The following is a 113,628-nucleotide window of genomic DNA, read 5'->3' as shown; positions in this document are numbered from 1 at the left end:
GAAGGGTTGTTGGGGACTGCCCTCACCGCCGACACCCCTCTAACTCTGTAACATGCACTCTCAGTGTAATGACATGCCCTGACACCTTGTAAGAAATCAAAATCAGAGAGTACAGCAATTGTACAATTAGGGAATACAGCCAAGACTAATTAGGAGAATTTATGAAATCAGAAATTTCAAGTCATTGCACAGATTATATCAAATTAGAAGAGTTCTAATAAAAGCTAGGCTGATACTGATGATGGTTAACATGGTTAACTTTTTTCTCTAGTTTTTTTTCTCTTTTTTTTTTTTTCTCTTTTTTTCTTTTTCTTACAGTTTCTCGTTTTATTTCTTCACTCCCTTAGTTAAAGTCTAATTCAAATCACTGAAAAAGATGCTTGTTCAACAGACTTTTAAAAATATTATTTAGAATTTCTTGTTAATCCAAATTATTCACCTTTTTGGGGGAAAAAGCGGTGTAGGTTGGTGAGAAAAAAAAGCATGAGTATGTGTAGCCACTAACTTATCAGTGCAGCACTTCAAAGATGGAAATACTGACTGTGAAATTTTGCTTTTATCCACAACATTGAAAATTTGAAAAACAAACAAAACAGAAATCCTGCAATTATTTCTCAAAAAAGTACATTTTCCATTTCTCTAAGAAAGGCTACCTGGGGAGGCAAAAATAATGTAATATGAATATGTCATGCTGTCTTCCCTAAGGAGAAATTATACTAAAGGAGAGATTAGATAAACCAGCATAACCATGAGTTTAGTCATAGCATCTTTCACCTTGAGATTTCAGAACATGGCCAGTATTTATTTTTCCATTGATGTCATCCTCAAACCCTCGCTGAATATGCACAAATAAATTCCTGCCATATATATATTCACCTTAAATAGCAGCAGTTTAATTACTCTGGTCATGAGAGACTATAAATCAACATTAACAAAAAAGTTATGCCTTCATTGCAAGCATTCCTCAGACAAAAATACTACAAGCATTCAGGAGTAGTAGCCCTGGCAAAATTTTGAGGCATAGGAAAGAACAAAGGAATTTCATGGACCTATGTCATCTCCAACATGAAAAGCCAATTTTTAGACCATCCTGGGTATACTTTGCAGTAACTTAAAAGCCAGAAACTTCTCTACAGTCTACATAAACATTCATGTATCAGCAAAGGTATGGAGGGTTTGGGGTTGCCCATTGAAGAGCCAAGAGCTGGACTCAATAGTCCTTGTGAGTCCCTTCCAACTCAGACTGATTCTATAAAAAAAAGCTGTGTGCCTTTTTGCTCACAGGGCAGAGAAAATCTGGATAATGCCTGTTCTCGAACTGTAGCGCATTAGAGAGCAGGACCAACTAAGGATTCTGCACTATTTCAATTTGTTACTGGTGTCAGGAACAGAATTTGAAGCTGCTAAGCACTGCACTTTCTTTCCTAGTCCTTGTTCTGCTTGCACCCTCTCTCTCACTTCCTTCAACAGCTGCTTTATCAGAACAGTGAAACAAAACCCCAAAAAGCTGGAACAGCAGCAAAAAGTATTCTCTCATCCTTCAAACAAGATGTATGTGCTGCTGTTGTTTATGGCTGTGACTGCCAGATGGAGCTGCCAGGCTTCCAGTACAGTGAGCATCATGAGGTATCCGTCACACAGTATCAAACCTAACAAACTGGGATAGCCCTTGCCTACAGATTTCTGCCTCTCTCATCCACTCCTCTAGTGTGCATCTAAACATCTGCATAAAGAAATGAAGACCAACATTTCTATGCTTTTCCCACAAAAATTGGTAATTGTAACTTACGTTTGCTGCACACTGACAAAAAAAAAAAGTTAAAATCAGTCATCAATAAAAATTCTTCAACAAAATGAGTGGCTGATTCTTCTGTAAGCAGTGACTCACAGACACACCCATAAATAATGCCAGAGTGCCCCAGAGACAGACTAGTCTGGCCAACAGTACAATACGGATCACATGATTTTCAGGACTGAATTCTCTCTGTTTGGACAAGTATGTCCTCTGTGAAAGAATTATAATTTTTAAAGCCACAGTTTTCAAGAATGGAAAATCCATCAAAATTCTGTATAAATTCTTTCATGCCTAAGTACATTCATGGTTTAAATGTGCTTCACATTTTAGGAATTGTCTTTCAGAAATGTAATTTGAAATGTTCAGGTTACTAGATGGCTTCAAGCTCAGAAAAAAATCAAATATTCATTTTGAAGAACAGAACATATTGCTTTCCTAGAATATTTTTTATTTATTATTTTGGGTTTTTCAGTATTCCAATAATACAGCTCTCATACTGGCAGATCTGTCTGACCTTCAGTGTGTTTAACGTGTATTATAGAGGCCCATAGGGCTTTTGCTTTTCCTTTAGTCTTTGCACCACTTGGAACTAAGAAAAACATATGTATGCTGGCTAGCACTCTCCTGAAGGAACCTGGAGTGATGGGAGTGTTTACCTCACCAGACAAGCTTCCTGAAGAAGATACTTTTTCTTTTTGCCATAAGGTACCTACCCTTTTTCGACCCTGCATTTGATGTCAAGATAACATCTTGCTAAGGATGACACAAGCTCAGTGTAATTTTTCTTCACTAGAAGCTCAGATGCAGTCAAAGGAGGAGATGGTTTCAGAGAAGGCAAGATCAAATTTAATTGTAAATATCTGTAAGATTAATATGAGATAAATTGGCTTATGATCTATGATTTGAAAGGAGATAAGATTTCAGTTTCTAGTGTAGTCCTTGATCCTGCTGTCTGGCACAGACACACACTTGTGGGCCCCTTATGTGTATGATAAGTCAATGAAACAACACATCAGCAGCCCTATCCATCCATTTCGTAAGTATATTCATATATCTTAAGCCACATAATCTGTACAAGTATACTAAATGCAGTCAATATCAATAATTTTGTAGACTGAAAAATGGCAGTCAACAACTACTGCATTTAATCCTCTATTTCAGATTTTAAAAAACAAATTTTTTTGTCATATTTTATTTTCCTTACTGAGGAAAAACATCCCAATTTTTTTCCATTGCAAGATATTTTTCTTCCAGTTTAATGCTTATGTCTTTCAAAGTGCCTTTAAAGGGAAGTTTTGGCATGTCAAAAAATGTGAAAAATGAAGTTTTTGCAAAAATTAAAAATAAATAAATTATAGTTCACCTGTGGCACCACTAAGTAGCTTTTGAAAAACAATTGCACTAAAGAGGCTTACTTCTCCCAATGCCTTCAAATATTAAAAAATTGATGCATGACAGTGATTCCAAGGGTATTGACAACACATTATTTCAAATAGATAAGAGAACTAACCTATTGTTGCTGAGTTTTGGTTCAACAAAGGATCTTGTGAGAAAGTATCACTGAGTGCTGAGATTTTTAGCCTGGGGAGCCCAGGCTTCCCAGTAGCCTGGCTCCCAGTAGTAATGTCATGTAGGATCCAGAGCAATTCAATTAATTTTAGCGAAATGACAACTGAAGCTTCTCTAAAACTTTTTGTTCATCAGTACAAAGGCTGCAGACAAGATTCAGTCACTGTGTTGCTCTTCACAGAAGAAAAAATATTGTTATCACTAATGAAAAGAACTAAGAATTGTTTGGAAACCTTTCGGATAGGAACATTTGCAGGTAGAATTCAGTGTAAATCAGACTGATAGTTTTTCTCTGCCACCTCCCACTGCCATTGGCAGTTCCTCTTAGTGATAATGAAATCATCCAGCAGATGCTGGATTGCTTTAAACCCTCAGACCACAAATGCTATGCCATGTACTTACAACATTTTAACATCACTGACATGATTTTTGTAACTCTTCATGGCACGGTGCACATCCACATGCCCACAAGTCAGATAGAAATCCCACAGGTTTATTCGTCCACTGTTGTCCTTTATGTAAAGTGAGTGAAAATGTCGACAAATGGAAGCAGTGACTACAGGTGACTACAAATAGCCCCAGCTGAGTCCAAAACTTGTGCACTAAAAGGATTCACCATGGATCATGTTAAAGGCATGGTTCTAACAGAAAATACTATATGTTCCTGACAATATTTCCAAGTGGACTTAATTAACATCTCAAGATGCTATCCATATTGAAAGCCAGCACTGCTCAAATCATGTCTTGTGTTCTGAACCATCCTCTTAAACACTCCCATAGTCCTTAGGTATACTGTCAGCATTCTTTGCACAGGTAAATATCACCAGACAATCACCCTTAGAGAAAGAAACCCTCCAAAGGATAAAACAGTCATGGCAGGACTCAAGACTCAAGTTTAATCTCAGCTCCTAAGAGACTGATTCTTTTATTGTTCTCTGTTTTATTTTTTTCCTTAAATGAGTCCTTCCTTCCTTCCTTCCTTCCTTCCTTCCTTCCTTCCTTCCTTCCTTCCTTCCTTCCTTCCTTCCTTCCTTCCTTCCTTCCTTCCTTCCTTCCTTCCTTCCTTCCCTATCATAGCCACATTTGGTATTGATTCAGTCTGGATGATTTTATGATAATTAGAACAAGGATATGACTTTGAAGGTATAAAAGGTTTATCACCATGCTCTGTGGGCCACAAGGTGCTAAAAGGCACAAATGCCGGAGGCTGGGGCAGCTTACATGGCACAAAAGATAACCCATAATAAATGATAGCCTGTTTCTAAGGATGAATTCATTTAACTTAGCTGGCTGTGAGTTTAAAAATAATTATAAATAAAAAATAAACTGACATGCTGTACAGCCAAAATAGAAACTGAGAAGGGAACAAAACAGCACCATTGCCTGCAATTCCAACACTTTCTGAATTGCCTTGAGATTACTTTTTTCAAGCAAACACCTTTTTTTAATTTTTTTTTTCCTTTTTGAAGTAAAATCTGTTCTCTTTGGCTGAAGTTTCTTGTCTTCGCTCATTACTTTTTGCTACTATTTCAACAGCATGGAAATGCATTGCTACTACATAGCCATCACAAAACTGGGCTGAAGAGCCTGTGCCAAGAGGCAGATGAAGTATTTCCCTGTCCTGGGAGTGCCCTGCTGGAGCCAGGTATGCAGACAGGAGGAACCAGAACTGCTGACTGCTCAGGTGAATGGGTAGAGCTGGGACACACAGGTAGAACTGCTGACAACAAGGGAATGTGGCTAGAAGACCTCTGACTGGCAAAACAAGTGGACCAGCCTATGGGCCTGTACAAGTTCTTGATCCAGCTCTGTTTTTTCCTGTATCATTCTCTTTTTTATTGCAAAGGATTTCTCTTCCTTTCTATATAGTCAAACCAAAACCCGAAAGAGAGGAACGATCTTAAAGTGAACCCTCCTCTATTCCCTGAAAGCAGGATTTAGTAAAACAAAAAAAAAAAAGTTATGAATGCAAATCAAGCCACTGCTAAAAATCTGTATGGTTGCATGAATAAATATTATTTATATTGATTTGGCCAAAGTCTATATTAGTGCTTCTATATTGTTAAAAGCCACTTCATAAATTCCCTGTTGAACTCCCCTGTTGTCCTCAGAAGGGCTCCTTCATTGATACCAAGTTCACAGTACTCCTGCTATATTCATTCTTCCCTTTCTTTCTGTAACTATCTCATAAAGGCTAACATCAGCAAAGTAAAACTTGGAAAGAGGATCCATATTTATAAATTTAATTTAGGAGTGGTTAGTCTCACAGGTATGCTCATTCCCTAACAGAGTTCTTATATTTTACCTAAGCTTCAATTAACTGGACTTTCTTCTTCTGGTGCACACGGAAAATGGATTCTGACATATTTACTGTACAAGTAACTTCATCACTGAGGCTGGCTCCTCTTAGACCACACCTGTTTGTGTTAGTAAGAGTACCACAGTTGTAATTGACTGCTGGTACAAATGAGTGATTTACTCCCTGGAGGAGTATTTGTTTTCCTACTAGTGCCTCTGGACATGGCAAGTGTTGGTATGGGATATTTCCTTAAATCTTCATATCTGACCCTGCAAAGTTATATTTGATGTGGAGATTACTTTCCTGTTCCAGCTGGATAAGACACCATAGTTCTTAGACCCGAAATTCAGACATTTCAGGTCACCATGAAGAAGAACATACAACAAACCTCATTAAAGCCTTAGTGCCTCCTGAAATGCTGATGCCTCAGAGATCAAAGACCCTACCAGGATATGGACTCATGGTTTCAAAGCAGTAGGATTTCCAGTTTGGAAATCCCCTATTTGTCCACAATTATTTACTATATGCATTAATTTTGTCCCTGAAGTGAGTCAAGCCCTTCTATATTTGTCAGACATTAATGTCAACTCTGGCTTCCATTAGCTATGGAAAGGTTGCTATCACTAATCCTACTAATAATAGCAACTTGCCAGGCGTCACCTGCTTAATGGACTTTCAAAATACACACAGCTACCGATTTCCTTCATTTGCTGTCAAAACTAAGATAAAAAAATAATCTCAAGAGATCCCAAATTTGACCTTTTCAAAATTATATGCTTGTCAAATTTTACTGCAGAAGATGAATTATCAATATAAGCAGTGGGAGAGCAATAGCTTGATGTGTTCAAGGCCTCACACTGATTCAGAAAAAGGGATGTTTGCATATCAACACAAATCAGAATCAGAAAAGAGGGTGATCTCACAGTGGTGGTCACAACAGATGTGCCAGCTCCTGTCCGAAAGGACCTATTACCATTAGCTTTACCCTGAATTTATTTTTCACTTTCCATATGCAACAGCAATGAGGCACACAGTAAAGTAATGCTATCTGTATTGCCTCCCACTCCTTCACAATTAGCTTTGCTTCTAAAAGACTCTTAAAGGCTCTATTCATTATGGGAAAGAATTAAGAATTGTGCAGGGAACCTATTTCCCCTCAGGAAAGGAGTGGGCCATAATTTTATTCCTCAACATTATAAATGATGGGATTTTTTTCCTTTTATTTATTCTTTTTTTTTTTTTTTAAGTTTGAAAGCTTAGAAAATGCTGTGGAGATTAATAATATCACTGTTATTAATTATAACCCACCAAAATACCTATTTCTACAATAAGGAGGGAGTATTCTCAGTGGGAGATTATTCTGCTGGAGAAGAGAAATTACTTAGGAAATAGCTATGCCTGGGTCAACTGACAGAAAGGAATTAGAGCTTTTCCCCAGCATGTAGGAAACAGGCAATAGTATAATTGACTCATTGTACCTTTTTAAATAAACCAGTAACATAATGCACAGTATACATAACTGTGATAGCTTGTTCAAACTAGTCAAAATCTGGGAAACAAAATGTTAGCAAAGAAATATAGCAAGACTGAGGTAGGTACAGCGACCCTGACATCAGCAGCAGATTAGACAGACTGACAGCCCACTTATAAATAATCAAGCAAATGTACTTACCATAGCATGTGAAAATATTTAATCTTTTGATCCCACCTTCAGGTGTTATATATTCTTCCTACTCTGGGCATGTACATGCTAGAGAGAATCGACACAGATATTTTATAAACAGTCTACACATGTGATCCATGTGATACAAGCATACCTGCAGTAGAAATAGAATACAATTTCCAAGAAGAGTTACATTCTGGATCTAAAAAAATGCTCATACATGCCCATAGGGAGAGGCTGTAGGGTGCTGAGAAATTTTTTAGAGTTAACAGACAGTCTGGAATCCATAATGCATCTTTTCAACATATATTCATATAGCTAGCCAAATAGTCAATCTAAATTGAGGCATTATTCCACCAGTTTTTGTCGGCAGGCCAGTTGCACCTGTCCTGGAAAGTCAGAAGGTGAGTACAGTATTTAATCTGGAAAAGGGTTCAGACAAACCAGAATTGCTTTCCTTACCACAACCATTTTTTGCCCATGCTCAACCAGAAAGAAAAAAATGAGGTAAAAAATAAAGGAAGCAAATGCAATATGATTCAGTTTGCAGCCACTGCAGTTTCATCTCAGTGTATCCTTTGTGGTTTGTGGCATTTAATCATGTTTCTAGGGCTTTGATTGTCATTTTTAAAATAATAGTGCACTTAAATTAAACTGTATAGTTCTACTGACTGATCTATGCTTCTTCTGTACTGTATATTTCCTGCAAAGTTTTCAGGCCACAATAAAAATGCATTTTTTGTCACTAGAGGAAATAAATGACGTTAAATATTGTCTGAAACAAGATACCAGTGATTTTCAATAAATGCTAAATAGGAAGCTGTTTAATATCAATTGTTATTAGATGCGCAAATTTGCATTAAATTAAAGCTAATAGAGTAGGCCAAGTTTTCCTTTAAGCAAGCCAATATTAAGTGTATTCAATCTTTTATGGTATCCACTATTCCGTTTCCTCAGCTGAAAGATGTTTCTTGATAAACAGGCATTTATCCAGTTTATGCCACTTCGTCTCTCAACTTCATCTGATTTCTATCATACAAGTGGATAAGGCATTCTTGCAAATTTTGCTGTGCATTAATTATATGGCTCCTGCAAATAATTGTCCTGGTTTTGAACTTCTTTTTTGAGCTTCATCTCACATGTACCATTAACTATTTTTTCCTGTACCACAGGATGAAATCAACATATTTGATGCTTCTCCAGTTTAGATGAGGACCAGCTGCTGATACCAATAAAACAATACTACATAGGGAAGAAAGAAATCCAGAAAAATCCTTGATATTTTAAAAAACTCTCAGAACATACTCCTCATTATAGGAGCTGGTAGCTTCCAAGATTCAGGAATAATTTTTAAAATGAGCAGTGAATGAATCAAAAAAATTGTAGTGTCAAGGTATTTATTTACTTTCTACCAGCTGAATAATAAATAGATGTTGAGTGGCATGGTGGGAGAGCACATGCCATGAGATTTACTCAAACAGAAAACCCAGAAGGAATATATGTTTTGGACCATATCTGAAACCTACATGTTTGGAAAGAGATGAGAGGGTACCAGACAACTCTGTACCTCTAAGATTCTGAAGCTCCTCTGAAAACTTGCTTATTGGGTATGTTAGGATATGGCTTGAAATCTGAATTATTTATAACCAAAGAAGCCATGTATTTTTTAGTACTTGGTGGGCCTAGAGTGACCAAGCCCTCTTGGAACTCTGACTCACACCTCCTGTTGTCACAGAAATCATGCTCTTAACTTTCTTTTAACAACTTTAACAAACTAACTTGAAAATTAGCATGGCAGTCTCACAAAAGAAGCAATTTTGTCTGGTTTCTTGAGTTAGGAATAAAAATATCTTCCCTGAAGGGGGCCAGTGACATAGGTGGTGTATTAATGAAATCAAAGTATAAATATATTTACATTTAAAAGCAACTTTTTCCTTTTTCTCACCTGAAGATGGGATGTTCCATTACCTAAAATGTACTTTTCAGTGAGTTTCTGAAAGCCGCAACCTGAATGTTCTCACATAGGTTTACCTTCAATAGGAAGCAATTCTTGCCATCTAAATGTATAAACATTTGGTCTTGCTGAATTGTCTCCAGAGAGAAAGCAGAACAGCATTATAGAGGAATTTTTTGCAAAACAGCTTGACCTGTGTTTGTGAAGCAGCAGCATGTTAGAAAACTGGTGCAACAATTTGAAGGGTTTCCATGGAAACTGTCAGACTTGAATGCATGGGTGCACAAGCCAGCATGCCAGGTGCCTGTTATTGATTCAGAGAAAGGAAAAATTACATTTCTATGATAGCCATAGATTAACTGAGCAAGTCTCTTTCCAAAGTGATGTACTTACAAAAATAGATAAGGGCCAACCATACTAAAATTTGTTTATCCTTTATACAGCAAACTGCCTAATTTGATCTCCCCTTGAAAGTGCCCAGATTGCAGTTTCTGCCTCTTGAGTATTTCACCCAAGAAGCTATGGTCTTCTGCTGATGTGTAATTTTATGAAGAAAAAGGTAGGATGCAGAAACCAGATTGAAATGGAAGCATTACTCCCTCAAAGAGAACCACACAAGCATTTTTGACACCAGTGAGATATGTAATAGAATAAACCAAAAACAGGGCTTATTTGATAATCCTTTACATTCACTGCACTTGTCTGCTGGGCTATTTCTGAAAATCTGAACATAACTAGGCCTTCAGCTACTGCTGATCACTATTGCTTTGATAGAACGAGTGTCATACTGAAAGCTTCTTTAAACTGGAGATATAACAGGGTATTCTTCAATGGGCAGATATAGGTAAGACCAGGGTAAAGGCTGAATTGTACCCGGTGCCTCCTCTGTGCTCTCCCATTGTGAATCTGCTGGCTTTTTCATATACTCTCTGAGCACAACTTTTGACTAAGAAATGCAAATACCAGAATGTCACTGTCACATCAAGCAAAAGAGGTGATGAACAGCTCAGGAGATAATGGCAAGAAGGCTTAGACCTCTGAAAAATTATGTAGGAGTACACTTTGGGATCCAACAGGTAAGAAGACTTTCAATTGCCTCTCTTGAAAAGATTAGTGGCATCTGAACAAGATCTCACAGAATTCACAAGGAATTTATACAGGGCAGTACTCAGGGAAGGAGAAAAATGGGCTGTATAGAAGATGTGTAAGAGGAATTATAGAGCTCTTGAAGCATCTGGCCTAAGTCCAAAGGACACAGTGCACAGTGCACACAGTAAAACTCAGATGTTTTGCTGTTTTGCCTAGATCATGAGTTTCTTGCACAGTTGGAAGTGAAAACATTGCCAGTATAAAAGATTCTTCTAGTACTCAGAGTTTCTGAGAAAACCAACTTTCCAACAGACTGCCTTCAGGTATTATGCTCTGAGAAATGGCTCTTGTGTGTCCATGGTAATTACATCCCTGGGACTTGCTTCTCTGAAGGCAGTCTACACCCAGGGTGTTTACAAAAGGCAACAAAGACAATTTTGTAACTTACTGAGCCCAAAGAAACCTTACAACTTCTTAGGCTTACTCCTACAAAAGCCTAGTAAGTCACCAAGATGGCCATCAAGGCATCGCTGAACAAAAGCTAAGGACTTTTATGAGTGGACCTCTGATCTCTGTCATTGCCCAGAAGGGCTACCCTCACAGATGTTAGATAATGACATCAGATTTTGGATCACTATAACCATCAATTGAAGCCTCCCCTATAACAAGTCAATTTGGGACAATTTTTTAATGGATCACCCAGCATATACATAAAATGGTGTTGTACCCTTCTCAGCTACAGTGAAGACAATTCAATTCATTATACTCAAATTCACATTACAATCATATACACAAATTCACAAACACATTACACTCAAATTCAGAGATCTGAAGTACTACCTCTATTGGATTTACCTGTGGTTCAGATGTCTGAGCCAGTGACTATGTCTAACATAGTCACTGGAGGTCTAGGGCTTGTCTCTTTGTCCACACACTGCTGTTTCAGTTATCCTATGGCATCTTGCCTGACTCATTTATTTGCTGAAGAGCACAGGATTCTGTTGTGTCTTGTGTCCTACCTGCCAGTGCAAAGGCGATAGTTTGGGTACCTTAAAAGAATTTCTGCTAGTTATGATAGTGTAGGGTTAAAATGTTTCTAAAACATGGGAATTGTATACAATAGATTCAGGGGGCAGAAAGAAAGGTTGGGTCTGGTAGGCCTGGGAAAGGGAACTAGGCCCTAGGAACGAATGTTGAGCTTTGTCTGCACCTGCGCAATCATCATATGATAAATAATATGATTGTTAAATATAATGATTTTTTGGTAATTGAATAGAATTATTGTTTAATCATAATAAGAATCATGAGAAACCATGTAATCATAACAAGAATCATGTGAAAGGATGTTTGGGGGTCCTGATGAAAATTACAAGAATATATGTTTGGATAAGATCAATGTATACAATAGAACAATATGGGTTTAATAATTAATACATAGTTATATAACGAAAAGGGTATAAAAACATATCCATCTCGAATCCATGTCGGAGTCTGATTTGGGTTTGTACCCCTGATTCCCAGAGCTCTTCAATAAAAGCACCTGCATATAATCATCCTGCGATTATGTGTTTCAAACCTAACAATTAGATATTTATTAAAAAGCTAAATAAAATACTGATTCTCCTCTGATTAGGATGGATACTCATGTGCCCAACTCACACCAAGATCTCTCTTTCATATTCCTAGATCAGGTTTCTAGGATCTGGAAATGAGTATCATCCTCACTTCCAGCCTATCTTTCTAAACCATGCATAATCCTTATGGGTCTTTATCCTTGGCCACACACCAAATGGTATCTCCAGCATCAAGTATTCATGCCAAAAACAAGCAATCGTTCAAAGAAAAAATGTATTCCACACAGTGGTCTCCTAATTTTATATGCATATGGCTTTATACTAATTCAATGATACCTGTGTAAAAACACCAGGAGTAGAGAGATTAACAGCAATACTTAATGGAAGCCTTCACCCAAACATTTTTTTTTAATACTTACTTGATGTTTAAAGCACAATTTCTTTTCAGAATCCATGGGTCTTTCAGACAGAAGTGAGTTATCATAAAGAAGTGGGTAACTGCATCCACTTTAAATGTTGATGTCAGCCTTTCTGAAGGGTCCAGCTAGGACTCCTTCAGAGGGGTAGCTGCTGAGACACACTACTCCTGGTGCCAACGAGCCACTTGTGTTTTGGGAGTAGAGAAGGCATGAATAAGTGTTATCACCACACAGCTGGCAGAAGTACAAAGCACCCTGTGAGCCCCACACATTGTCCAGCAGCCTGAAAACAGGACAATGTAACAACCTCAGAAAATCCATGAGTAAGTGTTCGGTAAACAAGTCCATTATAACACATTGTACTTTTCCATTCCTTCGTTTGACTAAATCACAGCTTCAGGATAAAAGGATGTGACAAAAAGAACCTTGTAAAAAATACATTTAGTATAATGGTTGAATGAGCTGACTCTAGGAGAATCTTGCATGTTCGAGCAATTTTTTCTTTCTGGCTTTTCTTGACACTAATTCTGTCTCTGGCTTCCTAAGACATATCAATGATATGGAAATAAAAGCATGAATGAAGATCAAACAAAAGTCACAGTACTTAAATGCTCTTATTCTTACTTTCCTGGGTGAAGTAATTTGAATTAAATAATGCAAACTCAATTACCCTAAACAAATGTCAATGTTGAAAACGAAAGACACAATATTGGAGAACAAGATGCTGGCTAAAGGATTTGCAGGACATTTTTCAGATAATAAGACATACACATTTTCCATATTTAGAAGACAAAATTCAAATCAGGAAGCCTCAAGGTACAATATTTTTGAAGGGAAGCAAATATACAAGCTGTCACCCCATAATTTCCATTTTGAATACATGCATGTAATGTTCACTATAGTTCTTATCTTTCTACTAATAGGAATCCTTTGCCATGTAGTAGATTCACTAACTTACCTGCTCTTAGCTGCAAATGACATCCTGCAATCCCTTCAAACTTATCAGAAATAAATGGTCACATAATGAGGCTTGAATATAGCAAGGGCTTGTTCTACACTGGGTATAAGCATTCTCTCTGTGGAATAAGGCTATCGTCATAGTACAAGAAATTTAAATTATGAAAATAAGTAGAGAAACATGGAACAATTCTGGAAAAGTGCATTGAACTGGGCAGTGGGCATCTAAGTTTCAAGATATTTAAATGGACATAGCACACATATTTACAAATGTGTGTATTATCCAAATACTGCAATGAAATGAGAATGTCTCAATATATAGTGCCATTCCCTCAAATTTTGTACAGTTACTCAAAAAAGATCCTTAGAAAAGGTTTACACAGGCTTGGAATATGCTTTGAATTTATGTTCTACACGTTTCACTCATACTGAAACAGGATACTGTGAGAAAATAACTTTGGCCCTGTGACAGCAAAGTAATGAGTCCTACGAATAATGCATCAACCCGAGTGATAACATTCTTGGCTTTAGTGGAACAAGACAGGAATCTGGTGAAGAGCTAAAGCACATCATGGATTACTTGCAAGCTCTCTTTACTTTTTAAAATGCTCCTCAGCTGTTTTGGGTGTATTTCACAAGGAACAGCAAACACTCCCAGCTGAAATAATTATCACTTCTGTAGATGTGGGGGAATTTTCCTACAGGGAAGAATTCAAGTCAAAAAGTTGGAGCAGCTTGTATTTTCATGGAAGTTTCACTTGGAATGCAGATATGCTATTTCATGAACCAGTAACCTGAATAAGGGACGCAGATGTGCTCACTGTAAAATGTACATTCAGTTTGTCTGACCTAATTCTTCAGAGTCAGCCACAGCTGAGGTACCCCAGGAAGAGAACAACCACCACACCAGGAGCCAGCTAAGGACTCGTCAATCCTCTGATTCATTATAGAATCATGCACATACTTTTGGAGTTTAACCAAACAAAAAATAAATGTAATAGTTTAAATCATATTCTATACTTAAATGTTGGCATGTCCTACAAGTCTTCCAGAACTGGGGCAAAAGCCAGTAAGAAAAGTTGCCCTCATCAGGGACTCATGTGGTCTGGTTCAGTTTTATAACATGTGTAGCATGAGTTGGGAAAATAGATTTTTCATTGTATGTGAAGACACTGCTTACTTCTCAGTAACACTTCATAGCTGTAGGCTGTTCAATTAAAGCTTGACTGCAACAGGATTCCTTTAGATTGGCTCATTGCATCCCTCAAATTCATACAAGCATTGGAGTGCTGGCTGGAATAGATCTCTGGATGCCTCTGCTCCCGTCCCACATAGGAGGCAAGGCTGCTGCCAGCACTTGATCACATCAGCTGTTGCTTTTCCTGGCTGAGTCCCAGGAACTTCCAAGGACAGAGAGTCCCTGACCACTCTGTGTAACCTGTTCCAGTGTTGCACCAGCCTCACAGTGAAGAAATTTTTCCTGAATCTGCCAAGCTGCAGCATGTGACTTTTGTCCCTTTTTATACCACTTGCCACTGTTGAGAAGAGTTTGTCTCAGGCAAATTTGTTTGGATTGGAACTTTGCTGTTCAGCATGTTAAGCATTCCCCCAGTTTAGCATCATCTGCAAATTTACTAAGGGTATGTTCTGTCCCCAAAGATGAGAAATTAATATTAATACAACCTACATGAATTAGTACTGATTAGATGTTATTCTGTGGTGCTCCCATAGCTCATGTGAAAGAAATGAAACATCCCAGTTAGGATTTCTAGTTCTCAAGAAACAACCAAGTATGGAATGCCAGAGTCCCCAAAGCAGAAACATCTGCTGAAAAGTTCTTGCTTGTTGCAGCACATGTACTCAAGATGAGTGCAAAATGAAGACAGAAAAAGATATGCTCAAAAGGAATTGGTGACAGCAGAACACTAAACTGGCTAATAAAATGCGGCTGAGAACCAGCAGAGTGGACAATATTTGCCATTTTTATTTGTCTATATCAAATTTATTTATCCTCCTCAATGCACAGTGTACCTTTTGGTACCTCAGAAGTAGAAACTGAAAACAAAATTTGCAGCATCTACTGTTTTAGCCATAAGTTTCTATATAAATGTGAGGAATCAGTTTTTCACTACCAGAATGCAGATGAGTGACAGCTGATGATATTCTTTTGGAGAAAGTGTAGATTTCTAGGGACCAGGCTCAGTCTGTATTCAGATGAAGAAGAAAGAAAACCACCTCTGGTGCTGTGCACAGCCTAATGTTTTCTTAGAGCAGTTTTCCTGATTCATTCTTCTTTTCTCTAGAAAAGTATGAAGCAGGCTATTTTCACTTATAAGAGAGGATTGCATTTCATTCGATTAGAAGATATCCCCATTTTGCTTCACCCTACCTTTCACATATTTTTCCTGAGGACAAGAATGCTTCAGCATGCAGTATCACATCATATCTTCGTTGTAGCTTGGTCATGGCAAAGGGAAGCAGTATATGAGATCCACAAGAGGGCAGTTCCTTTTGATAGAACTGAAAACTTACATGTCTCCAGAAACAAGCTCATACTTTTTTTCTCTGGGAAAAGGGTATTAAAACTTAAAAAGCAGGTCCCTCAAGCCTGAATAAGAACTTGGTGAGTGACTAGGATTTGTTTTTTCAGGGAACATGTTGCCAAAGTCCATCAGAAGATACATTTACATGGCTTTACCAAGAGTCTCCCACGCATCTTTTAACAAGGACAAGAAAGGACTGCCTGTTTCTGTGGTGACACAACACCAGATATTTCCCTGGGTCCACTCTGCATTTGCATGCTCCGAGCAGTGGCATTATCAGCCCCCCTTGCACTAATAAATAGTTAATCCACAGAAGTGGAAAAGCTACAGTCCTTGAGATTGTCTCTCTATTTAAATAATCTGATGCATCCAGAAAACCAGCTCACTCTCTGCTGTTAATCAAGCTTATTTAGGCTTACACATACTAGTTTTATAAATCACTGGACAACAATTTGCAGGGAAGAGAATTTTATTATATTTTTTACTTATAACTGATTTAGTTGCTTACTGGAGACAAACCTGAATACCCTTTTGGAAACATCTCCACTCAAACTATGTTAAAAGGCTCAGCGACTCAGCGAGCACCTGGAGAGAGAAGAAGCATGAAGTGATCACAGTAACTTAGCCTCTTATGTTAAAATTTGGCCTTCAATATAAAGCCTTGACTACCCTTGAGCCCTACATATCCTTCATCAGAAATAGAACGACAAAAGCATTTTACCACAAAGAGCAAACCCAGTAAGAAGTATGTCTCCTCAGGATGATGTTTTTCCTTGAAATTCTGAGCCAAGGATAACAGGAGAAATTCTACATTGGCACCAGGAATACCTGCATATGGTATCTTCACACAATTTTCCTCCTCTTGTTTCACAGCACGGTGCTAAGCTGTGCAATCCTTCCTTGTAGTTAAGAGCATAGACTCAGGTGGGAATTACACATGCAAGTGAGAATTCACTACCAAAAGTAGCTGTAGCAAAGAGTTGGTTTAAATTTGTTTTCAGTCTAGGCTCAGCTGGAAGAGCAGGGCATCCTGTGGACTCTGACTGAAGTGCACGGGGAAGTCACCTACCTCCTCTGGGCCTGTGCCCCACTAGCTGCTGTCAGCACAGGCTTTGTGTGTTCAATCTGGCCTTTGCCATCAATTTGTACACATTATTCCTGAGCTAAGACTCCACAATACATTAACTCACAGGTCCATTTCCTTGCAGGTGTGTGCTCAGCAGAGATTGATCTATAAAAGCTGCCATCAGCCACTGTCTAACCAAAAATGAGAAGTGTTATTAGGGAGAATTGTGGTTCTTTTTTCAACTAGCTACGAATCAATGCTCTATTCCTTGTTTATTGAGTTAGAGAACATTGACAAAATGATACCATTATGCCCAAGGAATATACTTTTCTTTTTTTTCTTTGTTTTATAATGACAGTGCATGCACTGTTATTTTGTAATCTCACTTCCTTTGGATTAAGACAACCTGCACTGCGGGGTATCTCACAGATTCAGAACTAAAGTAATGACAGTGGCTCAATACAATGACCAGGCAGAAGGAAGCAATGTCCCATGCCCTGAGAAGCTGCAGGAAGAACTGTTTTTTCCACAAATTCTGCCCAGACACCAGCAGCTCCAAGAGCTCTGAGCTCCTGGCAAAAGAAAACCAGAGCTCAGGAGCTGGGAGCAAGTTTAGAGAATGTAGAAGAAAGGGAAGATAATGCTCACCTGGACGCTAATGGGGGAGAAGAAACTGTAGCTGGTGAAGAGCCACAACAAATTCCCCTGGTGGCTGCTCATCCCGTGACATGAAGGCTGGGTAAGTATTTACCAGAAAACTAAAAAAAATCTCTGGAGCAAGATGGCTCCTCAGCGTTTTCCTGCTCCTGAGTGAATCTGCTATAACTTAGGAGAAAGAGGAGTTCCTACAGCAGCTTCTGTTTAAGAAACAGAGCTTGACAACTACTGAAAATAAGCTTGGCTCCTATCTGCCATCTAGAAAGGTACCAACTGAGAAAAAAGATAAAAGAAGAGACATTTTTCCAGCTGTAAACTCAATTGCTGATCCAGATAGTGGCAGAAAAAAGTCCCAGAATAATCACAGCGCTTTTGTATCCCTGGGTATTCTGATGATTAAATGGTACTTATTATTGCTTTCTTTGGCAAAATAAAAGGTGTCACAACCAAAGAGGCAAATAAGCTGAAATTCTGCTGTTACAAAACCAGATTGCTTTCTACAGATCTCTCTTTTCATCATGTCTCTGCTTCCCACCTTGGTTGCATAGCCCATAAAACACTATTTTCATCCTAAATATGCCAACAATTGTAATTGCATCAGTTAGGGAGTTGGAGACCTGCACAAGAAAGTAACAAATCTGGAATCCTTCTCCAAATCTCTTCAGTTAAGAATTGCCTAAGTTATATGAAAAGATAAAAGCAAAAATGCACTGTCCTGATGCAATGAATGTCTGAATGACATCACCGGTGTAAAGAGGTCCAGCTCTGCTGCTGAGCAGTGACTGACAAAACTTTCCAGCTACCAGGGGTTTGCATCTTGAATGGCAAAAGAGAGAAGCTGCCTTTCCTTCATTCACACTGCAATGGGAATTTTTAGACTCAGTAAAATACTTTTATCTTAGGAATAGAGCAGTCTCTTGTAGTGCCCATTTGCCAGGTAGATCCAGGCAGACGATGCAGAGGAGCAGGCCAACTGGAGCCATGGTATTAATAGTAGTGAAGAAAAGAACATTATCATGTCTAATACAGTTATGGACAGATGGCCTGCTTGTAGCACAGTAATCCTCCAATCCAGTTTCAGTTAATAAAATAAGTCCTCTGCCTCAAAATAAAACACATTAAATCATGACTCAAGGACCTCCTACTTCCTTTCCAGGGCCAAGTCTCATTACAAAAATGTTTTCACTCTTTTGGCTGTTTAAATCAGCAGCTTTTCTTATATTGAAGAATGCAACATACCTTCATATTTTTCCATGCTCACACTACTTTCCTGTTGAATTCTCCCTCTGCTCCATTTTAGCTACCTGCCCTGCCACAGTTGCAAGATGTCTGTGAGAGTCCCTGCAGAATGCAGCAGCTTGTAACAAAACCCTTGCAGGAACAATACCCCTGTTCCCTCCTACCATCATTCCCTCAGTGTCTGTGAAATCTCAGCAGTCAGAACTTGTCAGGCTGTGCTAGAGCTTTGCATAGCTCAGTTTGAAAGAAGCCAGATGAGCTTTAAAAAAGTGGGAGATTTTACCAGGTACTCTCTTTTTTGACAAGTTGATGGCTTTTTATAGTAAAGATCAGAACACAATGATTTTGTTTTTTAAAAAAAAAGGAAACAATGATTAGAGATAATGTATGGAGGGAGGTAATCACGTGGCAGCTGAGAGGCAGTGAATCACTGCTGGCATGTGCCATGACAGCATCTTTGGACTGTGCTAAAATGCCTTGCATTAAAAAGCTCCATGTACCCTTGAGTTGCTTGGTGATGGCCCGAGCACATTGGCCATTCTGAGACAGCGTTAAAGGCAGCTTGAATGTTTTTGGACTGCTTTTAAATCTCATTGGCTTCCTAGCAAGTGCATTCACATTGTAGAGTTTTAAATAAAGCCTTGGAAGGGCAAAATGTAAGGCCCACTATGACAGGGCTCCCTCCTAAGCTGTCACAGCTCTAAGTTCCTCCATGCATTCAAATCTGACAAACCAGATTCATAATTCCCTGCCTTCCCTGCTCCATCTCTACAATGACTAATATGAGCAGAAGCTTCTGTGCTGTCTTCCCTTTTATTGCTCACAAAGACTTGTATTTAGATTATTGCTAATAGCTGTGGCTGCTGGTTCTCCAGCATCTTAGAAATCTTTGCAGCATCCAAAACCCATGTTGTCCTTTCTATGCCTACTTCCAAATAAATCCCTTTATTATTGCTTTTTTAGGCTGATACTGCACTGTAATTCAGTGACCTATTTTAAGTGTATGCTCACACCTGAATGGACTATAACATCTCTCAGGTAACCTCTAGGACATGTCGTTAATGTATCAGCAGCAGCCTTGCTATTATAAACAGAGTAAATTAATACATGCAATAGTGTAGCTGAAGAATTGCATGATTCTTTGGTCAGTCTATAAGATATTATGATTAACATTGTTTCAGGTATCCCTATGATATTTTCAAAGTACAAAACAAATATAATCCTAATTTACTGGAGAGTACCACACACACATATTCCCTCCTTCCCATGTACCTTGTTTAGAAATAAAACAAAAATTCAGTATGATGTTAGAGCTGAAAAACTAAAAACACTAAATCAGGAACAGAAGATGCTAGTGCCTCAGCAAGCTGTGTCCATCTATAAAGAAAAGTAAAGATTTCATGTAATGAAAAATACATGAACCTGAACTCTGCACTAAAGTGGTTCCTTTTCCACTTTGCACCATTTCCTGGTGCATTTTGGATTCATGGCTGGTGTGAGGATTATAATTTTAATCTCTTCATTTTGTGACTACCACTTCTTTAAATTCTCACCTGTGAGGCTGCACACAACTTCACCTCAGAAAGTTCTTCTGCTTAAAAGCACAGCCCTTGCCTGCTGCCACTCACAGCAGAGTGATGGCAGGGGGATGAAAAGCAATGGCCACACAATAGGGATCAGCCCAGCCCCGTCAAGCTGCCATGCTCAGCCAGATTGCTGCTAATAGGGCTCTGAAAGGGCTGGCAGGAGCTAGGACTAGAAGGATGTTCTGTCATCTGATAAAGCAAGTGGATGTGCAGCATGTCCTTGTAAACTGTGATGCTGGATTTCCCATCTTGCACGATTCAACCAATTTTTTGTTGCAGAGAATAGGGGGTGGAGAACAGGAGAGAAGAGCTTGATAAAAAGTTATTTCATTCTTCTCTCCTTTGGGCAGTCTGTTTATTTGGTTTATTTCTTCTTGACTGTAGGGAAGGATAAAATAGCCTGCTTTGAGACTTGTGTAAGCATTATTAGTAGAAAAGGTTTAGTTTGCTGTTCTCTTTATGATTGAAAGCTACAAGCTATTAAAATCAGCTGTCAATTTTAGAAATGTTCTTAGATACAGCTGTATCTAACAGTTGTCACTGCTCAAAAAGCCAGGCACCAACAACAGCCTGGCAAAAGAATTGTACAAGACTAACACTAAGCAGTTAATAAAATACTGCTGATGTAACAGCACCAACACTACCCTTTTTCTTCCCTCTTCTCTTCTTTGCTCCACCTGGACCTGTCTCAATCCTGTTCCCTCCCTGGTAGCACTAGGTATCCCTTCCTCCTAAGAGATTCCCAGTTCCTCTCCCTGTTGAGAACCTTGAACCTCACTTTTAGTTGTCACTGTGTGCTCTTTCCCAGCAAGCGGGACACTGACCTGCTTCATGCAAAGCATTCTTGCATGATTGTGGATGCTGCAACATCTGTTTCTGCCCCCATGTAAAAGCTACAAGAACAGGCCACTAGATGCAGAAATAGAATCCAGAACATTTTCTATTTAACTAAAGCAGGTCTTTCTGGAGTCAGCTTATGCAGATGTAAACTTTTCCTCTATCCTCGAACAGTTATTGAACAAATGCCTTTTTCTCAGTAATGGCTCTTTCAGTCATCCCACACTACCATGAAATAGAAAAGAAAAAAAAAAGAAAAAGAATAAATTTCACCACATGAGGGAACTATGGTCAGACCATTCCTAAGGGATGTTGGATTAATGAAGAGGCCCTGCTCCAGCTTCTTTTTGCTTTGCTGCCCTTCGGAGAAAACTTCCAAATCAGAAAGGATTTTGTGGATGACTTTTACTGCCTTGCTGCCTGGTTGGTAACTGATTTTACCACCTCCTTATCCATTCCCAAATTAAATATGGACTGGATTCAACAGGCACATATACAGGAAGGGGTAAAGTAGATGAGTGTAGTGGAAGTGTAATTTGTTTTAATGTATTATAATGTTAGTAAATGCTCTGCATTAATTAGCGTCCCAGGACAATCTGTTTGGTCTCCAACCTAACTGTTCATAGACAATGGAGTGTGGAGAGAAATATATACAGAGAAAGCTTTTACATTATTCCCCTGGTATAAATGACAAATCAAATGACATTGGGTTGGAAAAAGGACACTGAATAAAGCAAAATGCCTAGGATGATAATGGTTGCTTTTTTACATAGTCCATAAGGTAGACTTGCCCTCACTTGACGAAGGTTTTATCAGCTCAATATAATGCCTTGCAGCCTTCTTTTTCCTCCACTACACTCACTCAATCTTCACTTGATTTTCCTGTAAAGATGGCAATGGATATTACTGTGACAGATGTAAAAATGGGATGTAAGTCACCACATTATCTGATAGCAAGTACAGCAGGAAATTCCTAAGGGTGGCCAAGCAGAAGAGCTTGGCCACAAGTGCTGCCAGATTAGGGAGGACCAGAAAGGATAAAAGCAACCAGTAAGTTGTTTTAGTTAAAAGTTGCCCTGAGCAGTGACCCTGCAAAGCACTGCACTATGCGGCAGGGACCCTTCTGAAAATCAAAACAAAATCTGGTGCCTGCACAACAGGCACAATCTGTCTGGCACCAAAACATCTTCTCTAGTCCACCTAGTAAATTATCTTTTCTAGTCCTTTTATTCTGTGGAGGGGAAGATGGCTGTGCTGGGAGTGCCAGTCAGCCCTTGGGATTGCTGCAGGATACCTGGGAAATCACAGCAGACTGTCTTAGTGTCACTGTGTTTGCAAAAGGAGGCCATCTCAAACAGTGGAGACAGCTAAAACCTGGAAATGTGTTTTCACATCTACAACAGTAAGAGGTGATGAATTCGTGGAGTTCACTCTATCTTGAAAATTGCCTGACCATGTAAAGAATGGGAATAATTAAAAAAAAAAAAAAAGATATATTCAAGACAGAAATAAGTGAAGACCAAATAATTTCATTATAAGCTAATGATGTGTCTTTTGATCGAGTTCACTTGCATCATACAGCAATATTTTAAACCATATTAAGTATATTAAGTATATTAAGTATATTTTAAGCCATAACTGAAGAGAAAAGCTTGAAGTTATTACTAGCCCCCTGAATTGCCTGGACTTTTTTCACTTTCCTGGAGAGCTTATTGTCTCTTCAGCAATATATGGACACAGTAGTACAATTTTATTGTCTGCTCATAGGGTCACGGGACATACCAACCTGTCAGCAATGGCTGGTTTGCATTCAGAGTACATGCCAGCACCTTATAAACAGGTTCAAACTGCAACTACACTACAAGAAAATAAAAGTAGATAAGCACATTCCTTTGGCAAAAAGACAACCTTCCCTTTTATGTTTCAGAGTATGAAAAATGATTATCTATGCAGGGGTATCCACCTGTTACTGAAATTTTCCAGCTTCGAATAAAGAATTTTATAACTGATGAAAATGAGGGCATGATGGTTCAATTCCTCTGACTGTCAGAGGAAATACTAGTAGTTCAGTGGAAAATTAGCCAAAAGTAAAAAGACTTGAAATCTCAGGTAAAACTAAAAACTCTCAAGTGCAAAATGTCTTCCACTAATAGTAATTCAGATGCCCTTTTTCTGTTAGTTCTCTGGAAAGAACTCCGCAGTGTGGTTTGCTGACAAAAAAACAAAAAGGTCAGAATAAATAGCTCATCTATGTCAATTTTTGAATCTGAAAATGTTATAATTTCTGCCAGCAAGGCAATTCTAATAGTTTCATAGGTTCACTTAGGGATAGAGGCTTAGTTCATGCCACGCTGCAAGTGCATAGCTGAAAAGCCATCAAGACGTCACACAACAAATCCTTTCAGGAAAATGCTTGCAATTGATATCCAGTAATGAAAGCACCCATGTAGAACAGCATGTAGGAGCTCTTCAGGAACAACATACTTGTAGAAGAGTGGGACCAAAAGAAAAAAAAAATTGCTTGAGAATTATTTGCTCATTTAAAAAATATTAGTGAATATAGGATAAATACGACAGCTTAAAAGCATTAATATAGGGCTGATACATGACATTTCAGGCTTTGCTCAATTCTGTGACAGGGTTCCAGAGGGCAGAAGACATGAAAGGATAGCAGCAGCCCTCACCTTCACAGTGTGCAGCAGCAGGACACACTGCCAGACTCCTTGGGAAGGCTTCTGAGTGCTGGTCCCTTGGGGCTCTCTGCTCTCTTTGCTCTCCTGGAGCTCTGTTCCACTATGCTCACTAACACCAGAGTGCTGTGGCAGGGACACAGATGGCCATGTTGTTTAATAAAAGCTCCAGTATGAGACTCAATATCTTACAGTTAAATATTGGAAATATTTAAAAAAAAATACATGAGGCCAACCAACCAGGTAGGTGGTCAAGTCCAGAAAGATCTGCATATTGCATCTACAATGGCCAGAAAGTTTTGTGGTCTCATCCCCTTCTCTATTTTTTTTGGTTATTGTTCCACAACATTTTTGGTTTATCTGCAATTTTTTCCTTGTTTTGCCTGTTGAGGCTGGTACTTAAGGCAGTTTTAGAGGTCAAGCACCATCCCAGGCTTAGGACTTGTCAATACAGACAATGACCAGTGGCATCAGGGGAAAAAACAAACTCAGAGCAAGGAAGGCAACCTCACTTAACAGCTATCTTCTGGAGATTTCTTAAAGACAGCAGCTTTATACTTATCAGTCCAGAAAGTTTTAGAGTATTTTTCCTATTAATTTGTCCAGCCACTATTTGAACCTGTTTAGATTTTTAACTATGATAGTAACCTGAATAGAAACAGTTATATAACTTGTGTCACTGACTTTTTAACAGATAACCCAAAAAATGCACATAAAAGCCATGTAAAAATATATTTAGATATAGGCTATATATTGAAATCTATATATGTATATTTAAAAAGTATGACTGGAATAAACATTGTGTAAAACAGTCATCTCCAATACATTCTCTACCTGGGACAGATAGAAAATGATGCAGGGCACAAACCGTGGATAAAGAAAAAAAGCAGGATAAGTACATCAACTGTGTTTCTCTTCACCTCCCACGTCATTTCTTTACAGGCCGCTCTTGGGGAGAAATGGAAATAAAAGCTGTCACAAATGCTGCTTGTAAACATGATACTCTTCTTGGAGAGTGTCCTGCCCCTGGGATGCTGTGGTTGGGTAAAGAATACTCAGGATTAGGTCAAATCCAGGCATTTCCCAGAGGGCCAAGAAGGACGATAACTATCTGAAGCAGGGATCAGAGCTCTTCTAGACTAGCTCTTTTGAAAAGCATCTAGTGCTAACTCTTCCTTCACTATGTCTTTTTTCAGTTGTATAGAAAAGAAGTCAAGATTTCTTTCTAAGTATTTCCAACATTAAAGCAATTTAAAAAGGAGTATGGAAGGTTCTCATTAACAGAATTCATACATAGAAAGCTAATGAGTGGAGAAAAGCTTTAGCTCCATCCCATGACTGTTAAATACATGTTTTGCAGCCAGCCCTTCTAATGAAGTGAAGATTAGAAAGCAAGTAGCTTGAAGAGGCATAATGTGCTTTGACAGACAGCAGAGAGCCTAAGCAGAGGTCTCTCACCAGAGATGTGAGCTGAAGGTCCTAAGATCTTGGCAAGATATGAGTATGGCGTGTTCACATCTTGCTGGCTGTTCACAGTGATGAATGATGTTAAGCAAGAGAGTTTATTTTGGCTTCTCATTCCAAGACAAAAGGTACCTGCAATCCATTCTCCTGCCCTTTAAAATCTCTTGATGCAGAGCTGTTGACTGTTTTAAGCAGCAGTCTGCCTGATTTTATGAGTGCTGTTTTGCTAGCCTACCGGGCAGACTATGAAAAAAACTTCTCTTTCCCCGGCAAGAGGCCAGGGTGTGCACTGCAAGAATGTAGGAAGAAAACTTATCCTGTCATCTCTCCAACTTGCCAGGCAAAACCATCTCCAAGCTATAAAAAAAGCTTAAAAGTTCAGTTTACTTGTGGCTCATATTCTTTATGCATTTCACTGTCAAAATGTTACCTTTCTTTTCCTGTGTTTATTCATTATTTCTTATGCCCTCCTTTCCTCACATAGTTTAAGCTTTCTGGTGTAGATAGGGGCTATCCCTTTTTGTCACTGGGGTGGAAAGACCGAATCACATCAATCACATCCACAAATTGTCCAACTGTGTTCCCACAGCATGGCTGTGGTTCATTGTCAAAGACTTTCTTGTGAATAGAAAGTTGTGACTTGTAGGAATGTTAGTTTAGTATTTCCTAAATTACATGCTGGTTGGCAATACAAAAAAATCAGATTCTTGTACACACAATTGCTTTTTCCATGGATATGTACAAAGTGTCTCTGCATGTCTAAAGGCAGCTTCTTTCAGTTAAAAATCATTACCACTTGACCTATTAAAATCTGCATGTGTAAAATGTCACCCTCCTTCTTTTTTATAAACCTATTCTAAGTATTAAAAGCATGAGGGAAATCCAGCATACAACCCTTCTGCTCTAACTCATGGATGTGGCATTTCCAGGTTAAATGGTTGGATTTGATGATATAAAAGGTCTTTTCTAACCTCAATGATTCTCTGGTTGTTTGAGCTTAACTCTGTTTTTCTGAAGCTCTCTGACACTGGCTGACCCACTGGATCAATAGCACAGGCAGCCAGCTGCAGCCCCAGGCCTGCTCTCTTTGGCATTCATACCTCCCAGCTAGCACTGGCACAGAGAACTAAATATGTGATTTTGTCCTGACAGAGGGTCCCACATGCCCGGCATTTGGCTGAGAGCTCCTGTCTGTGCAGCTGCTGATATGGAAGCAGAAGGAATAACATCTGGGCTGGTGAAAGCTCAACTGCCTCAAACAGAGAGGAACTTGGGTGTGCAGAAGAGGGGCCTGTGGATACTGGGATAGTTGTTTTAAAGTTTATGTAGCCCCTTTCAACTGAAGACTTTAAAAGGTATCCAGATGAGCTTTTCATGGAGAAAAGTAGTTAAGGTACCAGTTTGAGCTCTCTCAGGAGAAGCTGATCGCCTTGTGGGATGCAGCTCTAAATCTGTCAGTGGGAAAAACGAGATAAGGAGTGGTCCTGTAAAGCTATTCCCAAACCATCCCCTTTCTCACTCCACAGGCCCTTCCTGTGCTTGCTTGTTTGCAGGAATTACTGGCCTGCTGTTGAGAAATGTGGCTTTGCCCTAGTTCCCACTGTGGCCACGAAAGGAGCGGGGCATCCGCATCCACCCACGCACTCAGCCAGGGACAGGAGCTTCTCCTGGCACCTGCTGAGTGCCACAAAGGGCCCAGAGCTCAGCAGGGAACATGGGCTCAGCCTCCCTCCCTCCTTCAGCTGGGGCAAAGTGAACAAAAGCAGGGCCTTCGTCTCCCCTCTCCTCAGTAGCAATGCCAGGGCCAAGGAGGATGCAGTGAGCTTCTCCACTGTCCCCTCTCTCCCACTCTCTGGTCCCTCAGCTGTGCTGTGTGGACAGTCTTAACATATGCTACAGCAGTTTTGCACAGGGACTTCAGATAAATTCTCTGCCACAATATGTGGCTGTAATCCACTTGCCTCATACATATTTAGGTCCCTGTATTCAGAGATGTTAAGAAACTTTAGTTTTAAAATTCCTAGACACGTTTGAAGTGCTGGCCTCCAGTTTAGCAGCTTGCAACCTTATTGGAAGGGCAAACCACCAAGCAAAACTCCAGTCAACCTCATACACTTCACTTCCCTAAGCTGCCTCAGCATCTAGCAAAAAAACAGGAAAGAGGTCCTGACACCTACATTAGCCCTCTCATCTGAATCACCTTCTGAATGGGCTTGTCATGCTCCATTGACTACAGAGGGAGTTTAAGGACAGCCTCTGAGATTAACCTCCGACCCCACATACTGGAGTGGTATATATATTTCTGGATTTAAGATTAGACTGTTTTTCATCACCCTTGATGACTTCTCGAGACCTGTAGCATAAATGCTACAAAGTAGGAAGGTGGCTGCCCTTTCCATTGCCTTTTTCTTACTATGTTGTACCAGTTTATTGTGACCCTTATATGAAAGGCAGCAGGACAGCCAGCACTGAAAGAAAATTGACTGGCCTAGTTTCTTTGCATATGAGCAGAAAGCAGTAGCTTATTTAGGAAGCTTTCCTGATAAGACAGCAAGTAGCAGTCGTGATAACACAGGCCCAGTTCAAATTCAGCTACTTAAAAAACAGTCTTTATCTGAGGGAGTGTATGTTTTGTCTCTGAGGACACTCAGCTATACAGGGGGCGTGATGGACCCTTGTAAGCAAAGGAGGACAGCAGCAAAGACCAAACCTGGCACTTCATTCCCAGCTAAGGATAAATAGAGACCTGGTCTTGCCACCTCTTTTGGCACTGGGAAGTGTCCTGTTGAGTCAGTAGCACTACATGCATAGCACTCATGTAAATTGTTACAGGACTGAGATATTACATATTTTAGGATTTTTGAGCATTATATCATGACCCTCAACACATTTTTCTATGCTGAAAATGGGCCAGATCACATTTGGAATATATCCAAAATCAGGTCCTGAATTTGGCATAAATCTTTTTAGTATACCTTGTCAGATATACTAAATATATATATACATATATTTATGACCTATATATTTTTATACGTCAGATATGCCTAACTTACCTTGCAGCTAGTTCCAGCAAACACTGAGGCAAACCTATATTTGGGACAGGATTCTTCAGTGCCCCAGTCTGTGTCCTTTCTTGTGTCTTGTTCTAATACACATACCAAATTTTTTGTTCTTTTGGTCTTTATATCAGGGATTCTATTCCCACTTTTCAAAATCACTTCTCCCCAGAATTTCTTCCCATATCACTCTGAATTCTGGGTGATCACTGTGAGTCCTAACCCCAAGGAGAAAGTGAAAGAAAGCAAGCAAGCAAGGGAGAAATAAAGAGACAGAAAGGAGAAAGTTACAATAGGGATAATATTGCCTCATGTTACATCTCTTTGGCTACTAGCTCTGCCATAAATGCTTTGAGGAGAAATGTGAAGCAGGTCCACTGCTTTCCAGCTGGAGATTCCTGTTACATCAAGCACATACCCAGGAAGACACTTCATCCTACTGACCCCACTGTGCACCCTGGAGCAGCATCCACTGCACTTGAGCAAGGTTGAACATCTAGATCCTATGAGCATCTCTAGTGAATTGTAATGAGTAATAAAAAATTATAAAAGTCAATGTAATAAAAAAGCTTTCAGTCAGAAAGTCCTCATATAATTATATATGAGCAGAATGTTTTTATTAGGAACAGTAGGGTTTTTAAAATTGCACACTGGGGGGAAAAATAAAATGCATGAGTATGCAGGTTAATTATCATTACGGAAAGATCTTTGCTTTTTCCCCACACTTTTCCCCATAAATCACTTCTCTATTACTCTCCAACCAGAAATCCCAGTAATAAAAAACTGTAATAAAAACTCCTAAATAGCTGTTAATTAATTGAAAACAATCTTTTTAAGACAGATTTTTTTGGGTGTGTTTTCGTCTTGCAAAGCTTTATGTACTGAACAGAACAAAAAAATTGCTACTGAAATTTTCAGATCCAAGATTTCATCTTTTGCTCCCGTGGTAGAAATGGTGTAAAGCAGCAAATGAAAAGTGTTAACTAAGAAAGCAGAGACTGAATAAACACAAACAAAAAACATTCTTTTCCAATGGAGACAGTAATTTAAATGATGATTATATAGCAACAAAGCCTTCTGTAACTCAGGTACTCAGTAAGGATAGAGATCTTTTTCTGTAAAATATACTTTCTGTGTGTATGCACATTTATATTTAATGTAAAATGTCATTTGACCACAAATGTAATAATCTTTCTTCAGAAGTGTTCCCAGTGAAGATTTTATAACAGATTTCTGTTTTATTACAATGTTACAGGGATTTTTTTTCTTCCATTTGGGTTTCACTGGAGACAATTAGTACCAGCTAACTAAGAAAAACAGAGAGAACCTCGTGTAGGTGACTTCCCATATCACTACATAAGATAATAATGGACAAAACCATGGATTATTACTTTGTGAGAAGGTTTCATCCTAGACATGAAGAGTTCATTTTGCAAATTCTCTGTTCTCAGTGAGAATCAGGTGTTGCTGCATCATCTACAAGGCGAGGGAGGAAACGAGCGCGTCTCTGTCTGTGCAAGGGTGACTGTCACGTATTTGAGTATTAATTTTACAAGTCTATCCTGTGCAAGGCCAGAGGAGTAATGAAGTGCAAACAGGCTTTGAACTTCAGCTGTAGTAGCACACCAGATGAGCTCTGGGGTCTTAAAGTTCTCAGAGTGGCTTTGTGCTGCTAGTAGACACTTGCCTGCAGACATCTCACCCCACTCATCATTGGCAGTCCTCCTTCCATCCAGACTCACCTAAGGAACTACCATTCCCAAAAGTTTGGAGCACAAAGTGGTAGCAGAGCTTGGGTCTCCTCTGCATGAAGTCCACTCCATTCATCCACTCCTTACATAAAAAACAAAAAAGAGGCCATGTAATGGTAGAGATGACCTCCTAAGACCCTGCTCCAGGAAAGCAACCCAGCCAAAAAAAGAATGGATGTAAAAGACCTGCTCCATGCTTATAGCTAGAAACGTGTATCGAGCATGATGGAGCGTAGGGAAGCTAACCCTTACTTGACACACTCCTCAAGCAGCTCACATTTACTGACAGGATCAGGTATCTCACATGGAAGTACAATAGCATCTTAAATGCTAAAAATGTAACTAACTGCTAAGCAGCATATTAAAATGGAATTAACATTTTTCTTTCATAATTAAACAATAGTAATTAGGAGTACTCAGTCTCCTTTCCAAGGATCGCATTTAGGTTTCTGAGTCCTTAAGTGGTTTGAAGAATGTACTGTCAGTTTTCAAACCTTACAGTACTTCATTTCTTCCAAACAATTTTAGAAGCCTATATCAATCTCCTCATCTTGTAAAAAATGTGAAGCATCTCCCTCTTTTGGCAATGACTGATGGAATGCTTTTCACGGACTAATTAATTAATTATTTTTTCTAAGATTTTAAGTAAAAGTTGGACAAAGAAAAAATAAATTGGAACGTAACTTCTACTTCTTCTACTCTTGAGTCTTAATCACTGCTCACCAAACACACACGCGCGCACACACATACACACATTAAAGTCACTGCTAAAGTAAAACAGCTGAGCATGACTGTGCTGGGAATAAGGGTTTACTACTGTTTACTGTTTAGTGCAATTTAAAAAAACAAAAACCAAACTCTTTATCTGTAATCCATCATTGTGTCAATATCACGCATGTTGAAATAACTCTATACTGAAACAAGCTGCTTAAAAGAACTGAAATATGCCACGAAATTGGGACAGACAGGCTTTAGTGGGCACAAACCAAAGAAATGTTTCCTGCTAGATTCACTTTCTGGCAGACCTCTTTCTACAGACTAAAACTTTTTCTGAATTCACAAATCTGTTTGTGTGACAAGTAACACCTACAGCCGACGAAAATTAGTGCAATAAAAAAATACTATTAAGTATTTATAATTAATTTAAGAAACTCCAGAAACAGTTTCCACAACCAAATGAGGAGACACCACGTGTCTGTGCATTAGTTTATTTAATTCTTTATCGTCACTAAGAACAAGTAAATTATGCTGATACAATTGGTAAACATATACATTTGCTAGAGCCCTCCAAAATCCCACAGAGCTAAGGGAAACATTAAGGGATGTTACAGGATTAATGCTTTCATTCTACAATATGGATATATGGCTTTCATACAAGTTTTAAAAAATTGAAAAGGTAACACACTGCTAGCTTACAAAATCAATATACAAACTGGGAAGAAAATGAAAAGGAACAGTAAAAGAAAGTAACCCATAAGAAGATATATAGCCCTGGTTTGATAGATATGTACAGAATTAGAAATCCATTGAACATGATATTCAGGCTTTGTTATTTTGACTTTCATTTCTGCTTTCAGTTTACCACTCAAACTACAAGAATTAACATGGTTTCTCTCTTTTATTTTTCCATCTTACTTTACCCATTCTCCTCACTTTTTATTGGCAGAGAAAAACACTTTTCCTGTCTGTGTTTCTATGTTCACACCCAACTGAAGCAGTTAATCAACTTTGAACAGAGCCCTTGCGTGTACTTGGTCTGACGGAAGAGAACATCACTGTGATAGTAAGTCCATTTGCTAATTCATTGGCATGTGTTTTGCATTTCCCTTGGACACAGCTATCCTTAAACTGAAGTGCTGGCAAGTGGGAAGAAATCTAGCTCTTCATTGTACTTGTGTATCCTTATTTAAATAAGAGCATAGGACAAAAAGCTCCTTCATTTCAACCACAGCCTGAAAACATGGCAGCACTGGTTGTGAGAGTCGTGCATACACCTTTCTAGAGTTTTGTTCCCCCATGTATGAATGCATATATAAACATACAGTATGCATGTCTGTGGATTTAGAGAGCTGCTGTGTCTGATGCTGACATCGCATTAGGTGGATTCTAGCTCCAAGCTGCAGCCTGTCTCTGCTTCAGGCCACTTCAGCAACCACAACACACTTTGGACTATCACAGCCATTTCCTTCAGCTGTAAAAGTCTAGATGAACTACATAATTGTAATATGGGGAATGCAATTAATGATCTAATAAGAAAAGTTAAATAATGTCTTGTTGCCAGGTAGATTAGAGCGACGGAGTTTGAACAGTAAAATTACTTAAGTTAAATTGGCTCTGGGTAAAACTGCCCCACAGACACTACCCATTTTCCATCACTGAATTCAGGGTTAAAGGTTTTGTACAGTCTTTAACTTTCAATGATCTCTGAAATGGGAATACTTGTGAGCCTCTGTTTTTAGCTCAGCAATAAATCTACTCATTGGACATGTATTCAGTTTTGTTGCGGGTTTTGTTTGTTATCACGGGTTTTTTTAAAAAAAGGGTCAAATCTGTAGGTGCTGACTTTAGAGAAGTGCAGTCCTAGAGAAATAAAACTGATTGAATACAAGATACCTACCTCCACTGGCATACTGCTTCCTCTTCTTAGTACAATTTGGGAGACATGAAAGACCTGTATGATATCAAAATGGTGTCCACTTCACCAATATATTACCTTAGAAAAGTGGTGAGTTTACATTGGTAATGCTGCTGCAGTTCCTAGACTTGGAATATCGGGTTGTTGTCCCACCCTCAACATTGACATTAGCCTGTATGCTGCTGTCTCCTTTTGACTGCCTCCATTTGAACACTTTTTTTTTGAGGCTGGAGGAGGACTTTACTTCTCTGCAACACTTTACATTTAATTAGTTTTCATTAAGGCACAAATCAGGGAAAGCATAAAAACAAATGTGCCAACCAATAGTTCTGCCTTCCGCACATAAGAAGCATGAAATAGAAATTTGTATAAAATGCTCCTGACTTCTTATCTGTCTCTTCTTGACCGACTCTTCAAAGCTGCCTGCCTATATGTTTTATAATTGTTATTCTTTAATTTCTTCTAACTTTTCTCCTTTGAAAAACAGTTCAGTCCAGAATGTCATTATGGAATTAGAAGATGTAAATTACAATTTAGTATCTACCTGCATGTACAACAATCATTTTCCCTTCCTGGCACCTTGCCTAGAAGTTTTGCTGCACTTAACAGACTGTTAAATAGGCCAGGCTCATAAGCAAAGACTCTCATTCACTATGGGAATTTCTGTCAGAAGATATGTCTAAGTCAAAAAAGGTTCCAGTCCTGAAATGCTGTTTTAAATCAAGATATTCTTTGCTTAGAGAAAGGTAAGGGAGATATACCCAAATATGTTCGGGTTTAAACTCACTGAAATCCAGAGTCTGGATGCAGATTCATCCTTAGCTGATGTTCAGCAACTCACCCATTTCTTTTCCAAGAGATTTGAGTGCACAGGAAAATGCCATCATTTGGGGGATTTTTATCACCTCCCCATACTCTATTACAGCCATAGCAAATGAAGATATAAACCACTTCTTGAGAGGGACATTCATGAAAGAAATCTCTGACAGTTAAACTAGGAAAGCAACACATCTATGCTAAGTCATTCTTCATTGCAATATAATAGCACCAAGAGGGTAAACATGTTTTTCATCTGAACTAGTTGCTCCCACAGCACTGTCAGATAAGCTTGCCCTCCCAAAGCAGGGAGGGTAGAAGATAAGAAAGCAAAAAAGGAGAAGTTTCAGAATGAATGAAGTAGAAACTGATCAAGATGAGTGGGAAGAGGTTTTCTTCAGAATCTTGCCTTTTGCTTTCTTCATAATGTCACTAGTGACGCAAGGGCTCCTTTTAAGTACCAGAAGCCTCCTTTTAGAGCTGACCTGACTGACCTAATTCAATATTCCTCTGTGTTCTGCCATAAATTACTTAATCACGTCCTGCATAGCTACCCTTTCCACTGAATGTTTTCTTCTGGCTTATTGGAAATTTTCTTAATTTTAAGTTTATAAACTATTACTCCAAGATCTGAACTTATGTGGCTGAGTAGTACATAAGAAATGTTCTCCTATTTCACACCTTGAATTCTTTTCTGGTCCTAACATGATATGTTTTTTGTTTGTTTGTTTTTGTTTGTTTGTTTCCTTGTTTTCTGTAAAATATCTCTATGAACGTCTTATGCCACCACAGGAACTTGACTGGCTTCCCACAAAAACTATTAGGAATGTTCCTTTAACAAGCCAGATGGGCAGTTAAACAAAAGGACCATAAAGTGTCAGAGGAAACACAGAGAAAATTATTTTCTTTATACTCATGGAGGTGGAAATAAGAAGTCACATCTAAGGTTTGCTAAAGGACAATCATAGTGTTGGTCTTAACATCATTCCCAATTCCTGCCAGCTCCCTATGAAACATGGACTAGTTTAACCAGTGTGAAACAATGGTGCAACAGTGTTTGCACTCAAACTTTAAGTGAACTGATGCGGCATTTAGACAGACAAACCTTTGGTGAGTGATAAAAAGTTTCCTTCTCCCTTTGCTTTCAACCAGACCTACCAAACTATTAGTTTAAATCTGAGGCACAAGTACAGGTAGACCTGGTTAGACCATGAACAAACGAAATAGCACCCAGAACCACCTAAATATGAGCCTTTATGATTTTAGATTTGGTCATTGCACATCCACCATGTGTGGGGGACATTTTCAACTATACCACAAACTCAGGTACGTCTAAAAGCACAGTCAAAAAAGCAAGGACATCAACAGAGACTGCAAAACACACCCAAGGAGTCTGGGAAATAAATGTGAGGTTAGTCTACCTTAAGTTATGTGTAGCCTTGGCTAGCAGGCTTCAAGATTGTTTGGGAACAGAAGGACTTGCCTTACACCATGAGTCCAGATCAGCCATTCCCTCCATGTGAGAAAAAAGAGGGCAAGCTCTACAATTGTTACAATTTTCTTTGCATAGAAAAGGGAAGTAATGTTAGTATGAAAAAAAGACTCTCTGCTTGTCTACAAATTAATCCCAAGAGAGAAATGCGATTTACTCAGAAGAACACAGCCTGCTAAAGCTTCACTGAAGTCAGTGGGTACCATGCAGGAGTACAAGGGAGATTATTCCTCTTAACCAGCAGGCAAGCCTGCAGCCTACACAGACAGCAAAGCTTGTTTCTTGCTGTTGAATTTTAACATTTAGAATTCTGAAGCAATGATTCTGAACTTAATTTGGGCAGTGAAATCCCTCATGTTTTCTGTAAAAATTTTGGTCTGCTTGTTGCCAGCTTGTGAAACAATCCTTTACCTAGAGACAGACCAGCCATTTGTCAGATCTTTTTTCTACTTTGTGATTTCTCACAGGATTGAGAATCATTTAAATTAAGTAAAACTGAACAAGCTGAAAAACAGCTGGTTGTAATTTTTGTGGGTTTTTTCCCCACAGACTATGTTTTTAAAAATTACAACTAATTTTATGTTGACTGGGCTTTTTCCAAGGTCTTTTTGCTTATATAAAAATGGAAGAAAGCAAAAAATACTGGTTTTATATTTCCCTTCTGTTTCACTAAAAGATAAACCAAAAATAATTTCATTCCTATTGGTTTCAGGTCCCACAAATTGTCCCTTTTTTGGTCAAAAATATGAACTACTTCTGGTGGTTTCCAAACAGATCTCTCCTATTATTTCCCACCAGACATACTCTTCTTTAACCAGCTATAATTAAGATTAACAGGAATATTTCCAATTATACAAAAGGAAGCTGGGTCAGACAGAATCATGACAATTTCAACTAGATCTTTTATGAAAAGGATTTTCCCCTTCTGTCAAAACTAACAAATTAAATACAGCATTTTTCAGCTTTTATAGGTGAAATGGAGGACACTACCATCCACCAACACTGATATGCTGAAAAGGGAAAGTTTTGAATCATTCTACTTTGAAAAATCACTGCTAGAAAATCATGAAAAATTAGGACCCTTTTATGTCCAATTGTTGAAGGATTTTAGATTTACCTCCAACATTCAAAATATAGTTAAAGAAAGGAGTGGTACTGGTTTTTACCTGCAGATGGTGACATTTTTGGAATGAATATTAAGCACACATTCAAGAAAATCCCATACTTGTAAATATTCAACAAAATGCCCCCATCTTTTCCTTAAACAAACAAAAAATTCACAGTTATGCAGATGTAATCAGAAATTAAGAAACAGGCCTCAATTTTTCAGATTTAAAGTCCCAATCTTAAATATAAATACATCCAGCCAGAGTGTTGTGTTCACACAGGGTACCACTGGCTTCAGCAGAGCTCCACACAGGCTCAGGTTCTGCTTCATGGACTAATTACAAGATTGAGACCTATAGCAAGACTTGAGAAAAGAAAAATTAAAAACTTCAATGTTGTTCAACATATAACAGACATAATTTTCCAAATGAGTTTGGAGTTCTTAATTAGAGGCCTCTAAAAATTGCTGTTTGGGTTATACATTAAAAACACTAAAGTAATAAAAAAAATGATTTTTTTTTTCTGTGTTTGCTTTTTTCCTTCTATAGTACCATTAAACTGTAAATAATTCTAGGATAAAATGCCTAGATATAAATGAAACTATTAAATGATCATGTTTGCTGATGTCCCTTTCTCACATTGCCCAAGTTGACTCCATTAATCCAACATCTTCTCTTGCTTCTTGCCTTCCTTTTTCTTCTTCTTGGATTCTGTCAAGATATAACAAAAACAGTAAAAATTAATGTCCAGAAGGCACTGCAATAAATTACATTTAATACCCATGGAAATTCCTCTTTCTTTTTTTCTCCATGCACATACAAATTGTTCCTTCATTTTAAACAAAGAAAGGGAAAAGAGAAGGAAAAGAAAAAAAATAACAGGAAAGGCTCAGGCTGTAGAGAAGATGAAGAGGGAGTTGCATGTTCTGTTCAGAACCCTCTCTGAGGGGCTGACCCTGTTTAGCATGCAAAGCATTGTTTCAGGAACTTCCTTGGAAAATAAGAAAACAGCAGGCATCTCCTGGAGAAACCAGGTCACGGCTCAGCGGAGAGCTGGAAGAAAGCGTCACACACACTACCCACACATATACCCTTCCCCTGCTTCCTTTCTGTCTCATTGTGAGTCTTTGCCTTTCTCTGAATGTGTGAGCAGCTCCAGAGCGTGGGGAGAAAGCTCTCTTGCTGCTCCAGCTCCTCCACTGCCAATCCTTCCCCCTTCCCCTGGGGCAGACACCTATGATACACACTTGGGAGGCAATGAAAGCTTGGCCTGGGGTCACAGGAGCACAGCCTGTCCAGCCAGCAGAGACTGATGGGATGAGCAAAGGACTAAGAAGCACCTGCTTCTCTATTTAATTTGGGGTAAAAAAGGGAACAATATACAAGTGCAAATTTGTGTATTGTACTACCACCTGCAGTAACTCTCACTCTAGGGTAGCGTGGTATTCGACAGGTAAAGGAAATTCACAGAGGGACCTTTAAAATTAAAACAAATTAAGAGGATTAGGTACCCCTGTTGTCACATGTCACCTTGTAATGGGGAAAATAACAGCTCTCACTGGGAACATGAGTAAATCCTTATTGATACCAGCCGAAAACAGCACAACAGGTACCACAGAGAGAGGGAAACAGAGCTTCCATGAAGCATCCTTCCTGAAACCAAACCAGCAAGTAAGCAGACCCATGTTTGCCTTAACTCAGATTTCATTAAACAAACCGATCAAAACTATCATAGAATATGCTGAGTTAGAAGGGATCCAGAAGGATCACTGAGTCCAGCTCAAAAACCAAAAAAATTACACCATGTTGCCTGAGAGGGCTATCCTAGCATTCCTTGAACTCTGCCAATCTTGTTGCCTTGAACACCACCTCTGGTTAAATAACAAAAATCACCTTGAATGAGAAGACAAGTACTTGGCCCTTAAGGTGTTATTTGTAAATATGATTTTTTTTCCCTCTGACTAATTTACATAACACAGTCACAGAATCAGCAGTTGTGGCAAAAAACCAGCTTATTTCTATTAAAGACAAGGCAAGTACACTAACATCTTTCAGGTATGATAGGCCCAGGTACCTCCAGCAGAAGGCAAACTTAGGCTATCATGTTTCTCTGATGGTTGTTTTTCCTCTTTCCTAGTCTCTTTTCTTTCAAACCAACATTTTTTCTTCACCCGTTATAACACAAAAACGGTTTCAAATAATCCTTTAGTCAAAGCAAAATAAAATACTTGTTTAGTCATGTAATCTCCACTAAAATCTCCTTCCCTTAAAAACTTTGCTTAACTTTCAAAGGGATAATAATTGAAAAGACATATTTGTTTTTAGTTGAAAAACAGCTTCCCTTACACCCCCTCCCCCACGCCTCTGTACATGCCTGTGTTTGCATGTGTGTCTGAATGTCTGTAGTATGGAACTATTCACAAACTCTGACACTATTTCATAACCTGTCATTTGAAATAGTAATCTTTCTTTGAATTAGTATCTAATTTGTTTTCAGCTACAGCTTCACCCACACCCTGCCCGCCCCCCCCCCGCCCTGCCCCACAAATTTCCTGAATCCCTCCTCAACCTCTTTTACCCACATTAGCCACTTCCTCTAATTTTGCCTCTCTATAAGACTGACCCTCCTGGATTCTGTATTGTTGCACTCTCCCTCACACTTTTTATTTCCCACAAAATGCAGACATAAATTGGTGTGTTGAGCCAGGAAATCTCAAATTGGTGAACCAAAACCACTACACTAAAATGGTGCTTCTGCCCAGTTGAACCAAAATCCTGCCATCCTGAAAGAAACAGTGGCATTTTATCAATCAGACTGGCACTGGAATCTGCAAAATTTATTTAGATCCAGCACAAGTAGCAAGGCACTATGCAGACTTCAACCAGATTTCCTACGAGCAAAGGAGACATATAAATGCAGGCATACTGCTACCAGGACTGTGCCGAAGAGTTTGTGCAGCTCATGGTAAGAATGAGGTCAGCACCAAAAGAAGACTTTGGTCTGGAGTCGTGTATTCACTAGGTCCCCATCCTGACTTGAGGCAACCCGCTGTTTATCCATTTGTACTTAATGCCTGTGGGTCCACATCTCTTGCTTTCCCAATTCTTCCCTTTGGATACCCTGTGGTAATTCACACATCATCCAAACAGGCAAAAACATCTACCTACAAAAACAAGTGTCTCTGCTGTCATGTGCCAGATGGAATTCCTCCCTCATTAAAAGTACTCACACCACCACAGCTTTGTCTTTCAGATAGATATTCTGTATTGATGCACAGCATACTTGCTCCATGAAATGACATGTGTACACACACAATTGTGGGAGTATTAAAAAAAAAAAATTTTAAAAAGAGAAAAGTGCTCAGATATTTCCCAGCCCTTAGGCTCTTTTAAAATTCCTACCACAGACACCAATACCCATGTGCTGACCCACTAAAATGTTGATGTTCATGTGCTTACGCACAAGTCTGTTCACAGCCACACTCCAGCTGTTTTGATTATGCTCAGGCTACACACCATGGTATGTCCATGGCTAACAATGTATAAAGGGCTTTAAGATGCACTTTGCTCATGGTTTTTCATTTCTCAACATACTCTTTGCATTTGTGTCATTCAGGCTTTTATTGGCCTCACTTCTGTTGACCCTAGGCTACGATTTCCACTTTTATGACGAGCTGTTGGGTCACAGCCACACTGGGAACCACACTATCCTGATCACCCTGCCAGTGCTATCCTCTCCAGAGTAATCAGGCATGACTGAAAGGGTCACAATGCTCAAAAGGCTGGTGAGTGGAGAGTACAATGGCAGTTATCTGCTCATCAGTCCCATACTCCAACATCAGCTGTAACCATTTGACAGTTAAGTTAGGGAAAGATCCCCTTAGTAGACAGTGCCCAACAGTCCTGTTCAGTTTCCTGTTCCATAAATGAAAATGATCAAAATTAAATTCAGGTTAGTACAGATGGGATGTTAAGACCTTTCATTCAGCCAGTTCCTACTAGGGATCTTAATGTGATCACATCAAATATTTATAGCAACCCACTAAGCAGAGCCCACTGAGACAGCCTTTATGATGGGGAAGCCACTAAGCTGATTCCACGTTTCACTGGCTCTGCAAAGCATCATAACCTCAGCAACACTCACCACTAAGCCAGAGGGAAGCAGGAAAAGCTGCCCAGTGAGCAGGAGCTACCCTGAGCAGAACCCTGCTATTTTTGCAGGAGCTTTGGACCTACAGTAGCTTCCTTCACCTCACCCACCCCATTGAGTTCAGTATTTCCACAGGCAGAGCCACAGAGCTGTGCACCAGCTATCCTTTGCCTTCAGCGAATGTATTTGCTGCAGACGAGCACTACCAAAAATATAGAGAGACACTGTAATAAAAGCACTTAACCAGATGAAACTCAGGTTCACACCATCCGCCCCCACAGAATTTGGATCTGAATCAACTCACTTCCCTATCTGCTTTAAATTTAGGTGGCACACTTTTGCCAGACACTAGTTGGCAGCATCATTATGAGTTATCTATGGTAGAATTCAGGGTCCAGAGAGGCAGGAGCAAAGCAAAAAGCAGGATGATAATCCTGGATTTCAGAAGGGCACGTTTTGGTCAGTTCAGGCATCTGCTCAGCCAGGCTAAATATCCTGGACCAGGGCGCATGCAAAAGAGCAAATTCTAAATGCCTGGTAGTCCCTGCAGTGAGCAACAACCAAGCTTCACATAGCCACTCTGCTCCCCCCGAAAGCAATGCACTTCCAGCAAGATAAAAAACAAACAGCCATGCAGGAGCAAACTGTGTCAATGCATAAACGCACTGGATTATCTAATCCTTCATCAGCAGAATAACCCTACGAATTGTTGCAAGACTTAGAATTTCTATTTACAGGATTAAAAACCGGTCATGAGTTAGCACTGGACCCACTTTCTGTGACCAGTAACAAGATGACCAGTAACAAAATTTCCAATCAAGGTGTTAGTGAGTAAACAAATTAATTTGATTAGCAGAACTTTCTCTACACAATTTGGAATTGCAGCAGTCCTCTTTAAACCGTCATATTTATTCCAGAACCTCATTCTTTTATGCAAGCAGCAAATTAAAGTAATTCAGTTGAACAGGAGCCACACACCATTTGAAGCCACTCCTAATATATAAGACACAAAAGGGACGTAATTACATTTTAATGGAAATCAAGCTTTGTAAGCCAAGATTTTCATTTGTTGAAAAGAAGGTAACAATTCACTCATGGCACTGTGTATAAAAGTCAGCAGTGTCCCAAAAAGCAATATAGATAATTCAAAATAGTAAAAGTTGTGCTTTTGGTGGAAGGTTAGAGTAAAAAATTCCTCATCAGATTTTCAGGATACAATTTTCCCAGGGCCTAGCACTCACTCAGTCTTACTAAGCTCTGAGGAAGGCATGTTTCAGAAAGTCCTCTCAGCCTCTAAACTGGAGCAAATTTTCCAAAGCACCAGGTTGCTGTGGCAGTAAAGGGCAATGGTGACATGAGGTACAGGGAGCTTCTGAATTTTGGGGATGAAATGCCAGTCCCTGTGGAATGGAGAAGTCTTAACTTTGATATAATCAAGGATTTTATACCTTGGCAAAAAAAAAAAAATCTCATCTTAAAGAGATTCACACTCCTGTCTAGGAACAAACTGTATTATCTTATGATTTCCATAACTGTAAAAACAAACAAAAACCTTTTAAACATTCTTTTTCTTGTAGAGGAAGACAACTTTTTGTGGCTATCTAAATCCTTGTCTTCCTTTTTTCTTGTCCTATATACAGCATTTATGCATTCCAAATGGTTTAAGAAGGAAAAACTATATTACGATACCAACTTTGCTCCCTAATGAATTCTTCTGAAAAGCCTCTTTGAGAAACACAGTTCTACTGGATGGGGAAAAAGCAATAAACCACCAACTGAACAGCAGGAGAAGGCACCTTTCCAATCAATTAATGACCCTGATGTAACTTTTACTTCATTAATAGATCTCAATTGATTACCTCCCTTATATTTTAGCCTGTGCTCCTTAGCAGTATTCTCTAGTTATCCATGTTCCTCAATTTCTTCACACTTGTGCTGACTCCTCCTCATCAGGTTTTGTTCTGCTTCTCACTTTGCTAAAGTTTTGTTTTGCATAGCTTTTGGTTTGTTCCCAATTGAACACAAGATGTACTTGATTTAGACCTAAAGGCAGCATCTGCCCCATTTAAGTCAATGTTATGCTACAAAGTGTGTTAGGAATAGGGAATAATCAGACTTATGCTAAACAAACACTAACATATCTGACAAAGGAATGGAACCAAGTCACCACTCACAGAAAATGTGTCAATAATCTTTCTCACTGGAATTGCAAGAAGAAATAAATGTAGGGGGGAAATAATTCAATCTGTTTTAAAATGAGCCACAAAACCCTGAAGCCATTTCTTGAACCTGACATACTGATGTAAGACCTTTAAACCCTTTCCTTTAACATCCTTACTTAAACTAGTCAGGAATTCCAAGGAGCTTTTATTTAAGAGATAATTTGCTGAAATGAAGGATTTTCATCAGAAAGGTTTCCTTTTGATTATTTTCTATCTCTTCAAATATTTGGGAGAAAAAGTTTCAAAATTGCCTATGCACAGGCACTCAAAAGACCAGAAAGACACTCACAGTTTCTGACTTTGCTAGATGGCCTAACAGCCCAAAGGCAAAGAACATGAAAGTTTCATCTCATTTTCTTTACATCTATGTTAGCCCTTAAGACGTGAGATCTTAAGAGTAAGTACTCAGAAGATTACAATGGATAAACTTTTCAAACCAAGGCTATTTTGCATCTGGAGCCTGCTATAGGGGTCTGGCTAACACTTTCAGAATGTTCTTCATTTGGCTTTTCACCTGCCTCAGGTGCATTTGCACTGCTGCTTTTGTAGGGTAGGGACTTTCTCACTGTTCTTACCATGTTCTGTGCTCAGCACAAGAGGGACCCAGTCCCAGCTGGCTCTTCAGCCTTCTCTCTCTCTATGCTGTACACAAGATCCCTCTTAATGCCAGCAAGGCAGGTGCAGGCACAGACTGATACATTCAAGGTTTACTCACTGCATTCACGTGTCTGCAGGAGACAGAAAGCTATAGAATCCGTTGGGACTTTAGTATATACCTATACAACAAAAATGTCACATGTCAAACTGACATTTGTATTATACGTAAGAATATATATATATATATATATATATATATATACACACACACACACACTCTATGTGAGTAGAAAACCTATTTTATTCTGTTAGCTCTCGAAAATTAGGCACATGCACTTTCTGCATCTGCCACAGATGGGGTCTATCCTTGGGGCATAGGACACTGTATTATCTCATTATTTCCAAGACTGTAAAAACAAATACATGGATTTCTGAAAATCTTTTAAACTATATATACTTTTATACTACTTCTTTCTCTTGTAGAGGAAGAAAACCTGCAGAGGAAGACAACAAAGGCTTGGCTTTGATTTGTGATCACCACTCTGCAGAGCCACCTGCAAAAGTTTTGTAGTAAGCACAGATAGAAGGAAAGATAGAGAGATGGCAGTGTGGAAAACAAGCTGGATGGATAAAGAAAGGAAAAAAAAAAAGTAAGTGTTGAGTGTTGGGGTTTGTTCTCTCCTGTCTCAGTTTAAAGAATTTTTCCATTATTATGCTAAGGGAGCCTGCTGGGTTACACCCAGGCTCTTTTCAGGACTCTAGACGAAGGGGTAGGCAGGGGCTGGCTTCCGGGGGGCGACTCGCTCGCCGGCGAGCCCGGAGGGGAAGGACTGCCCCTGTCTCCAGCCCACGCGGTCCGAGCGCGGGGGAGCGAGGTTCTCTGCAGTCGGACTGCCCTGCATCTGCTCCGCTCCAGCCTCCTGCCTCTGAGGACACAGCTGAGCACCAGGACTCAGACGGTGAGCGGGGAGCTGCCCCTCCACCCTGAGACACAGTGCGGCCGCTGCCGCCTCCTCCGCTCCGCTCCCGCCTGCCACCTCCGCAGCTGTGCGGGCCCTGCCCCGCCTGCACCACCGGTACCGAGCACAGGCAGAGTGTCTGCGGCTGAAGAAAGGACTAGAACTGAGTTATTTGCTCTGTTTTGTTGTTAATTTTAATAGCTACTGTTGTTTCTGTTTGTCCAGTTAGATATGTTAGTAAAGAGCTTTTATTCCTACCCCCCAAAATCTCTGCCTGAGAGTTCCTGATTCAATTATAATACTCGGGAGGGAGAGGACTTACATTCTCAATTTCAAAGAGGAGCTTCTGCCTTTATTGGCAGACACCTGTCCTTCAAACTAGGACAGTAAGCTTGAAAGGAAAGGAAGTGAAGAAATAGAAAAGGAAAAGGAAAAAACAGAAGGAACAGGGTTTCTCTGTGTGTCACTGCTGGGAACAGTAATGAGGGTAAACATTTGCTGATGGTATACCTTTTATCACAGCAAATATCATAATTTAAGACATTTCCATGGTTCAAGGGCACTAACTAATGCCATGGAGGCTGGGCTGCTCTTACAAGCCAGGAAAGTGAGGCAATGAGCACATAACAGAATTGAAATACACAAGGCTATTTAAGCTTTCACCCACAAAGACCTGCATTAAACCCTAAAAGAAACTCCTGCAGGTACAACAGGGTTAAATGAGAATTTGTTAAATCCAGTTCTCTATCTTTTGGAGCCACATAGAAAAAGAAAAAATAATCTGAAATACAAACCAGGGATTAGAAAAACAGGGAGGTTTAGATTTCCATGAAACATCCCAGTGTTTTTCTTTTCAAAAATACCCATAAAAGCTGCAGAACAACTAAAAATTGGAAAATATTTAGTTAAAAAAACAATTCTTCTCTCCCTCTCCTACACGCATTTTCTTCTTCCAGGAATTAGGGTTGTGTCAATCAGATTTATATTATACTATGATCTAGCAAGGCATTCCAATTGTTTATCCAAACAGCAAAATTTTCAAAGGTACAGAAGCAGTCTTAAGGGAAACTAGAGCACAAAGAAACATAAGGAATGAAAGCAGAAAAGCAGCCATTAAAAGACATCCAAACTTCATTAGTTATGGGCTGCACTGGCAGCTTATAAGCACCTTGAGGCTGGTTCACACTGTAAGCACCAGTGTGTTTTGTTTTCCTTATATAGCTTATTCTCATTCCCACTGAAACTGAGAAACATAATATTTCCTCCTGTCATGGCAGCAAGGAGCCAAATGAGAGTCATGTCTCAGAGCCTAAGGTTTACAGTGAGTTTTACCTCACCTTGAAACACAAGCCTTGTCCTCAGACTAGCACTGGGCACTGGGAAACACAACCAAGCATTTAGTGCCCAGTCTCACCACCCTGGACCACTGTTTCTTCTCTTGGTTTTCACATTTCCCAGCACCATAAGGCATAAATTATTCATGGAAAAACTGCTTCTCACAATGTTTATGCAGTGCTTAGTACAATGGCACTCTTTTTCAGCTGGGCCTCTGGGCACCCATGCAATACAAATAATCACGATGATAGCAACAATAATAACAGCCAGCTATGCTTTTCCCACTGAGCACACACTTCCAGTGTCCTGTTCCACACAGTTCAGATCACTGTATTTCACTAAAGGCTCCTGGTCAGTGCCAGGGGCCATTCTTCAGTAAATCTGCCTCACCCTTTAGAACAGGAGAAAAACCACCCAGTTTTGCCTGTCAGGTTTTTCTTTAACTATCACAGCTGTTTCCTAATATGAGAAAATCCCTCATTTTTATAACTAATTAGTTTGAGCAGATTCTATTTTTCTGCCTCCTGTAATACTAATTATTACACTAGCTGCATGCCTGCATGACTAATGAGTTACATTAAAGCTGGGGAATTCTAAAACCTATTGAGGGAGACACAGCATGACTGTGAAGCCAAAACAGGAGACACCAGCATCTCTCAAATAAAAGAAAATTGCAGCCCTAACAAGTCATTTCCTCTCTCTCTGTGTCCCCTCCATCTGCTTTGTGCTGTTGCACAAAGTTGAGGGAGGGCACTCCAGAAAAAGCAACTTGCCAGCATGCAAAATGAAGTGGTCCAGTTTCTTCAGTGCAGCACCCAGTCTGTCTGAGGAACAAATAGCTCAGGAGAGCAAGCCACTCATACACACTGTCAGCTCCTTGCAACAACCAGCCGTCAAGCCATCCTGCCAAAGCTGGTCAGTCTGTTATAGCAGCACACTGCAAGTAAGATACTCTCCCTACAGGTAGGAATCTGCCACTGGACTGCTCAAAAAACCACAGGTTGTTTTCTGTTCCTGCCACCAAAGACAGGGATACACCTGCCCATTAACACAAGTCCATCTCTACAATTTGACATGAAGCTTCCTAGGAAGACCCAAGGGAAATTGGTATTTAACACTGATGGGAGTCTACTGAGATTACCAACCTAAAACCAAAAACCCTGATTAAACACTGCAGTTCAGACACTCACCTTTAAGTTAATTGTCACATTCTGATAATTTTATTTGCATGATAAAAGGGAGCAACATCTACTAGCTACATGCCTGGACTTGCCACAGATACTTAGTCAATCTGGGGAATCATTTAGCCTTTCTGACTTTCAATTACTACTTTTCTTTTAATTAGGCTTTCTGAGCTCAAAGGAGTAATAGCAGGATTAGCTAATTGCTGCCTGTAAAGATATACAGATAAAAGAAACAAGGTAGGGCAGATTATTTTTACTTAACTCTGAAGTAAAACTCTTCAGATTATATGAAATTATTAAAAATACAGAGTGCAGTCTCTTCCTCCATGCAGTTGGCACCCCAATTACTAAAACAGCTGTGTGAGCGATGTTAATATTTGCCAACCTCAGCATTCATTTTTCCTGTGTGGCAGGGACAGAGCTGAGCCATTACAAAGTAACTCATAGATGTGATATACTGTAAATTGATTAAGAGCTGGGAAAGGTGATTTATTAAAAAGAATTAAATACAGCCAGTGAAAAAGTTATCAGAAAGGGGCATAATACAAATAAATTAAGGGTACATTGAAGAAAGGACAGGCAAACTGCTTATTTGGTTTAATTTTATCTTAATCAGAAGAATAAATATCTAAAAGTACAACAGTTAGGGAAGAGAGAGAAAGAATGAGAGTGATGGAAAGAGCGTAAGAAGAAATAAAGACCATCAGGCAGCCCAGCTCAACAAAAATAAATTCCTCTTCTCTTAACAATACTCCATCTACTGCTTTCTGGCTGGCTGGCACCTGAACAAGCATCAATCAAGTTTGGGTGGGTATGAAGTAGGCCAGATGGAGGATGTTGGAAGCATTTTATGCTCCTCAGCACAAGTTGCCCATTAAAGCAGTCACTCAACAGAAGTGCCCGAGTCTGTCACATCTGTCAGGACGGTTTAGGGAGACCTTCAACATCACCAGCCTTGGAGACATTGATTAGAATATGCAATTGTGTGTGCTAGAGGAGTGAAACACTAATTTTAGAAAATTAGAAATTTAGTTACCTTGCTGAAAATAATTAAAAGTTAGAAAGGTGTAGCTATCTGAAACTTAAATAATTGATTATCTGTCATTTTATGTTTGCTCAGCTGCGCTTACAATGGGAAAAGACGAAACTAGTGAGCAGATCCAAAGGAACATAGGCAATGCAACCAGAAACTCATTCTTTGAAAAATTGGACTATCCCCAGAAATAATTTGTATTGTCATTGATAGAAAAGGTCAGGAGTTTAGGGTGAGGAAGACTTGCCTTACTTCTTCCTTTTAAGACCCCTCCCCATGAAAACGACCCCAGACTTAATTTAAGAAGTCAATCACGCATGCTTAATAGCTATTCAAGCTAATTACCATAGGAAGCGGGGGATGGGAGGGGCTGTTATTATGAATATGTATTTGTTTGAATCCTTTGCTAATAAATAGACTTTGTGATCACCTGTGATTTTGCAATGTGTATTAGAGGATTACCTCACACTGCTGCCCAACACTGAATAAACATGCACTTTCTAACTTTAAATTGTTAGAGAGTCTTTTGTCCATCACAGTTGAGTATCGATATTAGACCAGTACTCATATTTTGGTAAATCAGGAGAGCTGCCTGCCTCCACTGGGATTTTGTGATAAAAATCATCCTTTCATCCTTTCCAGACTTCATGAGAGGCTTTCTCATGACCTCATTTGTGTACTAAATACACAATAAACTGTGGTGCCTGGGACATCACTGTCCCATTGCTGACAATCCATCTGTCTAAATGCACAGTAGTCAATAAAGAAAGATGTTTTCATCCTGTGTTACCTGCACTTTAACCCAGCAGCCCAGGACCAAGCTACTGTCTTTCAGTCTGAGAACACTTGAGCAAAGCTATGGAGCAAAAAGCTTGTCAGGAAGCCAAATTAAAATTCCTGGTTCATCATCTGCTCTCATTCTTAAATATAGTTGTAACCCATAAAACAGCTGCTCAGAAGTAAAAAATATTGACACAGGCCAGTTGCTAAGATGAATTTTTTTTTTTTTTTTTTTTTTAGTTTCCAAAATACTACAGAGTGCTAAAAAAAGGTTTTAGGCTTTTCTATGAATGCTTACTAACTATAAAATAAATGCATAAAAATACTTAGGTTATCAGTTTATGAAGAAGGCATTGATTTCCAAAGTTTATGAGCATCTCCCGCTTTAATTTAGCACAACTCTTGTCAGAGATCATAGAAGTCCTGGAAAACCAAACTAGATTTTATCAAAAAATCTGTAAAATTATAAACCTTGTAATTTTTTTGCAGCTATGATTTTTCTTTCTGTTAAGAATAGGTCCAACTCCTATAAAGAGCAGTCATTTTTGAAATCATTAAGTGAGAGGAGGGAGACTTATCCTATCAGCAAAGCTGCCATATGTTGATGGGCAAGAAAAGTGGATAAGCAACAGAAGAGCAGCATCAATGCTTAAGATTGATTAGTTGGCTTTTTTCTCAGGAACAGAGAAGATGAGGAGGAACATCAGACACCCTATCCCATGAAGAAAATGTGTCAGGTGAAATTTGTTGCACAACACTTCATTAATCAGGCCTAGACAAGATAACCTTTCTTACCCACACAATTCCTGAGGGTCTTAAATAATCACACTAATTTTTTTAAAAATTAGGTAGAATTCTGAAGGTCCTAAATTCTCCCCATGCAAGCATTGACCAAAATAAAAATTATATTTAGATAATTTAGTGGGTCTAATGAACAATAAAGGTAGTATTACAATGATATTTTCTTCTTTCAATACAATCCATAGAAGACATGCTTCAAATATCGTTTACAACCCAGGCTCTCCATAACAAAAACTCTTTTGCAATAATAGAAGGAATTTAGGTAAGTCCAGTAGTGAGTATTCTTACTGTACATAAATTTTTGTACAAAGAAATACTTAAGTCAGAATCTTTAAAAGATGGCAAGTGACAAAAAAGTAAAAGAAGATATATAAAAGTACCATTGATTGGAGAAGCGAAATAGGGGCTTTTACTGACATCAATTACAGTACGAAATCAAAAGGAAAACTGATATAATGGAGAAGTTGCAAATACAATCTAAGAGAATAAAAATTTCACCTCATTGGAAAAGGGATTAGTTAGGAAAATCACAAAAACAACACTTTTTTCTGAATATACTGGTATTTTTCAGTGCAATATTCTCAGTCAGCTTTTGGTGTTCTCAGCCTGTTGCTGTCAGAGGCACATTCATGGTGCACCTCTTGAAGCAAAGACCAAAAATTCAGAAAGGCAACCACTCACAGTAAAACAGATTCCTGAACTGCTAAGCCCCTGACTGACTGCTCTGCTGCCACAGCACCCAAATGGCAGATAGCCACTGCCCTGATCAGTCAGGCAATCCTAGTAGGAATGGACAGCCTTTGATCAGCATTCAGAGATCCAGCTGTATCAGTGTCTATTAGTACAGACCTTTCACACTTCAGAAAATAACCTGCTGCTTCCAAATAATGCACTGTGGGCTTTTTGTCATAGTCTTGAGGCACTGATGCAAAGTTTGGGATTAAAAAGGAGCCTGGTATATAACTGTAAACCATTTGAAGTGCTCAGGCCATAACCTAGTTCTTCTCATTTCCAAAGAAGGAAATTCATTCCCATTCTAGCTACAGATTAAACCTTTTACTTTATCGTAGTTGTGTATTTGGACTTACCTCTGACCCATAATTTCCTTCATCTCAGGAAGAAAACAAATACTCTCATTCCAGTACTCCGATTTTTAACTCGGACATAAAGTTCAGTGGGGCAAATCTTTTCACACAGTATTAATATGCTTGACCTAATTTCTTCCTCCTCCTCCTGGTGCCAACACACTGTCCAGTGCAGCTCCTGTGTAGTCATACCCACAGATCTGCAATATGGGCTTAGATCCAAGCCCAGGCAGGCTGTGTGTGTGTGACTTCCATGCCTGCTGCTCCTGCTAATGCCAACAGCAGATGAGCGAGCAGGTGGCATGCAGAAAGATACCGTGAGATTTCCAACGCAGATCAGGAGAGCAGAACTGCTCACAGTTATTATGATTAAAAACCTACGTTTGCACCTATTTCTCTTTTTGCATTCCTTCAAATCAAATAAAGTCACGTTTCATAATTAAATCAAACCCCATAACTGGTTGCTGCAGTTAGTCCCAATCCAATTTTCAGTCTCAGCTATAACTCACTCCTAGATTCTAGAATCAGTTGACTCCAATCCAGCAATTTCTCAAGCTCTGCCTTTACAGCTATAACTTGAAAATGAGCCTGTAGCACCCAAGAGCACTGCTCTCAAAACAACACTGCATCAATGCTCTGCTTTGTCCCTCTCTCCCCCTGTTCTGACAGACATTGACTGAATATAGATTTATGAGTCAGTGGAAGCAGGACAAGGCAGAGGCTCAAGGGACAGAGGCCTTCTGGCAGCACAATAGGAAGCCTCATTCAGTAAACTCCCAAAGGCAACTTAGGCATGAAAACTCAGTGAAAAAAAGATAACAAAAGCCCACAAAACAAAACAAAACAAAAAAAAAAAAAAAAAAAAAAAAATCAAAACTCCAAAAACATGAAAAAAATTCCTGCCCTCCAAACTGCTAAACAATAAAATCACACATCTCAAAGCCCTTCCTGCATTCTCATCCAATCACTTCAATCTCTAAATGATGTTTATTGTCTCCAGCTCCACCAGCTCAGATGGTCTCTGAAAATCTAGTTGTAACTTTGCTGCTCCACAGTCTATCACTGTCTGAACAGATTCTAGACTTGTTCTGATAATTCCATGGATAGTACCCAAGGAAAATCAGCTGGATGGAGGAATGGATGGATGGATGGATGGATGGATGGATGGATGGATGGATGGATGGATGGATGGATACACAAACACAAGCACACAAAGTGCCTGCAACTTCTCTGGTTGCTCAAGCAGAGCAGGCCACCTGCAGGTACTGCTCCAATCAGTGGTGCACAGCCCACAATTTGAAAATTGTTTGTCCCAGGTGTACCTGCCACACCTAATCACATTTATTTACATTGTTATCCAAGTATTCAGAGACTGGAATGTGTCAAACCCTGCTGGTTTTAAGTAAACAAATTACAGGGTAGCATAGCTTTTATAATCTACTTAAAACATATTACTTTTGTATCTCAAACAAGATCTCAATTTTAACTCCCTCTATAAATCATCCTATACACATAACATCTGCTACTCCAACAAAAGAGTACATTAAAAAGCTTTAATGATTAGAAAGAAAATAAGTTTTTCTAAGGGCCACCTGGAAAAACAAATGCAGGGCATAAGTCTTTCTGTGTACCAGGAATTATACTGTCAGTCTCACTTAACTGAACATATACATTCTGTACTATTCTTCCTGCTATGTTTGATGAAATAATAAACAGCCCCAAGGGTGCACAATATTTTCATATTTCAATGTGCAGTGAGAAGAATATCCTTTCAATGCTACATTTCCAGAAGGAAAACAGTCCTTTTTTCAACAAGTCATAATTACCACACAACACCAAATAAAGATGTCTTTATCAATGGATATTTTTTCATGTTTTTATTATTATTCCATTCCTACCAACAAGTGAGTTATGAAAAGAATCTTTACTCTGGAAGTCTAGTTGTGTAAGCAAACTGGTAACAGTACAGGTGGTCTAAAGTTAAAATTGGAGCTCTAAACTTCAGCTTACTTTTCAAGTGAAAGACAGTCTTGGCTATCCAATTCAAGAATATTACCTGCCTGAGCACTGACAGACAGAAGTGCAGAGGTGAGGAAAGGCCATGAAAGTGCAATATCCTGTACAGCTGAGCTTCCACTGGAACATGCAGGACATCACAAACCCACTGATTCAAATGAATTATCATGCAGCTTTCAGCAAACGGAATTTACCTTGAGGTTTGGGTTTGGTAAGCTTCCCACACGGCTTTGAGATTGTGACAGTCTTCTGGCAGTCAGCATTATGAAGGGCTCTCTTTAGGTTCCCAGTCCGAGTCTTCAAGGCCGTGTTCAAGTCACATTCTCCCCAGGCCTGGAACTGGTATTTGCACTCCGCTGCAGCAAGGAAAAAAAAAGGCAAAATTTAAAACACAATGACTGAGTGTGAAAACAAAAATGTTGTGAGTCTAAAGGGATATCGCAGGCAGTTGGTGCTTACAGACAAAAAGATGTGCAACCAAAGAAAAGAATCCTAAGAAAACTTTAAAGATTATTTGCAGTGATAATTGCACTCTCCCCCCGGCTCCCCCGTGCTTTAAAATTAATCCTCTTGCTTTTGCCTGGACATTGCATTTTTTGGCATATAAAGAAAAATGCATTCCGCTATATGAATATGAACAGCAAAAAAAACCCAAAAACACCAACAAAAAAAAAAAAAAAAAAAAAAAAACAAAAAAACAAATCAGCAGTTTGAAATGTCATTTACATTCTATAAGGTTGTTTCTCCATTTGTGTGATGCCAGAGGTTACCAAATAAAGCTTGAACAGAATGACAGAATGCATGTGCACCCATAAACCTCTCAAGTCTGAAACTGCAGCACTGATTTTGTTGGTAAGGTCACAATAATTTCAAAATAATCCAAGCTGTTTACTAGGAAAAAAAGGCAAGCTTGCAAGAGTAATCAAATTTGAGTTTTGGACACACATCTTGTCCAGGACAGATCTGATATATCTTCCCAAACCAGTACGTACGAACCTTCTGATCTGAATAATAAAAATGAAATATACTGGTCTTCGCTCACTGCTGTCATTGCATACATGGGCAGTCAGCCCACCACGCTCCACATCACACATTGTAAAGCCTGTGATAGCCATCGCAGAGATTCACAGCTGTAAACTTGCACTACTGCCCTCAGCAGGAACAAACACCACAGAGGGCAGATATCAGCACGCAGGAAGGCAGCATTTATAACCAGTAAGTTATAGGGATTCTGTGTAGAGGAGCTCTATGGAAGCTGTCTTCTGACACCCTGAATGTTCTAGCTCTGATGAACCTGAAATACAGGTCTAATGCCTTCACCAAGACATCTGCAGAACTAAGCAGAAAACACAGGCTTCCTGCTTTATATTCAAAATAAAAACCAAAGTAAATCCCTCAAGAGAGTGATGCTGACCTCCAAATTGCTTCTTCCAGTTGCAGGGAATCTTACACTTCTGGGTCTTGGTGGTTTGTTTGCACTCAGCTCCAGTGCGAGTGCCCTCGCGAGTCCCCAGGCCGCAATCACCACTGGTGGGCACGCAGACACTCCACTGCCATTCCCCACAGTCAGACTTCTTTGCCTTTTTCTCTGGATGAAGACAAGGAATCAAGCCAGAGAAGTGGTTAATACCCAGAGCCTACAGGGAAGTTGCCTTAACCAAACTTAACCAAAATCACAGCACCTGGAAGGGTGAGTGAGGAAGACATTTGTAACACGATTTCCTTAAAAGCAAAAGGTCTGACATCCTCTCCACAATTCTGCAGAGATAGGTCAGTCCTTTTAAGTCCAAAGCAGGATGATCATTCAAATTCAGCCCCACTGCCATGTTTACTATTCCATTTGGATATTCTCAAGTGAATTCTCATCCTCAGAAATCTAAAAACCCACAAGGATCACTGACCAAAACATGCAGGAGGGCTCTCAGTCAGAAAGGACACTCCTCTATGTCCAGTAGCTGGTGGCATGCAAATATCATCACTTCCAGCTGAAGCCCTATACACTAGGCAATGAGAAATGTATGCGCTGGCATTGTGTATCAGAGGATTTGAGCACCTCCAGAAAGCAACCGTGGGATGCAAACTTTTGATCTGCTATACCATATCACATTTTATATCAGAATATGAATAAAACTTCAAAGGCAAAGGAGGTACATGGAAAAAGTATACTCGAAGTGCTGTTAATTCAGGTGGGTTTGTTGCTCAGGGAAAAAAGTATGGATCATGATTTTATTTAGATCCTAAATATGAGAAAAGACAGCAATGTTATCAAACCAAAGGATTCAAAAAATAATTACTTAGGCCCCTAAAACATCACAAGTAACTATAAATATACTTATATCAAATTATTTTTCTTCTAGGTCTTGCATGTTTATGTTAGCATTTCCCCATATTTCCACAAAGCCAAAATGCTTAAAAAGCTGTTTTTTTTGTTTTTTTTTACTGGGAACACTAATTCTGATAGACTCATAGTTCATATTATCTGGTGTATAAGTTGCCTGAAAATAATAAGACTTCAGGAAAACCACCCAAAAATACTTTCCTTAAAAAATATCAAAACTGAGTTTGACAGATATGAATTTTCCACCCCGGGCCGGTTTCTCCTATAATGAGGTCTAAGTTCATCACTGACAGAAAACAAGTACTGCAGCATGTTAGCACAATTCTTTGTCAGAGGATTTCCACATCACACAGCATCAGTGTAACACTGTCATATATAACACTGAACAAGTGACATAACTGCTCTTTCATCACTCCTGTTTGGTTCTCCCTAAGTCAAGCATGAAACTATTCACAGAGCAGATTTTAAGCTGCTTTGCAATACCCACTATGTGATAAACCAAGGGGTTTACCCCAGTCTCTGGGGCAGCCAAGCTACCTCTTGACACGGAAACCCCTTTTTGTTTCCCTGTTTAACACAGAACAACATGACAGCCAAAAATCCTACCCTGACATCAAAAGGTTAACAAGTGACCTGATTTCATAACAAAACCAGAAGTATTTGACATTCTCACATATATGCAGTCTATCTTGGGGGTTAACTCTGAATTAGACTGGACCTTACCTGGTTTCTCTTTCTTGCCAGCCTCAGTGGTACTCACAGCTGCCAGAAGGAAAACGAGTGCCAGGAAGGCAGCTTTGAACATTCGACATTGCAGTTGTTGCTGCTGCATTCTGCAGATCAATGACAGAGAGGGAAAAAAGTGATTAGTGAGACTGTAAAAAGTGGGACTTCAACTAAAGCATTTTTGGGAAGCTCTGCTTCAGGACCACAAGACACAAGCAGGTCAAACATAATTAGCTATTGCCAGAATGGGCAATTATCTCCACTCTGGAGAGAATTCAGAGATTTTTTTAAACTATTTTCCAGCCTGTGTACCAAATCTATATCACTGATGCTATTGGAGGAGTTTTGGTATGGGAAGCTCTGTAACTATTGCTTGTCTTCTAGAAATCTGCTGGAGAATCAAGGATCCTGACAGGTTTGGAACACCCCTCTTCTTTTCTGACCTCTGGCTCTGTAAAAATAAGCAAAACATACACTTCATTTTTCAGTTTACTAGTTCATATGAAGTGGGGAATACTCTACTGTCCACCTTGCAAGGGTTGAAGTTCTTATTAGGCTTAATTGACATCTGAAAATAGCTTCTTTCACAAAAACTTATATTGGTGGTATGTGATGCATTACCTTAATTGTCATTGGCATGTTGCTACATACTTCTTCCTTCCCCTCAAATTAGTGTCTCTTCATAATATAAATTAATTGTTTGAATTAATATAATCGTTTGAAATACAAAGTAGGCACAAAGATAGGACTTGTACACACTCCTAGAGGCTATCCACATCATGCTAATTAACCCAAAATCTGGATTTGGGAAGTAAATATTCAAATACTAAAAGGTATTAAATACATTTGCTTAGGATTGAAGCATCAGTCACCAAAAGGCATTCTGAGTTTTCGCTTTCCCATTTCTATGATTTGCATTGTCTGATTTTGGCACTGTTTATTGGAACACAGGGTGTTTAATACATTGTTAAAAATAAGCAACCTCCCCCTTTCCTAGAGACATCTCTTTGGTAGGCAGCCAGGTACCAAGACAGTGGACTAGAGATTGCTTGGATAAAGGAGAGTTAGTCCAATTTTTTGTTCTGTTTTCTTTTTCCTCAAACCAGGACCCATGACATTCATGTTACACCAGCCTTCAGAGGAAGTGTAAGAGTGCCACTAAGATGGTCTTTAAAACTCAGCTAGACTGATTTTACAGAGTTTAATGGCAGCCTGATCTCATTTGCTGAGCACAGCAACTGTGGAGGAGAAATATTTCTCAACATGGACAAAGAACAAAATGTATTTGAAATTTAATTTGGCACTCCTCAGTATTCTCTGCTGGCAATCTCTTCCTCAAATGCAACATAATTATAACTGACATAGAAAGCAGGAGAGGAATCCCAAACATGGAGACTTTTAAGTATCTGGCTTTAATATCATTCTAGAACTCAGATGAGATATCTTAATAGGTGTATTTATTTGAAGACTGCAAGAGGCCTGGCATTCAAATGTCTGAAAGAGCTGTCATTAGCCCCAGTTTCATTTACTTCAAAAGAAAGTATCATGTCCCATGAAGAAGAAAGGACAACCATTGTTTCCAGCAAATTCAAAGGAGCCCAGAGTAGAGCATATGAGTTGCCAGAGAGCTTGGGTTCATTTTCCCTTTGTTCTGCTACATGTTTCCACTCAGAACCTCTCATGCTTCACAGAAAAATAATGAAATAAATAAAATAGATAGATAAATGAATAAATACATTAAATAAGCAATTAAAAATAAAACATGCAACCTGCCTTTTAGCTTAGCTTACAACAAATTAATTTTCCATAATCAAATGAGCATCTCTTTTTATGAAGAAAGGCTGAGAGAATTGCATTTGTGCAGCCTGAAAAAAAGAAGGCTTGGGGTGACCTAATTGCAGCCTTCCAGTACCTGAAGGGAGCTCCCAAGAAAGATGAAGAGAGACCTTTACAAGAGTGTGTAGTGACAGAACAAAGAAGAATTAATTCAAATTGAGAGTAGGGTTAGATAAGATATTAACAAAAAATTCTTTACTGTGACCATGGTGAGGCACTGGAACAGGTTACTCAAGGAAGCTGTGGAAGCCTCATCCCCCAAAGTGTTCAAGGCTAAGTTGGATGGAGTGCTGAGCAACTGGTCTAGTAAAAAGGTGTCCCTGCCCATTGTAGGGGGTTGGAATTAAATGGTCCTCAAGGTCTCTTCCAATACAAACCATTCTATGATTCAAACACAGTTGTCATACTTTAAAAAACAAAACAAAACAAAACAAAACAAAAAAAACACTCTATCTCCACACTCAGTCCCTTGTTCCTTTCCTTTGGGGAAGCTTCCCCACCAGTAACACTGCACACCCCCAAACACTGCCTTATCACTATAATTTGGCTTCTCATTTCATATCTTCCAGTCAGTTTTTCAGAATCCTATGTTGAAGGACAGAGTTAATTGATTTCATGGAAGCACACACAGCAGGATGTTACAGTTGTTTCTGTTGTTGCATCGCTTGGGCCGGGGGTGGGGGGGGCGGTGTGCCGGGTCGGAGACAGACACGATACTCGACACTCGTTGTTCACTGTAACAAGACTTAAGCCACTTTATTCTTTGTGAGCACGCTTAAATAGGGTGCTTGAGCTTTCCCGGGCTCACACAGGTGGTTGGTCACTATTTCAGTCACATATCTCTTCAACCAGCAATACATCAGCACCCAGGCTCCAATAGATGAGCTGGTATTTTCACCCAGGTAACTGCCTGCCTTACAGGATAGCTGAGTTTCAAATTGCAGCCCCTAGAAGAGCTGCATCTACACTGCCACAGCAGGAGATCCAACCACTTTCATATCTCAAGTCACTGAGAGGTGTCAGAAGCTGAAGCAAAGGCAGCACAAGTGGTTTTACTCTACAGGATGCCACCAAATACAAGAGATGGTCACAGTTTTGGGGCTGCCTCCTACAATCCTCACTGCCCACCCCAGGGACCTGGGATGCGGTCACACATACCCCCAGAGGCTCCCCAGTCACTGGGAGTCACGGATAACTGTTACTAGGGAAGCTGCCTCATAATAATTTGAAAGGGACTCAAATTTAAATCTGACTAACATTCTTTTCAGTAAAACAGACGGGGAAAATAGTTAGGTTTGGGAATCTGAAACATTCCAGAAGCCCTATGAACAAAACCCCACAGAGCCTTAATACAGTATGTTTTCCTAAGACTCAAGGCTCCCCTACAGCTCAAACACTTGCCAAATGTCTAATGCAAACACTGAACCTGCAGAGATATAGATATTTCATCTCTCTGCAGAGACCCAGGCTGCTTTCTGAAGTGCTTTTCTTATACCTACAAGTGAAAAGCCATGATGTGCAAATACAGACCTTGCCTCATACCACACCAACACTTCAAATATGATGTAACCAGTACGATCACGGAAAACCATTTTACTGTTTTGCACACGATAAACAGCAAAGGTGGGTGCTCTCACAAAATTACAAACAGCCCATATGTAGTACTCACAAAATAGTAGGTATTTTTTTCAAAAGGCCAGAAAATGCCATCCACCAGCAAATATGAGTCAAATCATCTGTTTTTCTTGGGATTATTTTAGTTGGCAGTAAAAGATAGATTAAGATAAAAACTCACCAGACCAGACGTTTCTGTGAACAATATATTCTACTGAAAATAACTGTGTCTTTTTAGGTTTACTTTTTCAAAATTCAAAAGGCAACAGTCTGCCTTTTTTTTAGATTATTTGATAACGTTTTCTGTTGAGCCTTTGATTTAAAGAACAACCAGAACTGCTAATAAAAAATGTTACACTGCATCCAAAGTGGACTCCTCCTGGATATTTTGATTTTTGTAATGAGCCTTCTGGGTACACCAACTGCAACAGGTAAATCATGCCATGAGAGCAAAGCATCTCTAAAATCCTGCATGACTCTCCTTAAACAAAGCAACGTGGTAGTATTTAAACAAATGGCAGGGGTTTTTACAATCACAGAAAGACAAAGATAAAAGTCGAAAAAAGAAAAGAGATTTTTAATGTTTGGGCTGCTACAGGAAACTTCAGAAGAGAGGAAAGGTAAAGAGAAAGAAAGAGTTTAGAACAGTTTAAATGGGAAGTTGGAACAACATGAGGAAAAGAGAGTGAATATTCACATAAAGGGCAAAGCAGGAAAGAGAGAAGAAATTGAGTGGTTAATGATAGTTAAACACTAAACCTGAGTGTTGAAAAAAGCATGAAGTGCATAATGAAGGGAGAATTGAAGACCAGTTGAAATACACCATAGCAAGTGGCTTCTTGCAGCAAAAATAAGGCATAGGAATTACTTCAGTGTTACAGTTGATTTCACAGTTAATTTGTGCTTGAGAGTAAAAAATAAATGGAAAACTAAAAGTGGCAGGCAGTCAGAGAATTAATGACTTCATCAACCATCCATCCATGGTTTCAATTACGTGTTGAGCCTCAGAAAGAGAATCAGGCAGAAATCACTCCATGGCTGCAGTTTAAGGGATCTTTTGTGCAGAGCTTGAGCCTCCCACTCTAAATCCCACAATACACCCAACCCAATCCATTTTACAATCCCACTCAAGTGGGCAGCCCAAGGCAGCACAGGCATTTCAATGCTGTTCTTCCTAGACCTCTGGATCTCTGTAAGTGCAAGTTAAGCTTGCCAGAGTGACTCTATCTGCACTCACACAATTAACTGACACACAGGTACTCCTGAATCTGAACAAGTCTTTCCCAAACACAAGCTTTCAGACAATTTCGGCTGAAGCTCTATTGGTGATCAAATGTTTATTTTTCCTGGCCTGAATGAAGCTGGCATATGCAACACATCCCAGGATCACATATGCCTTTTACAGGTGGCTTTTTTTGCTGTTAATAATTTTATGCACAAGCTCTTCCTTTCTGTTGGGGGTTGAGTGTTTTTCTATTTGTGTCAATTTAAAGAATTTTTCCCATTATCATCCCAATGGAGCTGGCTGGGTTACACCCAGGACCTTTGATGACTCTAGACAAAAGGAGTAGGTTGGAGTGTCTTCTGGAGGGGCTACTCATGTTTCTGGAGGACACTCGTGTTTCCAGGGAGCTCGGAGGAGGACCCCCCCGTCTGGAGCCACACGGCCGAAGGCAGGAGAGCCAGACCCTCTGCCATCACCTGCCCTGCACCTGCCCCACTACAGCCTCCTGCCTCTGCGGACACAGCTAATCACCCGGACACAAACGATGAGCGAGGAACTGCCCGCTCCATCCCATTCCCACCCGGGACCAGCGTGGCCGCTGCTGTCCCCTCTCCCGCCTCTGCTCCCTCCTGCTCTCTGCAGCTGTCGGGCTTTGCTCCGTCTGAAGCACCGGGAGCAAGTGCAGGGAGAGCGTGCCTGCAGCTAAAGAAAGGACTGGAACTAAGTTATCTGTTCTGTTTTGTTGGTAATTTTAACAACTGCTGTTGTTTCTGCTTGTACGGTTATATATATTAGTAAAAGAGCTGTTATTCCTACCCCCTTATCTCTGCCTCAGAGTCCTTGATCCAAACAATTACAATACTTGGGGGGAGTGGAATTAAGGTCTCTATTTCAAAGGAAAACTTCTGCCTTTATCGCCAGACACCTGTCCTTCAAACCAGGACACCTTCATCTATTCTTTCCAAAGCAACTGTCAAGGTTCTAGTTACAGAAGTAAGTATTTCATTATTAGTCCTTATGAGTACAATCTACCACTCTGAATGATCAGGTCTTCTAACATTATTATAACAACCTGCCCATATCCTCCAGCTGTTCCAGCATAATGTGCCAAACACCAGCTGTGTTGGTGATACTCTTAAGCTGCATGTAAACCAATACAGAATTGCCATTGCTAATGATGGGCCACAGGCTTTGTAGTTTTTTTACCAGGGCTCTGCACTGAGACTTGTTAAGGTTTGCCCTTTCTGAGCATTCCTTGGCCTGTCCATAGCTTTGTCATATTTGCTTTAGCTGCAACAGCATTTTTTCTAATCGACCAACCAGTTGTGGCTGATTTGATTTACTTTTCTTTACCATTGAAAACACAGCAACACAGGTTTTATGACTCTATTATGATAATATCTTATAAAGAAATGCAGGGCTATTATGTTAGCAGAGGCCTTGAGAGAAGTGGAGACACAGTGCAGAGGAGTATAGACATGGAAGATATGGTGCACCAGCTTGACACAAACACTTGCTATAAACAACTGTCCCACAGTCAGATAAAGAAGCTCAGACATGGACCTGGACGAAGCTGGATACAGGAGTAAGAAAGAGAAATAGTTTCCAATATATATAGAAGGTGTCTCTAGGAAGTTTGTGTGTAACAAGATTGCAGACCAATGAAGAGAGAGAAAGGCATGAAAGCATGCTAGCAAACAAAAAACCAAAACAGAAACAAAAAAACCAACAAAACCCAAAAAAACCCAATCCCAGGCTGATTCTAGAGCAAGGAAAATGAAACCAGCAACATGAACATTCTTCTGAACAAGGACCTCAGATGATGACAGGTCACCAAAACCATCTCCACCATCCACACGATGCAATCACCAACCTGAGGGATAAGAAGAGCTGGGGAAGGGTCAGCATAACACGAGGAAAAGCATTTGAATCCAAGTTTATGTATAACAGTTTTAACTGTGGTGGTGGTGACGTTGTTAACATTATTGTAACACCTGCATAGATATAATATTTTTCTGCAATAATTATATGCACACTAATAACAATCCTTGGATTAGACCATTAAGATTTAAATTATACTAAAAATAAATCTTTAGCCTAACATAACTATATAAAAAAAATGTATAGTTCCTCTTTTGCAGTAGACAATATTTTGAGCTATGACTCCCAGCTTCACACACTATTATTTTCATCCCATGACCATGAATAAAAACACATCCCAGAGGCAGACTTAAGAAGTTCCTTCAATCCATTATTTTTCTTCAAAACACTGCTCATTTTGAGTCCTCTTTAAACTCCCTGTTCAAGTTGGAACTAACTTTTGCATTAATCCTTCTTTTTTCCTGCTTAAATGAACAATTTCTCTCAAGTCCCACAACAAATACTTTAATAAATTACAATTTGATTAGTACCAGATTAGTCACATCTACAAAATCAGTTTTTAAATTAGCTAGTTTGGGACATCAGTATCCTTTCAGTAAACACATGCTGTGTTTAATGAAACTTAATATTTAACTCCACTCCTTAAATTATTCTCTTATTCAAAATGTGCCCTACTTTACAGTCCGTCGAGGGCAGATGAATATGTCTGCTGATACCTGGTTCTGCCTCTTTCCCTCTTCTTAAATGTAAAATTTTTTTTGCTAAACTCCAGTTGTACAACACCTGGAAATAAAATTTGGTCCATGGTTTAATGGTCTTAATCAATCTGAAATGTCACGTGCCATTTTTACAGTAGTTAGAGATGGAAACACAAGCTTTCTCTGCAAAAGAAATTAAAAGCAGTTGGCTCTTGCGAGTTTTACTTCAGAAACACTTAAAGAATCCTTTGTTTCTCCAGGTCTTTATCTCATTCACCCCCGGTGCTTGGCCCTATGTCGTACCTAATCTTCCATTCAGATCTGAGGCAAATGCTAACATGCTTCTGGAGCCACACCTTTATGAGCCATAATCTTCCAGCTCTAACATGTTCCCTCTTCCTTTGCACACATGCACATTTCCTTTGCTGTCTTTATTTCCTCTACTGGGAAATAAAATCTAAAAGCTAGATTTTCTCTTCATTTTCCTTGCAAGATGTAAGCCAGCTTAGTTTTTGGTGAGTCTCAGCAATCATTTCTTTATAGGATGATCACTACCATTTTTTTTTTTTTTTTAATTTCTGTGAGCTAATAATAGCCCTTCAGTGGCTTGATCCCCTCTTAGATAAGGAATTCCTCTCTACAGCTTTTTTCCCACTCTTTTTCTTGAGGAAATAATTTTCAATTTTTTTACTATTTTAATACAAATAAATCTGAATCTGTCCTTCATTAAAAATCTTGCACCAGTCCTACACACGTCACCAGTTTGCCTAATTTCACGGAAGTCAACTTTTAAAATTTAAAACTTAGATCTATGCTCATGCTCCTATGCAACATAAAGTAGATCAGCTTGCTAACACTAGATAAAAATGGTTATTTTTAGGGATAAACTTTAAGATGAAATGTAAGGTCATACTGAATTTAATTCCAAAGTACTTCAACTTTTTATACTCCTGTGGTAGGCAGTGAAGAAATCACATCAACAAATGCTTAGCCCCTAATACTGTTAGCATCATTTACCTTCTAAGTTAAGTTTTGGAAGATAAACCTTTCTGTAACGAAATATATCTTTCTATTTCACCCATGCGTAATAACACAATGGCCTCTAACTAAAGTTATCCACATCTAACTTTGGGATGACACAAAGCTAGTAGATGCTTTTCCATACTCCTCCAAGATAAGATTCACATGACTCAAAACTGTCTTGTGCATCACAGAATCATAGAATACATGAGTTGGAAAAGACTCATCAGAATGATCAGTTCCACCTTCTGGCCCTGCACAGCACACCCCAGGAACGACACCATGTGCCTGAGAGCATTGTACAAACACAGGCTTGGTGCTGGCACCACTTCCCTGGGAAGCCTGTTCAATGCCTATCCTTCCAGGGGAAAAACTTCTTCCTGATTACCCAACCTAAACCTCTTCCAAACAACTTCAGGCTGTGTTGTCGAATGTCTGATCATGAGAGTGAAGAGAAGTGGTACCTCCCCCTCTACTTCCCCTCATTGAAGACCACAATGAGGTCTCCCCTCAGTTTCTTCTCTGGGCTGAACAAAACGAGTATACCAATAGCTTTTATTTATTAATTTATATATTTATCTAGTGCATATTGTTCATTTCTAGCTGTATTTTCTTTGCTGTGGTTTCTCTATTTTCTGAACCTTCAAGTTCTTTTAAACAGTCATGACTGCCTTTACAGAGTGTGTGGTGGCTAACTCCATAATTTTAATTTTCAAGTACTACACCTCTTTCCAGCTTCTCCAATTAATTTCCCAGGCCTGTTAGGATGGATGAAAGCTTGACAAGAAAGTCTCATAGATATGTATGCATAGCAGGAAGTTCTTTGAATGTAGAATCTGAAGAAGGAATAGAAATTAAAGGAAGTTTAATATAGAAGAGAATTGCTGAGCCAGTCATACTGGATAACTAAGTAGGCAAAGGGTATGTTAGTCAGAAGGCGTTTTTATGGCTCAGAGCAAAGGATAAACCCACCTCAAACAGAAGATGTTTTTACCAAGCAAAAAGATTCCACAGGCAAACAAGACTGCCGATGTTGCAAGTAGAAAAAAGGTCTCAGAATTTTCCACTGCAAGAAAACTGAAAAACAACTTCTAGCTTAAACTGTAACATACTTTTTGTAATTGAAGAATAATAACATGAATATGGTAATGTTAGTAGTTATGAGAGGCTATAGATAATAGTAAAGGTATTGATTGATTGTTATGTATTAAGATGCTCAGCAAAGTATATAATACATTGTAACCAGAACTATAGCCGGCTTCAGACAAGCCTACAGCTGTGGATGACAGCTGTAGGCAAGAATCTTTCACCCATTAATTGCTGAATCATCTGGATACAATAAACAGCATTTTAGAGCCATTACAGCCACCCACACCTGATATTTCTCTCTATTCTCACCCAAATGTGCTTCGGGTTCCAACTTCTCCTTAACTGCTTTCCATCCTGACTACTGTGGTTTACAATGCAAAATCTTCATTCACTTTACTTTTCCTATCCTGAGTATGAAAAGTAGACATAAACATCACATACATTTCTCTGTATCCTTTCTCAAGGGTAAAGCTCACCAAAACCTTCTCAGAAAACAGAATCTTGAGTCTCCATTATTTTATCACACATTCATGCACCAAAGAAATTCTGTGTTCATTTAAAACTATTACTATAGCCTTAGTGGTCTAAGCCCAAGACCGAGCCAAGATTTAAAGAAAGAAGGAATGTTTAATTATAACTGTTCAGCCAAATGGTCTCTCTCTGGCTGAAAAACCACATCTTAATCTCATTTATAACAATAGTGATCTTTCAAAATGATTTTGTTAAAGAGAACCTACTAGGATAGTGTTGAAACACCATGTTTTCTTCTTTGGGCAAATTAATTAATGAAATTATATTTTATGCTTGGGTGGGTAGGGGAGAGTGGGTTGGTTGGTGTATCAAAAACTCCCCCATATTAATTCAGAGACCGGCAGCCAAAAGAAAAACCTGTGTGCACATTTTGCATACTTCTGTGACTTTTCTGAGAGAGCTTGGTTTCCTCTTGGCCCATAGTAATGAAATTTTGGCAGCTCCATCATTAACACCAAACACTGGATGCCAGTACTCTGGGCCTGTGCGCTAACAAGACAGTTCAAAGCCATGTAGAAAACTGAAAATAAGTTCCCTGCATTTTATGCCTGGAGCAGAGGCAGCATCCTAACAAGAGCCTTCGGGTCCCCATTTCGAAACATACAACCCAATGCAGCTGACTGGCCGTCCTGCCTGGCAAAATGATAAGAAAATCAGGGAGTTTCAACCAGCAGCCACTTTTCAGCTTTTCTTTTTTCCTTCCTCTGCCTTGCTTCCATTTGAGGGTAGAGAGAGGGGCCACCACACATGGAAGCACCTCCAGCAATGCTCTTCCTCTATGGAGAAGGAGAAAAGCTGGCAAGCAGCAACTGGCAGGGAAGAGGCAATCGCTTCAAGGTGAGCCAGTGCTGGAAGGATTGGGTAAGCAGCAATTTATTGTGCACTATGGTGGCTAATTTGAAAAACATAAAATTGAGTGTAACTATCTGTTTGTGGCTACAGATTAGCCAGGAGAAGTGAGAAAGCCCTAGAAGGCAGAAATTATATTTGGCAAACTTTCTGTATTTTTTTAAACTAGCATTTATACAAGCTACAGCACAGGGTACCATAAGAAAAAGCAAGAATTAAACAGTTAGCTAAAAAGGAAAAAAATCATAGCATGATCCTTCTGATAAGTCCAAGTCAAACACTTACTTTCAAAAATTGCAGTGTGCATGTCAGGGACAACCTTTTTCAACATGTTCATTCTATGTTATTCTATGTTCTCTTTTCAACATGGACATTATTAAGGACCAGAAAAACGAGCAATGAGGTCAGTAAACAATGCCAATGCCATAAAAAGAAGTCGGGAACCAAGAGTTACATGCCTGAAGTAAATTATAAACATAAAAGAAAAAACAAAAACCCACAACAAAACCAAACCAAAAAAAATCCACCAAACCAAGGACCTATTAACACATCTCATCTAGTTTTGTTTAAGTAAGTAAACTAATTAATTCCATTGTGGATAACAGTTCCCCTATTCTTTGATATTTGCTTAGCTGAGACTAAGGCAAATATACAAGCTGTGGATATTTTATATTTCTAGTTCTCCAGACACAAATGAATAGTTCAAGTTAATAACAGATACCCCTAGGTACATGAATTCTGCCTTTAAATGCTGAGCATTATTTAGACTGGTGCAAGACTCAAGAAAATGGAAAACAAATAGAGATGGAACATTTCTTTCATTTTCCCAAAATGTTTCATGGGAGAAAAATCGGATTTTACAGGATACCAAGTCTTTGAAAGCATTCTTATGAATTAAAAGAAATTTATGCATGTTTTTGTAAGCTTACTACTATACAACTGCATCCCCTTCCATAAAAAAAAATAATTTTACACAAGCTATACAGAGGATCCTACTGCTTCTCACCGGCAGACTCTACAGATACTTCTGCAACACAATATCCAAACTAGAAATTTGAACCTCTGTTTGAACTTCTCATTAGCCAGCTTGCTCTGTCTCGCTCTTGCTCGCTCTCTCTCTCATCTATATGCAATTCCTTTATTGCAAGTTTTAGGCAAAATTTTGCCAAACCACATCCTTATAATCTTTTATCTGATCAAAGAAGAATGAATCAGTTATAAAAGGTGTCATATTCAGGGGTCAGAATTTAACATTCATGCAATACGGTTGTGAAAAAGACATAATGGTAGCAAATAGTTCCTTCCTTAAAGTGTAGTAATTGGAAACATAGTGCTAAACAAACACAACAGGCAGCACTGATGGTTAAAAGGCCAAAGAATTAAAAATCTGGAAATGGTCAAAATTTTCAAGGGGATTAAAAATGCTATGCTTCTCTCTTTCCAGACCTCCAATATGAAATTTTTAAAAAGTGATTTTATATTTCAGAAAGCCTAGGGAATACATCTAATACTTCTAAACAGTAATAACTGAGAAGGAGAAAATACCGAACTAACAACCTAGCAACAAAAGAAAACCCCATTCAGTATCATAAACTGATGTTAAGAAACCAGCTATATCTACAAGGGATGAAAAAGCATGCTGTGCTATCAAAAAAAAACATTACATTTCTTTAATGTAAAAGGGGTGGTTGCTATTTTTTCTGTGGGTCCCCAGTGAGTGTACAGAGATAATTTTCTTAGCCCTGGACTTCAAAAGTTGTCTTAGAAATGAGATTTTTGAAATTAACATTGCTGTTGAAATCAGTTTCCTCTCATTCCCCAAGCTCTTATTTTGTTGTTCTCCACAACACACACATTTTCTTTCTCTCTTTCACTCTTTGTGGGTCTGAGCAAGTGTGGGCTCTGAACTGATAACTAATACAGCTCCGCAACGGCATCTTCAATTGACCTTCTCCAGCTGAGAGGCTGGAAAAACAAAACAAAACCCAAACCAACTCCTATTTCAGTTAATTCAACTATATTTCCAGATCTTAACTGAAAAAAGACATTTTAAGCCACTTGTTGCTGCAATTTTCCCCCTCCTTGCTCTTCCCACAACAATCACAGCTGCTGTCTCAGTATCAAAAAAATCACAATCGACTTCTTTATTTTCATTTCTCCAGGGCTAAAGAATAGACACTCCTTTATCTCTCTATTCCCTTTCAACTCTGTCCCTCCCCCGGAATCCGAAGAATATAATTACTTGATGACAGCAGAGGGAAAACAGGCACTTAATAGTTACTCTTTCTGCCTCTTTTCACACCCCAAACTACCTGTGGTTTTGCTTTACCTAAGGATCTTCTGGTTGCCTGAGATTGTTAAAACACAAAGAATTTTTGCATGGTTTTTCAAAGTCTCTGATAAGTGACCAGATCCCAACTACTCCACTACCATGACACTACAAGACCAGAAAAAGGCAAATGAATACCATTCCAGAGAACCTTCTGATATAAAGAATATTTCTGACACCTCCTTGGCTACCTAATGTGTTTTCATCTACCAGAGATTAATTTGGGTACCTTCTGAAAAGTGTTAGAGTTAGTGTTAGGTGCAGGGCAGGAGTGGCATATTCCCATCCACTTGCTGAATAGAATGCAGAAGTCTCTCACTGTCTCTGTCTATCAAAGAGAAAGTTTTCTTTACTCATAAATTCATTTATTGAAACAGAGCAAGCTTATGAATCCCCAATTTCCTGTCAATTGCAGTTGCAAAAATGCCCTATGGGTATCACAGTCAGGAGGTAAAAAAAAGGAGCAATCAAGGAGCAACTTTTTGTTACTAGGTCCAGAGCCAAAGATTATTACTAATACTGTGAGGACATAAGCTGTGTGCAGATATATTTTGATGTCACCACAGTCCCAGAGGTCACACCACAATTGTGAATGAATCATTTGAGAGCTGTTTAAGCTGTGACATGATTTGCGTAATGAATAGCTGTGCTGTACAAGCCAAACAGATGCCTCCACTGTATTTTCATTTTACCCCTCTGCTCCAATGAAGACATTTTCAACTCAATGGCAGTGGGCAAATCACAGCATCTGTCACTATCTTCATTTCTACATCTATGGAACAGTGATAATAGCACTTGCCTCCCTTAAAAGAGCACTGAGAAACCCATAATAACAAATGATTATGTGAAGAGGGAATAACTTTATTAGCCAGCATCAGCTGCAGCTTGCTCTACTTTCCTGCATCTCCTGCCTGGTTCCAGGTTTTGAGCAGGGTAGCCAGACTCCCCCAAGCAGAGGAGAGCAGCAAGAACACTTAAACTCCCAGTGGCTCAGCATGTTGCTAAAGGAAAGCTGCCAGACTCAGCAGAACCCCCTTATCTTTGATAAATACCTTTCCTCAAAAGTAAACAAATTTTGGCAAGTGTTTAAGTTTTGATTTGCCTGAGATAGTTGCACAATTTTTACTGTTTTGTGTTTTGCTTTTTAACTTCAAATCAGGCTCTGGGAAATAGTCCATACTTATAAAGAAAATAACCCATTTTATTTCTTTTATTCATTATGACTCTGTCTCCTTTGCTGTTTTTCCTTCCAGATGACATTCCAATATATGCAGTACAGTCAGAAAACTATCTAACCTGAAAGCACAGAGCCTCTCACCAATGCCCTCTATTAACCTTTCCAAGGGACTCCATCTATACTTTATTTTTTCAGAGAAATTGTCTCTTTGCTTCAAGTGACAAACATCAGGGCATTGGGACATCTACGCAAAAGTTAATTAGGAAAAAAAATAAATAAACTGAAACAAAAGCTATGTAAAATGAAATCCATGTTTCAGCCTCGTTGTGACACAGCTAGAATGCGTTTTTAAAATCTTCCCTTTCAAAAACAGTGAGAAAAGAGCAGCAGTGTGGCATGTTATATCATCTTTGCCAGTCAGCAAATAGCATCTCCAAGGCATGTATGCCCTCCAGTGTGACACCAGTCCTGTTCTGCAACTGATTCATAGAAACACAGAATATTTTAGGTTGGAAAAGACCTTCAAGATCCTTAAGTTCAACCATCAACCTAGACTGCCAAGACCACCAGTAACCCATGGGTCTCAGTGTCAGATCTTCACATTACAGGGACAGTATCTCAACCACTTCCCTGGGCAGCCTGTTCCATAGCTTGACAGCCCCTTCAGTGAAGAAATATTTCATAATATTCAATCTAAACCTCTCCTGGTGCAACTTGAGGCCATTTCTGCTCATCCTATCACCTGTTACTTGGGAAAAGAGAGTGACCCTGATCTCGCCACAACATCCTGTCAGGTACTTCATAGCCCTTCCCACTTAGCTGGAACTTTAGGAACTGCCTTACCTCTTCCAGTGCAATTTTAGCAACTAAGTTGGACCCTCCCTTGAATTCGTAAAAGAACATTCATCATATAATTTAATAGTAGCAAAAATGTGCTGCGATGCACTGCCATTTCCTTTTCAGTTATTGGAGACAGGCCAATGCTCACCATCAATGCTAGAAAAGAACAACCTTTTGACAGCTGCAGTGAAGCAGCTTTAGGCTGTTCTGCTGGTGTCAGCACCACAAGGTATTGCCTCCATCCACTGGAGATCTATTGTGCTCTGGAAACAAGCAAACCAGTGGAAGAAAAGAAAGTCCAAAAAGTACAATCAACATCACTTGGCAGAACAGAAATTGAGGTTTATATATATAAATAAAATTGTTTGTAATTATCTAAAAAATGTGTGTGACAGAGAGCACTTTTTTCAGAGAAAATAGTCTTTCGCCTTAACAAGGAAAACATCCTAGATAGAAAATCCGACTTTCAAATATGCCCAGGAAGATAGAGTTATCCCTGTCCAGTCTCTTACCATATTGGAATAAGTTTCATTTTCCTATACAAGGTAAAAAATGTCAAATGATAGCATAGTTATATCATTTCAGATGACAGAGGATGAAGTTGCATGCAACCTGAGGCGAGACTTCAGTGCAGCCTTTTTGGCTTTTGAACAGTTGAGCTTTTTTGTTACTTCCAAAATGGAAATGTTTTCGTGGGAAGTCAATACAGAGTTGCATACTTGCAGCATAATTTTGGTAGCTATAGAGTAAGGCTGCAGGCTGTATTACTGTATTACTATTGAAAGGACACTGTGCCTCAGCTACATTCCAGCAAAGCAACAGGTCAAAACACATTCAATTCTTTAAAAGCCTGTTTTCATCTACCCAAGCAGGGTGGGAATGTGTCTTCATGGCTGATTAGTCTCCTCTGTTATCATCCTTATCTGTTGGAAAATTGTGGAAAAATTAAGAATGAAAAAATCTTGTCATCTGACATCCCTGCTCTAAACTGAGGGTTACCATTTCACTCTGTCCTTTCAATTACCCTTCCAAGTCTCACCTTCTCCAGTCACAGATAATGCTCCTTTCCTATTTGCTCCTTTGTCCTTGTACACACATTTTTAAAGAGAATGTCCTTATCAGTTCTTCTGCAATTTATGGCTGCTTCAGGTTGCAAAGTTCTCTCTAGAGAACTAATAAAGACTAATAAAACAACTATTTTTAAACAAATAAAATAAAAAGTTCTATCTCTAAACTGGAAGGTAGCATTCATCAAACCACTGGAAGGTGTGGGCTCCTAAGGGAAATTACATTCTTCCAAAACCAGACACTTATTCTATTGCATCTATGTCTCTGACACTAAGAATAATTTCTAGCATTGGGAGAACATAAAACAACGCCACAAGGGGAAAATATTGGAGGAGTTATTTATGCTAATAAGTAAGTATTTAACCGATTCTTTGATGGGAAGATCATACGCAACAATAATGAAAAAACTGAAATTTCATTGAGCAATGCTAATGCAAAATTTGCAATGAAAAGGTGAAATTCTTCTTAAAATCTAGGCAGGCAAATAAATTTCACAAACATTTCACAATGTTCCCATTGTCTTCATTTTGCATCTGCCACAGATGTCAGCATTCAATGTGCAAGTAGGAGCCAGAAAATCTCAGGGAAACAACTGCAGACTTTGGCAGCTAACAGGGGGAAGGACCAGATCCACTGTTACCATGACAGTCCAAACAGGAGAACTAGATACTCAAAAAAGAAAGAGAAAAGTATTAAATAGTGACATTTAAGACCACTATCCTTGGTAGAAAGAGTTAATAGCAAGCTGAGAACAACAAAATAATCCAAGAACTACTTTTCAGTTTACTCAATATTCACATAAATAAAAATACAACAGGTCATGTGTGGAAAGCTTTCTCCAGAGTTGTCTTTCCAAACCTTAATGGCTAAAGAGATATTTTAGTCCTTTTTTTTTTTTTTTTTTTTTTGGAATGGTGTCCAGATTTTGCACAGACTTGTGTGATACAAGTCATACTAATTATACAGTGTAGCATCACAGTATTACAGAATCAACCAGGAGATATCAGAAAGATAAGATTGCATTTAGGAAGGAAGAAGTTGGCATTTTTAACCTCCAAAGGAAGGCTATAGCCTGGAGGATGTTGAAATATTGCTGGAAGGAAGGTTTCATTCAAATTGAATTCTTATTAACATATAAATATGGTAATTTTTAAAATTTGCATCTATGCCACTTATCCAAATGCAGTAATAACTAAAAGTAAAAAAAGGAAAAATATGCAATCTGAGAACAGCACAGATTTCTTGATGATCTACTGATTGATTTTTTTTCCCAGACAATATAATTTTCCACATCTTTCCAAACCAGACTGGTTTTCAGCAACCAGGGTCTTGATGAAGCTCTTTGAGCCTTTGGCACTTTGAACAACCAGTTAGTCACACAAACGTAGTGCTAATTTGCCAGCAGAAAGTAAAAGAAAGAGAAAAATCATTTACAGTTATGCTTATTTAAAAACAAAATTTTAAATCTTGGGATATCTCTATTCTGTAATTGATAGTTTATGTTTTGATTACTGTTTCCTACTCCTCAAAACAGCCCTAGCTATAGCTCAAAGATTTTTTTCAGGCAGAACCTCAATCACTCACAGGACTTGTTTTATACTACAGATATTTCTAAGGGCCTCCAAGGCATTTTCCTGGAAGGTGAGACTATTATGCCCCAGGGAATATTGAAGTATTTTATACCATGTGTTTAGCTTGCACAGGAGAAATGGGAAACTACCTCTATAAAGTGCCTCATAGGACAACATTTATGGCATTCAGATATGCCAGTTTTGGACTGAAGAGAAAAATCTTTCCCAGTACAACAGAGAGGTAATGTGAATCAGGACTCCCTCATTAAAAATCATATTCAAAAGACTGCTAGAAAAGGGCAAGATAGTACGATATAAAGCAGCCTCTCCTCTTTCTTATATGAACAGCAGTTATTCCATAAATTTTTAAACTTAACCTGCAGTCATGTGTAGCTACACCATGTAACTGCATTTCTCAGTGAATAAAATACTGCTAAGTGTTATTCAACAGAATTTTCTTGAGAATGCATCTCCCAGCAGAGTTCCAAAACAGTCCTGTTTATCATGAGTGAAAGAAACTGCTTGTAAGCACTTCAACAATCATAAAGGCAAGATTTTTAGAAAAAAGTTTCCAATTTTTCTATTCTCTGCATGATGCATGCAGGGATACTTAAGAGATTCAAGTGATAAAACTCCATAGCCAAATCCATGTTTTTCTGACCATGTTCCTGAAGTTGAAACCCAGGTGATCTCTAGAGCCTGCTTTTTCCCTTCCTCATGCAAACTGCCACTTCTCCTCCCAGTCTTCTGCACTGCTAATACGTGCAGAAATTCAGTACTGTATTTCCCCATATGAAGAACTTGGCAAGGAAAAACAGTGTGCTCTTGGCAGAAGTTTATCCTGGGATTATGCCAATAAACAATCATTTTCTGGTTGCCACAAGCATCCCATTATTTTGGTTTAGCCATTCAGTCCACTCCAGTTCAGCTCTGTTAGTGCTTCCTTAAACCCTTATTATCAAGGGCTTAGGCCTCAGTCATTTGAATTCATGCTCAGCCAGGACTTGGTATTCAGAGACCCAGTCCAAATGTCCTTAAAAATATATATATATAATTAAAACCCTTACTTGGCCACAGAGCAGAGACAATGAAATTTTGGTGGCTGCAAGATACATTTGCACTCTTAATGACTTGAGAAAAGCTGGATATTGAGACTTGTTTTATAAACACTTGGAGGCTTTAGCTCTCACTGAAATGCCATGGCAGTCTTTTTGCCTTCACCCTTTTTTGCATCTATAGCCTGTTGTTACTACACAATTCAATATCTTTTTCTCATCCATTTTTAACACCTGTTATTTGGGCTAGATTTGGTGGGGACAGACAGGAAAAGCACTCAAAAGCACCTTGAAGGTCTCACTGGGGTAGCTACAGACTGGGGATAGCACCTGAGATAGCTCCTTCTCCTGGGACACAACTTGGCTGCTTCACTGGTTTGGCGCCTGCTGAGAAAGTAGCTTGAGACACTTACCCTTATAGCATAGGATTTACAGCTCTGACCCAGGAATCCCTGTCCTCCTAGAAAGCAGCAGGCAGTCTTTATCACTCAGGGCACCACACACACACAGAATTTGTGAGAGGACTGGCTCCAGACTTTGAATTTTAGGTCATCTTCATTTCTGCACAGATCAATTAAGAAAAACAGTTTGCCTGGAGATTAGTTGTGACTCCCAGACTGTAGGGTTTGTCACTGAAAAACTCACTACTACTTCCCTCACGTAATCCACTGTCCTAAACCCCTTAAATTTTAACTTGTTCTTGATTTTCTATTCTTTACAACAATGATGTATAAAACATCAATCACAGTGTTTTACTGGTCCCAGGCTAGATGTCTCTGTGTGGTGTGTGTCCAGGACAGAAGTAACAACATGAATCCCTCAGACAAAGAAGGGTGTTTCCTGTCTGCTCTTCTCCAGCAAGATCTTTCTGTACAAGTTGGATCCTCCAAGATACAATATTTAAATGCAAGAAGGTGCATCACCCATGGTTCAAATTCGTAAGGCATTGCACTGTGTTCCTTCCAATATATCCTCCCTCATTATCATACCATCCTTACTGCACTAGAGCTAAGCACCAGTGAAACAAATCCTCACCCCCTCCATCCTCTCCTCTCCTTTGCTCTCTGCAATTATAATCAAATATGCAAACCACAGAAAATGGATTCTGTGTCCTGCATCCTAATAAGCATAGCTAGTCCCCTAGAACAAAGTGACTTGCAAGATGTGGAATTCACTGATGACTTATTTTGGAGTTAGGAACAGGGGAAAAATACAAAGTGTGATAAAAACACATACACATTTTGGACATCTAGAGTGAAATCCTTCTCCATTTGGTGCTTCAAGACTCTCTGCAGGTTAAAGAACTGTCTACCTGGCAGGACAGGAAAAGAACACAAGGTTTCTCAAAGACGTGCTTTACTCAAGACAGAATCCCTTGTGAAATTTTTTTGTTTCTATTCCCACAAACTTAATTGAAACTCTTTACTGAAACTGCTGACTGAGGAATTTGGAAACTAGCATAGCAAAAGCAGCTTTACAGGGACTATACTATTACTATTGTGAGCTGCCATAGTGGTAATAAAGATGAGTTAGTGTGTGACTGAAAGATCAATTTTACAGGCTCCTCTCTGGGCCCAGGGACCCTTGTCGAAGCAAAGAGCTCCCAAAGGCTCTGGATTCTTCAGTTAGGTCAGAATTACACATAGGAATCCTGTGACAACAGGAGTGTCATCCACCTCAAATGAAATCAGTGTCATATAAACCTCTGAAATTGAAGCTGTCTAGAAATGCACCAGACCTTGTAAACTTTCCACTGTTCTTTATACTCTTCATGAAGGATTAGAGAGCTGAATATATTTATAACTTCAAATGGTAGTTCCCATTGATCCTTTATTTCTAATTTCTTCACAGAGATTTAATAAGCAGAAAAGTGTCATAGTATGCATGTTTTTCAGAATTTCTATAAAAAATGAATTGAGTTTCAATGAGTCTCTCAAGAACATAGTCTATTTTAACTACTGAGTTTTGTCATTTTTCATTTTTGTGAACTTGCAAGAAACAACAATGGAGGCAAAAGGCCTTAAAACTGCAATAGCTGAAGTTAATAGGCAGGCACTGAGGAGGGGTAGGGAAAGGAAAAAAGAAAAGGTGAGGTATGTTAACTCTTGATAGCTTTAGTGAAAATTATGACAAGACTTTACTGGCTTATTTCCTCACAGCTCAAACCTGCAATGTAATCAGTCCATTCTTATACTAGCAACACACCTACCTCCAATGGCAGTGATTTTTCCAGAAACACCTCAGAGCTGTACTGCAAAATCCCAACCACAAGGTTGGTATAATCTGTCATGAATTAAATGCATGATTTTTCATTAGGGAAGATAACTCAACGGTCCTCGAGGCAGACTAATTTGCAGTATCTCTGTAGGTGCAATACAGCATTGCCCTCTGCTGGATTTTAAGCTGTCTACTCATGCAAAATTGCCTCTGGCTGAGCTAGAGAGGATGATTTTTAAAAAAAATGCTGTAGTAATTAACATAAGGGAATATCCTGACACCAAATAAGGAATGAAATAGTGAATGAATGCTTATTCCTAAGCCTTTTTTTTCCCCCCACAGACAAGGGGGCAGTGTTGACTTAGTCAGTCCTTCCCCAGTGCAGCAACAGTCTTGGACTATTGTGCATCCCCCAGAGCCCAAATACTGCAGAGTGACTTGCACTCAGATACACAACACCTAAACAAGCCAAAACTGAATTGTAGGTGAATTCTAGCTAACTTCTGGTACCTACAAGAGTGGTCAGTCACACACGACGGTTATATCCAGCTGGGTGTTACCCAACACATAGCATTACTACTGTATCCAACTTCTACCAACTTCTTTCTGGGCATCTTCTGCTGAAAACTCAAGGTATGTTTCCAGTCTTTATATAGCTGTGAAGGATGAGTGTGACAAGAATGAGGAAGGATCTCCTGCTTTTGACTAGGGTAATTTTCTTCCTAGTAGTAGACTTTGGGTTTAGAATGCAAATAATGTTGATAACACACTGATGTTCTACTTATTGGTAAGTAGTGTTTGCACTAAGTCAAGGACTTCTCAGCTTCTCATTCTCTGCCAGCCAGCAGGCTGGAGGTGCACAGGAATTGAGTGAACATAAACAGGACGGCTGACCCCAGCTGTCTGAAGAGCTATCCCATACCACAGAATGTCATGCTCAGTATATAAAATTGGGAGAAATTAACCAGGAGGACCTATCCCTGCTCTGGGACCTCTGAGTCTGGGCATCAGTCAATGTGAGGTGAACTATTGTTTTGTGCATCATTTGGTGTTTTATTTCTTTGTTTTATTTCTCTCTTTTGTGCTGTCTCCCTTTTCATTACAATTGTTATTATTGTTACAAGTATTATGTTCTGTTTCAGTTAGACTGTTTTTATCTCAATCCATGAAATTACCCTTCCCTTCCAACTAGAGAAAAAGTTGAGCTACTGGCTGTATGGTATTTAATTGCCAGCTGGGGTTAAACCATGACAAAGAGCAAACTGGATGCAGCACTGTGATATAAAGCAAATCTTTTTGTCCATTCCTGCTTTTCGCCATCTATCATTTGTTGACTTTTCCCTGTCTTATTGACTTTTTGGTATAGCCAACCAAATGCACACACATATACAGGTATATAGGCACACCTATATATGTAAATACTTATTTGAACATAGCTGCCTGCAACAGGTTAATTATACTCATATGACCTAACTAAAGACACAAAATCCCATTTCTGTATTTCTTCAGCTATTATTCTTGCTGACCATGTAAAAGACACAGCGAAGACTTTTTGCATCCTGTAGCTTGACACTGTGCAAAAATGGGACCCCATCCGGAGAATCAGGACATTTGCTAAATTCAGACTAATATACTGGAAGCTGAGACTTAGCAAAATACTGTTTCAGATAAAAAGGAATTGCAGAGAAAGCTCTTTTCCATTTATACTAATTTCCAGAGTCTACCCTTGCACTTCTTAAGTGGTCCTTTATTTTATTTCTTTTAATGTTGCTTTTCCCACCATTTTTCCCCTTTTCATTATACCTTATTCTCTCCTTCCAGTCTCAGTTTACCATTTTACTTATTTTCCCTCTTCCACCAAAAACACATGCAGTATATTCTCTTTGGAATACCTAGTCTGCAAAAGCAGCTTCTTATATCCCCAGCTTTAAGATTTCAACTCTTATGTCACTAGTGGCTGTGGGAGAAACCCACTTTTCTTCATGGGTGGTATTGTTAATAGTGATAACAACAATAAAAACTTCAGTTTCTAAAGATGCTTGCTTGCTTCATTGCTTAATGAGAATATCTGTACTCTAAACAGCCCCCTTTAGCCTGCTTCTCCCTGCAATGTATTCAGAGTTCTCTGTGGGAGGCTTCTTACTAAAAATAAATGTCATTATTTGTTTTCTGTTATCTTACAGCTAATTAAATTATGCCACCATAACTTTTCACCTTTTCATTGTACTGCATTTCCAAAGTATCAGACTGCACTTTGCCCTTTTCCTGTTTCTTTTCCTCCTGTACTGGCAAGCCAAGAGCAATGGCTGGAGTTTAATTTAAAATTTTTTAACCCCAGCCACATGAAATGAAAACAAAAAACAAAGCCTACATTGTTTGATCTCTAGAAAGAAGTTAGCACCACAGGTCAAGGTTTGATCATCTAGTGATTTCAGGTTAAACTGTGCAAAGTAGAAAACTTAACACTAATTAAAGGTCTGCAGTATTACATATGAAAGCATTCAGACATTAAATCGCTAAGAGTGTACTGAAAGAGTGACAGATGGAAGATAAGAATTAAATACATAATAAAAACCAAAGATAATAAGGTTCATTATCTAGAAATCAGTTCTTAAATACTTAAAGTCTACCTAGATGCCAAAACAGACTTTTATGGACCAGGAAGATATTAAACAATACAATTCACAGCATCAGCCTAATTTTTTACTGCTTTTTGGGTTTTTTTAAATTATCTCTCTTTGTTCAAATGACTAGGCAAAACGATCCAATAATGTTTTATACTCGCCTTGAACCAATGACTGGACAACATGCCAAACCATAAAATAATTCTTGTAATGATGGAAGACACTTAAACATGCAAGAATTCCAAAACAGTACCAGTTATCAACTGTTTTGGAGCTATCAGTGATCACTACGGCCAGTGATGCAGATGATCACTCCAGTTTAAGACTGAGGGAATAAATCACAATGAAAATATTTCAGCAAAGTGATCCAAGGTGCAAGGCAATGTATATAAAATCCCCAATGTGTCACACTCAGGTTCATTCCCTACTTTACATTCTAAAGCACAACCATTCAAATGGAAAGAAAAACCAACCAAACAAACAAAAACATAAACACAAACACATTGCTGCTTAAAATATAAGTTACAAAGACAAACTTTCCTTAACACTGTTCTTAGTCTTTGAGCACACTGTAGTCCATGACTGATTGCATTTTTTATTAACTGTTTAAATTAACCCTTTTTTTCCCCACAACAGTAGCTATTCATGTTTTATACTGGGAAAAACTTCGTGATGACAATATGTAAAAATGCAAAAAGTCTCCATGTGACCACTGCACTGTCCTGAACAACCACGGGGGGAAATAAAAGATTTTGCAAGGCTTTAGATGGTCACAAATATAGTAGCGACAGTTTATCCCTGATACTTTTCATAGCAATGTCAGAAAATCAATGCAGGGAAACTATCAAATGGCTAATCTTCTTTTCTCTTTCAGGGTGTGGGTGTCCCAAAAGGTCTTAGCACATTGCAAAGCAATATGCAGAGTCCCTGGAGGACAGGACTTGAGTGGGAGGACTCTGGCAACATGCAGTCTCCATTTTAGTTAAATGTTGCCAATAGGGAAAGGACGAAAAAATAGTTTGTTCTCTTTATAAGTATGCCATATAATTGCATTTGGAAATTATTGCCAACAAGAAGGTAGAAAAAGTCCGGTTTTCAAAATATCTTGCCTAAAACAACAGTGTATTTAAGTTTTCCTGAGAATGACTTTTAGTCCCCATCAGAGAAAATCTATGAGGGTTGAACAACTGCAATAAGGCATGAGTAAGGTAGAACAGTCCAAGCAGAAACAGAAAGACTTACATTCAACTCATACCTCATGGCACCCTGACTCCTGATGAAATTTGGAGAATGAAAGAGTTTATGCTGACAGAAGGGCAAGGAACAACCTTCCACTGTCAAAACTTTTTGAAAATTATGCTATTTGTTATTGTTCAGCTTATGCCAAGAGAAAGCAGAGCCAAAAGTGGTTTCATTTAAGCAAGCCTAAAGTACTGGAAAATTTAATGCATTCCTCCTCCCTTCTCACCTCAGTTTCTACGAAAATAAAAATAACAATAATCATTAAAAAAAAAAAAAAAAAAAAAAAAAAAACAAGCCAAAACAAAGTCCAGAACATGCAATGGACACAGCATTGGATTTTTTCTCACATATAACTGCAAGATGACGTGTTCATGTCTAAGGTTGAACGCTTTAGAAAGTAAAACCCACATTAAGTGAATTTACTGCCTTTAATGGATGTCACATACTACATTATTTTTTTCCGGAAACTTACTGTGGTGATAGAGTTAGTCAGGCAAGTTCTTGCATATTCAGTCCTAAGGAACTTGGGATTTTACTGGTGCCTAAGGGACTTGGGACTTTACTGGTATGTGAGATACACATTTTGTGAATCAGGTATCTTTGACACGTCTGCTCAGTGGTCAGCAAGTACTGATAATTTCTCAGATGGCAGTGAAGTTTAAATACAACTAAATATCACTGCAGCTCAGCTCCATCCCGAATAGCTAGAATATTGAAAATCTTAGTCTTCATAGGGCTTATTAGAAGCTAAATTACCTCATTACCTTTTCGCATTACTGTAGCCACACGATCTTCAGCACCTAAGCTACCCACTCAGTCAGCAGGCCCTTATGGATCCCAGCCATACACTCTTCCTTCTCCCTGTATATCATCAATTCAATGATTCTCAATCCCACTCCTGAAGAATTAGCTCAATAAGGCTGAATGCACCTTCAGTGATGTGTGCCAGCATAGGAGGCAAGGGCTCAAACACCAAAATCCAGCCTTGCCATGTTAGTTTTTCCCTTTTGGATAGTTTGTGATACAGAGGGTATACTGAGACCTGCTGGCTCTTTTCTACTTTTACATTTTGCTGTGAAAAGAGAACCTGTATCTGTTTTCATAATGGATGTATGCATATGAGATTGCTTCTGAGAACAATCCAGTAATTCCTTGTTCTACCAACAGGAGAAACAAAACAACATGGAACACAGAAAAGTTGAGGAAAGACAATGAAGCATTACCCTGTCTTAAATTCATTAATATTTATATCTTCTTCTATGACAGAGGGAGGAAGAACAGCTTATACGGCCAAGGATCATAACACCAGCTTTCTCATGTATGGATTAAGGGAGGCAAGAGGGAGCGTTCCTGCAGGTAATTAGCCTTAACTGCTAATCACATCTGCCAAAAGTGATGAGAAAATTAGTCTGATGCTCTTCTAGATTCTCAGAGCAGCACTGCTGATTACTGTGATGCTCTGATGCAGAGCAACCTGCAATACATCCTCACTATCACACAGACCAGGACTGGCCATAACCACAGTCTGCCCTTGGAACGGATGGAATAAAGGCAGTGCCGCTTCTACCATGGCCCTGCTCTACTCCTATGACCATGTTTCCTTACAGGTCAGGGCAGATAGCCAGCTTCTGACTCACTCCATTGATCTGTCCTCTTACTAAAACAGCACAAACCAAAGAAGAGAAGAAATTATTTGCTTGATCTTTTAAGAGTCAACGTTTGCCTAGTTTGCAGTTTTCCAGAGAAAAAGAAAAGTCGGGATTCAGTCACAATGAATGCAGTGAGAAGTGGACAAGAACTTGGATTTACATTTGATTGTAACCCTCATCTACTAATTCTTCTAAATATATATTTTAAAAGCAAATATACTATATCACTGCATTTTCACATGACCAGTCACCCGAGGTCTTATTCATTCCTAAAGGTAGAGAGTAAAATCCTAGCACACAGATATTGCATATACACCTTATGAGAAACAGTTGCCAAAAGCTGACAGGGATGGCACAAAAGCTGTACCTTAGATACACTGAGCACAGAAATCAGTCCCAACTCTGTCACTCAAGGAAAAGACTCTGAACTCTTTCAGGGTAGAGGACTGTGTCACAGATGGCAAAGGCCTACAACAGATGGAACAAGGAAGGACTTGGAAGAAATTTACAATTAAGAATGGGATGGGCCAGGAGACACAGGGACAAACACACTGTGAATTGAGGAGGAAGGTTGATACAGAAAGTCTCTGAATATGGAGCTCAGCCCAGCCAGCAGGGATGAGGACACTGGAACTGAGGTAGTAGCTCATATGAGAGCATGTGACAGCAAGTAACTAGTTTTAGGCCCTGAAACTCAGCAAAGAAATGGGAGAAAAATAAATCCTTCCAAAGATTGTCTTCTCAAGCCAAGATGATGATAGCTTAATTATACCAGAATCTACTAAGAGCTAGACTTTAAAAAAAGCACCCTGTAAGATTTCAAAGGATGGAAACATAGAATTTAATAACTATTACTACTAAAACTTATAAAATTTAAGTGAAAAGCAATTACCCATAGATGTCAGACTTTCAACTGGTAGAAGATTGGAGTGATTTGATTCGCACTCATATAAACATTTACATAAGCCAGAGGCTGTCAGTGGATTTAACAATGGGAGTTCTACGTCAGAAGAGTGGGATTTCCAGCATCTATTTCCAGATCTGTGATCCAGGCCACCCTATCTCCTCTCACTCCACCTCTCTCCCTACCACAGCATAGGCTTGTTGTAAGCAGCTTTCTGCCAGAAGAAGGTTGGATGATTAAGGTAACTACCTCACAAGGCTCAAGGATTATATCATCATCTTCACTGACCCAGAAATAACCTCAGAAATAAAAAGCAGGGCTCTTAGTTAAAAAGCCTGCAGACTGGGGGTAGGAAGGAACAAAAACTATCCCAGGAATTCAAGCCATTTCTGGGGCCAGTTGACAGCAGACCATTCCAAGGCACTCTTACCAGTTTTCCTAGCAGCAATTCATCCTCATAGGTTTCAGGACAGCTGTATTTAAGCAGTTCATGTGATAAGGACCTCTTCACACCATCCAGACTGCACAAATCAAACTATTCCTCTGTATATATTGGAGGTTTGAACTTCCCTCCAAAGCAAAGACAATTCTCATTTAGATGGCTTCCTACCAAATTTAGCCCCTGGTTACTTTGGCCTCCTGACTCCACGACCAAAGAAGACACACAGGATGCCTAGAAAACATTGCAGTCTAAAGTGTTAATTTGATATAAACCACAGCAGAGGACCAGTTACCTTGCAGCTCTAGGTTGTCTTCTATAGCAGTTAGGTCTCATGGAAGGAGCAAGAACATTGTTCCTTCAGACACAAAACTTTAACAGGATGTCGGTGTCTGCACATGATTGAGACAACAGCTGAAGTGGCAACACTGATTCCCTTAGTTCCTACAAACAAAAAGCTAGTTTAGTACTTTAGTACCATTTTTCCTCTTCTAAGATAACACACAGTGAATGCCCTTCTCTTCACCTCATCCATGCTAACAAGTTTTACCGTCAACATCTAGCCAGCTAGGGAAGCAAAAGCCCTATGATTTAATGCTTTGCTTTTTAGCAAGACACACCTCTAAATGGAAGGTGTGGTTACAGCAGCTTGCAAAATGCTATATTCCTGTATTTTGAGTCTCAAAATGGCTTGACAGGAAAGAAAACTGCATGTCCTTTACCCAATCAATCCTACTACACCTTCTTCAAGGCAATGTACTCTCACTCTTCAGATAACACACTATTAAGTCAGCTTTCTCTTAGCACTAGGTTTTCAAGGCAGAGCCAACATCAACAAATGGATTTGCTATAGAGAGGGGAAGTAGATACAAAACTACAAAGGAATTTAATAAGACTGAGCAATCCAACACCCTTGATGGTGAAACTATGAGACTGTCACATGAAGAAAAGTGTACCTGGAAAATGAGAATCAAAGATAGCAAATAAATCCAGTCTCTAACAGCAAATCAAATTTCTATTCTTTCCGTCGATTGTTTCAGTTTGTTGTTTGTTTCGGGTGAGTGGAATAGTGGAATAACAGAACCTAAAATCCTGCTGGAGCAGATTTGTTCCAAACAAGCATCTCACCAACCAGATTAAAATAGGAGACAAATCTCTTAAGAGGAAAAAGAGAATAGCCCCGGTTCACCAGCCAGTACACTTGGTACAAGTGTTGCTCCTGAGGCAGCTCACAGCACCCCTTCCTCTGAAATAATGCTGCATAAAACTCACTATCCTGCAGACACTGGGAGAGCTCCCATCAAATATCACAACTACAAACACAATAGCAGCTTCCCTCATATTCATGTGCTGCCAAACAGAGTCAGAGTGCTAAAGTAGGCCAGTATCTTCCTTATTAACAAAGAAACTTCACTCTCAGTCCCTGCATTGCCTCCTTCTACCTCTCATATAAGAAGACCTCCTACGCCTTTATTCTTATCCACTTTGTCTCTTGACTATTTCTAGGGTCCCCTCAGCCTCTGTTTGCATACCTCTGAACTGGATTGCTGTTGCAGTTTTGATCTTTTCCTTCCCTGCCTGGTTTAGCTGAGTTTAGCTGCAGATTTCTCCAAAGTTAGAGCTCTTTCTCTCTGCAGTCTCTCCTTTAGCATTGAATAATGAATATTACAGCTGACTCTCTCCCTCATTAGAGGAATTTTAACATCTCTAGAGTTACTTTTGACTGATAGGACTCTTGTTCATTCAATAATGTAAGCCTCCATTCTACCTTTACTTGTCAGTTTAGAGTATTTCTGACAAATCAAGCTATTCCTTCCCAATTTTCCCTAGCCCAAAACAAACAAAAAATGCACATGGATGTCACATTTTTCTAATAATTTTCCTAGCACCTCATTTTTACCTTCTGTAGTTATTATATACAGCCCAAATTCTTACTTTTAGTCTATTGAAAAGATGCAGGGTTTGCACAAATCAGTCTGAAAAACCTAGTGTCCCTTTTGCTACAAGTCCTTTACTACTGCTTTTTAAACAAGTGAAGAAATGCCTAAGATTAAAAAAGTAAGTTACATTACTGGCTACTGTCTTAGATACCACACGTCAGTAAAAACTCCATAAAAATACAGACTTGGAAAATAAAAAAGAATCACTAAGATCATTATTTTACAAGATTCCAGAATTCATTTTTGTATATGAAGGAATGCCTCACAATAAAAAAACAACAGCAAGAGTCTGTCACAATTGACTTTCACCAAAGAGCCCTAACAGCCTCCAGCAATAAAAAACACACTTTTCTAGCAAAATAAAAACCTCAGAATCCTTCTCTATCTTTAACAGGTTAAGCTGTTCATTACAAGGTCACAGGAAAGCTCAGGAATTCTAGTGATTAGAAAATAAGCAGAAAAACTGTAATTACAAGAAAAACCTTTCTAAGAAGTGCCAAGTATCCTGAATGAGAAGGAACTGAGTTTTTCCAGACATCCCAACTTGACCTGGATGCTGAAGGCTTCTTATCATGTATGATTCAGAGTATAGAGAGACTTTTATAAACTTCGGCTGCTGATCACCGGCACTGTTTTTGACAGCAGCACACCCAAGACTGGCAAGAACTGTATTGCTCAGTCTAGGATCTAGACAAATTTAACAAGCTGAGAAACATAATGCTGGGGCAAGGTTTCCAAGCAGGTTCCTGAAGGAATTTAGCACCAAACTTTGCATTTTCATTTATAACAGAAAACTCAGGAAATCAATCATGACAATTTTTTTCCCCACTCCACAGTTAGCAGGCTTTCCTTCTAGTTCATATCAGGCTCAGGTCATCATACAAGAAAAAACAGAAACTTGGAGATGGAGAGATAAAAAGTTCTGAAACTCAATAGTATCAGAAGCAAGATCCCACACTTGGAAACCAACAGAAAATTCTGCTTTGAACCACTGCCTCATCAGGTCACAGAAATGTAAAAAGGGGAATCTTGATTACCACATGATGAGACCCCTGATTCACAGGGGATGTGAATTCAGAATGCAACCCACACAGCATGAGGTCCTGGTGCCTCCTTCTAATTCCTCCCCTGTATAATCAACCTTCAGAGAAAACACATCACAAATGTCAAAATTCAGCCACTTTTATTTTGATTTTGATTTTTTGTTGATACACTTTGATACTTTACATGCTGTCTTCTGGGACACAGACTTTCACTCAAGGACTTTGTATGATATCAAGACAACATGCCTCATCTCTGTGAGCAGGTCCTCCTGGAACCTCTCTGAAAGAAATAGAAAATAACCTAGTGAAATGCCAAAGTAGCTGGGATTCTTATCTAAGCTCATTTTCTCCCTCCCACATCTCAGAGGAGAATGGCTGTTTACTTATTCAGAATATTACATTTGTTGATGAAAGGATGAGGGGAATCATCCCTAGCTCACACACCCCATCCAAAGCAGATTTTCAAGCATGACCTCATTGAAGCACAGTGTATGGCAACACAAATGAACTACCCCTATATTAAGTCACCAGATGTAATCCTGACAGCAGCTCCAAGCTCTTGGTTCCCTCCTCCTCCTCCGATCTCTCTCTTTCTCCTGCTTCCCTCACTCTTTGCTTTGATGACTTTGACAGCCAAGTTCTTGGAGAGTTACTCCAGGTTACAACGTGTCACCTTTAATGGAATTCAAAGCTTTAATTCAGAAAGTGGCCACTCTTGACCTCTGGCCCCACTGCCACCCACTCTGCCACCCCCCTCCTTTCTCCATCCCCATGGAAATGAATAGCTGAGTGAAAAAATTGGAGCAGGCAAAGTCTAAGGCTTTTCACAGAGCCCCCAAAAGAAAGATGAATGAAACTCATTCATCACTGAGCAAGGGATCCAGAGAGCAAGCCAGAGGCAGAGCAAGCAAGGGAGAGAGAGCCTGAGATAGAAAAGGTTACCTCATGCAGGAAGTTATGTGATTTGAAAAAGAAAATCACAGGAGGTGTGAGGAAACATAGTTCACTTGCAAAAACTACAGATTCTACAAAGAAAGATGTTGGTTTTGGAAGCAAGGGTCGTTCCCTTAGCCCCTTTCCAAGACAGAATTTCTTAGGAAAGGATTACCAGGAAAAGGATAGAAATTTCAGGGAAGAAGGGAGAAATGCCTGAAAAGAAATCTCAGTGAAAGTCTGAAGGATGGACCACTCATGGAAAGGAAAAAAGAGAATTAGAATCAAAGCTGTGGTTTTATTGTTTAAATTCTATTCAGCAAATCTTCTACTTTAGAGGGAAGTATTTTTCTCCCAATGCACACACCTGCCTTTCCCCCCCTCACATAGCTTGATTTGTCTTCACATGTGATATCAATCAAATACCAAAGCAATTTTTAGCACTAGGGAGTAAAGCAATAGCTTAATCCACTCAGATATAGCACTGGTTTCCTGATGCATTCTTCCAATTCCCCCATTTCTTGCAATCTCACTATGACTGCAAAAAGCTCCTTCTTTTCAGAGCATCTGAATAAGGTACACAGTAAAACAATAATAATTAAAAACACAGCCAAATGACACCACATATCCCAACATCAGGTGAAGGAAAATGTGTTACTGCATGCTGACTTACAGAGCTGAGTGAGCTTGCTGATGCCAGTGACAGAAAGAAAGGGAGAAGGACAGAAGGGAAAGTCTGAAATGCAGCAGCTCCAAAGAGCTTAATCTGCCTGCACCACTTGAAAAAGAGATACGCAGGACAGAAGGAAGGCAACAAGCTGTGACAAGTGATCCCCTAAACCCCGAATCTTTTGCAAAGGTATTAGGTAAGAGTGTCATAGATTATATTAGGATGTTTATATAACTGATGACTTCCCAGAATAACCAGTAAAAATTCATCTCAAGCATACCAAAAATTAGGCTGAAGCCAGCAGAGCCCTTGAGGATGGTTATGGACGAAAAGCTGTAAAGGGCAGATCTCAGTAAGAGGCAAATTCTTACCTAAGAGTGCCTTCCAGCCTTATCCCAACAGAGAAATAATAATGCAGTTCTCCTTTCCAGTGAAGGCCAGTCCAAAGCTTACCCATTTAGTAGGACTTAGAAGAGAGCCTACCTAGGGATTAAGTGATAACTCCAGAAGATAGCTGCCCCTTGCAGAGCCATTACCATTCTGAACTGTGAGATTCTTTTTCCTTCTTCCAAAAGCTAATCAGGCATGATTTCATTCCTCCAATCCTTTTGCCACAATTTAATTCCTTTTTTTTAGAATTCGAGTGAAATTTGAGAGGCAGGAATTATTAAACATTCTTCAGTGTTAATTCAGTGAACTGGATGCCAAGCCAAGCTTCCTAGGAATTACGTTAGCACCTCTGCTGGCCAATGAGCTCAGACCCAGAGCTCATACTAAAACTTCATCTTTTGGTTAATCTGTATTACCCTCCATGGTGGCTCAAACCCTGCCCTAGCTTGAGCTACCCTGAGCATTCCTCAGGGAGGGAAATAGAGGCACACAAGCAGAAACACTCGCTTCAGTAAATACACAATATATGGCCTAGGAATCACAGTAAGGGGGAGTCAGTATATTCACAAAGCTTTTTGAATAAAGAAAAACAGAATTGGCAACTTCTATACAAATTAACTGAAACTAAAGCTGGCATTCTCCACTGCTTCCAAATCTCTCTTCCACAGCTACAAAAACACATCTATCAAAAATGGAAGTAGGCACAGGAACCACTACTTTTCACCTGCAGAATGCCTACTGCAGAATGCCTATTGACGTGGTGTTTTTACATTCACCCCCTGTTCTTGGAGAGCCAATCCCTCCAAACATACAAAGTCTTGCTAAGACCACAGGTATTTCCTGTTAAAGCTAGTGAGGCACATCTCAATACAGAGGGATGCCAGCACTGAGGGCACAATGCAGAATTGCTGCAACCCCTCTGTGTCTTGTCCTTCATGAGAAGCAGCTCTGCTAATGTGGAAAAGCTACAAGTAATGCTACAGACTCAGGCTGAGGACAGAAGGGAGAGAGCACTGCAGCACAACTGAGGGGAAAAGGAAAGAGACCAAGGAACCCAACAGTGATGGTCCTCACATCCTCACACCTTGCCTCATCTTCCCCAGGCCTCTGATCCACAGACTTCTGCTCTCCCCACCTCCATGTAGCTTTACCCATTCAGAACTTGCTTGCAAAGGGAAAGAGATCATTTAGGAAGGATTTTGCAAGTTTTTTAAAAATAACTGTTTATTCAGGACGTGACAAAAATTAATAGGATGATGCTATTCCACACAGAGCAAACACACAGCTCTAGCATAACAAACTTGTGTTACTGTTAAGAACAGATATCAGTAATATTTTAGTGAGGAGTTACCCTCTAAATGGTTCTTCTCTCTGGTGGCCTCAGGATAAAGCTTTGAATTGCCTTGAATGAAGATGTCTCTGGTTGATCCATGCTTAATTCCTGCTGTAGGGCAGTTCAGGTCAGCTCTGTGCTGCACTTCTGTTTAACATAAACAGACAGATTTTGGAAGTAGCAAATTGTGCCACAAATGGCTCCACAGAGGTGGGAAGCCTCACTTGGTCTTCAAAGAAACTTCCTAGAGTAAACTTAAAAACTTCAGTGCTCCAAATATGAAGGACACCTGGATGTCATTAAGTACTTACTGCTGAGCAGCCGGCTTTCTGGGTCACCATCTGTTCATCAAGAGCACCAGCTCCAGGCTGCCTTTCCCCAATTCATTGTGCTCCAGGCTTTGAACTCTCAGTCTTGGCAGCTCACAATTACTCAAAAATAAGCATGGATGGTTCTTCTGCATCAGCACCACAAATCAAAGCACAGTGTCCCATGAGAGAACAATTCACCCACACACAGTTCAGGAAAGTCTGTTTAAGGATTATTATTATTAAGGAGCTAATCAGAATAGCTCATAATGAATATTCCTCTGTTTGCGGTATCTACTGCTGCCCTTCTAATATCATCAAGCTGCCTGGAGTTATCTGCCTCTGGTAACACTTATTGTGTGTGTTGTTTAAACAGATGTCCCCTCTTGTGCTAGAAAGTTTGCTACCTAGGCAACTGTTCACAGAAGAAAGTTCAAAATTAAGATCCCTTGGCCTAAACAACACAATTTGTTGAATACACTTTTTGTAGCAACAGGAGGAGCTACCTGCATAAAGTTTGAGAGTAAATACCTCATCAGCTCTAGAAATCCAGAATTACTCTCCTGCCATTCCAGGTTAGCCCAATTCTATCCAAAGTTTTCAGCCTAAAGTTTCCTCCTTTTAAAGTTGAATCACCAGATAGTTCCACTATATCAACACAATCATCAAAACAGGCAAAATTAATCACAGAGACAAAACAAAATGTAATGGGTCCTAATGCTCACTTGGGAGAATAAGCGTTGTGTAAAACAAAGCAGGACAAAGAAAAGAGAGGCTGCTCCTAAGATCTGTGGAACTGATGTAGTCGACAACCACCTTTCACACCATCATCTTACAACTTCTGCTTTCTTCTCCCATATCCTCCCACCCAAATTGTATTACACAATTTAAGGACTAGCACAGTTCCGTATTCTCAGAGAGAGGCATAAATTTTCCTATTTGGGAAAATTCTGCTTGGTATTTGATGTTTCAGAATCTTCTTAAATAAAGCCAGCAATTTATTATAACTATAGGCAGTGCTCAAATTGAAATAGAGTTCAAAGCTACTAAGCTGTTCTCAATGAGAGAAAAATCAGCATTTCCCTTGATTCTGGCAACAGAACGGGCTTATCCACGTGACGAGAAAAGCATGTGGTGCTCCCATGAGCAAAGGAAGCCTATAATGCTGACACTACCTCCACCCCACCCGAATACAATCCATCTATCTCAAAAATGCTTCATTCAGATTCACCTTTCTAAGAGGCTTCACATAGGCGAGACTTGAAGAGAGGAAAATCATTTTTGGATGCCTAAGGACCTAGGTTACAGGAATAAGGCTGTGGCCTGCCTACCTGCTGTCAAGAAAATGTCTTTTGATTGGAAAGGAAAGCATGCACTTATCTAGCATTCCATAAAGCCAAGGTAAGCAGGAGAAAAAACAGAAAGAAAACAGAAAAAACTACCAACAACCAATACATGCTTAGAAAGGAAAGAGTAAGCAACTCTCTGCTTGGCTAGTAAATGACATCTCAACACAGCCCTTTTAGTTTCTATGATGCATATTTTTCTGTTCCCTCTGCTTTTCACACAATGTTTGACTCCATTTCTCTAGGTTTACAGGAGGCAAATTACAAATTTATATGATAAAGGGCAACACAAGAGGTGTGACTTGCAACAGCCTTTGGAGGAAGAAAATTGGCACCTAAATTACAGTATTTGCATATTACAGTTAAAAAGGGAACTCAATTACTTGCTAAAGCAGGACACATTTGCTATCTTTAAAAACACAAGTTCTGCTTCCCTGATCTGCCCACATTTCACCTCTGAGAAGCTGAGAAAAACTCTTCTGTCAAGACAAAATGGATGTCTTCATGCAAAAGCCCCAGGTTAGCTCCTTGTACCAATTTTCTGGTATCCATAACTCCACATCTGCCATTTTCACTTTGCAAGATGAGGCATCCTCTGCCTTCTAAGGAAAGCCTTTGTGGAATTATCATCCTGCCTCCCACCATCAACAGTGTAATATAGTAAATTAGTTTGTAATTGAATGTTTCTTATCATAGCTTTCCCCAGAAAGTTAGAGATGTCTTCAGTACTTGTAATTTTTCTTCCCTAAGAAATATTTATAATGTGGTTATCTGTTCTTCTTGAGTTCATCAGGCAAACTAAGCTCTTTAAGCTGCAGAGCAAACTTTCTCCAGACACTAGTTTCCTGGGGAGTTTTTGTTTTTCTTTCTTTTTTTTTATCTTTTGAAAATCTTAACACCAACACAGAATGCCTTATACTGGTATCTCCACCATCACCCTAGTCTGGCCCTTTCAGGCATATGCCTAAGATTTGGTTTTAGGCTTTTCTCTGACAGCATTACATACAGAGTTCATCTGCCAATTCCTGAATCCTATGACCCCCTAAAATCCTTTTTAATTACTGCTTTCCAGATATTTCCACTATGTAAGTTTCATTCATACATATGGAGATAGAAAGGGCTAAAATATCTGCGATAAATTATGCTGGGCTAAGCCACTTACATCGTTAGTTTCAGAAATTAAACAAGACAGGGAAAATGTCACCCAACTCTAAGACACAGACATAGACACAAAAAAGGAACAGGTGGAAAGAGGCTCCCTGCCTTTTCCTGACATCTTTCCCTCTTTCCAAAAAGGTAGAAAGAGGTCCTCAGCAGCCTCAGACTGTTAATTACTCCAATGCTAAGTTAGTAATGACTTTTGACTTATTTAACATTTTTCTTATAGACTAAAGTCAAATTCTTCATTAATTTTTAAAAGAAAAAAAATTAAAATGTGTTTTCTGTCTTCAGCTTTAAAGAAAACACTTTAAAGTATGACCATTGGGTTACATTAAAATAAAAACCTATGCAGAAGGTCAGAGCAAAGAATCCCATTGTTGATTTGGATTTTCTTCATCTAGCAATTTTTAGGCAAATATCCTGACAGGAAAGGGGGAGGAGTGGGGCTGTCAGTACTGTATTCAGTGAGTATAATTACACTGAATTAGTGCTAAGGGGTTTAGAGAGAGGAAAAAATACTCTTCCACGGAGTTAATATAAAGTGGGCTTTCATGTACATACAAACCCACAAGGAGCAAGCTACTGCCTGCTGAGACCTATTTAAGAGTCAAGGGATTGATCAGACTGGGCCAGCCCTTGCCCAAGAGAAAAGCTGCAGTTGTGAATTACTGTAAAGAAGCATTCACATGATTGATGGATTTACCCCCACCACCACATTTGTTTCAAAGATCCATTTTGTTGTCTGTAGTGACGGTGTGAATTAACCACACTCACAATGGCTGGCTGGATTTTACAAGACCAATCCGAGGTCCTGTAGCTGAACGAAGCTTTTATTTTATGCAACTGTGTGACTGGAAAATGGGAAAGGGATGCTATTTAATACCCAGGTTTCTGAGGAGCACCAGAACATCAACCTCCTCAAAGAGTCTGCAAACTTTCTGCCATCAGACCTGTCAGCTCATGACTAGTCTGGCAGGAGCTCTGCCTCTGATTTCCCTTGCAGTCTGATACTACACCCACTTGTCCTTATATTTCAAGGACCATAAGGTGTATTTATTTCATCTCTTGTCTCCTTAACCCAATATATTTTCAGCAATAGATTATTTTTCTCCTTTTTCTTAAGGAAGAGCAAGAGAAAACCTGAAATCTGTATCCAGTAAAAGATCCAGAGGCTCCACACAATTTGTGATGGGATTTCTCCTCAAGTCTCAGGCACTGGGAATTAAAAGTAGTTAGGATAGCAAAGAGAATAGGAGAGAACAATCATACATGGGCCCAGATCAGGACAGCTTTTTAAAATGTCCTGAAATCTTTAGAATGGACAATGAGACACAAGAAGCTGGAATTTTATGAAAGCCCAATCACGGGCCTGTCCCACAGTATCCCAGGAACTGATTTTTCAGCCAGGAAGAAATAAATCTGTGCCAACTGCAAACTGTTCTGAACTCCTCTCAAGTCCCTGGAAGGTATTACATACATGAATAACATTCTGTTTTTCTTTATGTGGTAGATACATTGCTTAAAAGAGAGGAAAAGAAAACCTAAAAAAAAGACCCCAAATAATAGCACTAAATACTATTAACTACACCAAGTGTGCTGCACACAAGTAAAATGTAATCTTCCTACACGCAACTCTGCCAAAGCATTTCACTTCCCTTGCCCTGGTCTTCCATAAAAGTATGTCATCCTACAGCACTTCCTCCGTATTCACAGTCCTGTTCTAGCCACAAGGATGGAAAAAAAGAAAAAAAAAAAAAAAAAAAAAAAAGAAAAAAAAGGCATTGTTACTGCAGTCCTTGGTGTCCTTGCACTCACACCATTTATTAATCACTACCTGAAGCATCTACTTCTCCTCAAGGTGTGGGAGCCACACCATTCCAACAGCTGTCCCAAGTCTGGCCCTGGAAAAAGGGACTAACAGCACAACAATCCAGCTTGTTTTCCAATCAATGTTAGGCCTGGGAGCTTCCCAGCACGTCCTGCCTAGGTTTGTCATAGCACATCAAAGTCCTCTCCTCAGGTTTAGGGCACTCTGCAATCAATCCTCTTTGGTCTTTTCTTGGACCATCTTCATCCACCTTTACAGCTATGTTCTAGGAATCACAAAACCAAATGTTTTGAGAGGTCTTTGCCTCTACAGGAGCATCCCCAGCTCCAAACCAACCCAGCCTCCAAAGAGGCAGATGCTGAAGTTGCACCAAATGGGGTCAAGCACATTTCAGCCACTATGCCTAATTCTCACTTGGAAATTCTTACACCAAAACGTATCATAACTGAAAGCACACAGTAACTATGTTAGTCCCTGTGCACCAAACAAGCCATAAAGACCACAGTTAGAGCTCAGCTGTCCTGGGGTGACTGGATTAAAAGATGAACACTCGGCATTCTTGGCAGCAAATAGAAACTGCTCTCAGACAGCCTCCTACTACCATACATTTCCAAATTTTGTATGTGCACATTTTATTAACCTCAAAGGCCAGTGCATTCCATTTTAAAGTGAAAACCTTTCAGTTCCAGTGAAACGGATTTGTCCAGACCATTTTGAGTACTCCTGACCTCTACTGCTGGGATTTGCCTGTTATACACACATCCTGTGTGCCCCACAGAGAGAGAGGAGAATGGGATCAATGGTAGGTTTCTCTGGGACCTCACAGGAAGCCAGCAAAGTCAGCCATAAGACAATGTCATGGATGCCGTGTGAGCTGTGGTGAATACCAGAGCAGCAGAGAATACACCACTGTTGTATTAACAGGGCCACCAAATCCCACAGAGCAATCCCACCAGACCAAGCTGAAAGCTCACTCCAGTCCCAGGAGGCTGGTAGCCCTTGTTTCTACTTGTCATATGACAAAAACATTCCCACTGAACTCTGATCAGCACACTTAAATTCTTCTCTCCCCCAAAAATCCTCTAACCATGCAGCTCAGTGCAGTAGCATTAGCAGCTTGATGTCAAACACAGGTGTGCTATTAAGAATGGTCAAGTCTTTTCATTTCCAAAGCCTTTGCACAGTGGAGCACCATTCAAACAAGGCATATTTCTCCTCAACTTCCATCTAAATAATGACTGACTTTAAATAAAACCTTCTTGTCACCCCTTCGTTTGCCACACTCAGAGACATGGTAGGCAAGTGTTCTAGAATTCCACCTTTAGAAGCAGGAGGTTATCTGCAGCCTCTGCTGGCATCTGTCACTCCTGGTGCTGTGTGTGTCATAGCAAAACCTGTAACACATTTAGTGACTCACATGATGACAAGGAACACTAAGCTCTAGTGCCCATGCACAGCACCCTCCATAAAAGCCACTTGAGCCCACCAAGATTAAGAAAGAGCTCTTTCTTAAGTCCAGCGCAATCCAGTTAACAGGCTTATATGGAAATGCTGAGAGACAGGGCTGAAAAGTGGCAGCGCACCTAAGTTGCACACACTAGTTTGCTAAAAAGGACAAACAGGTCAGTGCTGCCTAGCTCAGGCTCACAATTGCCTCTTTCCTCTACATACATTCCTTTACAAATGCTTTTATCTAAAGATATGAATTTAAAATGGCTTGAGTGACCTTTGTGATTACTAATCACTGTTTTAAATCTTTTTCCAGTAGCACAAAGAAAGAAAACCAACTGTTAAAGGCAAGCCCATTTCATACTTCCTGATCAAATAGCCTTCCCTTCCTTCTCTTGGCATATCCTTGCATAGGTTGATTTTCTTCTGCTGAAATTATGCTGGCATGTATCAAAATAGAAAAAAAAAAATGCACAGAGATGTTTTGAGACTGCTTGTTATGACATCAGCTAGTGATAAAACACTACTGTCCCATCTCCCTCATTCCATCTGTGCACAGGAATGCAACCTAGGGAAAGAGTTGCCCATGACCTTTTGCTGAGGAGTAAGAACAGTGGCAGATGTCCAAGCCCTGCTCTCCCCACCATTGCTGAGAATGCAGGATAGCTCCAAAATGAAGGCTGAAACAAAAGCTTCATCTCTTTCGAAAGAGTTGCTTTGGGATTCCAAAAAGGTAAAAGGTAAAAGGTAAAAACATTAACGTAGCCACAACCTCAACTTACTAAGACTTGATTTTCCATAATAGGAATCAGACAGGGGAAAAAGTGGAGAGAATAAAGATCAATTTTGCAAATAATATAAATAATTCTAGGAGTTAAATAAAGGACATTTTAGATGTGTAAATGCTACTACTATGAGAAGTTAATATTAAAATAATTTTCTGTGAGATGCATGGAGACTAAGTCAGCATCAGATAAACTGAACACAGTCAGACTTTTATACATGTATTTAGTTTGGTGGACCTTCAGATACTTTGGATCAGGCTTTTAGCTAAAATGCTTAGAGGGATTTCTTCTAAAAGGCAAAAACATACAATATTGGACATATAGCAGCTAAGAACAAAGAAGTCATCAGAGGGACAAATAGGACTTTTCAGGCTTTCCTGGCAGGGAGGTGCAGTAGGTGAGAGTTTCCAACCAAAAATTTTGAGCTACAGTTTTGAGGATGATAATATACAAGCTTCTAATTCAGACCAGGGCTGATCAATGTGAAATAGTTGGTGATCAAATGATGACATTACCATTTTCTATAAAGGTGAAAGTGCAAAAATTTTTATCAATGATTTCTTGTCAGTGTAACCAGCTCACATGGTGGCAGTTAATTTGAAGACTGCAGAAGGAAAATCTACAATTATTAAGTTTCAAACAATGTAAAATAATTGATTAAGGGATTAGAGCTGCTTCTAGACTTATTTCCAAAATGAAGTCTGGGATAGCTCACACACATTTCCACAAGATATAAACACAGAATTCTGTCACAGTCATTCGAAATTTTCACATCACAGTTACCACCTGATTATGGGAGTATGACTGGGAGGTCATTATTAGTGCTAAGAGAACCAAGTTCTAAAAATCACAGAATCTGGGAGTCGCTTCTTTCTGTTCCCTAAGAGCTGTCCTTATAAAGAGCATGCCAAGAATGAGCACAGATATTCTGAAATGATACCAAAGTGCAATCACTGATGATATTTCTGGTCAGTAAAAAAAAAAAAAATTACTTCGTAAATATTGTTTAAGAATTTATTCACTAACAGAATATCTTTAAGAGAAAGAAAATGGAAATGCAGCCCAAGTAAAACTAATAGAAGATAACTTTGGCAGGTGAGATGTAAAATGGAGATTAAGAGGTCCAAGAGCAAGGCTGAAGAACATGGGAGCAAATGCATAGTGACAAGTTAAGGCATTCCTTAAGCACATGGGAGACTGGAACCCCAGAAGAGCCGGTGGGTCCTGCAGACTCTCCTGATGCAAAGTCAGTGAGGGCAGAAAGAGAGATTGCACAGCAGTTAAATGGCTCCCCTGCTCCTGTTTTCAGGGAAGGGAGGTGCATGCCCCAAGGTTATATAGGAACTTAAGGCAGAACTGCCAGACAGAATTAGGGGAAATAAAATAAAGCAAATGATAAAAAGAAACTACTTTGAGAAATTTGATTGCATTAACTGCATTTCCAGAGGTGAGAAAAGTCAGTTAAAGGCAAGTGTAAACCAGATGAAATAGGAACCCCGCAAACTAGCAAAGTCTAAAAAGCACATTTTTCACAATGATAAACCATAACCTACAAACGACAACTCACTAACCTATAAAAAGACTTTAAAAACTTATCCTGGCTGTTTTTCACTAGATGTAAATTGTTCAGATCTTCAAAGACTTTGTTAGGAGAGCTTTGTTATCTTGGGACAAGAGGAAAGGTCCTGTCACTCTTTCAATATTGGCCAAGGAACAGAGACTCCAAGGATAAGAATAATCTTTTTTTTTGTACAAAAGGGAGATGTTTTAGCACCTGAAGCCCTGCCTAGGATCAGTGTTGCATAAAATATTTGTGAAGCATCTGAAAGAAAGAGAAATATGCTGCCCATATAATGTGGTGTTAACCAAAAGTATGGGGGTCTTTGTCCTCACAACTACTCAGGCAACTGGACAACAAAAATACCAGATAAAATTCACCACAGACATATTGAAATCTAACAGAAAAAAAAAACCCAACAACAAAAACAAACAAAAAATTTATATTTATCTGCTTCCATACCACTATCCACTAGTGACTACTGGAATAACTTATAGATATCAAAAAAATCTGGAGACAGATGATGGCACATCCCTGTGCTTAGCAAAAGAGTCATTTCAGAGTAGGCAAAACTTTAGAACAGCACTTCTAAAATTGTAAGCTGTAATATGAAAAAACATTTGACTGTGGAAACTAAAATTATGGAATGCTAGGTTAAATTTTATCTAAATGCAATTGCTAGAATAAGGGCATGAATTGTGAGCACACTTAGAAATAAAGAAATTGAAATATTCTATTCACTTAGACCAAGGCATGGGACTGTAAAAGACTACTGAAAATGAGAAACATGAGAGAATGTGTAATATTTATGAAAGGTGGCCTACTGCACTATTTAAATAGAAGAGAGATTAAAGCAAAGACAAGCGGAGGTTATGAAAATAGGTTTATAAACACATGAATTCAAAATTAAGATTCAGGAAACCTCAGCTATTCAGAGTAATAAAAATATATCTTCAAAACAAAAAACAGATTGCTTGTGGCTTATCTGCATGGGGGAAAGCCCCTTTCAGAAGACCTGTCCACATTTAAAGCTAAGGAAGATGAATGCTATCTGTGCAGAGTTTTAAGATATCCACATAAGCCTAGTTTTACAGAAATCAACCCATGCTCTTCCATCCACTTTCACATCTTTTACAATTGGACTTAAAAGAGTGGCCCATGCCTTGGGAAAAGCTAGGCCTAATTCACTGACTGACTCAGCTGCTGCTACAGAAGCATTTTCTGCCTTCAATGGTTTAGCTCTGCAAGGCAGCAAAGCTGGGACCATACAGGAATCTGAGCAAGGAAGCCAGAGTTTACCTGTAATCAGCAGCTTGGAAGGTCTGCTACTGCAAAAAAGTATTTAAGCCTAGAACATATTTTTAAACCTGAAGGAGCAGAAGACAAATATAAATCAGATTTTAAAAATATCTTTCATTTCATATCAATCACACTTTGCATCAGGCAGTGAAAAACATGCTTATTCTCTGCTAAGGGCGTTAACCAAAGGCTAAAATTTTTTTTTTGCAGCAGAAGTTATGATTATATGGGGAGAATAAAAATAAAGAAAAGAAAAACAAGAAAAAAAAAACATGTCCTGTGAAGCAATTGAAAGGGACATGCACAAGTTTTGGGGGAGAAAACTAAATAGAACTTCTATTCTTTGTTCATTTTACAATAATATTAGTAATAATTGTAAATAACAATTACAAATTACTTCAACTGTTCAAAATTATTTTGCAAATAGACAATTTTATGATAGCTTATAATTATTGCAACTCTTTAAAATGCTTACAAATACTACACTTAGATTCTAATTCTCAAAGGTATGCTTTATAGAAAATTGTAAATGGATCAGGAAAGGATAAACTTGATAAAATGCTCCTTGTTACCCACTGCTGTATTCTATAGCACTTATTTCTGATACATCATGATCATAAAAATGCCCTAAGGAAGAGTATGCACTGGCACCATGAAGAGCTTACTGAAGCCAACATTCCTATGTCATATGTAGGCTGAGTTCCTGTTTCCATTCTTTCAATGCTCATTAAGTGCTGAAAGTGTTTGGATACACATTAAAATTCCATTGACCTGGAACAGAAATCATGGATTCAGGAACTCCAAAATTTCCATTTCAATAAGCCACAGATTAAATATTTCAACCTCAATTTTTCTAGACTTAAGACAGATAATTTACATTTCACAGACTTCTGCTTTGAGTTTTTTGTTTGTTGCAGTTTAAATAAGACAAGAATTTCCCACCCACAATTACTAGAGAAATCTCAGTTGGTAAAATCCCAACTGGAATCAGAGACTTATTGCACATGCTGGAGGTGTCAATGCATAAAGATGTGAACTTGTCATTTACAGTACATGCCGCACAATTAGTAAGTCTAAAGTTATCTTAACACATTTTTGCTAAGCATCCCTAAATTTTTTAAAGTTTCTCCAAGCAGAGACTTGCTTTTGGTGTGTGTGTAAAGCATGATGTCAGGGCAAAGTCTCTACACATCTCTCTCTTTTCCTCTATAAAAGCACACATTTGCCATACCCTCTCATCCTATGGTTGTGGTTAGCACAGGAAAGATGGGCTCTTATTTAAAGGACTTTCAGGCATAGACATAAATAATTCAAACTGAAACACAATATATAGCAATTAAATGAACAAAGTAGATGCTATAAGATTCCAGTTCTATTTTTTAAGTATTTTTCTTGTGTGGCAGTATTCAACCTACTGCTATTCCCAAAAGCTCTCACCCTTGGGAAAATCAGTAAACAAGTGCTGTATTTGGGCACAGAGGAGCAGCCAAAGAAGAGCCAGGACCATGTAGGACACTCAAATAAGAAGAGGTGTTGTAAATGTTAACTTGTAAATGTTAACTTAGTTGCAAAATATAAATATTTTTCAGCTATTTCAAAATAACTTTTGTGCATCAATATTATGGGTAAGAATAGAAAGCTGCCACAGTTATCCTCCCATTCCCCATACCCTTTTAAACTTTCGATCTTTTTCCATCATGAAAACATGGCCAATTTTGCAGGTAGTTGCAAACAGAGAGAAAATGTTCCTGCCTCCTACATTTCTGATTTCAGCCAACTTTACAAAACATATCAGATGTTAAGCCCAGAAGATTTCTCCCTTCAGAGAGAAAAATCAGGGGTTGATCCCAGTGGGAAGATGGCAGCCGCCACCACTCATCAGGATAAACCCAGAACCTTCACAGCACCATCTTATCATTCAGGGACAGATTTAGCCAGGGGTTATGCACAGCCCAGACTCTGCCTTGGAAAGGTACAATCATTAACATGGACTAACAGAAGCAGTTTTCATTGGTAAGTGGAGGAGAAACTCAGCTCATCATTAGCTTGACTTTACAAATTAAAAAAAAAAAAAAAAAAGAAATTCATACAAGAGAAGCTCATGCTTAAACAGGTGTCCGGAAATATACCAAGTGAAGCTGTCAAAGGCCCCACAGTAAATATATTGCTATAAAACTTATCACAAGAGCTTTCATCCCACCCCACTCTCAAAGGGCACGGACCTTATAAATAAAGTTTGCACGATCAAGCAAAGATTTCACACACAGCTTTACATCTACTTTGTCTAAGTAAATCCCACTGTTCTCAGTGAGGCAACTCAGAGCTCATAAAGATGTTCCAACAACATGAGACGAGCAAAGATTATAGCTCAAACTAGAAGCAATGGAAAGAAGAGAACAGCACCTCTTAAAACATATACACCGATAATCCCAATAACCACTCAATATTAATGAGTCCAATATATAAACTAAAACCATTTAATGACAGGCTCTTGAGCTAAAAAAAAAACAAAAAACAAACAAACAAACAAAAAAAAAACCCCAAACAAAAAAACAAAAAACAAAACAAAACAAAAAAAAAAAAACAAAAAAAAAAAAAAAAAAAAAAAAAACCAAACATGAAGGGACAGGGTCTTGCCTTTTCTTCTTTACCACCCTATAAATACAGTTTCTCATGGTATTTGCAAGCACAGCAAAGACTAGATTCAATGCAGATAGCCCTACTTGGGCAGCCCATAATCCCTGCAGCTCCTTTCAAATCCTCTGCTGGTGGATGGTTTATTTGGGATTAGTACTAGACGGAAAATGAGAGCAACCTCCAGGCTCCTTTGAACTCCGCAAATTTCTGGTCAAATTGGCCAAAGGATCATCATACAGTAACCAACTGCCACATGGGTTTCTGATTTGGTTTGTGGGGGTTTTTAGTTTGGTTTGAGGTTTTATTTATTTATTGTCCTTCTGCTGCATAAATAAGCCTAGAAAAGGAGACCCAGAGCTCAGAACAAGCATGCCAATGCCACATCATAGCAACTGCCATGCCAACAGCAATCACACACACTTACGCCTGCTCACACGCTCCTGCCAAATAATCACTTAAGCAAACATCAACTACAGAGATTAGCAAAAGCAGCTGACAACGCGCAAATCGGACAAGAAGGGCTGAAGGGACAGCTTAGCAAAGCGAGGATTTAGCAAGTGAAGTTCCCAAATCAAAGCTCGGAGCATTTTTTGGAAGACTGATGAAAATCCTATCCGTTGGCTAGTAGATTTTTTCCATCCACCCGTTCCTACTGTGTATCAGCTGCAGCCAGACAGGCTTCTAATAAAAGCAAGTGACTCTTGTACAAAGAAAAACAGCTTTCTGGCCTCTGGGAAGGCAGCAATCCAAGCAAACAACCAGGCACTCAGGTGGCACAAGCTATTGGGAAGCAAAAACAGCATCTCGGGGGCTTTTCAGCACCAAAAAGCAAGCTAAATCCCTACAGTATGAGACTGGTTTTCCAGGTGAAACCATCCTAGGCAGAAAAAGAACTTCAAATTATTTCTGTTTAATGTGATGGGGTGGGGAGGCTACTTTTTGTTTTTACTTTTATTTTTCGAACTACAGGAACAAAGAGTTCCTCTACCAAATTTAAGCAGAATATCAGAACAACCTATTATCTCTAATTTACTGGAAGATGTTTCAGTCCAAAATATGCTTTCAATGAAATTTTGCTGCAAGAAGCACAAGAGTCACAGCCATTTAGCAGCATTATAGCACATTCATGTCTTATTTTGAAGAATTCGTTGCCCAAAAAAAAAGTGGGGGGGAGGTACTCTTTCTAAATCTTAGACTGAATTATAGATTCCTTATTCTGATTAAGCTCTTGCTGCAGCATCAACTTTGCCTGAATAATGTTTGGAGGATGTGTGCCTGGTTAAATATTAATCTCATCTAGACAGAAAAAATATGATTTCTAGTGAGCTGAAAAAGAACTAAATACTGAAATGGAAGAAGCTTGGTTGTCTGAAAGCAAGCCATGACTTTGTAGCACCATTTCACAGACACCACCATATCAGAACTGTCATCTTTCTACCAAAGCTATTTCCAAATCACTTCCTATCTTCTATCTTACTTTCAAAGAAAACAAAACTTTCTTAAGAGATCCATCCCATGCCATTTGACAAAGTGCCTAAATGAGCATTACAGAAATGTTAAAATGGGCATTTTGAGACAATGTCACTCTTCCCACTGTTGTTCACATGCCATAAACTGGCTAAAAAAAAAAAAAGAAAAAAAAGACAGAACACCTAAAATAGTTATCTTTAAAAACAAAGTTTTTGATATAATAAATACCATTACACAATATATTAAGCACATTTTAGATGCTCCTATCACAGGAGAAAAGATGCTGCAGACTGTGAGCCTTCTATTGTTAGCTACAGATGGGTGCATACATTTGCACTGCACTACTAAGGCTCCTTTGCACTTCAAGATACATGATGTGCGAGGAGTAGAGCTAAAAAAATAAATACATATATAAATGAATCTGTTGTTCCAGTGATCCAGTAGAAACAAGGAAGCCTTAAATGCAAGAGTCATATCATCTTTAGTTGCTTTTGAAACTAATGCCACTGTTTGAATGGCTCTGAGGACAAAAACAAACACCAAAAAAAATTATAAAAAAAAAAAAAAAAAAAAAAAAAAGGAGAGAGAACAATACCGTTTTTGTTCCTGATATCCCCTGGGACTGAATCTGAGAAGTTCACTCAGTTACTTCGGTACAGAGACACTTTGGCTTCCACAGATACACATATATTTACTGTTCGTGTCAACACACAAGGAATTCCTACGTACCTGTGGAGTCAAATTATCTATTTTTTTGCCTTTTTAATCCTTAGGGACAGAAAAGGCAACAGGTAGCTGCAATTAGCAAAGTCAGATGATGAAGACAACTGCAGAGTTTCCTCTGAGCCTTAATGAACTCAGAAGATCAAGACCAACTTTGCACTCAAGCCTGAGAAACAGTCTACCTCCACCTCATAGTCCTGTGCCTGTCTCCACCCAGCGGGACCAGCCACCCTAAAGTATCTCAGCATCAGCCCACATGTGTAGATGAGACTTTGAGAAGGAAAGCAAAGCCCATCCTGCCTCATCTTCCCTCCCAGTCTCTCTTTTTTTACTCTTGGGAGGAGGATTTTTGTACAGATAGGGAATTCATCCAAAAACATTGTTTGAAGACAACAAAATTTCTGTTTTATTAATTAGGTTAGTTACCTGTCGACCACTGTCAAAATAAGGATTTAGGTAGGGGTATTCGTGATTTTCTCCTCTTTCTCTTCCCTCCCCAAAGTCATTTGATGATAGTTTCATTCACAAATAAATAGGGGATATCTACAAGTTCCAAGCTATACTGAAAATATGTAGAAACCAATAAGGAAGGAAGATTTTTATAATGCTGTCGTGAAACATTTAATGAGCTCTGAAATAGTGCTGGCAGGCCTCAAAGAAGAGAGGCCCAGTTTAAAACTGAACTTTGCATTTTACTAAATGGCAATGTGCTGGAACTCCAAGCACTACTTATTTTCAAAGACTATTTAAAAATACCCAACTCCTGTCACGCTCTTCTGCTCTAAAAGGCTTTACCCCTCTGTTGCAGCTGCCATGCAATCCGTGGCACTTGCCAACCAATGTGCTCCTAGGGCCCAAAATAACACATTAATATATTTTTCCTAATGCAATGGAATTGGATTTTGCCTCAGATATAGTTAACTCCTCACCTCCAGAGGTCATCCCTATTGAAACCGGAATGTGCCATTCAGGGAAGGCTAGAAAGGACTTTTTGGAGTGAAAGAATGGTGAGGGTGAAAATCCCCTGGCTTTATTAGTAATACAGCTCGCTCTTTATTACATTCCAATTCCTCCTTCTCATCTCCCATTAAACTGCCTACAGCTGTTCTCTCAATCTTCAGCCTGAAATTCATGAAAAAGCAGTCTGCAAGACGACTACAGTTTTTCAAAAGTCACTCCCACACATATAGACAAGGAATGAAACAAGTTAAAAAATAAGAAAATCATCACAGCGGAAGTTAGAGCCAGGTATTGTAAATGGCACAGTGATTTTGCCCCTTGGAATAGAAGAAGGTGACACATATTGGCCAAGAGAGTGTCTAGTCAGGCGAAGTCCTGCTGACCCTTTCTACCATGGTAAGGTGGGACACTGATGAAAAAAACTGAACTACTTCAATACCAGCACCTGCAACAGGTCCTTTTAAGTCTTCAAGGTATTTGCTTTTCACTAGGAAAAAACTGTAGGAGCCTGAAAAGTATTGATGAATTTGGCTTCACAAGATCCGTTCTTCTGGCAACTCGGAAGAAAAATATTAAGAAACAAATTCCATACTGACTGCCAGCTCTTATTTCATGGGCTGGATCAAGCTCATGCTAAAGGTAGTGGCAGTAAAGAGTTTCTTCAGCTGATGACCACTTTGTTCAATCTAAAAATCAATGGTTTGCAAAGCATATTTAAATTTAAATTTTAAAAATCAATATGGTCTTTATTTAGTGCCTAATACTGCTGACACAAGTAACAAGTAGTCAGTGCCCTGAAATTCAGGGATACACAGAAGATGTGCCCTTTCTCATCTGGCTTTACTGATGCTGTGTCAGTCCACAGAGACACCGCCACACCATTTCTTACACAACAACTCTGCTCTGTAGGTTATTGTAGTAAAAAAAAAAAAAACATCCACATTACCGAAGATATTGCTGGCTTCTCTAATTCCATTTTTCCACAGTGCTTTTGCTGAAGAAATTTATGTCAGACAGCTGAATCAAATTTCCCCAAACTCCCCTCAAATACTCATTGAGCACTTGACAATGCCCACTTTTCTATTTTCCTCTTCAGGGCTCCATTGGAAAGGGCCCTCTGTGCATTCAGAGCAGCACAATGAAGAATGATTTCCAAAGCATTAACTTGGAGCCATTGAGACTTGGATGTTTTCAAAACGACTATTGTGCTCAAAGGATTCTAGACTACCCCAGCTACTCTAGAAGAGTCTTTTTCCCCTTTCTCAAAACATCCATCCCTTGAGCCATCCCTGGAGTGCATTGTTGGGGCTGATTCCTTAGTGCAGCAAGTTCCATCAGTCAAAGCTCAACAGATACAAATAATATCACGATATGGATATAAATTAGTATGACAGACCCTAAATAGTTTTGACAGGTTTAGTAAGTATATATAGGGACACAGAATGCTATTCCTGCTGTCAGACATTAATATGTAGACAGAAGATTGGGGGCACCATGGAAACTCAGCGACATAAGAGTGGTATTGATTGGATAGAAAATGAGGCTGCAATTTAAGCTTAAGGCTGCCAGTGATGCCAAGAATGGAGAATGACCTCCAGCAGTGAATTTTCAGTGTAAGCTCCCTGTGAACAAGCCAGTCCAAGAAGGACAAATCAGGGACAGGCTCACCAGGGATATGGCTCAAGCGAGTGTCAGCTACCCTAAGCAGATGAGAATCACTCCATGTGTGCACGTGCTACAGTGACCTAGTTCATTCAAAGACAGAATTTTGTATGGTTTATTATGGAGCCGCAGAACAAAGAGATTTCCTCAATTAAAATCCTGAAATGCATCCTCTAAATGAAAATGCTTTTGATACACTGATCAACAAGAGGTTGTAAATATTGAAGCAAAGCATACATTGTTAAAGAGCAATTCCCACAGAAAACACCACAGTTGGGAATGTAGGTAATGAGGGGGCCTGAAAAGAGCAGAAGCAATGAGCCATGCCAGCTCCATCCCTAATGCCCTAGTCTTACACTAAAACACTTGTTATACCATAACACTAGATAAATTGTATTTTCCTTGACAAAACAACCCAACATGCACAAACACACACAGAAAAAAAACCAGTATTAATTAAATGAGTGCTTTTTCAAAGCTCCTGTAAATAATTATTTTTATGTGCTGTCTAAGGACTCAGGAACAACCATTCCCAGTATGATCAAGAAGAAACAGATGACATGTTAAGGAAATACCTTGCCAAAGCCATGACTGCTGGAAGTTCACTAAATAATAACATTCACATTCGTGGCAGAAAGATTAATCTACACAAAACATCCATCAGCACAGCTGTGTCAGGAATAAGATGAGCCTCCAAAGTGTCCCCAGTGTCAGGCATATGGCACTGGGATAGAAGCACTATGTTTTATAATCCTATAGTATGACAAACCTTCTTCTGGCAAGGATGCATCAGCAGGAGAGTGCATCTCAAATAACTGGGGACAGACATCTGGCTAACTGAAAAAAACTGTATTTCTTAGGCTGCTTCTACACTATAAATGAATATTTACCATTTGTAAAGAGCTCGCTTGGGAGTAAAGTCGGTGAGTTTCTATCATTCAGTTTCATCCAAAGCTTCATAAAAAAAACCAATAAAAAACATTTAAAAAACCATAAAAAAAACAATGAAGAGTTTAGCTTAGCCTGAAGACAGGAGTATATTAAACCTTCACTTTCCTTCTCTTTAGCAAAAGTTGCTAAGTTATGCAGCAGGAATTGATTTTGCTGCTTTTTGGGGTCAGATATGGGCGAGTTGGGGTTTTTTTTAGTCCAATGAAGTATCCTCTCCACACAATTCTAAATTTTCTTTCTTACAGCAAATTAACAAATGTTGTCACAAATACACTGGTTCCTTTTTCCCTTCACAATATTTCTCATGATCAACAGTTCAGATTTTTTTTTTTTTTTTCAATTCTTATTCCTTTGCAGGGAGGAAACTGAAACAAATGAAACAAAACAAACATACAGAAACATTAACTTTGTTTTGTAATCAGCTCAAGAACACTGCTCAGGACACCTAAAAATCCAAGTATTTCTTTCCTTCTCTCTTTCTCTCTCCATCCCTTCCCTCCTTCTCCCTAATACAGTCAGTTACACACACATTTTCTTTCATGTTCAAAAAGTTGAGCTTTGCTAAATCTCAAAAAAATCAGTGTCCAAAGGGAAAACAAGGAAAGAACATCAACTCAAGAGCTGATGAGCCACAGGTAAAATGTTCCTCTACCGCAATACAAGTCATTGCAAGCAAACAGGATTTTGTTAAAGTATCCTTAACTGCATGGTTATCTCACGGAGGAAGATCTAACGCCTGTCACAAATATTTCCCCAATGCTCCCAAGAACCAGTCTCACAGGTATACAGCCTAGAAGCCAGCTCCCGAGGATGCAACTTAGTTAAAGGGCAGTAGACATTCACCACTAAGGTAAAGACACTGGCAGCATGGAAGAGAGATGTGACAGCCAAGTGGAAGATGCAAAAGGAGTAGATAAGCTCCCCCAGAACGAAGACTACCTCTCCCCTATGAAAAGTTGTACTTTTAAAAAGGAAGGAAGGAAGGAAGGAGGGTAAGTAGTTAGAAGCACCTTAGCAGGTTAGGAGGTTGGAGCCCATGGAACATTTGCAGAATAACATATAAGTTCAACAAAGAGGAAACTTTCCACCATTGTTAACTCAGATCTTCCACAGCCTATCCCTCCCAATGAAGAAGATACAAACTAGCAACAGCAGTTTCAAATAGATATATCAGCACTAGGTAGATTTAGTTGTTTTACCAGAAGTAAACTAGGGATAAGAAGGCGAAGTCCCAAGAAAAATATCAGCCGAAGCTCTCGGTCTGAAGGTACAATTTAAACTCCTGGGTCGGGACATTCCTGGCACAGGGCACCTGAGACCCGCAGGGAGTTTGCCGCTCCGCTGCCCTTTTGTCCTCTGGAAACAGACCTGCGCGAACACTCCTGCCTCCCTTCCCCGCTGGGTCGCGTCAGCCACTGCCACCCCTGTCCCTGTCACCCTGCGCTGGCATTTAAGCGCTCCCAGGGACCGAAGAACCGTGGCAGGGCTCCCGGCAAAGCGCGGTCCCATTCCTGCTTCTGGGCACTCCCAGACCTCACCCACCCCCGCCTGCCTCTCGGCCAGGTGTCTCCAGGGGTTCAGGTGTCCCCCTCAGGTGCACCCCTGTCCCACCCAGCCCCACAGCCCCTCTGGCCGGCCACCCTCTGCGGAGTCCTGCTGGGGCAAGTATCCCGGAGCCACGGCAGGGTCGAGCGGAAGCGCTTCCCACTCTGCCACAGGGGAACAAACACTGAAAGCACCATCCCTCGGGCAGACCCCAGAAGAACCCGCTCTGAGTACCACCTCGCGGACAGACCCCGCCGCTGCCTCGAACTCACTTGAGGCGGCAAAAAGCTTTTCTCCTGCAGCTGAAAGGGGCGAGCCGCGACGGTCCCCGGTGTGCAGCGACTGGTCCTGCCGACGCTTCCCTTCCCCACGGACGGACTCGCCTGCCACCACCTCACGCCCGGCTCTCTGTCCCGCCAGAGCCTTCTCGCCTAGATTTTTATACTGGAGGCAGGGAACCTGATCCGCGCTTTGACTCGGCGGAGCCCAGGCTGGAAGGCAGAGAGGAGGGAAGGCAGGCGGGCGCTAGAGCAGAGCGAGCGGTCGCGCTGCCCCCTCGTGTGATGCGGAGGGGGCGCGCCCATCGGGCGGGTCCACAGCGGGGCAGCCTCGCCCCGGGGCTGGGCGAGGGCGAGGGCGGGGCGCGGCTTCGCCTCTCCTCATTCCCTGCCGGGATTGTTAGCCCAGGTAACTTGCCCTCCTCTTCATCCCCCAGGCAGAGAGAGCGGCACTGCACCCTACAGCCCGGTTGGTGCGGGAATTCAGATGCCTTTGCAGGTATAAACGTCCACCGCAGCTTCAGCCCTTGGCTGTCAGAGCTTAGAGAGCTCTAACTTCGGCCTCACTGACTTCCAGCTTGCCATTTAGACCGCGAGTGTGGTAGGATGGAAATACTGCTAAGGAGTGGGAAACAAGAAAATAAATAAATAAAAAATTTAAAGCCCACAGCCATCCCCTTCTTCTCCCGCCCAGCCCACCGCCCCAGATTTAATTTAAACTTGGCCTAAAAGTGCTATGGGAACTTTGCCATGCCATTTCAACACTCTTGGTTATAGTGTTTGCTGGAGTTGTACCAGGGCTTTCATTTTGGAGCAGGCTTTTCCAAGTTTTAGGTTGATTACATTCACTGAATAAGTGTTCCTCAATCCACAACTTAATTTAAAACTAAGTGGACTTGTTCCAAACTCCAGGCAATTCCTGTGTAATTCCCTCTCCCCAGAGCAAGTCTCTGCCTCCACTTGAAAGACTGGGCCCATTCACTGCTTAGGTCTCAGGTGGGTTTGCAGCTTGCAGCTTCTGCTCCAGTTTTGCACAGAAATCCAGTTCAAATTCCCCTCCTGTTTCCAAGGGAATGAGCTAAAAAAGTAATTTGTCTGGCACTCTACACATTGCATCATCTAACACCTACCATCTGTGACAATGAAACGCACTGTACAGCCAGTCCCAGCGTGGGCAATTGCACTCACCTGGAGTCCTTTTTAGTAAAGTAAACTAATCCTTTCCATCCACACCTTGGCATCTTCTTTTCCTCACACAGTTATGTGCTCAGTCCTGGCATGGCTGTTTCAGGATTTGCACCACCAGCAAGTTTAATGACAGTGATGTAATTTAAAACGACTATTTTGATTTGCTCTGTAAAGTGATGGCTTGAGATGGAGAGAATATCCTTTCTAGCAACTGGATGAGTAGAAAGGAGCACTCAAGAGCATTTCAGAGCATGCAAGGCTGCATGAATGCTCGATAGTGAGCTTGTACCTTCCTGAGGACTTCTTAATGAAATCCTGGCAGCACAGTGTTAAGCACAAGCATCGAGAGAAACTTTCCATCAAATACACCTGGTATTGGTTGACACTTTGTAGACCCAAGAAATTCTCCATACAACCACTACAGCACATTTCAGATGATCAATCCTTTCTGAGTAACAAAGTAGAAAAGAGAACAATGGTTCTAAGTTCAACTTGATCAAAACCAAAACAGATTGCATAAGAATGGGCCAAGAGATTTCCTACTTTTCTCACAGAAATCTGAGTCTTAGCCAAAACACTGCATGCTTAGCATTTTCATAGAACAGTGGAAACTTTGCAGAAAGCAACTGCTTTTCACAAAGATGAGCACTTGGCCTCTAAATTTGGAAGCAAGGTCAAGAGTTAATCTTCTACAAAATTTGCTCCCAGATTTTCTCCATACCTAGTTTTTCATGGCTCAGACGTTATTTTCCTGAAACTGGGACATGCACAGAAACTAGTTTCGTGGGTTACTTGACTCAGAATCTCCAAAATAAAACTGCTAACAAGGATCATTGTTCAAAGCACCTATGACTGAAAAATGGGAGTCTCTCAGTTTTTGATTGCCAAAAAAGTAAATGTGTTTTAATGTTCATATTATTTCTTTCAATGGCACCTTGAGGCTTAACTGAGATTTCCATTGCAATAAGCACTGTACAAATACAGGAAAAATATTCTTTGCTCCAAATTGCTATCTGTGTTGGAAACATTTGATATTAATGGATAAGATTTGAATTCCTTTACTGAACTTTTGCTATTGATATAAAACCTGTTAGGACAGAGAAGATGATGAGACAGTGAATACAGCAGTCTTGAGAGGACAAATGGGACTTCTTTTGCTAAGGGAAGGTCACCAACTATATGTTAATCACAGCCCCAAAGATGCATGTGGCACTGGTTCCCAGTGAGAAATAGCAATACAGCAAGGAGAAAAAGGACGGATGGAACATGAGCTATGACCATTTACTTTCATAAGGATGTTTTCCTTAACAAAAGGATACTAAGGTTGGAGAAGTTTATCTCCAGATCTTCTCTGCTGTTCTGTCTCTCCTGATTTTTTTTTTTTCAGGTAATGATTTAATTGCTACATGATTTCTGGAACTGCAGAATGGTCAACATTTCTTGTGACATATAGGAAAATCCCTACTGAAAAAATACTTTTCAACTATTACTTTTCCCCTCTGAACACAAAGGTAACTGAGAAAAGAGACTTTGCTCACAGATTGTAAGGGACACTTATCTTTAAAATACTTAACATTTGTTTACAGCTGCTAGTTCCACTCTGATCAAAAAAATGGTGGTGAGGAATGGACCAGCAGCTGTAGAAGTCCAATTTCTATTTTCATGTATCCTCTTTGCTGTCTGAAGCAAAAATCCACAACCTAATAAGTGAGACAGAAATATCTCTTAAAAAGGAAATGTGAAGGTTAGAGCCAAAACAAGCTGTAAAAGGACCATTGATTGATGTCACCTGCAAATGGTCTCATAAAAATCCAAAAATATTAGATCCTAATTAGAATCCCAATTCAATCAGTAAAAATTCATGACAATTTTGGGGAAAGAAACTTCCAACTTTGGATAAAGTTTTTTCCAGAATACAAAAAGCACCCTTTAAAGTTCCCTTTAATTAGGTGGTTTTTTCCCTTTGAAAAAAAAAAAAATTAACACCAAATTTTTTCTTTAAAGCTGAGATTTTTTGTTACTCTTAGGTAATCATTTCACAACTCACCTGAAGGAGATAGCTGAAGCTTCTGACAGTAGTTCGCACTTTTGTTTCAAAAGATGGCCTTAAAATTCTGACTCTAAAGTTCGGAAAGCAAGTCAGAGGACAAGGCTGTATGCAATTTTACTCTCAAGAAGAGCTTCCCTGGTTTTGGTCCCACTGCTGAGTAGGTTAGAAGGTCAGCTGGAGCTGAGCCTGCCTTCTTGTTTCAGCTCTGCTGTAAATATCAATTTCTTTCCCTGCCCTCCCCAGGCATCAGTAACAGCAGCTCCAGGAAAACGTAATGTGATTCCAGGAAAGCAGAAAGGAGAACTCCTCAACTGTTTATAGGTTTTTTTCACTTTGTGCTCCATTGTTGTTCCTGAGCTATTGAGCTGCCAAGCCCTGGCAACTGAGTGCCCTGCATCCCGACTTCCCACGCTCAGATCAGATTTCCATTAGTGATACTGAATTATTTAGTGAATTGAAGATTGAGATCAACCAGTTCTAAGCTGTGTACCCACTCACTTTCATTTCAAGCATGCACACTATCATCACAGAGACTATTAGTCTTATAACTGGAGTAGAAAAATCCATGGAGCTCAGAAATAATAACTCATACCTCACTCTCTAGTATTAAAGTAATCCAACATATAAAAAATCAGATTTCCCAGATGCACATGGAAGACAATGAGAGCATGAATCCAGAAGAGTTATTCTTTCATTCATATATGCTAAAATCTTAAGATACTTGGAAACAAAGTCAGTGGCCCAGAACTTGATCTTAAGCTCCAGTCACCAAACCATGAA

The 113,628-nt window shown here is 39.4% G+C and overlaps 1 protein-coding gene across 1 annotated transcript; it reads right to left on the bottom strand.

Moving 5' to 3' along the window:
* Positions 1-31,400: 31,400 nt before the first annotated feature.
* On the bottom strand, positions 31,401-109,948 carry PTN (pleiotrophin). The gene is made up of 5 exons (XM_056481836.1): positions 109,605-109,948; positions 55,481-55,590; positions 53,834-54,007; positions 52,614-52,775; positions 31,401-36,968 (listed from the first exon to the last, which is right to left on the bottom strand). The coding sequence occupies exons 2-5, from the start codon at positions 55,587-55,589 to the stop codon at positions 36,916-36,918; spliced, it is 498 nt and encodes a 165-aa protein (XP_056337811.1). The 5' UTR covers position 55,590; positions 109,605-109,948; the 3' UTR covers positions 31,401-36,915.
* Between the last annotated feature and the right edge of the window lie 3,680 nt (positions 109,949-113,628).

Source organism: Oenanthe melanoleuca, chromosome 1A, assembly GCF_029582105.1.
Source record: "Oenanthe melanoleuca isolate GR-GAL-2019-014 chromosome 1A, OMel1.0, whole genome shotgun sequence".
Taxonomy (NCBI): Eukaryota; Metazoa; Chordata; class Aves; order Passeriformes; family Muscicapidae; genus Oenanthe; species Oenanthe melanoleuca.
The sequence above is the reverse complement of the archived record's forward strand: the minus strand, read 5'-3'. Positions and strand labels throughout refer to the sequence as shown.

What these genes read in the sequence shown, in the direction of transcription:
- PTN (XM_056481836.1), bottom strand. Translation starts at nt 55,589, where the DNA reads ATGCAGCAGCAACAACTGCAATGTCGAATGTTCAAAGCTGCCTTCCTG. An exon ending in CTGGAAGAAGCAATTTGGAG is followed by an intron (nt 52,776 to 53,833) that starts GTCAGCATCACT and finishes TCCTTGCTGCAG; the next exon opens with CGGAGTGCAAATACCAGTTC. An exon ending in TACCAAACCCAAACCTCAAG is followed by an intron (nt 36,969 to 52,613) that starts GTAAATTCCGTT and finishes ATATCTTGACAG; the next exon opens with AATCCAAGAAGAAGAAAAAG.